The sequence below is a fragment of the Lissotriton vulgaris genome, chromosome 2_1 (genome assembly GCF_964263255.1).
Source record: "Lissotriton vulgaris chromosome 2_1, aLisVul1.2, whole genome shotgun sequence".
Classification (NCBI taxonomy): Eukaryota; Metazoa; Chordata; class Amphibia; order Caudata; family Salamandridae; genus Lissotriton; species Lissotriton vulgaris.
This window is the reverse complement of record NC_141687.1, coordinates 589,714,003-589,858,181: the sequence shown is the minus strand read 5'-3', so window position 1 is coordinate 589,858,181 and position 144,179 is coordinate 589,714,003. Positions and strand designations below refer to the sequence as shown.

The following is a 144,179-nucleotide window of genomic DNA, read 5'->3' as shown; positions in this document are numbered from 1 at the left end:
GTTGGTGAAGAAACGCTGTTTGCCTTGGTGGGTAACTCTAAGCTTCGCAGGATATAAGAGGGCATAGTCTATTTGGGCTTCCCGCAGTTTTTTTTTAACCGGAAGGAACTTGCGCCGCTCATCTTGAACCATCGGCGTGAAGTCGGGATAAATGGAGAAAGTGATGCCTTCATACCGCAGTGATTTCTGAGTCCGGGCAGCTCTGAGGGCTGTATCGCGATCGCGATAATTCAGAAGGCGAGCAATTATAGGTCTCGGTGGCAGGCCAGGCTTGGGCATAGGTGCCAGGGAGCGGTGGGCCCTCTCCACGATGAACTGGGACGAGAAAGCTTCCTCTCCAATTGAGCCCTTGAGTAATTTCTCCACATATAACTCCATCCTGCCCGTGGCAGTGGACTCTGGCACATTGGTAATGCGAATGTTATTCCGGCGGCTTTGCGCTTCCAAATCCTCGTTCTTTGCCGCTATGATGCGGAGGAGATTGTCCATTCTTGCCAGCTGCGTCGTGTGGGCCGTGGCGGCATCTGTGTTGTCGGAGATTCTCTGTTCCGCAGTTGTAAGACGCTCCTCATGGCGATCCACCTTGTGAACCAGGGCGTCCAGTCGAGCCGTGACGCCATCTACTTTCTCCACTACGGTGGCGAAGCCTTGACGCATCTCCTGTATCAGGCTGGTAAGGTCTGCAGCAGGAGCAGAAGGCGGCGTAGGCTGCGGAGGCGGAACGCTGGGTCCCGGATTCATCTGCGTCGACGTGGCGCTTTTGCGGGTGTTGTCGAAGCTCAGCTTAGGCTGGCGAGTCTCAGGTCGCCCCATGGCGGTGACCGGGGCGAGGTGAGACGTCGAAGCGGAGGGATAGCAGTGCACTGCAGGTAAGTACCAGCCAGCAGCAGGTAGGTAGGTGTCGAGCTCAGTGCTTTCCTGGGTATCGCAATGTGGCCGTGAGCAACAGCAGCGCTGCGTGGTGAACACCCGCTTAGTGGTAATGGCAGTATGTCCAGGCCTGGGCAACCAGCTGTAACGTCACACACTCGCTGCGTGGATGCCAAGCAAGGAATGGGTCAAAGGTCCAGCATTCAGGGCTGGCTGCAGAGTCAGATCCAAGGGAGTAGATTACCAGCACAGCGGCGGGGCGTCACGACTCACCGGTCGGCGCCACTCAGAATGGCGGCTGCGTTGCGCGTGTGTGGCCTCCAGCTCACCCGGCTCTCAATTGTGCACAGCGCGTCCCCAGGCGGGTGCTGCAGGTGGCGACAGCGGGGCTCTGCACATCAGGGGGCAACCCCAGCCCCCGGTCGATAGTACTGGCAGATAGCGCCGCGCAAGTCCTGGTCCGCAACGCTATGGGCGGCAGGTATGGTGGTCTCCAGGAGCTGTGTCAGCAGGCGTCACAACAGGAGCATTCTCCCCACGGAGCCAGCAAGGTGACGACTGGGGGGAGAGGGGGGGGGGAGACCCAAGGCCAGCGTCCGCCTACCTCCACAACCCCCTCCGCACTCCGTCCCAGCTAGGGTCAGGATGGCAAGGTCTCGGTGCGGCCTGGGAGCCTCGTGGCAGGCCTCGGGATCGCGTAGAGGCAGTGTCCGTGTGTCCGCCTCAAGCAGCTCCAGAGCGAGTGCCGGGCATTTCTTAGCAGCCTGTAACTCCGGCGCCAGGGCTCACAGGCACTCCAAACTTGGATCGAGTGCAGAGGGCACCCCTCCGATGCAGAATCCGGCCGTCTGGGATCGATGTGGCACCCCGTGGCGCAGGATCAAAGTAGGATCGACGACCAAGGAGCGGGAGCTGCGGATTCAGGCAGCCATTCCGCAAGCGCGCCCTCTAGCGCCCCCGGCACAGCTAGTATCTTTCAATTTCACTACCACTATCACAAAACACACACCCCAAAAAAACTTTTTTTTACAACAACCAGCTCCGCTGTAAATCAGGCAATGAAGCACACTGGACATTCGGTTCCTCCAGTGGGAACCCTATGATGAAGCATGTCACCTCTAGGGTGAGTTAGGGTTCTTTTTATAAATAAGTTATTTTTCCCACTGTGTGAGCAGCACTTTTGAGTTCCACTAACAACGTCTCATCACTTTTGGTTTGAGCCTCTTTTCTGGTAGCTTGGGGTTCTATTTCTGACCACAGCACCTACGAGTCACTCTTTTGTTGTACAAAAGTACTCACCCCAGGAAAATCGCTGGCTCTGGCATATTGGTGGTAATGCTTAGCATAAGTTGGGAATCAATGATAAGATGGATCTTACTACAAATCTTTGTATAATTATGGTAATTCTTAACTATCAAGGGCATCCATGCAAGGTAGAGCCTATCATAGTATGGCACCAGTACATTTGGGTTACATGGAAATATTAAATTAATGTTTACGTACCAAACGTGAATTTACTACAAAAGAAACAGAGGTATTTCATGACATTAATTAAGTTCTGTTCAAGGGAGTAGCCAGAAAAAGAAAATACACCACATTTCGAACCATATGCCAAATGGCATTAAGTAAATGAGCTCCCTGGTGGAATAATAACAACAATGTGGCCACTGGTGTCTTTCAGTTTTTCATTCTCAATTAAGTTCGTCATCCATCTATCCATCCATCCATCCACTTTTCCTTCCTTCACTCTATTATTTTCTTCATACTTCCATCCTTGCTTTCATACAGCTGACTTTCCTTCCCTGTATAATCCATTATTTATTCTCTCATCCATCCTTACTACTCGTTCATTCATCTCTCCATCCTCCCTTCTATCCATCCACCCTCTCAATCTATGCATCCTCTAAATCCCTCTTTCACTCTATTCACTCTTCTCTCACTCACCAATCTTTCCCCTTCTACCCTCTCTGTCAGAATTCTGCCTTTTTTGCATGGTCAAATTGCATTTCCCGCCATATAGTTTTGCTGGTGTTAGACCTCTGTGCACTTTAACCCTGCTAACCAGTTAAAGTGCATTTACTCCCCCTTTAAACATATTCAAATTGGCATACTCCTTAATTAGTCAATTTAACTTACATATAGGTCCATAGTATATGGCATCCAGGGCCTGTCAGATAAATGTCACCAGCACCTATTGTGCCATCCACCACAGTGACAGAGTAAACATGGCTTCATGCCTACCTTTGTAGTCTGACTGTAGTAGCATAAAAACTGCAATTCAACCTGTCAAAATAAACCATGTTGACAGGTCAACACCTTCTTTTTAAATGTTAATAATACACCCCAGGTAGGCCTTGCCACCCACAAGGGTAAGTGTGTGGTATATAAAAGTAGGACATGTAGGAATGTAATGTTAACATATCTTTACAGTGACTAAAACCCACAAGCTATTTTTCATTATGGCAGGCCGAGCTGTCTTATGCAGGAAACTAGATTACAGTTTAAAATCCTAATACTGTATCTCAGGAATAGGATTAGCTAGAAAAAAAAATTAAAACAATTTTTAATAGTTATTAAAAAATCCAATCCAAATGTGAAGTAGAACATTTATTAAATGTTAAGGAACATGAAGTAATAAAAAAAATTCGGTTTTTCCCGCCTAAAGTTTTTGGAGGATAAATTTGCGTTTGCTCTACAAATTCTGCCAGCCGGTTATTAGCATTTAAAGAGGTGTGAAAACTGGTCCCAGAGCAGAGAACGAAGGCCTGGGTGTGGGAAGGTGTTTTTGTTCCCTCGATAGGATGGCCAAGTGGGCCTGGGCACAGGAAGTGAATTAACTTTAAAGAGGCCTACCCTGTCACACACACATGTTAGCAGACACCTGGGCGGGGCCTTTACGGTGCCCCCCACCCACCCCGTCCCCAGGCAGGCAGGCTCCTATCACAGTGAGCCTCTTTCTCACATTACAGTGTCAAATTCTGCTGGAGTGTCAAATCCTGATTGGCAGGATTGCTGGGGTTTACATATTGCACTGGAGGCCCACTTGAAAGGAAGGGAAGGGAAACAGGTTACCAAAACAATTCTTGTGAGTCCAATGTCTGGTTACTGGAAAAACCTGTTTTTTTTTCTACCATACATCCGTGTCAGGGTTTAAGGCAGGTACAGTGACTGCCTCAATCTCAATTTTAGTGTGATATGTGGGAGGACACAAGGATTACTTAGTACACTCCCCACTCACACCCCAGGCCATCAGAGCCCAACCTTAGTGAGACCAAAGTCTTTTGCCATTTTGAAAATGCCCCAAGTGGGTAGAAATGGCCCTGGGAACTTTTATTTCATTGCTTAGGGCGTGTATGTGAGCCACTCCCACCCTCTAGCTAATTCCAGGCATAAATATGATATCTCCAGGCACTCACTTTAGAACACTCCTGAACCTGAGGACGATCAGAAGAGGATTGAAACTGCTGTCTGCAACCTGAGAAAAGCCCTGAAGGACTGGAATTGCTCTCCCTCATGTACGAAATACAAAGAAGTGTACACCAAGGGCTATGAGGCTGACCCCCTAATAAAACTAAAGGGACACAACAAGCTACAGGAGGCCCTTTCCTGCAACAACCCAGCTGACCAGTGGCAACTCGACCAGGGAAAGACCCTGTTGTTTGGTGTCTGCCTGCCACCCTGTGAGTCTCTAAGTGCTTGTGAGGTCATGGGGGTTTTAGAAGTGTACTCCTGTGGTGGATTGGGACTTAAAAGACTCAAGTCAGAAGGTAAAATCTTTGACCAGGACAAACTTGGTTGCTGTATCCGACCCAGTCGAATTGCGCCTAGGTCCTGGTCTTCCGCAACCATTGATTTTCTTTGGAACTTTGTGCTTCTTGGTAATAGTCCCACTTACACCTTTAAAAAATCATATCTCCGGTTCCCCTATTGAATTTTTGCCATTTTGGTGTCATTTTATTAACTTTTACTCTATTTTCCAAAATTCGTTTGGGATTTCTATTGTTTTGCATTTGTACTTTAGTACTGTTTTGGTACTGCATACATCCCACATTGCCCTAAGTTAAGACTGTCTGGTCAATTCCATGGCTACCTGTGTGTTGAGCTCAGGCTTATTTAGTGACTTTGAGGGTTCTTCATGACAAGGGTTGCGATTATTTCTTGAGGTGGGTAGTCACCCAACTCAAATAATAATTCAATATATTACACTCCCCATCTCTTCATACTTCTTTCCATCTATTCACCTATCTCTCCATCCATCTTGGTATCCATTCACCATTCTCTCAATAAATCCATCTATCTAGCCACCCATCTTTATCTCCATTCATTCATGCTTCTCTCCATAGATCCTTCCCTTCTTTCCCGTTATGCTCCCCTATTTAATTTGTTCCACCACTTCCCAGTGGCATCCACCCACCTGCTCAAGCAGCTTGAGTTGGAGTTCAGATGCTCTCGGATTTCTTCATAAAAATAGTAAGCAGTTGTTTAGATGAACTTGGTTTTATTTTTCAAAATGAAAAGTTTGTGTTTGATAGCAAAATGCAATGAGAAACCAATGCGTGTGGACAAGATTGTTTTTCAAAACACACATTTAAAGCAGATATTTGAGTGTCAACCCCCCGCCTGTCTGAAACTGTTAGATTGTTGTAATACGTCTGCTGTCTGAACCTAGAAGGTCTCCATACCCTGAGTGACAGCGGTACTGTATGAACCTGTACAAATATCCGATTCGTCTAGATTATTTGAGATTGAAATGACGAGTCTCACGAGCCTCATTTCCATAGAGAATCACAGTACTAGTATATGATTGAGAATCTACTTGGAAGGAAATTGATAGAAAAATTAAAGCCAACGAAATGTAGCAGTACAGATATATACTACAGGGTTGTATGACAAGACAACGCGTGGTATTACCACGCGTGCCATTACAACGCAGGAATTACAACGAAAGTCATTACAACGACTTTTGCTGGAGGGCGCTGGATAGTGGAATAGTTTAATTTTCTATTCCAACTCCAGCCCACGTTGACAGTAGGGAAGGAGTTGGATAGAAAATTAAACTATTCCCTATCCAAGAGCGCCCTCCAGCGAAAGTCGTTGTAACGACTTTCGTTGTAATTCCTGCGTTGTAATGGCAGTGTGGAGTAATCCCTGCGTTGTCATGGTTGTTCACCATACTACAGTAAACGCCGTCGCCAGCCCATGGCAAACTGTATTTTATTAACTGTCTCTATCATCTAGGGCTTTTAGACTTATCAGAGAAAACATAATTTTGCCATTTTTTCCTCAAATTTATCTTAGGATGGGCGAACTTCTAATGCTCCTGGTGAAAACACTGGAATGTATCACAAGCGCTGTAGCAGAGCTTATAGTATTTTAGTAAATGCATGTGAAAATTGAGCTTTAAAATGCACTATTTGCCCCAATGTGATCCTTACTCACTGCAAAGCAAGGCCCAGCACTGACAAATATCACCAGCTGCCACTGTTTGTCAGAAAAGTAAATAATTGTTGTATGAACTAGAGGCACAACATGGAAGACTCTAAAACTAAACTACAAAATTAAAGCACCCTTTTTGAAACACAACTTGCAGGATGGATAGTAATAGCACAAAAAATAAAAATGGGGCAGTTATGGAAATGTGTGGCAATCCCAAGAGTACTGAGTTCTGAGAACATCATTCTACAAATTAAGCAACAATGAGTTGAGTCTTGTTGCATGAGTTTCACCGTTTTAAGCCTCATACACAGATCTTCCTAACCTGCCGCTTAGCCAAACCGTTCGCATCCACAACTCTACCTCAGTACATGAACGGTTTTGTCCATCGAACTAAGGCAAACATTTCTTGTGGTGCAAGGACCAGAAGTATATTCTTTTAGAAAAGAGGTTGAGACTAGGGCTGGGCGGAACTTTCAGAGTTTCACTAAAGAGTTACAAAAAAACTCCACAAGATTCCTTGGAGTTCAGCCAACGGGTGGAAAATGCGCAGCTAGCGCTGCAATTTTGCGCTGGTAGTGCAAGCAGTGCTGAAATCTTAGCACGAATGGCACCATGAGCTGCACAAGAGCATACTGCCATTCAAGGTGATTTTGCTGCCACACGAGTGTTTAATCTACTCGACCGGCAGCCCTCTCACCTCTGGCCGTGTCCCTCCCCAAAATCGCCCCAATAATTTTTCTACCTCTCCAAACAGGTGTGTTTACCTCCGAATCACCCCTTTTGGGATGGGAGTGGCAGGTAGCCCAATAGACACCAGCTATTTTCCTTTTTGTTTAATGTACCTAGGGATGGGGACAGCTGTGCAGGCACCAGGCCATGCATGCACCTCAAAACGACCCCAAAAATCTTCTGTGCCCAGATTTGATGGGTTTAACCCCAATCTCTCCCCCGGGGGCAGAAAGCCAACTTGACACTAGTGATTTGTTTTAATGGGGTGAGGGTGGCACGTCCAGGGCTGATCCCGACCTCTAAGGGATCAACAGTGTTTCTGACTCGCCCACCTTAGAGGGAGACTGGAGGTTAACAACACAAAAAATTTGTTTTTTGAATGAATGGACTGGAGGCTGGTACCAATGAGGTGTCCCCTCACCCCATAACAGCACCAACAGAGGTTCTGTCCTCATGGGGGAGGGCTGCTGAAGGATTTACTCCCAATCTACACTGAGGAGGTCCAAAAGCCCATGCAAATCCAGGCTTTTTAACATCCCCGCCTCTAAAAAGCCAAAAGTATTTCTAACCAGGTGGGACCTAGACCATTCCCAAGCAAGCGAGAGGAACTTTGGGTTATTTTGGGTTAAGTTTTGACATGTGGGCGGGAAGAAAGGGAGTAGATCCAATTTCCTCTTACTTGACATTGCAAATGGGAGCATTATTTAAGTTCAGGGTCACCTGCCAACCAGGGAACCCTACAAGCATTGGGAATTTCTAAAATGTTGAGACCCATGTGAGTCCAGGTTGGTGTAACATGTGTGGACTCCACTTAATTTTCTTAGTGAGAAGGCTTTGCAAACCTCAAACCTATCCTCACAGAAATGTGAGGACTTATCCTCACAGAAATGTGAGGAAAAAGGACAATTTTAATCAAAGTTTGAGGTTTTCAAGACATTCTGGGTGAGAAATCAAAGTGGGATTCACACGTCATACCACCCTGGACTCCACTGGGTGTCTAGTTGGCGGGGGCGATCCGCCTGCATCCTGACCGGAATGACCCCCCGCCAATTTAGTGTGGCTGAGGGGTCCGCGGCGGACGGAAAGACCATCCGCCGCAAGGCGACCGGGCGCAAAAGAGTTTATATGGTGGCGGTGTCTATCAGACACCACCAGCCATATTACCAAGGGCATTTTCCAATGCCGTTCCGTGGCTTGCGGGGTGCACATGGGGGTTACCTATGGTACCCACCTGCATTTCAAAGGACAACATTGCAGGCACCGCGCGGTGCCTATCACGTTGTGCTTTGAAAAGCACAACATGTATTTTTGACATTGCAGCCGGCGGTGCATTCAGCACCGCCCTCCGCAATGTTAAAAATACAGGATGCGCCCACCACTGTGGCGGGCGCATCCTAATTCCCCACACGGGACCCCCACCCTTATGGCAGGCGGTCCCGTTATCCGAAAGGATGGCAGTGGTACAAAGTCCGCCCGTCATCCTAATGACCCCCTAAGTTTCCAAAGTAGTTTTAAGGCATGGGCAAAGTGGGGGCAGGGAGTGGGGGGGGTTGAAAGAGCCAGCTCTGTTCTACAGAGTCTTGCCCTCATGACCTTGAATAATTTTGTAAATAGCATTTTCCTATCATTCATTTATAATGTGTGAGAGTCTATTACAGACATTTTGCAGACAAAGTGTGTTTACGCGTCATGCGACATCCATATAAATAGTTTATTTTAGATCAATAAATGACCTCACATATGAGAAATGAAAGGGTGTGACAGATTATTTGCAGTAATATTTGTGAACTGGTGTTGTGTTACATACGGAAAACACATATCACTATCCCTGAATATTAGATGTACACTCATTTAGTATTTGACCAAAGAAGGCATGAAAGCGCTGAGATTGGATCATAAAATCAAAGCTGGTCCGAACAGTGGCCCCCAAAATAATTTTTTTCCCAGGGCCCACAAAATTCCTAGAACGTCCCTGAAAGGTTCTTTTAAAATTACACAGGCTGGTGTGCAAAATGCCAGCCAGCCATGTGTTGTTTAAACAGCCTGCAAATTGCTAAATATGGTTATAAATAAGAATCATGTATTCATTTGTAATGTGACTTTTCTGTCTTTGTTCCCTTTTATTATCAGTCATGGATCATTCATGCAGCTCTAGAAAACAATTCAAAGTTCTTTCTATTTATATTTGCTGTTCAAAGTATGCACAGACAAGTGCTGAAAATACAGCTTTGGGTGACTGCTAATTTTTATACCATCTGTGACATCAAAATAATGAGCTGACAACCCTAATCATAAGACTGGAAGTTTGTTGAGGGATCAGCACATTATTTATTTCCTCCACCCTGATCCCTGGTTACTGCCATAATAGCAATAGTTTAACACATTTGAAACCCTACGTTGCTGTCAATAACATGCTGAGTTACTTCAAGTGTCTGGGAATTCAGAGCACTCATTCCTCATTCTCGCCCTTCACTTTCACCCTCACCCAGCACTCACACTGATCACCATGTACTCACACCATTCACCCGTTCACCCTGCACTTACACTGATCACCATGCACTCACCCATTCACCCACTTACCCTCCACTCACAGTGATCACTCTGCACTAACAATGCACTTGCGCTGTTCACCCTGTACCTCAACCTGCAGTCGCATGAGCACACTACTCAACCAGCACTCGTGACACTTCACTGACCTGTCCCACTCACTGCTCAATCTGCAATCTCACTCCAATAAGCCCACCACTAACCATACATTAATTTGTCCCACTCTGCACTAACATGCGCACCCAAATTTATATGGTCACCACAGGGCCGGCTCTAGGCTCTTGGTGGCCCTGTGCAGGGAGCGTGGGTGGGGGCCCCGGAAGAGGGGGTCCGGACGGGGCAGATCTCAGGAAGGTGTTTTAATAATAATATGTCCAGAAAAGTCGTTAGATGATTGACCAGTACCTGCGGCTGCTCCTACCCTTCCGAATTCGTCTCAGAACGATACAATTTAGGAGGAGGAGGGCATTGTGACACACGACATGAGGGACTGGGCGCACAGACAGCTGCAGTGCCAGGGCCATGACAGGGGCACCGGACCCCCACAACCCCCCAGAGAAATAATCGGTGGCTCTTTGCCCGGAAACAGTAATATCGATGCCATATCGAATATGGTGTCTTACGCTTGGCGGATGGCCACGTCCGTTGCAGACACTGCATAGCCACCTCGTGAGAGTGTGAGAGAGAGAGAGAGAAAAAGAGAGATAGAGTGAGGAAATGGGAAGATGAATGTAGACGAGGAGACAACGAGGAGCTCGTAATATAGGCAAAGTTGCTAACCTAAATACAATCTGTTGCTTTTTTTGCTTTCTGAAATCTCATTCAGCAGATCTTGCAAGATTAGGCACACTGATGTCTCAGAACTTGTCCTGCAAAAACTTCAAATAATTTGGTACCAGCATATATTTTTCAGCTTTAAGAGGTCTGCACGTCATCACCATGGACGCTGTGCTTCCTTACACAAACTCAGCTTGAGAAATGCATTCAGTTATCCAAGAACAGCTATTATAATCCACTTTCTGGAGTACAGGACACACTACACTAGTAAATTGATGCTGGACTACCTTACTAGAGAAAGCACAAGACGCAACGTCCGCCATTTTACATATCCTTAGGGAAGATTTCATATTATCCCTGCATGAAATAAGGTCTGCAGTGGGTTTAGTTTCAGTTGAGAAAAAGAGGTTGTTTTAAACGAAGAAATCAAAAAAACGCGTATGTAGCTAAGGAAAGAGCTTCCAACTATAAAAATATCTGCATCAGAACTGATTGAAAGACTAAGGCAGTGCTTTCCAAACTTTTCATGTTGGTGACACACTTTGTAGACATGCATCATTTCGCGACACAGTAATTCCGTTTAACAAGCAAACTGGAGGTTAAATTAATTGCATTTTTAGACATGCATCATTTCGCGGCACAGTAATTCAGCTTTACCAGCTTAATTCAAGCAGCCTATAATATTTAGTTCAGTAGCCTCAATGCCCATAGTGATTGATAAAACATTACTTTAAAATTATAAAACACGGTATGGTAAATATTAAATAAGTTGTTTGTAACTTTGAAAAACACATTTAATAAAAATTCTTCTACAATCAAAAAGTCTCTTCGGAGTAGCTGGACTTTTGAAAAGGATAAATGTTATGTATAACTTTTGTCAACTTATACCAACTATATTTAAGTTAATGTACCTGCTGCTGAACTATGCAAGTGTACTGCCGGGATTAGGGTTGAACGTCTGCACCACTGAACTAGAAATATAACATCTTTTTTCAAAGTCTCCAAGAGACAATGTAATTATCCAGCTACAACCCAGACTTGTAAATTATAAGAAGAGCACTGCATCCGGTCCAACCTTGCAAAGTTATTTTCCTGAAACCTACGGTTTCACTGTATTATGTCTACCTAGCAATAGCTAGCACATTTATTTTCCTCAAATCTATGGTTTCACTCTTTTATATTAGTGACTGATATCATGGAGTTATTAGCCTACTAACAAGAACAACTACATATGTTTCAGCCAATGGGGTAAGGTTCTGTCACCCAGGCATCCTTCAAGCTAAGTATGCATGATGATTTGAGTTTTAATAGCAGACTAAACATTCAAGTATACCTTGGTGTGCTTGCAACAACAATAAAGTTCTGTCTCATATGCACGGAAAACAAGCATGGTAGAGTAAACTTTTTTTTTAAACTAGCTAAAATAATGTTTTTTCCAAATTAATGGCTAACATACTTTTTCTTATACTTGGCCTGTTTTCTTGCCTTCATTGTCTATCAGAAATACGTCCATTAGAAGACACCAGAACAGTAGTTATTCTGTCACTCGTTCTCGTATTAATAAATGCCAGCAGCCCATTCCTGATCTTGCAGAAATATCCTATCAATCCAGTAGGTTTCGGGGAACGGTCTTAAACCTCTGTCTGTGCCTGTAACCCACAACGGGCCCAGAACCCCTGGCTGTGCCAGTAATGGCCCACTGGAGGGCAGAAGCCAGGCACCCCCATCCCCAAACACCACAAGGCACAATGCCGATTCGGGGAACGGGCCTAGACCCCTAGCTGTGCCTGCGGCGTGACCGGACCACTGAACGGGCCCAGGGTGTGCCCGTAATGGCAAAAGCTAACACAGCTCCATCCCCCATCGTAGCAGTATATTACTCACAGCCGAGCCTGTGGGAGAACAGCAGCGCGATGCTCCTGCTTTCCACTGTCACCTTCTGCAGACACAGAAAAGCCGTTGTCCTTGCTTTTAGAGGTCATGGTCACTTGCACACAACCCCTCTTCATCCCCGAACGCAATCGCATGCTGTACTACATGATCGCCAATGCGCCATTCGCCTCATTGTCATACAAAAAAAAAATCCAGTTTGTTTTACATCAGCCTCAGACAAGGGCCTGCCAGCAGTCAGGGAATGAATTCAGGTTTCTTTCAGTTAATTTATGTTATCCAATCTTAATTCTATTGGACTCTCACCGGCGTCATTTGAAGCGTCGGACTAGTCGGACGGACTCGACGAGACAGTGCCGGAGTCTAGACTCGGACAGGTGTTCTGTCTGAATTCGATGATCGGGACGGGTGGGGCGACAGGACGAGTCAGACGTTATTGTTCTTTATGATTAATTTCTCTATCTCACACGATGAGTGATGACACGCTGCACCACCGCTCACTGACGCACTCTACTCTCTCCCAGTCCCTGGTGGCGGGAGCGTGACCTGACCACAGCACCGTGAAGCAGAGTCGTCACAGAGCGGGCGGGCGCGGCTAAGAGCTTAATAGTTGTGCGCACAGCGCATAGCGCGTGGGGGCTGTCCCAGGGCCGTCACGTCGTCGTAGGGCTAAGATTGACGGCCCTCGGAACCAAACTACTGGCTGGCTGCCTGGGCAAGAACTAAACAACAACAACGCTCTTGCTCATGCGTCGCTGCCACTGCCTGGACTCGAGGCCGCCAAATCCTGCCAGGGGGCCGCCAGTGATCCAAGTTCCACTTCTGAATCGATCCTCGTCTGCCGTCGTGGCGGCCCCTGGGGTTTGGCGGCCCTGTGCAGGTGCACAGTTTGCACATGCCTAGGGCCGGCCCTGGTCACCACATTCACCCCTGTACACAAGTATGGGCATGTCGTGCCCCATTAAGGTTTTCGTCCTAAATTACAAAAGGAGAAATCTAAATGTGTTGCAATCCAGCTTTCCAGGGGACCCTTGATAGAGACAGTTCTGCTTTTGCCCTGATGGACTGGAATAATTCCTAAACAGATACTTGCAATTACCGTTTTGTTTAATTTCTTTTTAATGTAATTGATGGAGGGAGTCTATTACTATTTGCAGAGAAATGTGTTTGTTTCATGTAACAACCATAAAAAAGTTAACAATAAAAAAGTTAGATCCAAGCGGGTCCTCATATAAGAGAAATTTGCGGATATCACAGATATAATTCACTGTAAAATTAGTGGGCTGCTGCCTTGTTACAACAGTGAAAACACATCATTATCTCTGAATATTAGATGTAAACACTTCTAGAATTGCGACTACAGTCTGCAGAATATTCAGGTTTGAGATAAACTGCTATCAAAACTCTCTTGCCTTTCAGCTCATCCTATTTATGTGAGATTGGGTTCTCAGCACTTGCGGTATTAAAGACTAAGTACCGCTCAATTCTGGATGTGGAGCACAACTTGAGGATGGAAGTAGCAAAAATCCATCTACAGATTGATCATCTCTGAAAAACAGGCACACATGTCACATTTATGTTGGTGGTGTTATTATCAATCCATGTCATATGTAAAACAAAGCATCCTAGTAAAAACAAATTGCGCACATTTTATCTTGGAAAGTGGTGTTTTGAGCTGTGTAATACACCTTTGTCATTTCACCAAACCCAATCACAAACCTGCAGTTTACTAAACACTCTTATTGTATTGAAGGTTATTTGCTGGATATGCCCGAAATGTGCGTGTGCATTCAATTCCACAAATTTCTGTCTTGTGGTGGGGGGGCCCAACATCTAAAAAAATTCATCTGGGGGGTTCAACCTACAAAAGTTTTAATACTTCTGCTCTAGGGGAACTCACAAAGTCTGGGTCCTTTAGAAACTCCGAAGTGAGAGAGAAAAGGATGCAAATTTGGCCTGAATACCTTTAGTAGAGAAAAAGATATAAACGCTTAATCGTAAAGTGCCCCAAACATCAATAAAAGGCTATGCATTGTATGGAGAAGGAAAGCCTCAGCAGCCAAGGGGTTATCAACCTTGCCTAAATTTGGGAGCCCCAACCTTACATTCTGGATTGCAGGCCTCTAGCTTACACCCTAGGGGTTCTAATCTTCCCCTCTGAACCACACAGGGTTTCGGACATAACACTTTGGAGTCCAGGATCTTTATGTGTGAAATAAAACAAAAATAAAACAATGCAGGAGCACTGCAAACTCGGGTTTAGCATTATCTTTTCTTTGTTAATGTCAAGGGAAGGCTTTGTTGGATGTCCTGAGCTGATAGGATACCCACCACACCTGTGAAAGACACTGTCAGACCGGACAGGGCCTAACAAAATCTGACTTTCAACATTTTTCAGATGGGTAAGACACTCCACAAACCCCTATGAAGATACCCCCTTGCCTAATAGAAATTTGATCCTGTGACAATCAACTTGTAAATCAATTCTCAGCAGCAGGCGCTAAACCTACCAAACTACCTTACAGGTATTCCCTGGCTGCGCCCCTCAGCCTTAAAGTTGATTTCCATGTTGTCTGTGTCGTGTGCCTGTCGCCTATGCCTGTTTCGTAGCATTTTCAGTGGGCAACTTTGCAATTATGTAATGTAAAAATGGTGTCTTGTAAAGCGCATGTATCACCCCGTCATGGGTTATCTCAGCACTGTAGACCGCTGGGGAACCCGTCCTGGCTTTCCCTGTGAGATGGTCCCTGCTGGGTATCTCCAAGGTGAAACCAGGCATTCCCGGCGTATGTGGAGGGCCATTGTGGAGATAAGGCAAGCTAATGCCCAGTGTTGCCGAGTGTGATCCCTGGTTAGAGTAGGCACCGAGGCGAGAATTATCGAGTCCGCTGACCCTGGTCCACGACCCTGCCTCGTCGGGAATTGAACCCTGGTCCCCGGCCGTCCTCTGCTTCCGGGTCTGGTCCTCTAACCAGTGAGCCACACCACTCCACTTAAGGCTATTTCGGCTATTTCGTTTACCAATATGACTCACCTGTCCAAATCAGTACTGCGAAAGGAGCCCAGAGGAGCAAATGCAGCCCCTTTACCAATCTAACAGCCCAATGTTGTTTATAGAGCGCCAAAGAATTCCCTTATTTGATAGATAAGCATGCAGGGAGATACCATGATTTGTCCATAGTCAAACAATTGTGTGGGATCATAACTAATGTATATCCCGAGGTTCCATAATTGACATTGTGTCATATCATTTAGGCGCTCGCCCTGGGCAAGCGCTGCTTGATTGTGTCGCAGGGATTCCGTGCTCATACAGAACTGTGCATGGAGGCTTGTAAACTCAGTGAGTTAGGGTGTGCCAAAACTCACCTTAGTACCCAAAATCCCCTACCAGACTAGCAATCAGTGTCTCATTGGTCATCATAAACTCCCAATGCTTAGACAAACCAGAACATGAACTTAGTACACCTCAGGTAACGTGGAACACATGAACACTCTTTTGTTATACAATCATTTCTATCCAGAAAAAGGAGTAAAAGAGGACATGTGCATATTTGAAATGTTTATTCACTAATGCATTGCTCTCAAGCGCGGTATCTTAGCTAAAACAAGCAAACATATTATAAGAAACAAAGTACTCAGCATAGTCACTAGTCCATAGAATCTGAATCCAGCAGCCTCTTTGACCCGTGATATTATCTTGGATTGCTTAAAATGTGATCAGGCCAATCACATACCATGGTTCAGGGCTGTGGAACAAAGCCTAGCAAGTGTGGAGCAGGGGAATTTATTCACTTCTCCCCAAACTATTGATTGCACGCACAAGAACTTAGTAAAAAGGGCTCTTTACGATTTGTATAGTAAAGAGAGGGAAGAGAGCGAGTCTGTAAAACCAAGTATAATTAGGTATATTTCCCTTCTGGAACCACGGGGCAGTCCGTATGATATGCACCAGGGCTATCTGCGCAAAAAGCTGGGCAAATGGAATAGGAGCCTGTTGTTTCGGTTTACGGATGGGAGTATTAAAAATGTACTATGCTTCCCGTTAGGTTTTAACAAAAATTTGGAAAACTCAAGTTGCCCTTGTACCCTAGGCGGAAAACAAAGCCTGTTACATTTTACACTCTTTTGTGATTTCTATGTAAAATACACCAAACACTACTTAACCCCGTATTTTAGAAAGAATGCTTTGATCGAATTTAATTTAGCTTTTAGAGACTTATTGATGCTAAGCTCTGACGAAGTAATTTTCAGAGTAAGTTGCTTTCTTAAAGCTGCCATTCGCTCTCGAGCTACTTTGAATATTGTCTGACCTGTTTGGCACTAATCGCTTGTACAGTTTGCACATTGCTTTTTGCACTGGTGGCTGTTCTTTTGCACATAGTATTGCTTTGTGCTGCCCATTGTTTTAATTGTTGCGCATCCCAGCCTATTTACTTCGTACATTCATTGTAAAACCATTATTTCGCCTTGATATATGTATTTTATGTAAGTTTACAGCACATGATCAACTTTGTCATTTTTTTAGTTGTCTAAGGACTGTTCGATTGTTTTATCTGATGATTGTTGCATTTACATGTACTTTTATGGATGTTTTTTATATATCCGAATAAAGATCATTTGACTTGACTTGACCAGTCCATAGAACACAAACGGTGCAAGCATAGTATTATGCTAAAATGAATAGGGTTTAACAAAACCTAATTCTCACCCTCCCTAGCTAGTATATTATATTATATCTAAGAAGGTCTCTTTTGGGTTTTAGCAGGGCGGCCCCATACCTCAAGAGCTCATGCTAACTTAACTCAAGCTAACTTAACACAGTTTTCAGGATACATATATCTATATATCACCCTCCCTTGATCCGAGCACGTATCAGATAAGATAAGATAAGATAAGATAAGATAAGATAAGAAAAGGGACTCAATTGTTGAAAGCAGAGTTCAATAAAACGTTCAGTTCGAAATAGAGTAGGTGAGGAAAAAAAATGTGTCCGCCCAAAAATCCAAAATCTCACCAGCATGACATTGTAATGTCCACTGTCAGTAAAGCCAATAGGTCTGATTAAAAAATGTCCATCATAATTCGGAAAAATGTTGCTCATACAGAACTGTGCATAGAGGCTTGGAACCTCAGTGAATTAGGGTGTGCCAAAACTCACCTTAGTACCCAAAATCCCCTACCAGACTAGCAATCAGTGTCTCATTGGTCATCATAAACTCCCAATGCTTAGACAAACCAGAACATGAACTTAGTACACCTCAGGTAATGTGGAACACATGAACACTCTTTCATTATACAATCATTTCAATCCAGAACAAGGAGTAAAAGAGGACACGTGCATATTTGAAATGTTTATTCACTAATGCAGTGCTCTCAAGCGCAGTATCTTAGCTAATACAAGCAAAGATATTATAAGAAACAAAGTAATCAGCATAGTCACTAGTCCATAGAACACAAACGGTGCAAACATAGTAATATGCTAAAATGAATAGGGTTTAACAAAACCTAATTCTCACCCTCCCTAGCTAGTATATTATATTATATCTAAGAAGGTCTCTTTTGGGTTTTAGCAGGGTGGCCGCATACCTTAAGATCCTAGTGGTAAGGGATCACATCATCAGCAACCAGCTCTCTGCATGCGAAGCACCATCAAGTGTGTTGGTATGCTCTTGTGCAAAGCAATATAAAACGCGCCTAAATCCAGAACTTGGCTGCAGCTGCATGTATGTTATGTCTAGGAACGTGCGAAGATCAGTGCTCATAACAAATACTGTGTTGAGATATCCTTGAAGGTTTCAGCACTCACTGTACAGACACAGCTCGCCAAGCAAGGCTGATATCAGTGCAACAACATATTATTCTCGTATGAATCGAAAACATTTTACTAGGCTCAAAGCTAAAGCAGTAGATATGTGCCGTGTGCAAAAGCAGCAGAAAGGTAAAATGGCGTTTAAACTCCTAAAAAGCTCATGCTAACTTAACACAATATTCAGGCTACATATATCTATATATCAATTGCCTCCCACCAATGCCTTGGCTACCAAGAAGGACTGTACATTCAGACTGGAAACAAACACTTTATTGTGGAAGTCACGGAGGCAGGAAGTCTACTGGTTGAGGTCCATGCTGTGAGCTCTTTCTGGAACGGGAGGTTCAGGCATGGTGCTGGAGGCTTATTGGCTCCTGTATGTTGTACAGTACAGCAAATGGCATCAAATAGAGTGCAGGCCCTATCTCATGCTGCATGACCAGTTCGGTTTGGTTTGGTTATTTTTTAGTGTACTTCTCAGGTTCCCTGCCTTTGCTTCTCTGTTGTCCTGGGGATGTTTCCAATTAGGAATACCCACAATATGGACACAATGGAGTGTCAGATCTCTGCACCAGGCAGTTATTAAGCTTTCCGAAGCAATACTTAGGGGCAAAATAGGACAGGCCTGGCCTACAAACGTTCACACCTTGAACAACAGAAACTATATTCCCACCTTCAACTCACCATCTGCCAAGTAGCAATGCTCAGGAATAAGTACCCACAAGGAGATGATAGACGGAGCACTGAAACTTTTCAGACACTGACCCTCAGTCACAGATCTGGGTCATATTTAGCTCATTTTGCCACCCCAATTCAGACACAGCCAGTGGTGGCTGGTGAAGTTTGAAAGTGGTGAGCCGAGCTTGGCCTTTGGGGAGTGAGACATGTGGGGGGCACGTTATTGCAGCACGGCAGTGCATTTTTGAGAGTACAATCACCATTTTCAAGAACTACAGAATAAATTTTCGTTGGCAAGAAACGATTTTTTTAAATTCCTTCAGATCCACAGTTTTCTACAGAGCCATACATTTATTATTTCAGCTAGAATGACAAAAATGTCTTTATTGGAACTTCTTCAGAAAAAACCCCTATAGGTCCTCTTTACTTAAGCTTGATTCAAGAATGTGGGGATGATATGGAATAATGCCAGCTGAAATGGGCTAGTAAATTAGATCTCCCTGGTATAGATGTCTTGTCTTCAGTTAAATGTGCTTCAGAATGCTTAATTACAGGGATGATGAAATCTCAGCATTTTATGTGTATACATAATCTCTATTATACTCCTAGAAAGGTTGTTAAGTGGAGTACCACTACTGGAACGAGCTGTAGCCGCTGCGACTGTATGCAGCTAATAATTTGCATATGTTCTTTCAATGTCCTAAACTTAGGAGTTTTTTTCAACACATTGAAAGTTTTCTTGCAGTTGTTCTTAACTGTGATATCACAGTAAACATCGACATGGTGTTACTAGGAATGGACTTTTCTATCTCTAGATCAAGATCTGTAACTTACTTTTTGTTTATTTCTATGGCAGTGGCTAGAGCTTGTATTCCAAGGGAGTGGATCAATCCAGATCCCCCTTCCTTTTTTACTTGGCGTGAAAAATTATTGTTTGTGTACAATATTGAGTCTGCTATTTATAAGCTAAAAGGCATCAAAAGAAGAATTTTGGGGGAGAAAATCTGGGCCCCAATCGCTGATTGGATTTAATTAATTTGTGGGACTTTATAAGTTTTCTTATGCTTTGTATGCATCCAAGATTAATTTTTTTTTGTTGTTTGTTTATCTGTATCGCTGTATTTCCCTGTTATAAAACAATAAAATCTTAATGAACACCCAGCTTTTTATTTCCGGGCACTTTGGTCAGTCACAAACAGGCGCTATGCAATGCAATAGGTGTTGCTTTTGGTATTGTAAATAATGATGGCTCTTAATTTTTTAAAAGGCATTGCCATTTACAATGCCAATAGTTCCAAAATTTGCAGTTGCGAGACCTATTGCATTGTAAATGCTTGTTTATGCCAGCTACGAACCTGGAGGATGTTGGTCTCTCCTGCCGCATGCAGGTGGCTAACAATGATCCGATTTACAGGCCGAGCCCTGGAATAACAGACGGAACCCGCTGCTTCCCAGCGTGAGTGCAGGCTGCCTCCGCGGCTTTGATTAGATGGATCGCTGCAGTCGCTATCACACCGAAGCGAGGCTGGAAGGACCAATCAAAGCCGTTACAAGGCTAACTTGAACGGGACCTCGTCCATTACTCAGTATGTAATTGATACTTAACTAACACGAACGCACGCTGCATTTAAACCTTTACATTGATATTCAAAGTCCTACTCGTGCTTCAGCATGAAAACGGAGTAGTCATGGAGTGCAATCCGTGCAGCTTCTTTTACAGACTTTCTCTTGGTTTGAACTAGCAGAATTAACTGCTGAACACAGTAACTTACATTTGGACCTACTGGCTCACTGAAAATGTGACTTTGTTACTTTTATCCCAACTTAAAGTATGATTACTTTGTTTCTCATATGGCTATCTAAGCACCTTGAAGCCCTTGTGTGTTGCATGGCACCGTGTGAATGCATTACTCACTCACTCATTCACTCCATCGTATCAATGAGCTCTGCAAATCTACCATCCTGCTTCTTGATATGAGCATGCTATCAATATGAGGATATTGGAATCGGCCATTCACTGTGTGCGCTTCCGTGCACTTATTTTACACCTCATTGAGCTTGAAAGTGTGAGCAAAAAACCTCCCTTTATCTTACCTATGTTTAGATAGAAAAAGTCCAAAGGATTACTGTGTTCAGCCATTTTTCACGTACCTAATCAATAACAAACACCGGAGTAAAAGGGCTTCAAACGACACCACCGACACGCATGCAGCCACACACGCACATGCAGTGTCCCAAGTCTGTGAGACACCCAAACATCGTCCATACTCTCCGGGCACACTGTGTCTTGTCACTCCAAGCCTATTGGGTATTACCATTGGCATACTATTACATGATAGGGCAGTACAACGACTGCATCAGTTTTGCATCTATGTGTTAAATCAGTACGCAGTTGCTAATTAAAACTGTGAAGTAAAACACAAAAGCACACACACTTGCTGATCTAATAATGTTCCCAGGGATAGATGGAGCTGTAAAATACAAATCACTCACTTTGTGAAACAGGGTTGGGAGTCTGCAGGGCACCATCTGGACTCTGCAAGCAGTGACGCAGCCACGAGTCCCAGACAACTGCAGTGGACACCTGCGCAACCTTCCCCCCACAACCCCGACGGGCCCAGGGGTCTGCTGCTGGCTGCCAAAAAGTCCATCACTGTGTAGTGCCGAACATGTGTGATGCACCTATAATACAGTGCAGCACCGGAAACAGAACACTCGAGTCTGTGCAGTGTGTATTCAGGAATCCAGTGGACAAACTGCACAGATTCAATTTCTACGCTTCCAGCCTGCCTGCAGCCTCTACCCCAGGGGTCTCTAACCTTTTCTGTATTGAGAGCTACTTCTGCTCAAGGAAAGTCCTGTTGAGCTACTAGCAAATGTTATCACTTTAAAGTAGTGACAACACATATTAACATTACACTAAGGCCACCCTAAGCAGAATTATTAGTGATAACCAAGCATTCCAGAAAAAGGACACCAAAAGAAATACGAGGAAAATGTTTCTCAGTATTAAATTATTCCAACAGACTAATGAAGTAACATTCAAATGGTCACATGCTGTGCAGCACAAAATACATACCCATAGCAGTAAATCCCCCCAACTCAGCTTGAATTATCATTCAGGTATCAACTTTAAATGTGTTTTAGAACTGCAATATGTTGCCTTTGTCAGCATATTTGATTTTTGAAAATACACATTTTTCTCTCAAATGCCACTTTCCATTTTGGGCAAACAAACTCAATTTTTGAAGAAGTAAAATCGGCTCTAAAAAAACAATGGTCACCATTAAAATATCAGTTTTCATTTTTAGAAACTACAGTCATTGATTATCAGCTTGTCATTTTCATAGAGTATTACCATGTAAAAATGCCTCACATGAACAGATTCTGCTTTGAATAAGAGGTATTACAAACATAGGTCATGGATGCTCACCGTAACACCAAGTATGCCTAAGTTAGACCAATAATGGCCACCATTATAAGACTGCCACCATTGTGCCATGGCAGAATGCCATAACATCCAGGATGCTGGCTGCATCCCCATGTATGTGGGGTATGTCCCCCGGGCACTGGCTACCAAGTTCCCAATGGGTTTCAAACAGTTATTTGTAGTTTTCTAAATAAGTTAAAGTACTCCACTTTTATTTTATTGAAGTTCATTGTATTGTTATGTCACAACACTGTGTTTTCTTTATCAAACGTTTGAACTGCACTACCCAGAATGCACTATTATCGGGTTACATTTATTTTTTCCAATGCATTTCAGCCATTTTGGCCTTCATCCAGGGACGATCTATGGATTTAAATTAACATGTTTCACTAAATAGGAAAGACCACTGCGTAACTATATTGTCTGAAAAGTCAAGAGGTAGGGGGTGCCCGAAAAATTAAACAGTGCAAGAGATTTATCCTTAAAGTGTTCAAAAACATAGCGGTGTGACAAATCCGGTGCGTGACCCTATTTGTGCTTGCACGATTGACGATGTGAAAATCTTAGGGCCCGTCTTTGAAAAAACAGTGGTTGAAAGACTGTGATCGTAGTGTCTGTCAAACTAGACAGATTATTACTTCCCCTGTGCTTAGTAATACGGGTATCGTGAAATATATGCTTTTATTTACATTAGTTGTTGAATTAACGGCACACCTTTACCAATTCTACGCAGACCACAGCTGTGCGTGCACTGTCATTATAGTGATAACATCCAGGATGCTCACCGTATAGCAGTCATGCCCATTATTATGTGAGGAACACTCAACCTTCTGTCAGGGGTCGCAAAAAGTAGGCCAGTCATGTTCTTAATATGTTAATGATGGCAGCTGGTATGACACAGCTTGACTGATAAATGGGCATTATAGTCAAGGATGACTGTTATTAAGCCTTTGGCACTATTATTCCGTGCACGGACACTATTGCGCCAGAGATAAAAACCCTTATGATGCGGGTCAGCATACACATTTTACAGTCATTGACACTAGGAGTAGCTTCCAGGAAACAGCACAGTTTATTAGGGAGGCATTATGTCAGACTGACACACACACATAAATAAATGTTGATGAGACTTAATTTTTCTTTCCTCTAAATCCATACCCAGCTCTCCTCCGCTCTTGGGCTGATCATGCTCCCAACTAGCACATTTTCACTCTGGCTCCTGCATTCCTATATTTTTGTGGATCAGCCCTGATTACTACTACCATTTTTATTTGATAGTGCATTGTGTTGTGCAGGGCGTATAACATGGCCAATTCCCTTGTGACTTGGATTTAGGGTGGATACAGATGGTCTTGGAGCAGACGCCATAAGCCAACACAGTTTGTGTTTAAGCATAATTGCAGACGCAGGAGCAGAGGCTGGAGTTACTGCTCTTTGAAGAGCAATGTATAAAATCAGTGGTGGCCTTCAGCATTCAAGAAAGACATCAAAGCTCTCCTGCTCAACATATTTGCGCTATATAAAACGATCAAAATAAATTAAAAGAAATAAATAAAAATTATAAGGCACTGCCATTGGTTTGGTTGGCTTTCACTCTAAGGGTTTTACGGTGAGTAGTCCTGCCTTCCTTAACCGCATCGCTGCTGCGGCGATCTTTGCGCTGTGCGGCTTTTTTTTAAAAACCACGTTACATGACGAGCTCAGCTCGTCATCAGCACACGCCACCCGTGGCTGATGATGAGCTGAGCTCGTCATCAGCATCGAAGGGGTTAATATGCTTTGACTCGCTGAGATTGTCTTGGTTTGTCTTCCCCTCAGAGCTACTTTGAGGGGGATGGCGAGCAATCAGTAGCTCCAGGGCAACTCGTTGGAGTTTCAAGGTGAGTAGTCCTGCCTTCCTTAATATGCTTTGACTCGCTGAGATTGGCTTGGTTTGTCTTCCCCTCTGAGAGCTACTTTGAGGGGGATGGCGAGCTACCAGTAGCTCCCGAACTACTCGTTGGAGACCACTGCTCTACCCCATCCCTTGCCAACTCATCACAGGGTTGGACCCACCCCCCCGTGACAAGTTGGAAATGGGTGATGTTGCCATGCTCTTCACTCCCTGATTGACGTGAAGCCCCGGCACTACAGGGCTTAAGCCTGGAGCGCCCACAGCTAGCTTTACCCCCATGCCATCAGGGTGTGGAGACTGATCCTTTTTGCTATGTGTTTGCCGAGCTCACAGGCCTCTGGTCAGTGAGCTTGTCAGCCCATCAAATAGTTTGCCCAGAGTCACTCAGCGTCAGTGACTCAGGCTGCCATTGCACATTACTTATGGCCCCAACACAGGATGTATACTATTTAGCGAGTTTAGGTGAGTACAGCCTGCATTCTTAAAAACATAAACAACAACCTCTGTTTTTATTGTAGAGATGGTGATGGGGACAAAAGTAAAGGGGGCGGAGCCCCGACACCCGGTACGAGAAACCGCCACTGGATACAGCTATATGCAAATCAGTCTTGACCCTGTGCCTCATGGAAACAGTCCAGCCCGAACTGCCAGACGATGTCTTCTCTGGACTGGAAACAAGGATTCTGGGACCAGTTTAGGTCTAATAGCCCTCATCAGACAGGCTAGCTTGAATTCGGACTGGTTTCGGGCTAACAGCCCTCATCAGACAGGCTAGCTTGAATCCAGTGGCAAAGTGAGTAAGGGACCCATGTCTGGGCATACCCTGCCAACTTAGGGCAAACAATGCAAACACAAGGAGATGATGGACGGAGCCCTGAAACTTTTCAGACACTCACCCCCAGTCAGAGATCTGGGTTGAATCCATCATCGTTCTTTAGCTCACTTCATTATCAGAGTTCAGACACAGCTGTATGCAAATCAGTCTTGACCCTGTGCCTCATGGGAACGGTCCAGCCCGTACTGCCAAGCCATGTCTTCCCTGGACTAGAAACAAGCATCTTGGGACTGGTTTCGGGCTAACAGCCCTCATCAGCCAGGCTAGCTTGAATCCAGGGGCAAAGTGAGCAAGGGACCCACATCGGGGCCTCCCCTGCCAACTTAAGGCGAACAAATTAAACACAAGGAGATGATGAACGGAGCACTGAAACTTTTCAGACACTCACCCCCAGTCACAGATCTGGTTTGAATCCATCATCATTTTTTACCTTACTTCGCCACCCCATTTCAGACACAGCTATATGCAAATCAGTCCTGACCCTGTGCCTCATGGGAACAGTCCAGCCCGAACTGCCAAGCCATGTCTTCCCTGGACTGGAAAAAAGCATCCTGGGACCGGTTTCGGTCCAACAGCCCTCATCAGCCAGGCTAGTTTGAATGCAGTGGCAAAGAAAACAAGGGACCGGTGTTCGGGCTGGACTGTTCCCACAAGGAACAGGGTCAAGTCTGATTTGCATATCGCTGGGTCCACACTGGGGTGGTGTGGTGAGAAAAAGAATGATGGATTAAACTCCGATCCTTGGGACTGGGTTGATTGTTTGCATTGTCCAGCATTCCATCCATCAATTGTTTTTTTTACATATGTCGCCCTAAATGGGAAGGGTATTGCCAGACGTGGGTCCTGTGCTCACTACACCACTGGATTCAAGCTAGCCTGGCTGATGAAGGGTGATGCCCTGGGTCCCATGTTCACTACACCACTGGATTCAAGCTAGCCTGGCTGATGTAGGTTGATGCTCTGAAACCGGTCCTAGGATACTTGTTTCTGTTCCAGAGAGGACCTGGCTTGGCAGTTCGGGCTGGACTGTTCCCACAAGGAACAGGGGCAAGACCGATTTGCATATGGCTGGGTCCAAACTTGGGTGGAGTGGTGAGCAAAAGAATGATGGATTAAACCCAGATTCTTCTGACTGGGGGTGAATGCTTGCATTGTCCGGCATTCCGTCCATCAATTGTTTCTTTCGCATATATCGCCCTAAGTGGGAAGGTTATGCCCAGACGCGGGTCCCATGCTCACTACACCAATGGATTCAAGCAAGCCTGTCCCTAGAACCAGTCCCAGGATGCTTGTTTCCATTCCAGGGAGGACCTGGCTTGGCAGTTCCGGCTGGACAGTTCCCAAAAGGAACAGGGTCAAGACTAAATTGCATATGGCTGGGTCCAAACTGGGGTGGTGTGGTGAGCAAAAGAATGATGGATTAAACCAAGATTATTGTGACTGGGGGTGAATGTTTGCATTGTCCAGCATTCCGTCCATCATTTGTTTATTTAGCCCAGGAAGAAGTAACCAGGAGCCCTTGCTAATATGATTCTTGGAATTGCAAAGCGTAGCCAGTGGTTAATTTGTAAAAAGATAAGTGCCTGGGCTCTCGTCAGGAGGCAGCCTGCACCAGCCCATTTCTCCTGTTAGCGCTGCCTAAAACAGAACAAACTACTAACCATAAAAGTGTGAAGAGGATGCGGTGTAATGGCCAGAGCTGCTGACTTCGGAGCTGGGGAACCAGGTTTTAGTCTCAGTGTCATCCTGTGATTCTGGGAAAATCACTTTATTTCAGTGTGCCTATCATAAATGAATGTGTCCTTAACTGGTGCTCATGAAATGCACCGGTGTTAACGATTGAGTGCTGGTGCTGAGCACTGGAAACCACCGGCTCAAATTTAGCACTGGTCTACATCCTTTCCACATAACTGTCTAGGTCTCTACCTCCTAGCCATAGGAACATTTGGAGTCCTGTTTTCAACATGCAAAATAAAAAGAAGAACTTGAACATTCTGAAATTTGAATGGGACTTTTTCTTGTGAACCTCTAATTGTATCACTATATGGTTTTGACTGAAGGGTCACACCTGGCAGCAGGTGCTTATCGTGAGTGCAGACGGATGTGAATTGAATTGCTTATATTCATTCTTATTGGGACACGGAGAAAGTGCAGTCATCTATGGCCCACTGCCTTGCTCTTTTGTTGTAAAAGTTCTTGGAATTTCAAAAAGCAGACCTGTTTACATCCTGTCCACATAATTGTCTAGGTCTCCACCTCCCAGCAATAGGAATGCAGGCAAAACACTTTCACTAGTGTCTGGGAAGCTATTGTCTCCTCAATCTTATGCCATGCCACAACCAGGAAATCCAAAATGGATCCCTCTGCACTTTCGTAATTAACACTGTAAATCGAACTTTAACGGTGACCATCAGAAGACATCCGCTCCTGCATTTGCAGAATCTGCTTATAAGTGCTTGCATTTATTACCCTGTCTACTCTTTCATGTTGCTAAAATCATGAGATTACTGCTCCCTATGATTGCAGCCTATATGTCTCTATATTTCCTTATATTTGGGTCCAGCCATTAATTTACACTTCCAGCCCTTGAGCTGATCATCTGTTCTCACTAAACCTCTAGTTTAACTGTAGCCTTTCAGGGGATAGACCGTTTACCTGAATCTAGTACGTACTAATACAGCACTCTCTCACATCAAATGTTGTTTCTGCAGATTTGCATCCTCAGATTGCATGCAATCCAAAAAAGCCTAGCCTTTATTCTGAAATGGACCTCAACTTGAAACTTCCAATTGTTGCCTCTCTTTGTCTTTCAAATAAACCTCTTTCTACATCACGTCCTCTCCATGCCCCATCTCTCTCAGCACCACCTAATCTAAGTCACATTTGTGTTTGCCTTCATCCCTATTATTGTATTTCTATAAATTTCCCATGTATCATTTCAACGATCACAACCTTTCCTTTAAAAGTCACACCCCAGCAACCTAACAATACTTAATCGCTGTAGGTTATCTATTAATACCACTAACCAGCTGAATTAATTGACATACTCCCATACCCCATTAAACGTCACACCTAACTTCTATTAACTTAATCTACCACATAGTAACTGGAGTAAATACATAGGATTGTTTCCTTAAGAGCACAAGACTAATCTCAATAGCCACTTAAAAGTGCTTCAAAGCATTATCAGGGGCAGCAAGCACTATATGCATGCAATTACATTACAATACAATATATAACCCTCCTGGCCCACACTAATACTAAAAACATATTATTCGCCAGTCGGGCAGTGTACTGTGGTTTATACAAGCTGCATACCAATTTCCTTATACTGCTCGCCACTCTTACACTCACATTAGACAAAACTGGTGCAGGTCATGTCCTTCACCCATTATTGTACCAGTCCATAACAATAACTCACCTATCGCTGACATGGAATAACCAAAGAGGTCTGCAACGTACCAGTGGCCAACGAAGGACTTTCATTTAGTCCACCACTGCAGGTCCCAGCAAGCTGCACAGTACGACCGCTTTTTGACACCTCACAACGACAATCAATATGGTATGATATTAATCATCCCCGCAAACCTACCCACCATCTCTCCCTCCAACCTATGCCTGGTCGGGACCATACACTTTAAACAAAATAGCTCAGAATGGACATTCCTGTGCAGTAATCAGCTAAGTGGACTATGGTCTTAAGAAGAGCCTTAAAGGGGCCTGAAGAGCAAAGCTTAGCTTACCGAAAACCATTCACTGCGCGCCTATTTTTCACATTTCTTTCACCTCTAAGCGCTGTGGTTACTCACGCGATAACTGCACCTGACGCCTTGAATGGAATGGAAACACTTCCCACAAACAAATGTACATTTAGTACAAAGACAACACCCTTCCAACCACACGCCTATGTAGGTAGGTTTGCCAGCATCCCCCAGAGGGGTAGTAAGCGCTATATAAATGTGGCAAAAGCAATATATATATGACTGGTTTTATGTGGATGTGCTTAATTTTGTGTGATATGGATACCATAACAAAAACTCACAAGCCACGCACATGCTTGTCCGGTAACTCTCTTTGTGAAGAAGCACCCGAGGCTAGCGCTCGTTTTATGCCATGCCCTAACAAGCAAGGCACGCTTTTGGGAAAATATTCTAGTTTCACTTCTTGAGCCCGGTCCCATTTGGAGACGTCACCTACTTTAAAGCGCTGTATGAGGCGCCAACAATCTAGCAGTACCAGTGGAAAGGGGTGCGGCGGAAGCGAGGTTGATAGCTGTTGTGGGAGGGGAAACATTGGAGTAAAATGGTCGCATTCAATGTTTACTGCAAAGGGGCAGGCTCAGCCCCACCTCCCTTGCTCACTGTTTCCGGATTTTAAGGTCTAAGTTTCGTTTCTCGTCATGCAGGTACCTACTGTCAGTGTCACCTTGTAAGAGGGGTGGTGTTTGGTCGCTGTGTCTCACTGCAGCGTTCGCACGGGAGGAAGCGAAGACGGTAAGGAATAAATGAAGAGAAAGGCATGGGGGGCAGAGAAGTGTGCAAGGCGAGCGAGCGCTAGAGTAAGGGGGTAAGACGGGAGAGGCTTCGTGAAGGAGCACAGGAGTAAAGTCTGAGATACTAGTGTGAAAAATTGAGGGGTCACCGGAGTCAAGTGCAAGGTGTAGTGATCCATGGCTCTAAGTGGACCAGCCACCCCTTTTTAAACGGGTCCTAGACAGCTCTTATTACACAAAAAACATTGATGGTATCTCAACAATGACTGGAAACCACAGTGGTAATTCATGTTTTTGCGGTAGCTTCCTTTTACGTTCCATGTGTTTTACGTAATTTACTTATCTAAGTGTATTACCTTGCTCGAGGACGCAGTTTTCTTTACATTTTTATGCAGATGTGTCTCACAGAGAGGCTGCAGAGAAAAAACAAGCATTTGCAATGCAATAGGTCTCGCATTTGCGAGAGTTTAAGCTACTGACATGGTAAATGACAATGCTTTTTATTTATCTGTTTTGATGATTCACACATAAATAAAAGCATTGTCATTGACAATGAAACCCACAAAAAATCTCGAACAGGAGATTCTGTATAAAAAAGGAAAAAGAAAGCAGAAAGTGATCCTTTATAAGAACAAGATAATAGTGCTTACAGACTAAATAAGACTAAATAAGACACCCAAAGTAAAAGGGCCAGTACTCATAGGAGGTTAAAAATTAAGCCAAGGCAATTGGGCATGGTCCTCGGTGTGGGAACTCTAGTCCGCATCTGTAGCACGTTCCTTCTTGCTGCTTCCTCCCGGCCTGGCCGCTTATGTCTTGTCTCCAGTTTCCTGTTTCGTTGATACTCGCCATCCGATGAATTTGTTCTCCACCTCTTCCTTTGCCACGTTCATTTCTTTCGAGTGTGCTGTTGCTCGCGCTTCTGCCCTCGCTAGGGCTAGGATGCTCTCTAGTGCTATCTGCTCTTTCAGTATTCTTGTTCGGAATTCTATGTCCCGACAGCCTGTGATGATTAGTAGTCTTATGGCCTGCTCGTTATCAAACGTATCAAATTCACAGTGAGTCACTAGTTTCCTCGTTGCAAAGTCGTCTAGTGATTCATCAGCCTGTTGGGAGGCGATCGTGAAGCTATACCTCTCAACATCGACATTCCTTTGCGGATCGAACTTATCCGTCAGGCACTTTGTTAACTTGTCATAGGTGTTAATATCTGCAGTTGGCAGTGTCACCAGCAGGTCCTCGACCTCATCGGCCACTAGATTTAGAAACAGTCCTCGTTTCTTGGCCTCTGTGACATCTGTTGCGTCAACATAATTTTCAAAATGCCTGAGCCATTTCTCCCACCTTATCCCTGTTTGCGGTTCAGATAGGCTGAATGGCAGTGGTCTTCTGTATTGCGCACTTGGTTTCCGGTCTGCCATTTGTACTCTTTCTCTCCCCTTGTTTATTTTTCTCTTTTGTCACTTTTGTCCTCTGTATTTCCTTGTTGCACTTCGTTACTTCTGTGACCTCCTTAGCCTTGTTTCCTCTTTCCTGTCTTTTCTGCCTCTGTTCTTTTACCCTTCTTTTCTTCTTCACTGGTCTTTTCTCTTTGTTATTTGTTCATATACTCTTTTGCCTTTGCCAGTGTTTTTTCGCTTTCAGGTGGTTTTTTTTTTCTTTAATATTTGTTGCTATGCTTTGCCAGTGCTTTTTTGTTTGCTTGCCGGTGCTTTCAGGTGCTTTTTATTTGATTTTGCGCTGTCCCTGGCCTTAAAATGGCCGCCGCGCTCGTTCTGTGCTCTTATTGGCTCACGTGCCTGTCTCTAATATGGCCGCCGTACTCTTGCGGTTTTTCCCGACCAATCACTGTGCAGCCAGTCTTCAAAATGGCCGCCGCGCTGACTCCTCTTTCCTATTGGCCCTAGCGCCTGGCCCCAATATGGCTGTCGATACTCTCGCGAGAGCTTGCTCTGGCTTTCAATTTTCTTCTACGTTCGCGCTCTTTTTGCTGGGCGCTTACCGGGGCAGATGCTTCTTCCTGTGCAGCGATCGGGGTGGGCTCCCACGTCGCTGCAGACACTTTTGGTGGCGCTTTGTTCTCCTTCCTGACCCCGACGCGATCCAGGGTGGGCTCCTGGTTTCGAATCACTATTTCTGCATGCCGGTCCTCGATCCTCCTTCATCGCCAGTTGTCGCGTCGGCGAGCGCAGGAAACACACAGGAGACGGTAGGGGCAGTCAGCGTCTTTCTTTATTTGCCAGTATACAGGTATCTGGTTGTCGCGCTGTGCATGAGCCACGCTCCTGGTCCCCTGACCTCTCACCCCGAGGTCCTGCGTGTTTGTGTGTCCTGACCCCCTCCCCTGACCGGATGTGGTGTCCGGTGTCCTTGTCCCCTGACCCTGAGCCCCAGGGTCCTAGTGCCATCATGTGGGCACGACACAAAGGAGGGTTAACAAGCCTATTAACAAATCAGAAACCAGCATTTACGAAGGATAATGACTCAAGCCAATGATAAATATGGGCGGAGAGTGGGCGGGGCTCCAAGTCCATACTCGAATACAGCATGCATCGCAACGCAAGCGCTGCCCAGGCTCAATCATAAAAATAAAAAGAAGACGTTTGTGTGTCACACAATGATAAATGGACTTGCCAGGTGCCAGTGTTCTCAGAGTAGATAATGCACGTACGGAAAGGCTCATTGAAAAACAATGCAAGGGAGGACCACAAACAGGGGAGCAACTTCAACAGGGTCAAAGATCCATGTGCAGGATTAAGAGAGAAAAGTACTTTTATGATTAATATCTTCTAACCAGGAGGAGGTCCGATCTAAATTGGACATGACACCAATTCTCATTAGTGTCTGTACATACTTGTTGCAACATTTAAAGGCGCTGCAATGTTCACTTTCCAATGGCAAATCAAGCCCCAGTGGGCTACAGAGTTCTACATATAGCAACAGGACATGCAACCAACACACAGGTATGTTTACAAAGGGAACACATGATATACAAATGGACAAATAAAAAAGAAACATAACATCACAGAGGGGTGAGGCTGCAGAGAGAATGTATCCAGTTTAGAATAACAGGAAGGCTGTGAAGAGGTGAATTGGGAGACCTTTCCTGGATTCCATCTCCAGAAACAAGTCTAAGATGCTAAGAGAGCTTCAGGTCATATGCCACGAAAGGCCGTTCTTCGCGAGTTTGGACTCCCAGCCTGGTCAGGCAGCATGGGTGTTTTTGTAGTTGAGCACAATCAGGCATGTTACTTTTTAGCATATTTATATAGCGCAAACGCAACCCGGAAGGTATTGGAGTGCTTTACATGAGCACCGGTTACTTACACATTCAGGCACAGGGAGATTAAGTGATGTGCCCAGAATCATAGGATGTGGACGCGACCCCGAGGTTCGAACCGTGGTTTCCAGCACCAAAGTCTGCAGTCTAGCCAATGGACCACATCCTCTCCCCTATGTTGAGTTTAGAGCCTAGGTAACCTTGTTTACGCATTAAAGATCACGCAAGAAACTGACATTGATTCTGGAATGCAGTAGGGGCTTGTGCAGTTTATAAAGTTAGGGGACGTTAAACTTCCTGTGGCTGGTGGTTAGTCTACAAACACAGTGAGCTGCTTCATCTCATTTCAATGAGGACACTCATGGATGAATAACTTGTATGAGTACACCATCGATGTGTAATGAGACAAGGAAGGGGCATGCACTGTGGAACAAAAGGTCATAGAAGGGAGGAAGAAATGTAAACCTGAACCATTGTCTCCATGCCTTTTATTACAAGGTCATGAAGGACAGTGAGGCTTACTTCAACAATCTTTACATACTGATGAAATGTAAGAAAGGAGGGACAGTGGTGTCAGTTTGCTTGATTGTGGTATGGGATGACGTAGTCAGTGTCTTTCCTGGTATTGGGGACTTCATGGTGCTCTCTCTTGTATAGGGGCGTTCACTTTACATTTTTATGGTGTGTGGAAATCCTTGGGCCTTATCATATGGGGATGATAGAGTGAGGAAGATGCACTAAACTGCTGGTAAGGGGTGTTAAGGTTCCTAGGAAGAAGAGGCTAGAAAACCTTAAAATGCTATAGGGCAGTCTGAGTGAGGCAGGCGCTGGCAATTGAGGGTGTAGGCTCTGAGAATGTTGGGCCAGACTCTGTTATGATGTGTCAAAGGGCAGGGCTCTGGCAGTAAGATGCCATGCTCTAGGTACAGTGCCTGTCCCTAGTATGGTTGAGTGAAGCCGACTCGCTCTGTATGGGGCCAGGGTGACTGGCCCTTGTACAAGGCTCCACAGTGACATTCTTTGGTTGATGGGTGCCTGTGTAGGGCAGGCTGACGTGCCGCTGTGGGGTCTTCTTGTCTCCGGTTCTAGTAGGGACTACGGGCAGTGTGCCTGGATCTGCTGAGTTTCACTCTGCCAGCTCAGTGACTGTGTGTCAGACTCTGGTTTGAGCGAGTCAGGTTGTACGTTTTTGGTACGTCAGGACCCCATAATTTGATATGAGGATGACAGGGTTCACAGCCCTGATACGATTCTTGGCCTCATACGCTGTACCTATCTACATCCCACAGGTTCGACTGTTCCTGCCCAGTTTCCCCAGGTGCTCAGCCTAGATGGAGCTGTGTCCGCTGCTTTTCTCCCAGCCTGTCACCGTACACATACCATCTGTACAACTGGAGTTTGCTTATGTCATGGCTTGCTTGATATTGTTTTGTTGCGAGTGCACTTTGTGTGTTGTGGTTCTGATGCGAGAATGTTTCCTTGCAGGGTATTTGTGCCAATTCTCGTATTGGGTTTCTGTAGTCTGTACAGTTTGCTTGCTAGCATCCTGCAAGTACGGTGCATTAAGTTTACTGGTTTATTGAGATGCTGGTTAAAGTACAGTTTTCTGTTAGGGTCACTCCTAAATGTACTGTTTTCTAGCTGGGATGTTTGTGTCACATTGAATAGCTTTATTGATACATGCATAGCTTGGCACTGATGCTGCTGTTGACTGACATCTGCTTGTTGGGTCAGGTCAGCTTGTTGGTGATTGAATAGTTTACCTGAAAGGTGTTTTCAGGGGCCTGGTTGGCGTGCCTTGTTTCTGGTGTAATTGTACGCTAGTTGCAGTTCTGGATATGATGAAATTTCCCTTCTCATTAAAGGGTAGCACCCTTATTAGGGAGCTGTGGTGGTCTTTTTTTTTTTAAAGGAATTTTCGTGTCTCTTTTCTCCCGTGCCCAGTCCTACTATTGCCCAGTAAAGTAGCAAGATGACAGAATCACTAATGCCCCTCGTAGACTCTCGTCGTTTGTAAAATGCAGTAATAACTGCTGTGCTGCGGGTTCCATACAATACAGGGTTTTGGTGCCTCTGCACCTGCTGCACCATGGGTAGCATTGCCTTTCCATTCTACATTTCTCAGTGTGCAACCAGTGTCTGGTTTGCAACTCTCTGGCAGTTTTTATCATAGTTAGGATTCTGCCGCATTTTCCACATAATCCATCCGCCAATCAGAAAAAAATAGTATGTAGCTCAAACTGCTCAAAAAGTTACTAAAAACGCAGCGAAATGTGGCGCCAAGCGCAGTTGAAGGCCCTTTACAAAGGTTGATATTTCTGTTGCTTGTTGCTATGTGTGGGTGTTAAACTGGTACTAATGAGATGCAACCTTTGCCACACAGTGTTAACAAGTGTAAACATGACAAAAAATAACTAACTCTATCAGAAAATATGACTCCTAATTTGGCCCTCCCCTGCCGCATAATTCCAGTGGCCCTGCTGTCTGGCTTTGTGTGTCTCTGTGGCACCAGTCTTCTGTACCCAACTCTTTTGGGACAACTTGTTACCACCTTGGTACGTACGTTTCTGTCTCCAGCTCTTTCCAATGCCCACCCCGTCTGCTAATATTATACTCATATTACTAGTCCCGCCTTTACCCTGCTCTCTTTAGCCTTCTCTACCCATCTCTCTGGCCGGCTTGCCCTTGTGCCCTCTGTCCTTCCGTGACCTGCTCCACGGCCATGCCAGTGGTTGGACGAATCTTCTCTGACTCACTCCTCGTCAGACCCCGTTCGCTGTTGCCGGAGTAATACCGTCTTCTCTGAGCCTCATTCGGCAGAGACTTGTGAGATGATGTGCAGACACCCAACCGGCTCCTGCCGCAAGCTAGATGAGGCGAGGCTGCTGCGGAATATTAATGCCTCCTGGCAGCAGGCGGGCACGAAGTGCTGCCGCTCTGGGTTTGGGAGCAGAGACTAAGCATGGGCGAATTTTGCGAATCTGGCGTTCGTGAATTTGCGTATTTGCGTATTTGCGAACTCGCATTCCGCAAAATCCGCAAATTCGCGAGAATTCGCAGATTTTTTTGTTTTTATAGTGTTTGCAAGGGTTTCTGCCAGTTCACGAGGATTTTGTGCCAGTTCGCGATTGCGAACTTACTTGTCGACACGCAACGGTCGCGACTATGTTGTTTTTATGTCTGGTTCATCATCACAGGTTCACAGCACCCTCTGTTTCAACACTGCCACCCTCTGTTTCACCCATGCCACCCTCTGGTACATCAATGCCACCCTCTGGTTCCTCATCATCACTGTAGATTATGGGGGGGAAAAGCAAGCACACCTGCCCTGCTTCAACTGACATGAATTAATTTGGGGTTGATTTATTAATGTGTCAGTGTTTTAAAATTCCAGTCTGGCACCTGCTTCCTTATCTGTAATTTGCTTTCTCTTGCAGTGCAATTTTTTTTTCCAGGACCTTTGTGGCCTACTTGTAGCTATTCTATGATCTGGCTGTGAGGGTCAGAGCAGGGTCATACAATTGTTGCAACTAGCAACTGAACTCTGGAGGGGCCCCAGTCAGGAAGCACTACAGGGAATGGTTACTAATTATGAATTTGAACTTTTGCATCTGCTGCTGAGTGCTTTCAGTTTAGCAAAACTCGTTTTTCTGCAGAACAGCAAATGTAATGCCCAAAACAAACTTACTTGTGAAAGTTTATTTCTAATCCAAAGTGATCCAAAGAAAGTCAAAAGGCCTCAAATCCAAAAAAGGGCAGGCAAATGTCAACCTGAGGAGTTATTCTGATAAAAATCATCATTTTCAGAAGGTCTATGCTGCTTGCTAGTGGATTTCTTGTGCAGAATTGCAAATTTTGTAATTTCGCGAGTGCAAGATTGTTGCTGCCCGCCGCACCTACATGTTCGCAATTGCGAACTTACACCGCACGCCGCAAAATTGTATCACCAAGAAAAAAAAATCCGCTGCGTGCGAATTTGCGGATTTTCGGTAAATTCGCGAGCGTTCGCGGATCGCGAATTTACCAAAAATCCACAAAATCCGCGAGCGTAACGGATTTTCCGCCCATGCTTAGCAGAGACTCTCCTTCGACACAGAGACAAAAACGTATGGGGGTAAACCCATGTAACTGCTCTCCTCGGACTTTGTTAGATCCTGTTATTAGAAAGCCACCCATCCTCTGCGCAGGCCACCCTCACCCACATGCAATTCCCCACTCCACACCCTCCATCCATAATCCCATTCACCTGCTGTACCCTTGCCCCAATAGTTACAGTCACCTAATCTAACCAACCACCCGTTTTTGTACTGCGCATCATTGTTTAGTAGCTTGGTTCACGCGCTATACATTCTTTACATGCACACCTATAAATGAGGTTCTGGTGGTTATGGTATGCCTGGGCTACAATATACTTTATTTATTTATTTATTTATTTAGAAAGTTTTATATAGCGCGAACAAGATCTTCGCAGATATCAGAGCGCTTTACATAGGTGAATAGCAGAATATACACAGATACATCTATAGTGTTAAAAGTACAGTGAAATGATATCATAAACAATCAAGTAGTCAATTTCAAAGTCATACAAAAAAGCAAAGGGTTCGAACAAGTAGTACAGATGAGCACTGAGTCTTTGAAGTTGATCCCCAGTAGTGGTTCAAGTGCATTTAGCCATGAGGATCGCTTTTACTTCTTTCTTGAAAAGAATGGTAGATGGGATGAGTCTGATTTCAGGGGGGAGTGAGTTCCAAATCCTGGGAGCCATTCCTGAGAAAGAGCGTTTGTAGGTTTTTTCTTTGCGGAATCTTTTAGGCTTTAGCAAAAGATTGTTTGTGCCTCTAGTGTTTCTGGATCCTCCAGAAATCGTCAGCTTCTGAGCGAGGTATCTAGGTGAGCTAAGGTGGACAGCCTTGTGCGTCAAACAAGCGATTTTCAGGTGTATCCTGGCTTCAAAAGGCAGCCAGTTCAGGGATTTGAAGTCAGGGGAGATGTGTGAGTGTTTTTTTGATCCAGTGATAAGTCTCGCTGCGGCGTTTAAAGAGGCTCTTATGGGTGCCGTAGTAGCTAGGGGGAGACCGCAGAGGGCGGTGCTGCCGTATTCTATTCGAGGGATGACAAGTGATTGTACCGCAGTTTGGAAATCTTTGGCTGGAAGGAAGGGTTTAAGTTTCCTAAGGGTGTTGATTTGGAAATTTGCTCCCTTAGTTGCTTTGTTGATGTGTTCCTGCATGCTGAGATTGGTGTCGAGTGTTATGCCCAAGGATTTCGCTGAGTCCACGATGGTGGGTTGAACATTGAGTGCCGTTAGGTGTTTAAGCCACATTTGTGCGGTAGTGATCTTCGCGGGAGGTGAGATCAAAAGGAACTCTGTTTTGAGGGCATTAAGTTTGAGATGATTAGCGGCCAACCAGGATTGGGTGCTACTGATCGTTGAATTCAAGAGCGTGATGTCATTGGGTGATTGAAGTTTGAGATAAAGTTGGGTGTCATCAGCATACATGTGGAAGTGTACATTGGATTCTTGTAGCAAGGTGGTGAGAGGTTCCATAACTAGGTTGAACAGAGTTGGGGATAGGGAGGATCCTTGTGGTACGCCTAGCGTTACAGGTCTTGGCGCGGACATCAAGTTGTTGCTCTTGAATTTCTGCGACCTGTTATGCAGAAAGGACGTGAACCATTTGAGCACAGTTCCAGATAGGCCCATTCTTGTGTTTAATAGGTCGAGTAAATTCTCATGTTTGACGGTGTCAAATGCGGAGGAGAGATCAAGGAGGATTAGGAGGCAGGTATCGTTATGATCTAGGATTTGGAGGGCGTCATCGATTATGTGAGTCATAGCAGTTTCAGTACTGTGATTTGCTCTGAAGCCTGATTGATGAGAGTTGAGAAGATCAAACTGAGTAATGTGCTTGGACAATTGTATTTGTACGCATTTTTCCAGCAGTTTGGCAAGAGTCGGAATGTTGGTGATGGGGCGGTAGTTGTTGAGGTCTGAGGAGTCGGCTGTAGGTTTCTTTAGCAAGGGTGTGACTTGTCCAACTTTGAGGGAGTCGGGAATGGACCCTTGTTGAAGTGAGCTGTTAATGATTTTAGTCCAGAGTGGAAGGAGCGACGGGGTAAGGACTTTGACAGCGTTAGCAGGAAGGGGGACCGTGAGGTGATTGGAAGGTTTCAGAGTGCTGAGCAGTTTGCCAATTTCTTCTTCTGTGTAGGTGACAAAGGTTGACCAGATGGCATTGTTTTTTGGTTTAGTTGGTGCTATGCAGAGGGGTTTGGGGTAGCGGCTTGCATCCATGAGTAGGTCATTCTTTATGTTGTCAGTTTTTTGGATAAAGAAAGAGGCGAAGTCTTCGCAGGAGGGAGCTTCACCCATAGTGTTGAGAGGTTGGGGGTGTTCTTTGGATTGAGTTCGGATAAGCTCAAACAGCTTTCTCGGACGATTTTTGGCTAGGTCAAGCTGACGGCTGAAGAAGACTGATTTTGAGCGTTTTATTTTCCTGAAGTAGGCATTTCTCTTTTTCTTCAGGGTTTTTAGGTTCAGTGCAGAGGGAGCTGATCTCCAGGTGCGCTCTGCCACAGAGGGCTCTTCCAGTTAACAGGACAAGCAGGACCAAGGAACAGACGCCTCTGCAGCTGAATACAGCATCTCCACCTTTAGAGCTTGACTGTCCCGGTTCGCCTTGCACATTGTTTCATGTCACCCTAATTAACCAATCGGCAGGGGTTTGCTGTTATTGATTACTACGTTCCCACGTCGCTGGATGAAACCCTCTCATAGCTAGTAGCGTCAGCAAAAATATTTTGCTGGCAACCACTTCAAGTGCACTCAATGGACTGCTCCGCTTTCAGTGGGTATCTCGGTGAACCTTAGGGTCACTTAAACCATACGACTCGAACATTACAGCCCTAAGAGACACTCACACAAGACGGAATCTCACTCAGGGCACACATACATTCAAACATTTTAGAAAAGGAAAGCGGGAAATAAAAAAAAATGGAACGCACACAGACAACGGGAGGAAGGAGAACCATGACAACGGGAGGAAGGAGAACAGGGACAACAGGAGGGGGGGTGGTAACAAAGTAAAGCACAACACGGAACACGCGCAGACAATGAGAGGGGGGCAGGAGGAAGGCGAACACAAACAACACTGAAACTAACTAGGAGGAAAGTGAAAGCACGTCATGCGCGTGTTGTGCTCAAACGCCGCGAGCAGTACACTTGCACATCGCCTGTCCGGGCAAGTGCACATCTCCTGTCCCCCTTCAGAAGCAAAACCGACAACAATAGTGAAAAGAAGTGGGAACCACAGCAAAGGTAAGGGAATGGCTTTATTAACATCCAGCCACAGCAACTCCTCGGCGGGAACATTCAGTGTAGAATGCTAGGGCAGGGAGGAGAAGACCCAACAAATAGATCTCGCCAAGGCGAGAAACGCTTGTGCTGCGTCGCTAGGCGAGACCTAAAAAGACGTGAAGCGGAGAAAAAATAGTGATTGCCACACTCTGAAGACACAATCCCTTCCTCAGACCTCAGTAATGGTTAATTCACATTTTCAGAGGTGAAATGTTTTGAATTCTAATTTTTTCAACAACACCATTGTTACTCATATATCAAATGTAAACAACAAGCATTGGCCAAAACAATGGTTCAAGCTTGTTCTATGTGCATATCTGTAGTTGTGTGATGTCTTGGCTACAATAACTCTCACAGAGGGGAACTCCAGTGCTAGTCAGATGTCATGATGTTAGAAGTCCAGAATGTTAGTTTACATGTTCTAAGCCATGCCTTATTTTTAATTGCATAGGCCATGTTTCTTGTAAATGATTCATAGTTGTGGCCAAATAATCACTTCTCTTTTAGAGACCTCCTACTTAAAGCCCCAGAGTGATCACTTTGTTCGCGAGGGAGGTAGCACAGGAGCAAATGTCAGATCGACTTGATCACAGGTGAGGGAGCACAGGTGTGTGTCAGCAGTGGCAGGCCGTTACCTTCAACAATGGAGGGATGGGGGGTCAACAGATACAGTGGGAGAGGACATAGAGATCATTTGAAAAAAGTAATTACCCGCATTTTGCTCCACATTTTCTTCTTTTTTCAGGAGTCAGCTCGAAGGCACCTCATGGAGCCTCAGGCAACCCCCTTTTGCGAATCCTGACGGTGCTCTCTTGCTGGCTGCAGATGAGCAGCATGAGAGCAGTGACAGGATTGGCTGGAGCGGACTGTCTCGACGCTCCACAGGCAGAGGAAGCCTGTGCCTGCTCTCCACCCAGCTGTCTGACACAGCTATGGGGAGAGGTTTACACTGCGTAAATCAGACTGTCCGTGGCAAGATGGCCGACCAAAGTGACTTGCTCAGTGGAGACTGGTGGAGTGATCTCCACTCCCCATCTGCCAGGCAGCAGCAGCAGCCTCGTCCCTAAATACTGCTTGGGCTAAGGGCATTGAAAAATGAAACATTAACTCATTTTATTACCGTTTTATTTTTCATTTTTGCTGCACTGGCATTAGTGGGGGTGGGGTTGACACTCTTCTGCCCTAATGGGGGGGCTGCCACTGAGTGTCAAATGCCAGTGTTCGCATGTGAGGGAGCATTGGAGCGATGATCAGGGTGGAGTGATCATTGGGTGATGGAGCACAGGAGTGAGTGTCTGATAGGAATCGTCACTTGGCGGGACCACTGGAGTGAGTGCCATATACTAGTGTCCACAAGTAAGGCAGTACATGGTCAGATAAGAGTAATCACGGTTGAAGGAGCACAGAAGTGACTGAAGGTGATGGAGTGTCCACATGTTCAAGAGTGAAGTGTCCAGCATTACTGGATGCTTGCGAGAAAGGACTGCACAACACAAGTGATGCAGAAAAGAGCTCAGAGTGTCAAGTAGGAGTGCATACTTACCGGCTCAACTGACGTAGGCATTGGGCTACTGTTTTTGATGCAAAACTCCAACCCATTAACTTGGGTAGCTTTGACATCACTCTTCTACGTTCGGGAAGGTAAGCGTTCTTGCCTCAGCAGGATGAGATTTAACAACAACCGTCTGAAAGCTGTGAAGTGACTTTAAATTTGTGCTTTGCAGGACCTAATAGGGTTGCTAACTGACTGAACTGCTATGTTTTTTAATGAAGATATTGAAGCTAAGGCTGGCCACTGCAAACAAAAGTATCTCATTTAGTTTTTAGATGGGCTCCCATGAGGTCATCCCGGTCTGAAGGCACACTATAATTTCCTGTGCTCTTGGTTCTCTTGTGTATTTGCCTATGATATCAACAGGCCTAAAGACATGTGTTAGACCTGTCAGCCTTTGGGTGGTCATCCCTCAGACATTTTGCCTTACTTCTCGATTATGCTTTGTTGGCCTTAGGACTCTGAACAAGTGCTTGTACGCTCTCTTTTAACCATGGTGATATTGGCTCACTTCCAACTGACTCATTTAATTTACTTGAAAGTCCCTAGTAAAGTGGTAGTACCTGTACCCAGGTCAGGTAAATTAATTGCTATTAGTGGGCCAGCATCACTGATTGTGCCACTGAATTAAAGAGCCCTTTTAAAACCTGACTCGGGCCTGCTTTTGCAGCATGTGTGTGAAGTTTGAAACTGCAATTTTAACCTGTCAAAATAAACCTTCTGCCAGGCCTAAACCTCCCTTTTTAGTACATATTAAGTCACCCCTAGGTTAGGCCCTGGTCAGGGCCATAGGGCAGGATGCAGTTTATTTAAAAAGATGGATATGTACTTTACGATTTACATGTTCTGGTGCTTAAAAACTCCTAAATTTGTTTCTCACTACTGTGAGGCCTACTTCTCCCATAGAATAATACTGGTTTACCTTATTACATTTAATATGTGGTAACTTTAATTCAGGAGAAAGTAAGTCTCGGTTCAGTTCATAATCTTTATTCGATTTTAGAAATAAAATCTTAAAAGACATATCAGTTGAAAGGAGCAAAAATTGACATAGACATACTCACACACACTTTAAAACCCCTGAGAAAACATACAAGAAAAAAGCAAACAGTAGGTGAGTTTAAAACTGTAGGTCCAGTAAAGCAAATCTGACTTTAGTAAAATGCATTGGTTTGAAAATTGGTCACAGAAACTTATGTCATAGGTTATTATGTTTTGGACAAATCATAATGACATGTAATGTATCATTGACCAAAAAGCTAAGTCAAGTTTGGTCTCTAAAGCATTGTAATTTTAAACCCTCTTTAATGGTAAATTTGGTTTTATGTCACAATTCCGAAAATGGCACTTTTCGGAAGTTGGCATTTTCTTGTCCTTACCATTTTGTTTAGGTGTAGCTGGCAGCTGGCCTTTGTGTATTTTTCCCAGACAGTGAGAACAAGGGGGAATAAGTATTGGCAGAATGGGCCATCTTTGATTTGATAGAGGGGAGGACCTACCTAACACACTTACACATCACAAAGACTCTGCCTCAGCACACCCACAACGTGTTTGACAATATACTTTAAAGCCACCAGACAAACTGGGGCATGCTGGGAAGAAATTCCAAACAACCTTGAGGGTGGAAACCTCTAGAATGTTCTCCTACTTCAAAGCAGGCACTACATATAAATATTGGACCGTCAGACCCAACTCTTCAGTACACTCCAGGACTTGTGGATGCTACAGAAGAAGGACACCCTGGTACTTGAGGCCTGCCCTGCTTGCTGAGAAGAAAGACTGGACCTGCACCCTTCCCATGCTGACGTGACTCCTAGGGTCGGCTGACTGACCTCCTGTTCTGAGCTACAGTGACATAACAAGCTTCAGAGGCCTTCCTGCAACTGCCCAGCTGACCTGCAACTGTTGATTGTGGCCTCTATTGAGGTGAGTTCTTGAGCCCTAGAGGAGGCCCGTAGGACTGGGACCCTTGAAGTGGCATCCTGGGCTCCTCCTTCAAAAAAGGGCAATATCCTGAAGTTACGGTCTCTTCTGGACCGCGACTGAGCCCTGAACACGCCAAGATCTTGCCACCAGCACTCACCGCCAATACGCCATCAATTGAACCAGACTTTTTGCCCCAAAGTGTTAGCCAGCAACACAAGATCTGCACTTTATGCTACAGCATCGAGAACCCGAAGTGACTCCCACATGAATCTCCAGAAACTACTGTCAATGACAAAATCTCAATGCTACAGCAATGAACATCTTCGACGCCCGTTCTGCTACTCGTGCTACTGTGATTAGCATTCGCTACATTCTTCCTGCTCATCACGGCCTCCTCCACCGCGAACTGAACACTTTACGATAAACTTTCTAAAATAACGTTTTTAGCAAGACTTACCTGGTCCTTGTATCCAGCCCACACTCCATCGCAGTTGGCCTGAACTGGTGACTTTCACCCAGCTTCACACAACCAGATAACTGCGAGGGCATTTTGTGCTTTTAGGTGCTATACCTACCTTTAAATATTTATAATTGCATATCTCTAGTCCTACTGGTTTGAGTTTTCTAAATTGGAGTAGGATTTTTCTTGTGTTGTGTTTTAACTTAATTACTGTTTGAAGTGCTGCATAAATACTTTACACATTGCTTCTAAGTTAAGCCTGACTGCTTTAGTGCCAAACTACCAGACGGTTGAGCACAGGTTAATTTAGGGTATGCTTGTGTTTCACCCTGACCTGAATTGTGACTTCATGCTTTAGTAGGCTTTCACCTCTCCCCACCATCCAGTAACCAAGTTTCCTACAAATTGTAATATGGTTTCCATCGATTTTATCATTATGCCAATAAATGCTTATGAAACCTGAAAAATGCAACAACTTTTTGATCACAGATTGTTGGCCAGTATGCTGCTTAGCATGGGTCTAGGCCAGAGATTTGAAGCACTACCTAAAGTCTCTCTGCCACACCACCAGCTGAATTATATATTAGCCTTAGTGCCTCTCTGCATGTGGCAGATTTACGAGAATTATAGTATTTTACTTAAGCAAAAAAATCGTGGGCACCAAAAGATGAGATTTTCCAACAGTTATGCTGTTACGTTCTCTTTCCATAGCCGCTGCGCTCGTAGAGTTTTTTTTATTGAAAATACATTCGTACCAAGAGATGATTGTTTAAATGAGTGTGTGTTGTAATGTTATTACATACTTTTCATGGAATGTCATTTCCCCGGGTATTCCATTTGTTTCATGTTCTATTCACATTGTGTTTGTGCCTGCTGACTGGCAAAGGGGGCACCACATTTTTGAGCCCTGGCCTTGAAGAATAAAGGCCTTCATTTAATGCTTTGGTGTACAACCTCATCACATTATTTTGGCGATGATTTGCCAGTTGTGCAGGTGTCGTTGGGACTCTCAATAAGCGTAGATGCTGTCAACCCACGTTTCAAGTAAGGAATAAGGCTCGTGTTCAGGGAGTGTTTCTGGATTAATATGTGCCGACCACTACAGTGTTGCAGTTTTGTCTTATTCGTATGGTATTGAGACTGAGTTTGGGGCAGAGTCACAGCGGTGGCATTTCGATTTAAGGGTCGCCTACAGTTTATAGATTTATAGATCGATTATACTTGTCTAAATGTTGCTTAATTTCTTCATATACAGTGCCTACATGGGCCAGATTGGCCGCAGTTACTTTTTCGCATTTGCAATGATCTTTTGCAACACGCGTACTTTGGCCTTCAATTTGAAGGACCTACGAAGCGTGGCAGATGTGTCTTTGGTCATGTTCCACTTGCTTGGTAGTTGGACATTGTTTTAGGTAATTGCTATGATTTATATCACCACTTTTATATGCCACGTCCTTTTTTTAATCATCATCTTTAGTTTTCTTATGGATGCCATGTGTGTCTCTAACAATGAGAGGTTATGTTAATGTTACTCACATATGTAGTAGCTTGCGGCTCCACGCTTCCATTCTGTTTGGCATCCTCTTCATAAATCTTTCTTTGTATCCTTGTACATTTTCCAGTCATCATTTTGTCCACGGTATAGAAGGCAGCACATCGGTATGTTCACCGGTTGTGGTTTCAGGGTTTCATATTTATGGATTATCCAATATATTTGTTGAATTGTTCTTGTATGGTTGTTGTATGGTTTTGCAGACTTTAAAAAGTCCTGCGGACGAAACATGTGTTGGCTGCTTTTATGGTGAAAATGTCATTGCCATCCACAGAAGTTCATAGCAAATAAACAGAAGAATCTGACTTACCTGTCACTCATTCCTTTGACTTATCAAAGAATTCATGGAAACGACAGTAAAGTGTTTTCCCCTTGATAGAGCACGCAGGTCACCCGGCTATAAATTTACCATACTCACCTGGGCCCATAATCAATAACGCATTTTCCTAGTCAGGTAACCCATGCGCTGACTACCAGATAATTCATTCTACTAGATCCTATACCATTGACTTTCCAATCCTTGTCACTAGTACCTATAACTAATTGGATCAGGGAGTTAGCATAAAAGACAGTTCAATAAATAAATAACATTTGCACTCATATAATAACCACAGACTCGGGAAGTTTTAAACTCTTTATCTAAATTTCATCAAAGGTCATGATCCACAGATTGAAAGCAATAAGACTATCAATAATCAAAATCAGAAATAGTGTATAACTATGCAAAAGATATATTATGCCAATCATTTAGCAAAAGAATAACGGGAAAGTAAGAACAAGAAACAAGCTATTTAATTAAACAGACTTCGCACAATTTACTAAGGGTCGGAAAAAAGAAGGAACATACTAAATAACACAGTTTACGCAATTATCAAAAGGTGGGTAAAGAGAGGGAAAATAAGGTATAACGACTAAACCAGATTCACCATATAACTAAAGGGAAGGTAAAAATGGAACACACTATTAGATCAAATAACCAAGTTTGATTACTTTAATGGGAGGGTGAAGAAAAAGGAAACCTCTATGTAATTCATGAATAATGTTTAGCATTCAACTACAAGGAGAAAAAGGAACATATGCAATTAAACTTTAGCAAATTAGGGAGGGTAAAGAAAAGGACGCAAATTATACTGACAATTACCCACACAGATTTATATTTACCTAGAATGGTGTGAAGACCAACCCTGGCCACAGGTCAGTTGAAAGGACAGAAGAACCCCTTAGGTTACACTGCCAGTAGGCCAGCAGGTGCAGATCAGAATCAGGACAAGAAAAACCCAGATTTGGATCAGGACCGGACCACCAAAGGTTAAGACCAGCACCCGCAGTTCAGTTGCAACGCCTGCGCTACTCTCTCTCTGCAGCTAACAGTCGGAACCCTGATTGGGTCATCAAATTCACCGACAAAGTGCTTTGCCAGCACCTCAGCTTCCCAGAACCCCGATTGAGTCAGCGAATCTTCTGACAAAGTGCTTCGCAGCCCTCTGCTCTTAGTCACCTATTGAGTGCGTTGGGTCAGTGACAGGTCAGCTATTCGGACAAGTCGGACAAATTAACAGCTAAGCCTACTCTAGTTATACCATTTTCCAGGGCAGTGTACCACCCCCCAATGTTGCAAGTGTAAGGATCCCCAATTTCGATTGGACAGAAAAAGAGGACAGGTCATCACACCACCTAAATTCTGTTACTTCAGTGTTGAATATTAATTTTTCAATCCCGCCCCATCAATTTTACTTTCACATGACATATTCCTCCCACCTAACAATGGTTGTTCTATTGACAAATACATTGTATACAGTATAGTCTTCTTCTAGCAGGGTCAGAAGATTTCAATGATAGCAAGTTCAGTTCCTGGCCAGGCTGGGTCATGCGCAGAAGGACTTTCAAAATGTAGTAATAGCACCTCCCAGGCCCAAAGATTACGATACATAAAAAGTGGAAGAGAAACCATTTTAGAACACAGAATAAATGAATACACTGTATACCATGCTTTTCTACTCTATACCCATACTTTATAATAAACTATAGCATTAGGATTAGGCAGAACGAACAGCTTAGCAAAAGCAGCAGTGCAAGCTTCTCGCATGTGAGAACACAGAGCAGCCGTATTAGCACTAGGGCGCAGATGCAACAGATTCCCTCAAAAATAAACTACGTCATGTCCCGTGGGTATGACAGACGCATGCGCAATAGAAACATTTGCGTAGCAGCAGCCATATTAGATGCAAGCGTATTACAGTTAGTAAAACACATAAGCAAGCTTCACTCGGACACCCAATGTCGATGTAAAAGGTGCAAAATTAGTAAAACAAACATGTTGGTTACATAATTAGCGTTATCCGAGGTTCATGAATACGAGCAAGTCGCTTCTTGTGCGATTCCTTGCTCCATCACCTTCACACTGGTGACTTTGTTTTGGATTCATTTCTGTGTGTATGGGAAGGATTAAGTAAAATTGTGAAGTTTTAGGACTTTCCATCATCCATCTGTGAGGATAGGATAGATAGGCAAAAGTAGTTTATACATGAGACTTCCTTTTAGAGTGGCATTGTGGACCCTTGGTCAGACTTTCCTCCTATTGATTCTTATCCAGCCTGTTCTGGCCCCACACATTATTGTTTCTTCTTTTCTACCCATTACTTACACTTTGTCCTCTATTGAACCTTGCTTATCACACTGAAGAGTGAGTGAAAATAGGGTGACACACTGCATTCAATCAATTTGATACTCAATGAGGATCAGTAATCTGTAGCCAACTTTCAAGGGCATTTATTACAAATTTGTAATCCAAATCAAATAGATCACACTTGAGACTATGCTATAAAAGTAAAACACTGCAACAGGGAGACCAAGTCTCCTAAAGAAATTTAGACAAACTATTATTGAATTAAGGGCTATGCAAGCTAACAGCATCCGGGATCTGATGTTATGAAAACCATCTTAAATCCTTTTTTCTGTAAATTTTCATATTTAAATAGCACAAACTCGACCCGAAGGTATTGAAGCACTTTACATGAGCACGAGTTACACTACACAATGACACATTCTTTTTTTATTTTTGGTGTTTTTTTCTTAGGCACGGGGAGATTACAGTATTTACCCAGAATCACAGTATGTGGACGCACTCCCGAGGCTCGAACCTTGATTTCCAGCACCAAAGTCGGCAGCTCTAGCCATCAGACCACATCCTTTCCCCTACATTAGAGGTCTAACTATCCCAAGCTCATTTCAAAGCGAAAGAACAGTTTGGTTAGTTCAGGGAGTTCTCAAAATCAAAGAGTTCCATATTGGAAATTAAGGCAAAGCACAGCAGCTATAGAAAACAAGCACTGGCGTTGCCATTAGGTCTCGCAGTAGGAAAGTTGGAGCTATTGGTTTTGTAAATGACAAAGCCCTTTATGTTTTTAAAATGAAAACAAAAATAAAAGGCATTGCTATTTGCAATTGTAATAGCTCCAACTTTCCTACTGCAAGACCTATTGGCAACGCCAGTGCTTGTTTATGATCTTTGTATTCAAGCAATATGATTGACCCTGTCAGCCCGGAGGTGACAGTCTTCAACATAAATATATCGCTGGCATCTGCCAAAAGTCACTTCACTTAAATTCCTAATGTTCATCCCAACATTTAAAGAGAAAAGCCGTACCTCGAGTGGAATAAAGGCGCTGGCTGTATTTCGAGAGTATGAAAAGGCTTTCTGTATGTTAAACAGTCTTGTGGACATCTGGTATGATTGGTTTTAATCTGCTGACTAAAAAGTCAGGATTAAATTTTGCTTTACACCGCTTTGTACAGCAGTCAGTAAAGTGACAGAGCTGTCCTGAAACAATGACTTGACTTATTGCACCCAATATGGCATGCGGAAGCCCCGCCCCTTTTTCAGCACCACTTCTCCCCAAAGACAATGCAGCATCTGGTGGGCTTTGGCTGTATCCAAGATATTTCCCGTCAGCAATTTCACTCGGCCGACCGCCTTGGCGCTACCCTGGTGCTCCTGTTTGAGACAGGGTGTGCCAACCCCGGCAGCGAGAGGTCAAGGGGCCAAAGTGATTAATTTTTATGCGCCTGTTCCCTGTGTTTCTGCTCAGTCACGACTCCTCGCAGCTGAGTTAAAATGGCCTACGTGGCCGAACAGAGGGGCACACAAATGTTCTCCTAGGTTGAGACAGAATACTTCTGTCACTGGTCAATGCGAGAGGCACTTGGAGATTTGTGGCCTGTTGACTTTCAATCAAAGTGACAAATGAATTTAACATCACTTAAGGGTATGGAAGAGAGAAAGACAGTTTGGCAGCAGGGGCCCTGTCCCAAAACAACCCGCAGATGTTACTGCTGTGAATGGGCTGTATTAACTGGTGCAAAAGTCAAGTCAAGTCAAGTCAGAGAATTTATATAGCGCAGTACATACCCAGAGGGTCTCAAGGCGCTTGGGGAAGGGTGGGGGATTATTTGTCGAAAATCCAAGTTTTAAGCTGTTTTCTGAAGGATAGGTGGTTTTGAGTGAGGCGGAGGTGAATGGGAAGGGAGTTCCATGTTTTAGCTGCTAGGTAGGAGAAGGATCTTCCCCCCATGGTGGATTTGTTGATGCGAGGAATATCAGCGAGGGCTTGGTTGGAAGAACGGAACTGGCGGGATGGGGAGTAGAAGGATAGACGCGTGTTGAGGCATTCTGGTCCAAGTTCGTAAAGTGCTTTGTGTGCGTGGGTGAGGAGGCGGAACGTTATCCTCTTGTTGATAGGGAGCCAGTGGAGGTCTTTTAGGTGACCGGAAATGTGGTCTTTACGCGGTATGTCTAGTATGAGTCTGGCTGATGCGTTTTGGATGCGTTGGAGTTTTTTCTGAAGTTTCGCGGTGGTACCGGCGTATAGGGTGTTTCCGTAGTCCAGGATGACGCCCAGGTTCCGTGCGTGGTCAGTTGGGATGGGTGCTTTTCCTAGGGCAGCTGGCCACCAAGAGTCGTCCCAGGCGGAGGGAGAATTACCTAAGATGAGGACTTCTGTTTTGTCTGAGTTCAGTTTGAGACGGCTGAGCTTCATCCATTCGGCTACTTTTTTCATTCCTTTATGTAGGTTGGTTTTGGCGGTGTTTGGGTCTTTGGTGAGGGAGAGGATTAGTTGAGTGTCATCAGCGTAGGAGATGATGTTGAGGTTGTGTTGGCGTGCGATGGCCGCGAGGGGGATCATGTATACGTTGAAGAGGGTGGGGCTGAGTGAAGATCCTTGTGGTACGCCACAGATGACTTCGGTGGCCTCTGACTTGAACGGTGGGAGGCGGACTCTCTGGGTTCTTCCGGCAAGGAATGAGGTGATCCAATCCAGTGCTTTTCCTTGGATTCCGATGTTGTTGAGGCGTTGTAGAAGGGTGCTGTGGCAGACTGTGTCGAAGGCTGCGGAGAGGTCAAGGAGGATGAGGGCGACTGTGTCTCCATTGTCCAGTAGTGTTCGAATGTCGTCTGTTGCTGCGATGAGGGCGGTTTCAGTGCTGTGTTTGGTTCGGAAGCCGGACTGTGAAGAGTCGAGGGAGTTGTTTTTTTTGAGGAAGGCGGAGAGCTGGTTGTTGACAGCTTTCTCGATGACTTTGGCCGGGAATGGTAGGAGCGAAATGGGGCGGTAGTTTTTGAGTTCGGTGGGATCAGCTGTGGGTTTTTTCAGAAGGGCGCTGAGTTCGGCGTGTTTCCAGCTTTCCGGGAAGGTGGCGGATTTGAGGGAGCAGTTGATGACGTCTCGGAGATAGGGTGCTATGATGGAGTCTGCTTTGTTGAAGATGTGGTGAGGACATGGGTCTCTGGGGGATCCTGAGTGGATGGAGTTCATCAGGCGAATGGTTTCCTCGGTGGAGATTGGGTTCCAGTCAGTAAGGATGTTCAGGGGGGTTGAGGGTACGGCAGAGGGTTGGGTGGGTTGGTCTCCGGGTTGGTTGTCGAAGCTGTTGTGGATGTCTGCGATTTTGTCGTGGAAGAACGAAGCTAGGGAGTCGCAGAGGGTTTGAGAGGGAGTGATGTTGTTGGAGTTGGCAGTGGGGTTGGTAAATTCTTTGACTATGTTGAATAGTTCCTTGCTGTTGTGAGCGTTGTTGTCTAGTCGGTCTTTGAATGCGGCTTTCTTGGCAGTCCGGATCAGTTGGTGGTGTATGCGGGTGGCGTTTTTGAAGGCGTTCCTGGTGCTGGTGTTTGGGTCTTTTTTCCAGGCTTTCTCAAGGGAGCGGCAGAGTTTCTTGGATTTCTTAAGATCATCGTTGAACCAGGGGACGTTTTTGCTGCCTAGTTTAATTTGACGTTTTTTCAAAGGTGCTAGGGTGTCGGTGCTGTTGGTTAGCCATTGAGTGAGTTTAATGGCTGCTTGGTTGGCGTTCGATGAGAGGGCAGGGGGGTTTTGAAGAAGTGCTGAGGAGATCTGGTTGATGGTGATTTTGTTCCAGTTTCTTCGCAGAGAAGGTTGAGGATGACTATGGGTTGTGGTCTTTTTGTAGACAAAGTGGACGCAGCTGTGGTCTGTCCAATGGAGAACTGAAGTGTGACTGAAGGAGATGTGTTTGCTAGAGGTGAAGATAGGGTCGAGTGTGTGTCCTGCGTTGTGGGTGGGGGTGTTTACAAGTTGTTTGAGTCCCAGGTTGGCGAGATTGTCCAGAAGGGTGATGGAGTTGTTGTCGTTGTTCTTTTCTAGATGGAAATTGAGGTCTCCCAGTAGAATGTAGTCCTCGGAGGGGAGGGCGTGAGGGGTGATGAAGTCAGTGATGTCTTCACTGAATTGTGTGCGGGTCCTGGTGGCCTGTATAGGAGGGTGCCTCTGAGTGTGGTCTTGGGGTCGGTGTGGATCTGGAAGTGAAGGTGGTCGGCACTAGCGAGGTTGTCGTCTGAGCTGGTTGAGACACGGATGGTGTTCTTATGGACGATGGCGATGCCTCCCCCTTTTTGGATTGTGCGGTCTTTTCGGATTATCTTGTAGCCGTCCGGGATGGCTATGGTGATGTCCGGAGCTGAGGAGGCGTTCATCCAGGTTTCTGTCAGGAAGGCGACGTCTGGAGAGATGGTGTCTAGTAGATTCCAAAGGTCGATGGCGTGTCTGTGGACCGAACAGGTGTTGAGCAGGAAGCATTTTAGGTGGTTGGTGTCGGATCTCTGTTTGGTGGTAGTGGGTGTGGCGTGGGCCTTGGTGCTGTCATACTTGCAAGAGTTGCATGCGAAGGGTCCATGGGTGTGTCCAGGTGCGGCTCGGGCGCAGGTGGGGAGTCGCCCGGGGTTTAGTGCTGGGAGGGTGGTGGAGTCGTAAGTAATGCGGGAGGGGTGGGTGGGGCGAGGAACAGGGGATCTGGCGCTGGGCGCGGTATTGGCGCGGACGGGCGTAGACGGGCTTACCTTTGGCGCACCTTCGGCGCGGCCGCAGCGCGTGGACGCTGCGCGTTGGGACATCTGCCTTAAATGGATAGTGGTGGGGGCGGAGCATGGGAGGGTCAGCTGGGAGGCGGGATCCAGGTGGAGGGAGGGTCTAGGAGCACACACAAAATGGTAGCAACAACAACAATAAATGCAGTGATGCCGTGCGAGGTTGGGGCCCAAACCTGATTAAAATGGAGCGCTATGGGGATGAATGTAGGCAGTGGTGGCAGGAAGCGCTGTGTAGCAGAGAAGGCGCTACAATTAGGAATGCACCGAGCGGCAGTGAAATTGTTAGGGGAGATGCCCAGCAGTACCAGGTAGTTATGAACAGCAGAAAGTACCCAAAAGAATGTGCCATTTCCTTGAGGTTTTAAATGGGAGTCATTCTGGTAGTGCTCAGTGGGGTTTGTAATGTTATCTCATTGAGTACTTCTCTCTGACCTAGGTTCAGTGAAGCTTGTGTGAGAGAGCATTACAATACAATCTTTGCTCTGCTCACTACGTTATTTGCCCACTGAATGTTTTATTTTCTTTTTTTGTAAGGTATGTAACATTTCGTGGTTATGATCCGTGTTGCAGAAGTGGCATGGAGTTAAGGGTAGAAGGATTGTTCTGAGTACAGTCTTCGGTGTCAAGATGAGCTTAGATGTCTTGTAATAAGAAATAATCAGCACAGCACATTGTAATTCTATAAATGACACAGTTGTAGTAAGGCCTAAAAGCAAGCATTGTTAATTTTTTTTCTGTTAATTTATTGTTTCTACATTTCTTATCCGTCAATCTAAAAAAGTTGTTATAAGAAGAAAACCCTGGGATCAGTTTTATTTTCTGATTTGGAGTGCATGAATGCCTATGTTGACTTGTGGATGTACACCCAAAGTAGAAACAACCGAGTCAGTTAGAAATATCAACAAACCTACAGTGAAGGAACAGATCACTAGAACAGGAAACTGAAAGTACGGCCGGCCTGCAGCCGGCCATGATTCAATTAGGGGAGGAGAAGCCGCAGAGCGCACTCTGGGCGAAGCCCTCTGATGTGCTGTGCGGCCGTGAATGCTCTCAGGTTGAAAAGGAGGAGAAGCTGAGCAGTGCGTTTGAAAACCCTGGGATCAGTTTTATTTTCTGATTTGGAGTGCATGAATGCCTATGTTGACTTGTGGATGTACACCCAAAGTAGAAACAACCGAGTCAGTTAGAAATATCAACAAACCTACAGTGAAGGAACAGATCACTAGAACAGGAAACTGAAAGTACGGCCGGCCTGCGGCCGGTCATGATTCAATTAGGGGAGGAGTAGCCGCAGAGCGCACGCTGGGCGAAGCCCTTTGATGTGCTGTACGGCCGTGAATGCGCGTGCTTGTTTCGTCACGTGATTCACGTGAACTTAAACAAAACCGCACGAACGAAACCCTTGGTTTCACGAGTGTTTTGAGGACATGAATTCTCGCTACGCTCAATGCGCTTGCGAGCCTTGATAGGTCGCAAGACCTAAAAAACGAGCCTTAGAATCTCAGAAGTTCAGTCCGGAGTCTTTAGAGGGGGTCGGAAATAAGCATCAGTCAAGCTACACTTATGGCAAAGTTCAAAGGGTTCATTGAGGTCTAAACCTCTCAAATTCCAGGCAGTGGGCAATCGTGTAATGCTCTGCAAATGGATTAAAGGGAGTTCTGCATAGTGCTGCAGAAGGGGCTCAGCAAAGAAGTCCGCAAGAGTTCCGAGAAGAGATTCTGCAGTAATTCTGAAGGGGTCTCAAGGCAAATCCGAAGTCTGCCAAGGATACCTGTGAGTTATAATGCACAAGTCCAGAAGAGACACCCCTTTAGTTGCAACATTGCATAAATGGTCCATTGTCCATTCGTTTTTCACGTTGCGGGCTGCAACATTTTCAAGTTGCATCACACAATACCTGTTTGGGATCAGTTGTCCAATCATTGACATTTCAGTTCTCGTGTAACTTCAGTCAAGGTCTACTTCTGAGGCCATCTATCTATTTCTAATACAAGAAATGTATCTATTTTAAACTAGCAATGCATGAGAATACCTACAAGAAAGGTTGTGTGAGCAGAAACAGTGGACAATGATTTTATGAAAAGCAGCATGGTGAAATGCAGGTCTAAAGAGTAATTGTCAATTTAAGTATAAAATGAAGAGTGCACATTTAATATGCGTGTCTGCAACGTACACAAACTAATATAATTTCTCTCGTACTTTTAGTTCATATTGCAATAGCATAAAATAAAATGATCACATTTCTTAACAGTTAATATGACTAAGAAATACATTGAAAGTATCTGCATGTAACAAAAATGCATACAATGCATAATAATTTTCGTTTCCATCACAATCCTATTGTACTCATGTGAGAATGGTTAAGAGAAAATAATAAGGGCCCTGAAGGTTACACAGACAATATAGCACACGTTTAGAAATCATGGCCCATGTGTCAGTAATAAAGCACCTTAACGTGAAGAAATTATTTATTTCATTATACCAAATGATTATTTCTAAATAATCCATATCAAATGCATGTCTGTTCATTGAGGATGGTTCCTAAATTAAACATCAGAATCATTTATTTAGTAGAAGCATTCTGTAATAGTGTTGTCAGCATAAATTATTGTGTCACATAAGACTTTTTTTTGCAAGGTGCACGTTCTTTTCGAGTGTCGGATATCATTCTCGTTGTAGCGCTGTGTAAAGAGTGGGAAGTTTTGCGCTGCACCAATTCCATCACCTAGCACCTGGAGATTGCCGGTCTCTAGCTGCAAGCTGGCAAGCCCTCAATAATTATTCTAAAATGCTTCGAATAAAATGTTTGGCTTGGAACGTTGCTGGCTTGAATAGTAAAAGGAAAAGACGTTTAGTCCGGGAAGAAATAGCTCTGTATAAGCCCAATTTGGTTTTCCTGTCTGAGACACATGTTGCCTATGCTGATGGGGCTTGAGGTGATAATTTGTTCGAAATTCAATGCATCTATAAGGGGGGTTGCTATTTTAAAAGATAAACGGGTTAAGCTAGAAGTTGGGAAGAGTGTTTGTGATAAAAAAGGGAGGTGGGCTATCGCTCAATTAATGGTGGAAAAAATTAAATATGTTTTTTGTATAGTTTATGGGTCAAATTTTGATGATGCTTACATTTTTGACCAGTTGAATATGGAATTATTGCAGTGGGCAGGCGAATTAATCATCATGGGTGATTTTAACTGCATAATGGACTACAAGATTGATACTACAAGGGGCAATGTAAATTATAGAATGCGGAAAACACGAGCTGCTATTCTTGAAATAGGGCGCATTCATAACATCAAAGATGTCTGGCGAACTGCCTTCCCTACTACACCTGGGTTTACATATTACTCTGCCTCTCACAAGCTCTGCTCACGCATCGATATGGTCTGGACATCAGATAGAGTAATGAGAAATAGCACCATCGAACTTTGCCCCAGAATTAATTCCGATCATAACCCTATTTTATTTACTTTTGATACCGAAAAGAGCTATATAACACCCCGAACATTTTCATTTCCCAGGCACTTATTCACCAATATCTTATTTATTTCACAACTCAAGCTACATATTGCAGACTCTATCAAGATTAATCTTAACTCCACGACATGTTTAATGGTATGGGACTCTTGTAAGGCGAGTATTCGGGGCTTTACCCAGCAATTTTTATTTCATCAAAACTCCGAGCGGTTTAAAAAGGACAGAGCGTTGGTTAATGATATACTTTCTACTGAACTGTTACTAGCAGAGGCTCTTCGTCGACAAACCACGAATATAACAGAATTGGAACTACAATTAGGACAACTGAAATCTGCCCTAAAAACCATCTTCTGGGATGCAAGTAGCATTAAACTACACAAATTTCAAGTGACACAGTATGAGAGCGGCGATAAAGTCGGAAAGTTATTAGCCTATAAAATAGCTGATGAACGAGCTAATACTCTGATCAAGAATTTAAAGGGCCCTAATAATAATATAATTGATCAACCCAATCAAATTCCAGAACATTTCGCTGCATTCTATAAAAAACTATACACTCCAGAAAAACAACCGACAGAGGTGGATATTCAGAAATATTTGGACGATTTTCAGGAGAAACCTGACTCCCTTGAGTTGGAACAACTATCTAATCCTATTAGCCCATGTGAAATAAGAAAGGCCATCTCTTCCTTACCAGCTGGAAAGGCATGCGGAGAAGATACGATCCCACTAGAAATCTATAAGGGGTGTGTCGAGGAACTTATACCTCTTCTCTCCCAAGTTATTAATTATATTGGGGAAAACAAGGTAGCCCTGATCAATGCGGTTCGTACCGCCCCATCTCGCTAATTAACGCGGATGCTAAAATATTTGCTAAAGTGTTAGCCACTCGATTAGCCCCGATAATACCGAAAATAGTAAGCCCAAATCAACATGGGTTTGTAATTGGTAGGGATACCACCGCACATATCAATCTGGCTGTCACAGCCTTTGATATTGCTGAAAAGGAATCCACCCCACTCGGTATGATTATGCTCGACGCAGAAAAGGCTTTTGACCGAGTGGGGTGGGATTACCTGTGGCTAGTTATGACTGGTCTTGGTTTTGGGGGCACATTTCTGAACTGGATACAGTCATTGTATGATAATCCCATGGCTAGGATCAGCTATGCTGGTCTATTATCAGCTTCGCTTACTATTGCTCGGGGAACCCGCCAGGGATGCCCCCTATCACCTCTCTTATTTGCCTTATCAATAGAACCATTTCTTTACGCTTTACGAATACAACCACTTATTATCCCTTTTAAGTTCTGTCCTCACTTATTGAATCTTACAGCTTACGCTGACGACGACGCCATATATTCAACGGATATCGGTGAGGCGATGCAGGGCATCATACTAGAAGCCAATAGATTTGGGGACGTCTCTGGCTATAAATTAAATCTAAACAAAACCCAAATAATTTCTAATTACAAACCAGAAGGACTAACTATTGGACTGTGTTCGGCAGCTACTTACTTAGGGGTTAAACTATCTGCAAATATCAAGGATCTAATTAAACTAAATTACGATGACCTAGTTAAAAATACTATAATTTTGCTAAAAAAATGGCATAAACTTTCTTTAAATATCATTGGCAGAATCAACTTGATTCGTATGATAATTCTACCTAAATTTCTGTACTTTTTTCGTTCTATTCCCTTGGCATTATGCAATTCCTTTTTTAAAAAATTAGACGGGGTATTCAGTAGTTTCATTTGGGGATATCGCAAAGCACGCAGATTGATGACACTATTAAAAGGCGCTATCGATATGGGAGGGTTGAACTTCCCGGACTTTAAGTTGTACTTCTGGGCAGCATTCTTTGGACGCTTACGATACTTAATTAACTCTGAAGGTACAGAAAAGCAACCTTATTTCCTTACATTTATGTTTAATCTAAATGCAAAAATGTTCTTATGGAGAATTAATGACCCCAACTATTACAAAAGAGTTCGTTTTAAGATAGCGAGGGATCTAGTTAAAATTTGGCGTAATATCCAGGCCTTCTGTAACGTGAATTTTTTCCATCCTAATTTGATTTTGTGGGGAAACCCCGGCTTACCGGGAATATTTAACGATGGATTAACTAACATATGGGGAACACATGGAATAAAAAAGTTAGGGGATTTGTACGGAGCACAAGGGCTCCTAAGTTTTGAAACACTTAAAATACTATATAATATCCCTGACTCTACGAAGTTCAAGTACCTGCAGCTATTTGACTTTTTTTCTCGAAAAATGAAACTAAAGAATATTTCCGATTCAAGCATATGGGATAATTTCTATTCACAGGAAACTAAATCATTAATTAGTAGTTGTTATAAATCTCTCAACACTTATAGAAACATAGACTGCAATATAATATCAGAGAAGTGGAGCAGGATGTTAGGGACCAATATTACTCCGGCTGTAATAAGCTCATCTCTACGTAATATCAATAATTTGGTCTCATCGTCAAGTTTAAAATTGCTGCAATTCAAAATAACCTGTATGCTTTACCACACCCCAGAAAGAATAACCAAATGGGCCTCGAATAGCATATATAGTGAACGAACTAAGTGCCCCAAATGTGCGTTGGTTGCAGCAGATTTGGTGCACATATTTTACACCTGCCCTAAACTTTTGGACATCTTTTCAGACTATAATAACACTGAAATTAGGGAATATACCCCCCTTAAATTCTGCGCTAGTTATGTTAGACACTAATGGTAGGAATATCCAACACAAATCCTTATTTACTATTATGGTAACTTGTGCTTGACTTATAATTGCTCGCGCTTGGATCTCCCCTAAACCCACACATATAACGGAATGGTGGTCTCTCCTTAATGAAATTCATAGTATGGAATTAGCGCTGGCCAGGCTTAGGGGTACTAAATCTCTAGCTAAATTCAATAAGATCTGGAGGTCTCTCATATTTTAGTTTAAAAAAAAATCATGTTTAATTTAGATCATTACTGTCTTCTGTTTTATATGTGTCAAGATACATGTATATATTTTGTTTGGATTTAACAAGATATTTGTCAAATGATCTAATGCCAACCTAACGTTAACCTTGTAGACGTCTAGATTATTTCTTTTAATTTGACTCATTTTTGTATACTGTTGATTCTTGTGTTGCTAATAAAAAAAAAATAATAATAAAAAAAAATAATCCATATCAAATGCATGTCTGTTCATTGAGGATGGTTCCTAAATTAAACATCAGAATCATTTCTTTAGTAGAAGCATTCTGTAATAGTGTTGTCAGCATAACTTATTGTGTCACATAAGACTTTTGTGCAAGGTGCACGTTCTTTTCGAGTGTCGGATATCATTCTCGTTGTAGCGCTGTGTAAAGAGTGGGAAGTTTTGCGCTGCACCAATTCCATCACCTAGCACCTGGAGATTGCCGGTCTCTAGCTGCAAGCTGGCAAGCCCTCAATAATTAGGTCTTTACTATTGAAGTGTTTTTTATTTAACATGGTCCTTTCTTCTCATTTCTAAGCTGCAGTAGGTGGAAGGAGGGATAATTCAATTCGTTGAAGCCCACGTCGGTGTGAATGTGTAAGCAATCTAAAGCCCAAGATTGTTTAAACACTCAAAACACACAATCAAAATGAGGTTCAAGATTCCCATCCTACTGGAACTGTGCTTCCTGATGCCAAAAAATCTGTCCCAATACAAAGATTCAGTGCCCATTTAGCAGTGCCAACAAGTGTTCAGCATTCAGTGAATTGGGTGTGTTGGAAACAGTTCAAAGGGAGATCATCTTTAACTGCTTTTCAAAACTCATGTGCAAACAGGAGGCCTGGAAGAACCAGAAAGGCTATGGGAGATGATAAGTGACCTGGATATCCATAAGGGTCTACTGTCCATAATGCAAGGGCTACACAGCCAGAATTACGCCCAGGTTATTCTGGACACTGAGGGAACATTGTCACAGAAGATATTGATTGTAAAAGGGTTGTGTCTTGGCCCCGTTGCTTTACTCCTTATTTATAGGAGATTTACCAGCCTTTCTGAGAACGGTGCAGGGTGCCACCCCAAAAATAGATGGGAAACATATTGCATGCTTACTCTATGGGGACGACTTGGTGACTATGGACTAAACAGAGATAGGTCTGCAAGGAAAGCTCAAAGTGTTTGGTGAATACTGTATTTGTAAGAAGTTTACAGTAAACTTGGTAAAAAACTAACATTCAGAGTTTTAGCACAAAGAGGAAGATTTTCAGCTGGCTTCTAAGCTCCATAAAACTGGAGGTAGTTAAGGAGTACAAATACCTACGAATCTGGTTTGAGAAATCTATTAAGTGGAGAAAACACCTGGATGCATTGAGAATTCGGGCCCTCTCCTTGGTTAGTTGCCTGAAAAAATGTAATAACACCTATGGAGAAATGACGAATAGACCAGGTCTGAAAGCTTACATGGCTATGGTACCTCCTCAGTTGTTATATGGTGCTGAATTGCTATTTTTAAGTGGTAAGAGTAAGGTGGATGCTGAAGAAGGGAAAATGCATAAAAAAATAGTTGACCGCACCCATGATCCAGGCAATAAGATCAGAAACCGCAATGGTATCATGGGAGAAAATGACAAGTATGGCACTAATAAGATACTGGCAACGTCTGGGCTGTGAAGAAGATCAAAAAGTATCTTATTGGTATACATTTGAAATCCTTCAGGGTGAAAGGAAGTCGGCAAAGGGAGTCAGAGAAAGGGTTGCTATGGCATGTAGGAAATTGAAGGTTGACGTGTGCCAGCAGAATTTTCATCCTACCATAAACAAGAAGGAACTTAGGATATTAGGGAAAGAAATATCATGGGACCAGGATAGACAATACTTGGAAAGGAAAAGATCTGTATGCTTTATGATTAAGTCATGGCAAAACGGTCAACATTTCCTATATATGGATATACTTCCCAATCGGTTTAGGAAAGAACTGTTAAAGATAAGGATTGGAATCAATCCATGTTACGTGAATGATACGATTAAAAGGGCCATGACAGACCACAAAGGGAAATTTACCTGTAACCTAGCCACAAAATGCAATATTTTGCACATTTTACTAGATTGTCTAAAAGTTCCTGATGCATGAATACTGTGTCTACGGCCAATCTTCCTAAAATATGAGGTTAGGAATCATGTGCAGGTACCAGACTTGATAACTGAAATGCACTCACTAGATGTAGCTTGTCAAATAGGGAAGTTTATGCTTGAGGTTAAAACCGTTTTTAAAAATGAGTAGAGCTGATGTTTTATCACTGGTATTGATTTGAATAAATGTACATCAGTTTTTATAAATGGTACTTGGAATTTAAATCATTGCTATATAGATTATATTCTTAGAAGATCTTTTAATGGAATCTGAGTTTTTAACGGTTGTTATATAGTTTACTGCTTGAGATGGTTTTTAAATGGAAGATTGTTATGTTTGTATATGTTTAAGGACCTAAGGTCTAAATAAACAATCTTTTTGACTGACTTACTGACTGACTGACTGAGGAAGGCCAGCATTACTGGTGTTGGACATATCATAATGGGGTGGACTCCTGCAGCATCTTACTTTAGGGCACAATATCTTGTGAAGTGATGGTTGCAGTCAAACCTTTTAGGTAGTAGGCACATTCAGGACCTGTCATACTGACTTCAGTCACCGTAACCCTACGTTGTAGAACTAAGGTTATAACTGTTCAGAATTCAAGGTGACCATCCTTGGCTAATCGGTTCACCATCTTCAGAAGATCAGCGCTCTGCTGCCTTTTGCTTGGGTTCCTGCTATGAAAATACCACATGCCTACCTTGAAGCAGAGGACAAAAAGTAAGAAACAAAAAATTAAAGAAGAAACATGTTCCCAGGGGCAATATATGCTCCTGGATTAGTAGTGAGTTATACAGGCAGGGTCAAGACAATCTTTAGTCATGACACTTGGGAAGGACCTTTTGCCACCTGAATAGCAGATGTCTTTCAATTGATTGGTTCTGGATAGCGTATTGCAAGACCCTTATGGTTTTTGAATGACTCACTGCCACCCTGTTATGTTATGTTAAGTAATTTATAAAGCAGCAGGTTAGTTCAAACTGAAGTGTCCTCATGCTAAGAATTCATTCTCAGGTTTGCAGACATCCAAGACACCTAGCCATTACGACTGTCTGAATAACCAAGTTCTGCATTTCTTACAGAAATACAGTTCAGACTTTTCCTGTCTAAGTGCCAGAGGCAGGATGTTCCACATTTTGTAGATTAACAGGCTAAAATAGCAGCCTCCCATGGGTGCTTTATTTACAGTAGGGATTGCGGCTAAAGAAGTTCCTGCAGACCTAAGACTTTTGCCGGGTACGTACAGTTTGACAAGAGGGTGCAGATAACCATATCCTTTTCCATTCATAATGCAGTGCAGAAGCACATAGCTTTAAAAGACACTCTCTTACCCACAGGCAGCCATTGCGGTATGAGAAGAGCTCGAGCCGAAGCTGAGCACCTAAGGAGGATAAGGATCAGCCAAGCTGCCGCATTCTGTACTTTCTGTAGTCTCACCAGTCTAGATTGTGTGACTCCCAGGTATAGCACATTGCAGTTATTCAGCCTGGACATTACCAATACCTGGACTGCAGACGTTCTTGCGGCCTCTGGAAGGAGTCCCAGGATCTTTTTCAGGGTCTTCCGAATTCCAAAACATTTCCCTGTTAGCTTAGTAATCTGACTGTCAAATAGGAGTCCAGCATCAAACAAGATGCTGAGGTTGTTAACTTACAGCTTAGGGTCAGTTAGTGGCCCTAGTGAATCCAGCCACAAAGAATGGGGCCAGATAGATGGCTGCTTCCCCAAGCTTGAGACACACACGCAGCCAGTTTAGACAGACTGATGTCATCTAGGGAGCTCAAGTAAAGATTGAACAAGGTAGGGCTTGAGCCCTGCGGCACCACCTGCTGCAGTGTATAAGTAAAGTCATTCATAAGTGCACCTTAGTCTTTGTTGTCTACATTGTAGGTGAGACCTGCCAGCTATACCAATTGGGGTTTTTCCCGTTTCCAGAGAGAGTTCCGCGCAGAACAAAAGGTGGAAGTCCTGGATGATCCTAGTGAAAAGGAGAGGGATAGGTCTAACACTTCAGACAAGGATAGTTTATCTTCAAGCAGAACTATCACACCAGCAAACACCTTATTGCCATCTGTTCTTTGTTCCCAAGCAGAGCTCGGTTTAACAGGACATAAATGTGTATTCTCTGAATTTACCTTAAGGGTTACAGCGCTGCGGAATGGGATCTACCGGAAGGATGTCATGTCTGCAAGTATGAGTTAAAAGTTTAATGGGTCTCCATTTCATGCAGCAGTCAACAAGTCCTTAGGAAAGAACACTATTCACACCCCACTGTTTAATGTGAGAAGATACATGCAACACAGAAGTACATATAAGTAAAGAACACAGTTATAGAGAACTGCCGTGATTTTACCTGAGGGGACTGGAAGGCTCCTCTCCCAGGGGTTAGTCACAAGCACTGGCAAAGTCACTAGGTCTCTTCTTTGGGACCTATTGACTTTGCATATAGTTTTGCCATGCTGCACAGCATCTGTAATACACAGGGGAAAAAAAGGATACGCTGCTGGCTGCATCATTTTGTAGGCACGATCACCAAGCATGCATGTGTCTACAAAATTACAGAACCTTTTTTTTTTCTTTTTGTTTACTGATCCGAGTTAGGGAAAGACAATCCAGATTGTGCAGCAACCCGGAGAACGGAATTACGAAGGTGGGGAAGCAGCAGGAGCAGTGGTGGATGGTTTTTGAAGATGGTGGGGGGGCAGGACGCAGGGGTAAATACACACTTGCCTGCCCACCGCTGCCGCCTCCTCTCGGTCCTCTTCCCCGCTTCCAGGGCAGGTAGCAGGATGCACACGGCTCCAAGCCTCCCAATAGTCAATCAAAATGTTAACCAACAACTTTCTATCTTTATTGAGGTTAAGGAGCTTCTCCTCAGAACACAATCGAGCTTCCACCCCCTCCATAGCATAGAGTCTGTATTATTGCTTGCCTATGAGTCCATCCGCCAAATTCTTGGCAGTGATGACATTGACATTACAGCGCTGCTGTTGCTGGACCTCAGCGCGGCATTCAACACCGTATCACATGGCCTTTTACTTAAATGACTGTGGAGCTGCGGTGTCAGTCAAAATGCCTTGCAGTTGTTTCCTTCTTTTCAGCAGATCCGCAACTTTCAGGTGTCACAAAAACCTTTTCACTCTCAGGTTTTTCTGATACATCAGGGGGTGCCTTATGGCTGTTCTCTGATCCCTACTTTATTTATCTGTTTATGTATCCCATGGCAGATATCATCAAGAATTACGGTTTTAACATAATATCGTACGCAGATGATACTCAGCTGATCATCACCCTCTCACAGAATGTAGTCAACATAGCTGCTTCACTGAGAGTGGTTAGTGGGTCACCCCCCACACCGCACGACTCCCCTGAGTGCCCGAGTGCTGCCGAGGTTCGCCGCTGGTGTGCCCCTGGCACTGCCTACCTTTTCTTTTGCTGTGCTTTTGTCCCTGTAGCTTCTTATTGTTTTTTTATATTTATTAGGCGCTCCTTTTGCGCCCCTGCCCTCTGTGCCCCCCGCTCCAGGCCGCTGCTCCCCCACGGCCCCACCCCCTTTTTTCCTTTCTGTATCCCCTGCCCTCACCCATTGGCCGCCCTGCTCCCGCCTCCAAGCTGCCCCTCCCTCCGACTTGGCCTCTTATGGAGGCAGCACGGTGAAGGTGAGTGTGACCTGACCCCAGGTCACGCCACACGACTCCCCTGAGTGCCCGAGTGCTGCCGAGGTTCGCCGCTGGTGTGCCCCTGGCACTGCCTACCTTTTTCTTTTGCTGTGCTTTTGTCCCTGTAGCTTGTTATTGTTTACTGTATTTTTTAGGCGCTCCTTTTGCGCCCCTGCCCTCTGTGGCCCCCCCACTCCCCGCTTCCTGCCGCTGCTCCCCCGCGGCCCGCCCCCTTTTTTCCGTTCTGTATCCCCTGCCCTCGCCCATTGGCTGCCCCGCTCCTGCCTCCCAGCTGGCCCTCCCTCCCACTTGCCTTTTATGGAGGCCGCGCGGCGAAGGTGAGTGTGACCTGACCCCAGGTCACCCCACACACCGCATGACTCCCCTGAGTGCCCGAGTGCTGCCGAGGTTCGCAGCTGGTGTGCCCCTGGCACTGCCTACCTTTTCTTTTGCTGTGCTTTTATCCCGGTTGCTTGTTATTGTTTACTGTATTTTTTAGGTGCTCCTTTTGCGCCCCTGCCCTCTGTGCCCCCCCGCTCCCCACGTCCCCGCCCCCCTTTTTTCCTTTCTGTATCCCCTGCCCTCGCCCATTGGCCGCCCCGCTCCCGCCTCCCAGCTGCCCTTCCCTCCCACTTCGCCTCTTATGGAGACTGCGCAGCAGCAGCGCACCAAAGGCAAGCCCGTCTGCGCCCGTCCGCGCCTGGACCGCACCCAGCACCAGAACCCCTGGACCCCGCGCCCCCCGCAATGCCGGGCTGCACTACGACTCCAGCACTCTCCATGCACTCAACACCGAACGAGACCACCCCTGCTACCAGGCCACCCCGAAGTGTACCCAAGGGCCCTTCCCCTGCCGGAACTGCAGATTCACCAGCATCCAGCCCACCAAACCACCAACCAGAGAACGCAACCACCTCCGCTGCATCCTCCTCAACACTCGCTCCGCTCGCAAACATGCCATTGAACTCTGGGACCTCCTAGACTCTACTGCCCCCGACGTCGCCTTCCTGACGGAGACCTGGCTGAACGCCGCCTCAGCACCAGAGATCGCCATAGCCATCCCACAGGGCTACAAGATCTCCCGCAGAGACCGCACCAACGGAGTGGGAGGGGGAATCGCCATCATCCACAAAGACACCATCAGAATTTCGACCAACACCGACGACACCCTCACCTCCGCCGAGCACATGCACCAGATCCAAACCGACCCCAACACCACCCTCAGATGAACACTCATCTACAGACCTCCCGGACCACGACCACAGTTCAGCGACACCTTAGCCGACCTCATCAGCACCCACGCCCTCGCCTCCACGACTACATCCTCCTCGGGGACCTGAACTTCCACCTCGAGAACAACAATGATGCCAACTCCACCGCCCTGATCGCCAACCTCGGACTCCAACAGCTCGTGACGACACCCACCCATGCCGCTGGACACACGCTGGACCCCATCTTCTCCACCAGCCCCATGTCTCCTTCAACCACACCACCAAACCCCACTGGACCGACCACAGATGCGTCCACTTCACCTTCAGGAAACCCGCCACACACCACCGCATCCAACAGTTGCCACGCCGGTGCTGGGGCAAGGTCACCAAGGACCAACTGACTTCCACCCTCGCCCTGAGACCACCCGCCGACCCCACGGACCCAGAAACCGTCACGACCAACCTCAAACAGTGGATCAACAACTGCGCCGACACCCTCGCCCCTCTCAAGACCTCCACAACCAACCACACCAACAAGAAAGCCGCCTGGTTCACCGAAGACCTCCGGATCTCCAAGCAAACCTGTCGGAAGCTGGAGAAGAAATAGCTCCACAACCAAATACCTGACAGCCACACAGCCCACAAGAGCGCCACCCGCAGACACCACCAACTCATTAGGGCCGCCAAGAGGACCGCCTTCAAGGACCGCTTAGACAACAACGCACACAACACCAAAGAGCTCTTCAGGCTCGTGAAAGAACTCTCCAACCCCAGCTCCAAAACCAACGACATACCACCATCACAAGACCTGTGCGACTCCCTGGCCACCTTCTTTCACCGAAAGATCACCGACATCCACGACAGCTTCAACTCTGACACCCCCGCACCCACCACTGAGTCCACCACCCCTGCGACCACCACCCGCACCAGCCGCCTGACCACCAGGTCAAACGTCAGCGATGAAGACACCATCAAAACCATGAACTCCATCCACTCCGGATCCCCATCTGACCCCTGCACTCACCACGTCTTCAACAAAGCCAGCACAACCATCCGGGTTTCGCAGCAACCACAGCACCAAGACCGCCCTCATCGCCGCCACCCACGACATCAGGATCCTGATGGACAAAGGAGAAACAGCCGCCCTCATCCTCCTGGACCTATCAGCAGCCTTTGACACAGTCTGCCACTGCACCCTATCAGCACGCCTCCATGATGCCGGAATTCAAGAGAAGGCACTGGCCTGGACCACATCCTTCCTCTCCGGCAGAACCCAGATCGTCCGCCTCCCACCCTTCCGCTCGAAATCCACTGAGATCATCTGCAGCGTCCCACAAGGATCCTCCCTCAGCCTGACGCTGTTCAATATCTACATGGCACCGCTCGCCCACGTCGCACGACAACATAACCTCAACATCATCTCCTACGCTGACGACACCCAGCTGATCATATCCCTCACCGAAGACTCCCACATCGCCAAAACCAACCTCCACAGAGGAATAAAGACCGTAGCCAACTGGATGAAGGACAGCAGACTGAAGCTGAACTCGGACAAGACGGAGGTCCTCATTCTTGGACCCACCCCATCAGCCTGGGACGACTCTTGGTGGCCCACATCACTAGGCACAGCCACAGACCACGCACGCAACCTGGGGGTCATCCTCGACTCAACCCTCTCCATGACCAGGCAAGTCAACGCCGTCTCCGCATCCTGCTTCAACACCCTACGCATGCTCCGCAGGATCTTTAAATGGATCCCTCCCGACACGAGAAAAACCCCCACCCAGGCCCTCATCACCAGCAGACTAGACTACGGGAACGCCCTCTACTCGGGAACAACAACCAAGCTCCTGAGATGACTACAAAGAATCCAGAACACCTCGGCACGACTGATCCTCAACGTCCCCCGACGCAGCCACATCACACCCCACCTGAGAGGCCTGCACTGGCTCCCCGTCAACAAGAGGATCACCTTCAAACTCCTCATCCACGCACACAAAGCCCTACACAACACCGGACCTACATATCTCAACAACCGACTCAGCTTCCACACCCCCACCCAAAACCTCCGCTCAGCCAACCTTGCTCTCGCCACAGTTTCTCGTATCCGGAAAACCACTGACGGCGGCAGATCCTTCTCCTACGTCGCCGCCAAGACCTGGAACGCTCTCCCCACCAGCCTATGACAGACTCGGGACCTGCTGGCCTTCAGAAAACTCCTCAAGACCTGGCTCTTCGTTCAGTAGCAGCCCCCCTCCCCCAGCGCCTTGAGACCCTCACGGGTATGTAGCGCACTTTATAAATGCAGTGATTGATTGATTGATTGATTGGGTGGATTACAGTTGTCTCAAACTAAATGCTGGGAAAACAGAGGTACTTATCCTAGGCAAGCAGCCTTAGATTTGGTCCTCTGCCTGATATATTTGCTCGGACCTTTGCCTGCCCCAAAGCCTATGGTTAAGCACTTGGGCATATGGTTCGATGCAAAGCTTACCTTTGATAGCCATATAACGGCTTTGGCGGCAAGTGCTTTGAGATTTTAAAAACTGTTTAAAAAATCCTCATCCTTCTTCCCGGATATGCCAGGAAAACAGTGGTATAGGCCCTGGTCACCTACTGGCTGGACTACTGCAATGCTTTGTACTTGGGAGTCTCACAATCTCAGCTGATGAGACTTCAGCATCTGCAGAATGTGGCAGCCCATCTGCTCCTGAACCTTCATAGAGGGGCTTCCATGGGATCTGCGCTCTCAAAAATATATTGGCTACTCCTGAAGAAGAGACTATTTTTTAAAGCCCTGTGCGATTGCTACAGGATCTTTATGAACAAGGGTCCTTGCTACTTGCGCCTTTCATTAAGCTTTACTCTCCTACAAGGAATCATAGATTTGCTGGGGCCTTGAGGGCTTGCATCCCCACTGTAAAGTGAGCTTGTTTGTGTCAAATAAGACTGGCAAAAACTGAATCCTTGTTCTACAAAAACTTAAAAACTTGGCTGTTCAGGTCGACCTGTTTGTCTTGTTCATTAGCTGCTGTATCTTTCGCTCTCTGGGAGCTAGCCCTCAATGCTGGGGCACTTTAGTAGAAGTAACTTTGCGCTTTACAAATGTATTTATTATATTATTAAGATCATCCACAATGCAAAAAAAGTTGCAAAAGGAACAGAGATGCACTATTTGAAATGGTTACAAAATCTCTCAATGAGTGAATGATTTGCGTAGCCACCCATCCTCCCAAGTAGAATGATATGAAAACGATGATAAATAAAAAATGTCAGATACTGAACATCGAGAATCCTAATTTGGAAAAACCACAATTTGCCTTTACTTGTTCCAGCAATCGCCGAGACGTATTGATCCATACAGGACCAAAAATGAAATGCTAAACAGCAACAGTCAACACCCTGTGGGGTCTTCCAAAAATGTAAGTACATTACCTGTGTGGTGATTGCAACATCTGTCACCTGACTGACCCTACTAAAGGTCTTGGTCTATCCCACAAGTGGCCTCGACGGAGCCACAAGCAACTGTGAACACCTAAGACAATATCTGTGCAAGTTGAAATATATAGGCATGACCACGAGACAAATCAAAATTAGGATAAATGAACATCGAATCATCGAATCATGATTAGATGCCAAAGAACAGCTACAAAACGAACTAATCATTACATAGAGAAAAGGCATACCCACAACAACATGACATCCTGGAGAAAATACATATTGACCAAACTTATAAGTAAGATGATTGAAAAAGGAACAACACTGGGACTTCAAATTGCACACGGATGTGGATGGATTAAGTGATTAAATACCTTGGGACATACTGTCTTCAGAATATCCTTCTGTTTTTGGACCTAACAAATTACCACCTTTTGAAGTAATGTATATGATCACAATGAGCTACAAAAATGTAACACAAAAATATATTTATACAACACATAGGACTTTTAATCTTACAGACATGGGGTACAAAACACAGTAGAAAAACTTTCAACTGAAACATTTGTACTGGTTCTGGTTACATTATGTCTTACTACCACCAGAGTAGACAGGACCCACTTTAAAATTAGGTTTCTGAGTTTTTTTTCTCCAATAAAATGTTCTACCCCTTTTTTTTGTTTGTACCCATATTTTCAGTCCAACCTGTTAGCTTGGTAGCGACACTGTCTAGAATACAGATCCACAAGGATGAATATTATGCATTTTAAGATGACACTAAAGAAAGATAACTTGCAGTATTAACTTAGACATGATCTTCTATCTGTTGCTTATGATTGCACAAATGACTTTTTTTCCTACTAACCTGTCCGCCTCCTAACTTCAATATATTCTGGAAACACTGAAGGCATATTTACAAGCCCCTATCACCACTTGTCGTGTCTTAACACTGCCTTGTAAATAAGGCACCCTTTCACGCTATGCTTAGTGTGAAAGGAGTGGGCAGTGAGTATTGCGGTGGGCATTCCAGGGAATTAAGTTGGCGAAACGAGGAGAAATACTCTATTTCTCCTTGTTTTTGCTTTTTCCACAAGGAAGCAACAAGCCTAGGATTGTTAATGTACAGGAAGTCCCCTTTCCTGCACATAAATAATCTTTTAAAAAAATTACGTTTTGTGCCTGTGATGTGTTCTGCATTAAGCAGCACACATAGAAGTGACAAAATGGCATTGAAAGATTGTTTATGTACAGGACGGGTAACATGCAGACACCCTTGCACTATGGTGCAAGGTTGCCTGTATTGGCGATACACTGGCGATACACTGCTCGTGAATATGGTGCAGCCTTGCATTTCGGAAATGGCACAGTGAGGCGTTAAGCCATGATGGCTAACGCCTCTCTCCGCCACTTCAGTTGTAATTATCCCCCAAAGTTCCATGCCATATGACATCAGCATGTCATTCGGCTGACTCTTGACACCAAACTGGATACCGTTTCGATAGAAATGGGGCTGATCAGGGCGGACCTCTCAAAGGCGAACGGCAAAGTTGAAACGCTGGAAGTGAAAACGACAAGCCTTATTGACAATGTGAAACAGTTGCAGCAGGAGGTGCGTGATCTTAAGGCCTCGAGGGAGTCCACGGATCGTCGGCTCGATGAGTATGAAGGGAGGGCCCGACGCAACAATGTTTGCATCCTGGGAGTCCCGGAGAAGGCTGAGGGGCAGGCCACAGATCTATTAATCTAGAACCTTATCCTTAATCATCTCAAACCCAAGGGCCTCAGTAAGCTTTTCACTGTGGAGCGCGCTCACATGGAGCCGGGTGGCAGACCCCGGGTTGGGGCAAATCCTAGACAGATTATTGCACGTGTCCTCAACTTCCGAGACTGGGACGCCATCCTGCAAGTGGCCCGTGCGGCGGACCCTTTGGAGTTTGAGAATGCTACGCTCCTGTTCTCTTCCGGACTTCACTCAGGCGGTCCAGAAGCAAAGGCAGTGGTTCCTGTCGATCGAGAAGAAGCTGAGGAACAGGGGCATGAGGTATGTAATGATGTTTCCTGCCCGCCTGCGCGTGGAACTGGATGAGAAGACCTGGTTTTTCGATAATCCTGAAGTTGCGGCGGACTGGCTGGATACCATTAACGGTCGGACTCTGAGTCCCTCGATCAGGGGGAAGCAGAAGAACAATGACTTGGTGCAGCGTGAGGCCAACAGGGGATTATTGAATAATGTTTTTTGGGAATGTTCCAGTGGGGGCTAATGCTTGTATTGCCAGCAGATTTGTGTTCATATGTCATTGTGTTATTCTATGATGCGGGTATATCCACAAAGAGTTGGGGGGGAGCAAGTCCGTAGGCCCTCCTCTATTTTCTACTTTTAGATTTTTGTGGTGTAGTTGGGGAGACAGGCACACTGCTAGTTGGGATGAGCGAAAGCTGTAGGCAGGGGTGCAGGGAGGGTAGATGGTGGGGGCGTTTTTGGTATGTTGGGTTTTTATTGTCTGTCTTTTTATTTCACACTGGGTATCGACAGTCGATCTTGTAACTTCTTGGTGTAATGATGTCCTCCAATAAAAGGGTGATTGGGATCTCCGTACTGAGTTGGAATGTGAATGGACTTGGGGACAAGATCAAGAGAGGTATGGTTAGCCAGCTGATCCTTAGACACTCCCCGGATGTGGTGTTGTTACAGGAGACTCAGCTCAAGGGAAAGCGATGCAAGGCACTCCAAAGAGGGGGTTATAAAATGGTGGTACATTCTGGTTTTACATCTGGGTCTAGAGGAGTAGGGATCTTGCTTAAGAACTCCTTCCCGCTAGCCATCCAGGCCACATGGACCGATAATAGGGGTAGATATGCTGGGATCTCGGGTTTGTGGGAGGGGCGGACGTTTACCCTTTTATCTGTATATGTTCCACCGGCCCTTCAGACTGATACTTTTCACGACCTATGCAAGATTTTTCTGATGTTGCCTGCTGGCGTGCTGATCGTTGGGGGGGATTTTAATGCATTCATGTGTGGGGAGGCCGATAGATGCCCGTCACGGGCGCTGATGCTGTCCCGGAGATGGTTGGCTGATTTTGTGGAGACAACTAGTCTGATTGATGGATGGAGACTTAAACATCCCAGTGAATCTCAATACACTCACGCTTCGGCTGCACATAAGTCCCTGTCCAGGATAGACATGTATTGATACCGGCGGCACAGGCGGCTTGGGTCAGGAAGGTGAGGCACTTGGCGAGGTGCTCTCGGATCACTCGCCGGTCTGGATTGGTTTATACCTCGGAGGGCATAACGTGGCTAACATTGCACCTATTAGCGCCTGGCGGTTCCAAGACCCAGCTGCAAAAAAGGAGATTGTGCATGTTGCGGACTGTTATTTTCAGGAAAATGTCGGAACGGTGCACTCTAAATGCTCCCTGTGGGAAGCCTACAAAACAGTTCTTAGAGGGGAATTGCTGTCGTTTATCTCTGGGGTGCAAAGGAAGGGGCGTGCGGTAATAGACAGAGTGGAATCCGATCTGCAGGCGTTAGAACGGGAGATGTCACTTGACTCCACTCCGGAGGGAATGCACCGCCTGAGCCTCCTTGGGGATGAGTATAAGAGCTTGGCGCGTGACGGGCGAGAGCGCAGCTGGCAGATACCCAGAGCAGGGTGTACGAGCATGGGGACAAGGCTGGGAAGTTGATCGCCTGGTTGGAAAAGGGGGAGTGGGCGTCGCAGTTAGTACCGGTGCTACATCCCGACAGCTCGGATAAAATAACAGATCCGCAGGAGATTGCGGACACGTTCGCTGGTTACTACTCGGCGGTGTATACTGCTGAGTGTAATTAAACGGAGTCCAAAAACGCGGACATGATCCGGGATATTCCGATGCCCACCCTCTCGGAGGATGACAGGGATTACCTGGACTCGCCATTTACGAAACAACGAAGTTGCCCAGGCCATTAGGGGGGTTCACTCTGGAAAGGCCTCTGGCCCCAACGGGCTCCCCATTGAGCTTTTTAAAGTAAACGCTAATAAGTTGGCTCCCTTTGTCAAGGATATGTTTAGTGAAAGTAGGGAGCGGGGCCAGCTCCCTTATGACCAGCGTGTCGCGAATATCGTACTTATATACAAGGAGGGTAGGCCGAAAACGGCCTGCTCTTCGTACCCGCCGATCTCCTTGTTGAACGCTGAGCCGAAGGTCTTGACGAAGCTGCTTGCGACCCGTCTGGTCAAGGTCATCACGACACTGATTCACCCGGATCAGTCCGGCTTTATGCCCCGTCGTAACACTGCCCTTAATTTACGCAGATTGCATGGGGTTCTTGAAGGGTCTTCTCTGAATGCTACCATGGCATTTGATAGAGTGAAGTGGCCTTATCTCTTTGCTGTTTTGAATAAGCTAGGTTGTGGTCCAGAGTTCGCTGCCTGGGTCCGTCTCTTGTACTCCTGCCCTCTGGCCCACGTAGTTGTAAATAATCATAGGTCAGCTGATTTTGCCCTAGGGAGGGGCACCCGGCAGGGTTGTCCCCTCTCCCCATTGTTATTTGCTTTGGCGCTGAAGCCCCTGGAGGCGTGGGTTCGTTGGGACAGATCGATCAGGGGTCTCCGGTGGACGTCCGAGTGGGAGGATAAGATATCACTTTATGCTGATGATATATTATTGTATTTGACCTCCCCCCGGGCTTCACTCTCGGCGTTCCTGGATGTACTAGCGGTGTTCGGTAGATATTCCGGATTTGCCATTAATTGGGCGAACTCGGTCCTCTTTGTCTTAAGTGGTGATCCTCCGGCTATTCCTGCGGGCTGCCCGGTTAGGCTGGAGGTGGTGGGGTTCAAGTACCTCGGTATCTACGTGTCCCTGGATCCGCAGTGGAGATATACCAATAATTTGCTACCGCCTCTGGCCCGGCTTCGGAGGGATGTCGTGCGGTGGAAGGCTCTTCCACTCTCTTTGCTGGGGCGTTCGGTTCTGTTTAAGATGATGGCACTTCCCCGCTTCCTATATGTGCTCCAGAACTCCCTGGACCCGGTTCCCCTGTACTTCAAGGAGATCGAGTCTCTCCAGAGACAACTCCTTTGGGAGGGGAGGCCCCGAATTGTGTTTGCCAAGTTGACGTTGCCCTGGTATGACGGGGGGATCGGCTTACCGAATATCCGGAAGTATTACTGGGCGTCTCAGCTGGCGGCAATTAACCATGCCACTTATGGCTCGCCGCACGACCCTGGATGCGCCATGGACCGTGGCCAGATACCGGGTAGTGAGTTCTCTAGAGCACTGTATGCCAGACGGGGGCGTTTTCCCTTGGTGGGGCCTACGGCGGTGGCTGTCCAGGTGTGGCATGATGCTACTTGCTCCCTTAATTGGGAAGGGAAGATAACTATGACTACGCCACTATGGAATGCCGAATGCTTGGGTAGCCTATGGAAGACCAAGGGCTTTGATAAGTGGGACCTTATTGGGATCTCCCGAGTAGGTGATATGGGGTAAAGATGGTATCCTCACATTTGAGACTCTGCAGGAACGGTATCAATTGCAGGGGAGTGAGCGGTTTCAATACTTACAGATTAAACACGTGTTGCTAGCCAGTATTCCCCGGGAGGTGACCCCCCCCGGAGGCCTCCCCGCTGGAGGATCGGGTGTTGGATGGTCATTTTCCGACGAAAGCGATCTCCCTGGTTTATAGGAAACTTGTTACCCACATGGGGGACCCTCTAACGGCTCTCAGAGATCAATGGGCTGCTGATGGGCCGATCCTTGATGATGAGGATTGGAGGGAGGCAGTGGCTTCACCCAGAGTCATTGCTGTCCAGATGAGACTCAGGTTGGTGCAATTGAAGATCCTTCACCGATGCTATGTCACTGGCCCACGATTAGTGCGCATGGGTTTGGCTGCTAGTGGTGAGTGCAGAAGGGGCTGCGGTGAGGCTGGGACGTTCCTACATGTGCTGTGGGACTGTACCCTTATCCGGGAGTATTGGTACGCAGTTCATGGTAAAATACGCGAGGTGTGGGGAGTGGTCTTTGAGTTGGAGGCACTGCATTGTCTCTTGAATGTCTGGAAACCAACAGACCTTACGTCTCATGGAAAGGTGTGGGCCACGCTTGCGTGTGCGATTGCTAAGCGTAACATTGCCCAAATGTGGGTGGCGGCTCAACCACCTACTATTGGGAAATGGATGAAGGACCTGGACTGGTGTATGTTTCGAGAGCGTGCTGTGTATGTGGCCAGGGGGAGACCCAGGAAGTGGGGGGAAATTTGGGGGGCTTGAAATGTTTATAGAGAGGATATTTGTGCTCCCCCCACTGTGTCAGACGACTCACCTCTGTCGGAAGATCCCTGAACCCATTGGTCATTATATGTATTGTATTTTTTGTGACTAGGAGGATGTGACACCATTTATTATCCCGCTTTATCGTAACCCAGTGTATTTTATGGTTTGTATTTATGATTTATTTGTGTGTGTTTTAATAAAAAGATTTTAAAAAACAAAAAACCTATGCCCGAGGGACCAATAAAAGGGATAAAAACTCAAAATAATGTTATAAAAAACTATTATTTACCAGGCCTGTGTAAGAGTGTAAAAACACACCCATATAGACTGATCATTATGATTTCTGTTTGTTTTATTCATGCCAATCGGGGACATAGTTAAAGCCCTCCTTCTAATGGCCCAAAGCTGGCCCAACAATTTAGCAGTTGCACAAGCATAGAGTGGTCTCGTATCTGACTTTAAAATACGTAGGGCATCTTTGTGGCTGTGTCCCAAGTTGTCTACATACCAGAGCTAGCCAATTCTTTCTAGGTCTGGCATAGGCAGCACAAGCAAAAAAGAAGCGGCCTATTGTTTCGTAAGGGCATGAACAGAAGGGACAGCCCTTAGGCTGTGATTTATTTGTCAGCCAGGAATTAGTGAAGGCATTAACGGGTAGACTGCCATGTCTGAACTGAGTGTACAATTTCCTGTCTGCAGTCGCCTTAATAAAATCAAGATAGCATTCTAGCTGGCTGATGAATTTCAAATCAGTAAAAACATCAGTTAAACAGCCATGACAGATTTTCAGGAAATTCTTCTGTTCTACCCATGCCCAATACTGAGATGTGAATTGGTTCCTAGAGTATGTGGGCGAGAGGCCATCAAGCTCCTTAGGCACGCCTATGCCTGCCCGGATGGTGTCTATATGTGTAATCCACCCAATTTTATGGTTTTTTTCCAGAGCAGAAACTTCAGAAAAAGCAGCGGCAAAGAGGGCTAGGTCTGGGGTAGTGACCAATCTGTGCCAAAAGAGCAGTGGGCGTAGACTCGCCTGGTCATTAATAGACTTGACACCCAGGTCAAGTCTCAAGGGGAGAAGAGGAGGGCTTTGGGGGAGTGATACCAAGCTCCTAAGGAACTTTTTTTCCACTATTGAAAGAGTGTTTACATTTATAGAACCCCACAGTTCTGCCCCATATATCACACTACTCACTACCTTGCAACTGTACAGTTTCAGGGCAGGGGCTACAGGCTTCATATAAGAAAGGCAGTGCTACCACCCCAGAGCCTCAGTTAACTGGAAAGTTTCAGGGACGCCTCTCTAAGTGGTTCTTCCAAGCCATTACCTCGGACAACTTGATTCCCAAGTACTCAAAAGAACCAACCCTCTCAAGCAGAACATTGTCTAAGACCAAGTTACCTTTAAAGGATTAATGGGGATTTAGCATGATCCACTTAGTTTTAGTAGTATTGATGACAAGACCCCTCAAATCACAAAAGGCCTTAAAATGATTTAGAAGTTTTTGTAGGCCCATTGGTGTTTTGGACACCAAAATGGTATCGTTTGCAAACAATAATGTGGCTATTTCATGATTTGCCAGGGAGGGGGGATGTCGGCCGGAATGGAACACAAGAGGTAGGCCACCTGATTTACATATAGGGAGAAAAGGGTGGGGGCCAAGACACACCCTTGGCATACCCCCGCCGGATCTTAAATGGCTCGATGGTTTGACCCTGATTTCCCCATCTCACACAGGCAAAATTGTCCTAATGTAGCCTGATCAGTGGTTCTAGAATTTCAAGTTCAAGTTCAAGTTTGGCATTTATATAGCGCAGTACTCACCCGTAGGGTCTCAAGGCGCTTGAGGGAGGAGGGGAGTTATTGATCAAAGATCCAGGTTTTGAGCAGTTTCCTGAAGGAAAGGTGGTTTTGCGTAAGGCGAAGGTGGGTGGGGAGTTCGTTCCAGGTTTTGGCCGCAAGGTAGGAGAAGGATCCCCCCCCCATGGTGGACCTGTGGATGCGTGGTATTGTGGCGAGGGCTTGGCTGGATGATCGGAGTTTGCGGGTGGGGGTGTAAAAGGAAAGGCGTGAGTTGAGGCATTCGGGTCCTAGATCGTATAGTGCTTTGTGTGCGTGGGTGAGGAGACGAAACGTTATTCTTTTGTTGACGGGGAGCCAATGGAGGTCTTTCAGGTGATTGGAGATGTGAGCTCTGCAGGGGACGTCTAGGATGAGTCTGGCTGAGGCATTTTGGATACGATGGAGCTTTTTCTGTAATTTGGTTGTGGTTCCGGCGTAAAGGGTGTTTCCGTAGTCCAGTCTGCTAGTGACCAGTGCGTGGGTGACTGTCTTTCTAGTATTGGTGGGGATCCATCGGAAGATTTTTCTGAGCATACGTAGAATGTTGAAGCAAGAGGAAGAGACGGCATTGACCTGTCTGGTCATCGATAGGGAGGAGTCCAGGATGAAGCCCAGATTACGGGCGTGGTCTGTAATTTTGGGGGAGCTTCCTAGAGCCGGTGGCCACCAAGAGTCATCCCAAGCGGAGGGGGATGATCCTAATATGAGGACTTCCGTTTTGTCCGAGTTCAGTTTAAGGCGACTGTTCTTCATCCATTCGGCCACTTCTTTCATCCCTGAGTGTAGGTTGGTTTTGGCGGTGTTTGAGTCTTTGGTGAGGGAGAGGATTAGCTGGGTGTCGTCTGCGTAGGAGATGATGTTGAGGTTGTGTTTGCGAACGATGGAAGCAAGGGGGCTCATATATATGTTGAAGAGTGTGGGACTGAGTGATGATCCTTGTGGTACGCCGCAGATGACTTCGGTGGCCTCAGATCTGAAAGGGGGGAGGCGGACTCTTTGAGTTCTTCCGGCGAGGAATGAGATGATCCAACCCAGTGCTTTTCCTTGGATTCCGATGCTGCTGAGGCCGTGTAAAAGGGTGCTATGACAGACTGTGTCGAAAGCTGCTGAGAGGTCAAGTAGGATGAGGGCAACTGTTTCTCCATTGTCCAAAAGTTTTTGGATGTTGTCTGTTGCTGCGATAAGGGCGGTCTCGGTGCTGTGTTCGGATTGTGAAGTGTCAAGGCATTTGTTGGATTCGAGGAAGGCAGCGAGTTGAATGTTGACAGCTTTCTCGATGACTTTGGCAGGGAATGGGAGGAGTGAGATAGGTCGGTAATTCTTAAGTTCAGTGGGGTCTGCTGTGGGTTTCTTCAATAGGGCGTTGAGTTTGGCGTGTTTCCAGCTTTCCGGGAAGGTAGCGGAGTTGAAGGAACTATTGATGATGTCGCGAATGTGGGGAGCGATGATGGAGTCTACTTTGTTGAAGATGTGGTGGGGACATGGGTCTGTTGGCGATCCTGAGTGGATGGAGTTCATCAGGCGGATGGTGTCTTCAGTGGTGACTGGTTTCCAGGTGCAGAGGTTGTTAGGAGGGGGATTAGGATCGGGGGGGGGGTGGGGTAGGCTGGTCACCCGACTGGTTAATGAAGCTGTTGTGTATGTCGGTGATTTTGTTGTGGAAGAATGAGGAAAGGGAGTCGCAGAGGTACTGGGAGGGAGTGATGTCATTGGTGCCGGCTGAGGGGTTGGTGAATTCTTTTATTATGTTGAATAGTTCCTTACTGCTGTGGGCGTTGTTGTCGAGTCGATCTTTGAATGCTGTTTTCTTAGTGGAACGTATTAGTTGATGGTGTTTACGGGTGGCGTTCTTGAAGGTGGCTAGGTTTTCGGTGGATGGGTTTCTTTTCCAGGTTTTCTCGAGGGTGTGGCATGTTTTCTTGGACTTTTTAAGTTCATCGTTGAACCAGGGGGCTTTCTTGAGGTTTAACTTGGTAGGGTTGTTTTTTAGTGGTGCTAGTTCGTCAGCGCTGCGGGTGATCCATTGTGCAAGGTTGGAGGCTGCTTGGTTAGGGTCTGATGAATAGGCAGGAGGGTCTTGGTGGAGTGATGTGAGAAGCTGATCGGTGGTGATTTTTTTCCAGTTTCTGCGGGGAATTTGTTGTGGGTGGTTGTGGGACGTAGTCTTTTTGTAGGTGAAGTGCACGCAGCTGTGGTCTGTCCAATGGATACCTGTGGTGTGGTGGAAGGAGATGTATTTGTTGGATGTAAAGATTGGGTCAAGCGTGTGTCCGGCACAGTGGGAGGGGGTGTTCACAAGTTGTTTGAGTCCAAGATTTGTGAGGTTGTCTAAAAGGGTGGTACTGTTATTGTTGTTGTTCTTTTCCAGGTGGAAGTTGAGGTCGCCTAGTAGTATGCAGTCCTCGGAGGGGAGGGCGTGTGGACTGATGAAGTCAGTGATGTCTTTGCTGAATTGTGTGCGGGGTCCAGGTGGTCTGTAGATGAGGGTTCCTCTGAGTGTGGTCTTGGGGTCGATGTGGATCTTGAAGTGGAGGTGTTCGGCGGTTGCGAGGTTGTCATCGGAACTGGTCGAGATGCGGATGGTGTTCTTATGAACAATGGCAATGCCTCCTCCTATTTGGTTGGTGCGGTCCTTACGGATAATCTTGTAGTCGTCTGGGATGGCTATGGCGATGTCGGGTGTTGAAGAGGCGTTCATCCAGGTTTCTGTGAGGAAGGGGACGTCCGGTAATGTAGTGTCTAGTAGATCCCTAAGTTGAATGGCGTGACTGTGGACTGAGCGGGTGTTGAGAAGGATACATTTCAGATGGTTGGTGTCGGGATTCTGTTTGATGTTGGTGGATTTGGTGAGGGTCCTAATGCAGGTAAACTTGCAGGAATTGCAGGTGAAAGGTCCATGGGTGAGTCCAGGTGCGGCTTGGTAGCAGTTTTGTGGTCGGCCGGGGTTAAGGGATAATAGGGTAGCTGCGTCATATGTAGAGCGGGAGGGGTCGGTGGGACGGGGGGCCAGGGGGTTTGGCGCTGGGCGCGGTCCAGGCGCGGACGGGCATAGACGGGCTTACCTTTGGCGCACCTTCGGCGCGGCCGCTGCGCGTAGGTCCATTTGTCTTATATGGAGATTGGAGGGGGGCGGAGCATGGGAGGGGCAGCTGGGAGGCGGTAGCGGGGAGGGGAGGCGGGCCCGGGGAGAGCACAACAACAAAATGGTGGGCGGAATGTAAAGCGAAACAGGGTCATAGCCAACAAGTACAATCAAGCACAAAGTATGCAAATTGAACCAACAGAGTCTGAGAACTGACGCGCAGCTCGGCAGAGCAGTAAGTGCGACTCTACAATGCTATGCCCAATATCCGTGTGGAAGCGCTATTAAATGCAAATAGGCTAAGATATCATGCACGTTATTAAATTAAAATTGGGCTACGATACCACACACAGCAGCGTGACTAGCAATGCGCTTCAGCTGTGGGAGCTGCAGAGAGGAGCACGATCAGGGGTCTCAAGTCGGGGAGCGTGGGGAGTGACCGCTTTGGCACAGGTCCAGACGGTCCAAAGGCATTCCCATGTCCTGAAGGACTTGTCAAAGTAGATACCTGGGAACTAGGTCGAAAGCTGTTTTAAGATCTATAAAGGCAAGATATAAGCTGCCTTTACCAAGCACAACTACCTTCTAATATGGCAAAACAAGGCGAAAACACTGATCAATGGTGCTGGTCTTTTGCCGAAAGCCCGCCTGTAGAGGAGAGAGAATGTTGTTCTCAACCATCCAGGTCTGGATTTTAGCTAGGAGAGCGCTGCAGAAGACCTTCTGGACACAATCTATCAGGCTAATTGGATGACAATTGACGGGCTTCAACCTCTCCCCTTTCTTAAAAATGGATACTACTACGGCCCCTTCCATGTTTCCGGGATACTCCCCCCCGCCAGTAATATCATTGGCCAGTTTCATGAAATAGGTTGCCCAGTTGTCCCTATCAACACGAAAAAGGTCGCCAGGGATGCCATCGAGTCCGGGGGCTTTTGCAGGGATAATAGCATCTAAGGAGCTCATTATCTCTTACCTAGTAAATGTAAGGGTACATGTTGGACCACCTATATCATGGAGCATCTGGGAACTGTCAATAGTGTTACTACTGGAGTATAACTCACTAAAATTTTTATGCCATTCTATGGCCGGGATGTTATTTGCAAAGGGAGGTGTACGTTCTGTGGTGGTGAGCCTCAGCAAGGCCTACCAGTGCTAGGGGTTCTCCCTTCTCTGCACAGAGTCCTCAGACCATTGAATAAAAGTTGGCACAGAAACTGGAATAGAAAATATAAGATTTATTAAACCTCATGAGGTGGAAAGACTAAAGAGTTGAAAACAAAGGTTATGTTGGCTCAGGCACATACCACCACTAGGACGTATTTAAGATTATAGCAGCGTTCAAGTTGGATGTACTCCATCTGCAAAACTTCAAAAGTTGCGGTTGGTGTAGCAAACCCTCCTGTAGGGGTCTGTGTCCCTTTACCAGGATTATATTGCCAACAGATCAAACAGGACTGTACTACTCTTTTATCTGTGCTGGCAATTTCAGGATGCTCCCAAACTTGCGTAAGCAATTTAGTTATTGCTAGAGCTCCAACATGTGCCAGCCCATGTGCCATTTGAACCATAGGTTGTAAATAGGCTGCAGGCAATTTCCATTTATCCATGTCTTTGTTGCGCCAACAACCCTCATCGTCCAATATTCCTTCTTTAGCCCATTGCTCAAGTACTGCTACAGAAGCAGATCTCTGTACATCTAACACTTCCTGTCTAGCATCATACCATCGTTCAGCTTGAGACTTCACTACATACATAGAAGTAGTGCTTTGTTGCATTGCAGTCTCACGAGCTACGCGATCTGCAAAGGCATTACCTTGTCCTATCTTATCAGTCACTTTCTTGTGTGCACTACACTTCACAATTGATATCTTCTTCGGACATTTCAGTGCAGTCAAAAGGTTATGTACTAATTCTCCATGATTATCTGCATCTCGTGGGATGTAAGAAAGCCTCTTTCCTTCCAAAGCAGGCCAAAATCATGGGTCACTCCAAAAGCATAGCGGCTATCTGTATAGATGTTCACACACAAGTCAGTGCTAAGCTCACACGCTTGTGTCAAAGCTATTAGCTCAGCTGCTTGAGCCGACTTCTGAGGTATGCGAGCTGTTTCCACTACTGTCTGAAGTGTTGTAATTGCATATGCAGCTGAGGTCGTGCCATCAGGTAACTTCAAACAGGACCCATCAACCCACAGTTCCCCATCTAAATCTGGAAGGGGCGTATCTTGCAAATCGATGCAACCCTTTGTCTGTTCCTCGGTAAGGAATATACAATCGCGAGGCTCCTTTAATTGAGACTGAGCCGCAGGATATGGCAACAAAGTGGCTGGGTTCAGTGTCACGCATCTCTTCAAGGTAATATTAGGTGCTAACAAGGTAATATGAGGTGCCAACAGTGTCAATTCATATCCTGTCAGGCGAGCACTAGTTAAGTGTTGTGTCTTAGTCTGATTCAAAAGGGCATCTACTGCATGGGGTACTAGCCCCAACAGTTTGTGTAACAAAACTATCCCTTCACTCTGACGTATGGACACAGCTGTTGATGCAACTGAACAAAAACACCCAGGCAATGCACGAGCAACAGGATCAAGGACGGCTGAAAAATATGCACAGGGACGCTGCTTGTCACTGTGTGTTTGTACTAGAACTGACAATGCACATCAATATTTTTGGTCTACATAGAGTGTAAAAGGCTTCGTGTAATCTGGAGTGCCTAACACTGGTGCAGAACAAAGAGCTTGACGTAACTGTCGAAAAGCATTCTCACATTCATCTGTCCATGGAAGGGGCATTGGAGTATCTTTCGTCAAAAGTGCTAGCAAGGGTTTGACAATGTGAGAAAACCCTAATATCCATTGCCTACAAAACTAGGTCAGACCAATGAATGCACGGACATCTTTCTGAGTGGAAGGTACTGGTGTGTCTAAAATTGCTTGAATGCGATCTGATGTAAGTGCACGGCCCTCCTTAGACAGAAGGTGACCTAAGTAGGTTACCTTCGGTCTACAATATTGCAATTTCTTTCGTGACTCTTAAAGATGGTTTGTAGAAAGAAAAGAAAGCAAAGACAAAGTACACTCTTCACATAGTTCAGGCATATCGGCTGCCAACAAGATGTCATCGACATATTGAATGAGAGCCACCCCTTTAAATAAGACGAAAGAATCAAGTTGTCTTTTCAGTGCTTGGCTATAGATACTAGGACTCTCAGTGTACCCTTTAGGAATTTTACAAAATCTGTATGATCGATTATTTAAAGCGAAACCAAACCAATATCTGCTATCAGGATGAATAGGGATCGAGAAGAAAGCATTCTTCAAATCAGTCATGCTAAATGTAGTAGCTGTAGGGGGAACCAAAGTAGGTAGTGTCGTTATATCAGAAACCACTGGGTATTGTGGTACTACAATCTTATTAACTTCTCACAAGTCAATAATGAATCTGTAAATCCTAGTATCAGTATCCTTTTTCAAAATGGGCAGAATAGGACATTGTAAGGGACTTCCTCCACAACCCCCACTTTAATCAAATCATGGACAATGCGAATGAGTGCTTCTTCACCTTCCTGAGAAGTTTTATATTGAGGCAAGCGCAGCAATGAAGCGCCCTCCTTAACACTAATATGCACTGGTGGAATAACCATTTGTCCTACATCAGTGTCTGAAGTAGCCCACAAAGCACTAGGGAGTGATGCTAATGCAGTATCTTCTTTAACCAAACAAGATCTCTCAGTCATGGGGTAGTTGTCATTCAAAATAACACGCACTCCTTCAGGAGAACATCGTATCGTAGCCCTGAAATACTTGAGCATATCAAGACCCACAATATTGTCTAGTGTGTTCGGAGAGAGCAAAAATGGACATGAAGCAGTAAACTTATCAACATGGAATGCGAGTGGTTGTGACACTGGGCTAAGGGAAGGCGTTCTATCGAACCCTATCAATGTAATGATTGAGCCAGAGAGGGCAGCCCTTGGAACCAATTGTTTAGATAAGCGCTACGAGTAGCTCCTGTATCAACCAGAAACTGATCAGTAGAACCCAAAACATCTGCTGTAACATAGGGACCCCTCTGATCTACTGGAAAATCAACTGATTCCTTACCCCATCCTAGGTAATCCTATGCATAAGCAGAATCTTGAAAATCAGACGGCACATACTCAGACATTTGATATTGGTTTCTTCTATCAAAAGTGTTAAACCCATCCTGCCCATGTGTATTAGCATCAAACCTACCGCGATCATTCGTGCTTCCTCTAGGCCCTGAATATCCTGAACGACTTCTCATTTGTCCCCGACCACGTGAACACTGCTGAGCACGCAGCACTGGCTAATCAGAAATCCAATGTCCAAATTTCTTGCAGTACGCACACTGGTCAACAGACCAAGTCGAACAAGTATAGGAAGGAAAGGACAAACCATAAGATCCACGTCCACCTCTATCATTACCTCTAGAAGGCGAACCATAAGCCTGAGCCAACATAACCTTTGTTTTTAACTCTTTAGTCTTTTTATCCTCATTACCCTTCGCGTCTAATTCCTGGCATTCATAATAGTGAGCCATAGTCAAAAGACAAACCGGAGAAGAGGTAGTCCATGAACTCTCACTGGCCTTTAGGCGACTAGCTATTACTGGCAAAAGGTTTGCGACATATTTATCAACAAACAGATGCCTACCCGTGTCATCTGTCAATGACTGGCCACTAAAATCGTGGAATGCCTCCTCAAGCGTGTAAAAAAAAATCTGAAACCGATTCATCTGCCTTTTGCTTACATGACGCTAATAATGTCCAATCTATCTTTTTAGGGGGAATAATCGTCTTTAACTTAACTAATATCGCTGTAGGGATTTACACGGTTTCTGTGTAGGCTCCCACTCTACATCCATTTGTTCTAACTCTTTCCATAATGCCCCAAAAGTTGCACGATCATCAACTTTACGCACAGTTCTCCACTTGTCAGGCGGCAATATCAATCCGAAAAACAAATCAATATCAGTCAAAGTCATGGTACATGAGCTAATAGCACCCTCATCTTCCTCATAAAAAGCTGCTGGATTTTTGTGCGGATCAGGCAATGCATTTTTAAGGGCCATAACATGCGCTCTATTCCAAGTAGTATAGACCCAATTATAAATAAAGTAACCCTTCGAATCAGCAGAACTTTTATCATCATCTGTTCCCTCGCCTCTAGGAGGAACATACAAAGGCGCGACTTCCCGCATAGGTTTTGCATGAACTATCATAGTCTTATCTATTCCGAAGATAGAAGCTTGTGCCACGCCGGTCTGAGATGTTTGTGCAGCTGTGTCTGCTGCCTTTTTCTCCTCTTGCAAATGGACTGCCTCAACACGTAATTTAAGAGTCAGCCACCTGAGAAAAGAGAAAAAGACCATCACGCATTTCCTTACAATCATTTGCTATATCAACAGGCTCCAATTCCTCAGAATGTTTCCTAAACCGTTCAACTACTTCTGCGGCAAACACCTCTGTAAAATATAGTTGCTCCCTTTCCTGCCAATTCTTCATGTCATCTAAAAGTTCAGAGACAGAAGCAGTATTACCGGCGGCTTTGCGAGCTGCAGATCTAAGCTCAGCAGAATGCGCAGTGGGCAACATAGAACGAATTTCTCGCACTTTATCCCGATCTGTAGAACATTCCTCATCGGACTTATGAGGAGGGGATGGGGAAAATATACGGAGGTGGAGAACGATCTAATAACAAGAAATCATCTTGCGGTTTATCAAGGATAGGATAAAGGGGTTGCCTAATAGCGTATTGGCCAGTTACCTGTAAATAGCGCTCCCTATTCTCTCTCTCTTTTAGTTTTTTCGTTTCCTTGTTTTTTATCTCTAATGCTTTTGCATAAATGTTCTTTCGCTGTTCTTTTTCAATCAAGGCTTGCTCACACTTCATTCGTTCACGTACTTCTTTCTACCACATTCGCACACAGTCAAGCATATCTTGCCTATTCTTTCGCTTAAACATACATTGTTCCACATACTGAATCTTTCGCAAATCAAATGACCCATGCGTAGGCCAACTCAGCTCAGGATCTTTATGAGTGTATTTATTCCATAACGTGCTGTACATTATAGAAGAAATACCATACTTAATATACATGTCCCTATTAGGCATGCCCTCCGGAGGGGGCAGTTGTGCTTCCTCGAGCCTCAAACTGGTACCTCTACAAAAGCAACACATCCTACGAAGTGTGCTAGAAACAGGCCTGCCAAAAATAGTGCAAAATATGCAGTATTATAATCAAAGTATCGCTCAAGGTACTCTTCGTACGTTGCGCCATTCAAACAAATTCAAATAGAGAAAAATCTCCTCATTACCTGCCTATATAAATTGCAATTTATATATACCTTACAAACAAATACTAATATTGGCCAATCCTTCAAATCAAAAGCCACAGTAAGTGTTGCTAAACTACCTTACCAATCCAAGGCATCAAAAACCAACAGCAAGTGCCGCAGAACGACTCTTACCAATCAAATGTTGTCCAGGTTCCAACTGCCAAGTTCTCCAATTGACCAAATGGTCACTGCAAGGCGAATCAACAGAAGAGATCTCAGTCGAGGACTGGCACCACCTGGATGGTCAGATCAGAAAGAAAGGAAAAACGCCGTGGTTGCCAAGACTCTGGTCTCCACAGGCAGTGATCGCGTCCAAAGCGAGATTCCAATCCTTCATTTCGACCAGTCCTTCGGGCATCTGAGTCGCCGATGAGCCCCGCGTTGGAGGGCCAATTTGTGGTGGTGAGCCTCAGCAAGGCCTACCAGAGCAAGGGGTTCTCCCTTCTCTGCACAGAGTCCTCAGACCTGAGAATAGAAGTTGGCACAGAAACTGGAATAGAAAATACAAGATTTATTAGACCTCATGAGGTGGAACTACATTCACACAACACCCTTCGGTAATGTATGAAGTAGCACACTGAATGGGAGGAGCTTGGTCCTTTTATACGCACACAGGGGCTCAAAAGAATGTGGTACAAGTACAAGAAGAAGGTTTTAGGTACATATAAGGTCATACAGAAAATGCACAGTCAACAAGTAGGAGGAGCTAACAGTGGCTGTTTTTGGTAAACACATCCTGACAGTTACATTCTAGTACTTACAAAAAATAAAAGAGGGAGAGAGAGTCTGTCGAGAGGATTTGTACCCCCTTGGTAAGCTTGCGTAAACAAAAAGGAATCCACCTATTGTGTTAGAAAGTGTTCCATACAATGGTGGGGAGCACTATGCGTTTTAAAATACCCCTCACACACCAAAAGGACCATTGGTGTCATACTTCATCATTGGGGTCTTCGCACCACTCTACGGAATGCAGCGTGCTGCGACCTACGACTATGCGGGAGCACGTTATTCAAAGACTATGCGTGGTGCGTGTGAGGGTTTTTTGATAATTAGTGAGTGAGTGGTGGGGTGAGTGAAAAAGTAAAAAGTGCCTGGCTCGTGGGGTAGGACTAAAAATATTTAATTAGGCCCCCGAGCTGGTACTATTAAAATGTGAAAGTGCGAGGTGTTTATGTAGTAATTAGGTACATCACCTCATGTGTGCGTCGACATGTTTCGGAGATCAACTCCTTCTGCAGGACGGGGTGCACAAATTCCCCACCTTACTCACGTATCGCTATGTAGAATATGTGATTTACTATTTACAAAAAAGTGAAAACTATATTTAAACAATAGGCTAATATGTACCTACAGCGGTAAATCCAGAGTATTTAGCTATTTGCATTACCTAAGGAGAAAGGAAAAATTGGAAGAACATCAATAAAACCTTTGCGACATCTTAGCAGGCGAAATCACCTAGAAAAAAACATCATGCGGGTTGTGCTCACTAAGTAGTTGTGATCACACTACAGGTGGAGATTTAACCCTGTAAAAAAATGACGTAGCCAAGACAAACACACATGTAACAGAAAACACACGCTCTATTGTTGTGGTGATAAAACCTGGTATGGAGTAAAGGCATTTGAAGGCATACTTGTCTTAGTAGATTTGTGAACTTCATTAGCCTTCTGAACGTCTGCGATTATCTTGCCAATCTGCAACCTATAAGTAACAACTGTAGTGAGCATGGTTGGTTACTTACTTAGCGTATTCTGGTCACACTACACTGTATACCATACTCATGGACTCAATGGGAGTCGATATCGATGTGTTCCCACACGCGGCTAGGCTGGGAATGGTGGTCGAGTGCTGGCGTGTGTTATTTATACCACTCGGGCGGTGTTTAATTGCTGCTAATTGCTCGTTAAAGGTCCCGGAGCCTGAAGTAAAGTTATGCCCCGATATGGATACTCCTGTGGTGTAAGGCGGTGGCATGGCGTACTCGCGTGTGTTTTCACCGCTGTCGGTGGTGCTGACTCTTAGTGCATGCGCCCTGGGCGATACTGGAGCTACGCACGCATGGGAAAGAGCCTCTTTCCATGCACATGCGCTAAAGCCGGAGAGCGGCTGTTGGGTTGTAACTCACGCCGATGTTGGCGAAATGGCTCTCACATACAGGGGCTCACTGTATTACAATATTGTGATTTAGCATTATATTTGCCCGTCACAATCTTAGGAGTGCTACATTGCACTGCTAACTTTATATACGCAAGAAATGCGGGGTTGACGCAAAAAATATATTTGCCTAATGGAGCCCTCACTGATTACCTATACATGGAAGGTTGGCATTGCCTTGACGTGGATAATGGAAGTGTAGGGCAAATGGTCATGAAACAGGGTATGTTCAACCCGACTATGAGGTCAGTTGTTTTGAGGTCATTTTTTCAAGGGCAAGGTCTAGACAGATTCAAAATCGGTGATCTGATTGTTATAGTGTCAAGTTAGTTGGCTAGTTGGCCCCATGGTATGTCGTCATTGAGGCCTTTAACATGGGTCCCTAGACGAAACACCCAGCGCTGTTCTTTTTGGTAGAGTCCTTGTTCTGACTGTAATTGCTCAATCACTGTCCATTGGATAATCAAGATAAGAGTATACAGGGTCAGTGATGCTCATAGGACCTATATTAATATTACTCCAAGAAACCTTGGTGGGGACTGGGATTAGTCAGTCATTCTGCGATAGGGATGAGACGGGAAAATCCCCAGGAATCTGGTGCATATTTTCAGCTTGGTCTGAGGGGATGCTTAATCTTGGCCGAATTTTCGTTGATGGAATTGGGAAAGATCTAGCCTCTAGGGCAATTAGATCATGCACCAGGTGCTCAGAAGCTAAGGATAGCTCTATTGCATCAACTGTACTGTGATTTGAGACATACCTTTTGGCAGATACAATGTCATCTCTAATTACTGATCTGCACCCCCTTATATGCTTCAACCAATGGATGGCTTTGTTTTTTAAAGCTTCAACATTCTTGTACTTAATACAATTTAGGTCTACTTTAGGAACATTGGTCATGGAAATTGATAGAGATAACTGATTGTTTTGCTTGCAATGAGATAATAGAGAAGGCTGGCGAGGTAGGGACACCCTATTGCAATTTGTGGCCATGCTCAGCAAGGCTGGCCTTATCATTAGCCCATGCCCAGCTTGGTCCTGTCGCATGCCCATACTTTTCCTTCCATGATCAACATTTGACCTACGTTGCTCTAGAAATGTACTGTTGGTTTCTCTGGTGCTGTGAGTTGGTTGGTAGTCAGAATGCAAAGACAAAACATTACAATCAGGTTGCTTCCCAGGGGGCATTGGAAGCTCTGTTTGTAAGACAACATGATTGGGTAATGCAGATAATTGTAGTGATGGCGGCAGTAAGTGTAGTCTATTGCTTCCGTCTATTTGCTGATAGAGTTTGGATACCAAGGAGATTAATGCCTCAACTCTACTTCTTAGGGCTATAATCTCTCTCTGAAGAGCAAGGTTCGAGGGTATGGAGCCGTTACCAGCTTCCCTTGCTCCCTGTTATAAGTTTGCACTCAAGTCATTATTAATTGAGTGGGTGTAGTCCGTGTCTGTATGCACATTAATACATCCTTACCATTCTATAATTCTACAGCACAAGATGGAGTTCTATAATTAACTCTATACTTACCAAAGAGGTGCTCTAGGAAGTAATGCACAATTTTACACTGGCACCTATTATCTTCCAAATAAAGTACTGCTACCCTCCAGTTGCAGACATATTAGCAATACATTTCCACTGTCTGGAAAACAGCTTCACCTCCATCCTATGTAGAAGGCCAGGTGACCGGAATCCAGATTCAATCCCACAGACCTACTCCAATCCACAGGCTCGCTCCCGTGCTTAATGCATATACCATCCAGGATACATACACAAATCCATACAACATACACTTTGGATGTTTGTGCTAGGATTTGGGTGAGGGCATGGAGTCAGAACATGTCTGGGTGAGTAGGTCTCCACTCTAGTAACATAGATGAAAACGTCCAGTGGAAAATATGTATAAATAAAACAGTGTATAGTGCGACCAGCTCTCTATGTGCTAAGCCCATGACCGGAAAAAGCCCACTGTCAGTAAATGAGGGCAATCTTGGTGCACCCCTGTAGGACAAGACTAGGACCTTACCCAGAGGCAGGCCTAGACCGCAACACAAATGCTAGATTAGCATGATGCCAGGGCCAGATTTTTTTTTTAAAGGTTACCAGACACTGCCCTTGGGGCAGATGAAGATGTATATACACCATGCAGGGGAACTTCAACCTTTGTTATTTAGAAACATTTACAAGTGGTGCAAAAATAAATTTGACTTTGGGACTGAAAAATGGCACATCTATTGGCCCCATGGAAATGTCTGACAGTGGCATGAATTTGATACTTTATTTCAATTTTTAGTTTGGAGAGATTCCATATTTTGGTGTTCTATAGTTCTTACTGATGGACTTTATGTGCAGGAAGTATACCATTGGCAAACAATGAAAATGTCACATGTGGGTTGCAGTGTACATTTACGCCACCCAACATGAATGACTGTAAATGGGTGGCTTAAAAAGCTAGCCAGACTACCTACAGCCAAAAAGCACTGCAGCAGCACGTCAAAAGAATTCATTTGACATTCAGAAAAACATACCTATAAATATTAGCTAGTCCTACTTCCCAAATTAATAATCCACAATTTCACAATAAGGTTTTTCTATTTCATCTGTGCAGGATTTCACATTTTAGTGGTTAATAGTTTGGGCAGACAGCAAGTGGCACTTTTTACTCCAGCGTATATTGCTTGAGGGTCGGTCAGTGGTATCCCCAGTTATGAGCTGTACTATGCAGTGGTGCAGCTACAGTGTTCTTTTTCAATCAAGGCTTGCTCACACTTCATTCGTTCACGTACTTCTTTCTCCCACATTCGCACACAGTCAAGCATATCTTGCCTATTCTTTCGCTTAAACATACATTGTTCCACATACTGAATCTTTCGCAAATCAAATGACCCATGCGTAGGCCAACTCAGCTCAGGATCTTTATGAGTGTATTTATTCCATAACGTGCTGTACATTATAGAAGAAATACCATACTTAATATACATGTCCCTATTAGGCATGCCCTCCGGAGGGGGCAGTTGTGCTTCCTCGAGCCTCAAACTGGTACCTCTACAAAAGCAACACATCCTACGAAGTGTGCTAGAAACAGGCATGCCAAAAATAGTGCAAAATATGCAGTAATATAATCAAAGTATCGCTCAAGGTACTCTTCGTACGTTGCGCCATTCAAACAAATTCAATTAGAGAAAAATCTCCTCATTACCTGCCTATATAAATTGCAATTTATATATACCTTACACACAAATACTAATATTGGCCAATCCTTCAAATCAAAAGCCACAGTAAGTGTTGCTAAACTACCTTACCAATCCAAGGCATCAGAAATCAACAGCAAGTGCCGCAGAACGACTCTTACCAATCAAATGGTGTCCAGGTTCCAACTGCCAAGTTCTCCAATTGACCAAATGGTCACTGCAAGGCGAATCAACAGAAGAGATCTCAGTCGAGGACGGGCACCACCTGGATGGTCAGATCAGAAAGAAAGGAAAAACGCAGTGGTTGCCAAGACTCTGGTCTCCACAGGCAGTGATCGCGTCCAAAGCGAGATTCCAATCCTTAATTTCGACCAGTCCTTCGGGCATCTGAGTCGCCGATGAGCCCCGCGTTGGAGGGCCAATTTGTGGTGGTGAGCCTCAGCAAGGCCTACCAGAGCAAGGGGTTCTCCCTTCTCTGCACAGAGTCCTCAGACCTGAGAATAGAAGTTGGCACAGAAACTGGAATAGAAAATACAAGATTTATTAGACCTCATGAGGTGGAACTACATTCACACAACACCCTTCGGTAATGTATGAAGTAGCACACTGAATGGGAGGAGCTTGGTCCTTTTATACGCACACAGGGGCTCAAAAGAAGGCGGTATAAGTACAAGAAGAAGGTTTTAGGTGCATATAAGGTCATACAGAAAATGCACAGTCAACAAGTAGGAGGAGCTAACAGTGGCTGTTTTTGGTAAACACATCCTGACAATTACATTCTAGTACTTACAAAAAATAAAAGAGGGAGAGAGAGTCTGTCGAGAGGATTTGTACCCCCTTGGTAAGCTTGCGTAAACAAAAAGGAATCCACCTATTGTGTTAGAAAGTGTTCCATACAATGGTGGGGAGCACTATGCGTTTTTAAAATACCCCTCACACACCAAAAGGACCATTGGTGTCATACTTCATCATTGGGGTCTTCGCACCACTCTACGGAATGCAGCGTGCTGCGACCTACGACTATGTGGGAGCACTTTATTCAAAGACTATGCGTGGTGCGTGTGAGGGTTTTTTGATAATTAGTGAGTGAGTGGTGGGGTGAGTGAAAAAGTAAAAAGTGCCGGGCTCGTGGGGTAGGACTAAAAATATTTAATTAGGCCCCCGAGCTGGTACTATTAAAATGTGAAAGTGCGAGGTGTTTATGTAGTAATTAGGTACATCACCTCATGTGTGCGTCGACATGTTTCGGAGATCAACTCCTTCTTCAGGACGGGGTGCACAAATTCCCCACCTTACTCACGTATCGCTATCTAGAATATGTGATTTACTATTTACAAAAAAGTGAAAACTATATTTAAACAATAGGCTAATATGTACCTACAGCGGTAAATCCAGAGTAATTAGCTATTTGCATTACCTAAGGAGAAAGGAAAAATTGGAAGAACATCAATAAAACCTTTGCGACAACTTAGCAGGCGAAATCACCTAGAAAAAAACATCATGCGGGTTGTGCTCACTAAGTAGTTGTGATCACACTACAGGTGGAGATTTAACCCTGTAAAAAAATGACGTAGCCAAGACAAACACACATGTAACAGAAAACACACGCTCTATTGTTGTGGTGATAAAACCTGGTATGGAGTAAAGGCATTTGAAGGCATACTTGTCTTAGTAGATTTGTGAACTTCATTAGCCTTCTGAACGTCTGCGATTATCTTGCCAATCTGCAACCTATAAGTAACAACTGTAGTGAGCATGGTTGGTTACTTACTTAGCGTATTCTGGTCACACTACACTGTATACCATACTCATGGACTCAATGGGAGTCGATATCGATGTGTTCCCACACGCGGCTAGGCTGGGAATGGTGGTCGAGTGCTGGCGTGTGTTATTTATACCACTCGGGCGGTGTTTAATTGCTGCTAATTGCTCGTTAAAGGTCCCGGAGCCTGAAGTAAAGTTATGCCCCGATATGGATACTCCTGTGGTGTAAGGCGGTGGCATGGCGTACTCGCGTGTGTTTTCACCGCTGTCGGTGGTGCTGACTCTTAGCGCATGCGCCCTGGGCGATACTGGAGCTACGCACGCATGGGAAAGAGCCTCTTTCCATGCGCATGCGCTATAGCCGGAGAGCGGCTGTTGGGTTGTGACTCACGCCGATGTTGGCGAAATGGCTCTCACATACAGGGGCTCACTGTATTACAATATTGTGATTTAGCATTATATTTGCCCGTCACAATCTTAGGAGTGCTACATTGCACTGCTAACTTTATATACGCAAGAAATGCGGGGTTGACGCAAAAAATATATTTGCCTAATGGAGCCCTCACTGATTACCTATACATGGAAGGTTGGCATTGCCTTGACGTGGATAATGGAAGTGTAGGGCAAATGGTCATGAAACAGGGTATGTTCAACCCGACTATGAGGTCAGTTGTTTTGAGGTCATTTTTTCAAGGGCAAGGTCTAGACAGATTCAAAATCGGTGATCTGATTGTTATAGTGTCAAGTTAGTTGGCTAGTTGGCCCCATGGTATGTCGTCATTGAGGCCTTTAACATGGGTCCCTAGACGAAACACCCAGCGCTGTTCTTTTTGGTAGAGTCCTTGTTCTGACTGTAATTGCTCAATCACTGTCCATTGGAGGTCATTGACGCAATGTTGTGCATTCAGGTAGTGAGTTGCCATCTTGGTTGTGCTCTTTTTGCACCTCACATTGCTCTTATGTTCATTCATGCGGGTTTTTACCGCCCTTGTAGTCCTTCCCACGTATTCCAAACCACACGGGCAGGTGATCATATAGACCACATTCTTGCTGTTGCAGTTGGTCATTCTCCTTTGTTCCCAACTGGTACCGTTACTGAACGTACGTTTCTTACTCTTTTTTGTGAGGTGGCAACTGCTACAATTCCCACATGGGAAGTGACCTTGTATCCCATGCTGGGACGTTGTGGATTGCTGGACGTGTTGGGGGCGTGTGGACGAGTATTTATTTATTTAGTGTATCTTGTATAGCGCACGGCTACCCCAACGGGGTGTCCCGGCGCTCGTTTGTATGAGAGTATAATGGTTTACTGGCTCTTAATGGAGTTTAACAGAATAAAAATGCTTTTACGGCTTTTCGAAATGGTAGTTCTTCTTGGATAAGTCGAATGGATTGAGGGAGATTGTTCCAGAGAGTGGTGGCACCTACTTGAAACGTTCTTCCACCTGAACGTACTTTTTTGAATTTAGGGATGACGAGAATTTTTTTAGAACTGGAACGGAGAAGTCTGGTGTTGCTTTAGGGGCGGAGGGAGGAGAAGAAATATGCAGAACCCTTGCCCCTTACAGCTCGATGGGTCAAATTCAAGGCCTTGAATTCTGCTCTTTGTTTGATCGGAAGCCAGTGAAGGCATCGTCTATGAGGGGAGATGTGATCACGCAAAGAGATGCCACAGACCAAACGGACTGCGGCATTTTTAACCATCTGAAGACGATGGCAAAGGCCTTAAGTGAGTCCGATATAGAGGCCGTTGGCATAATCCAAGTGGGACGTAATCAGTGCCTGAATGATTGTTCTTCTGGTGTTGTTAGGTAAAAAATTAATACATTTTTTGATAAATTTATGAGTATGTCCTTCAGGTTCCTGCCTCGTCTATGAGCGAACTTGGGTTTCTCAAAGTTTAGATTGCCACACGTCAGTATTCTCCAATGTTTATTGATTATTTCAGAGACCTCGTTAGAATGTGTGTTATATGTTGTAACACATATTGTTCATCTTTAATCACTGTTTTTTTTTACCTTGTCTTCCAAAAGGGCGTCCCTGTTGTTTCTAGCCCTTTTCATGGCCGAGTTTATTATTTGGTCTGGGTATTGCCTTAATTGGAGTTTTGCTTTAAGGTCGTTGGCCTGTGTTTTGTACTGTTCCATGTCTGTGCAGTTGCGCCGTGGGCGTAGAAATTGGCCGAATGGAAGATTCTCTCTTAGATGTCGGGGATGAAAACTGTCAACCTGAGTAAACAATTCCTGGCAGTCGGCTTAAAATGAGTGGTTGTTTTTAACATACCTCCTTCTGGGTAAATGTTCAAATCCAGAAACACTAGTGATTCATTCAACACTGAACTGGTGAATTTAAAAAAAATTTCTGGTTGTTTAACCAACTCATAAAGTTATTCACATATTGTAGGTCCCCTTGCCAGACGACAAAAATGTTGTCTATGTATCCCTTCCAGATACAGATATTTCGTCTGAAGGGGGTTTCAATGTTCAGGATTTTGGTAACCTCCAGGTGGTGCACATATAGACCAGCTAGACTTGGGGCGAAAGTACTGCCCATGCTGGTCCCATGGCTCTGTAGATAGATCGTTGACTCAATTATATTTTTTGCGCCCACCCCGCATTTCTTGCGTATACAAAGTTAGCCATGCAATGTAGCACTCCTAAGATTGTGACGGGCAAATATAATGCTAAATCACAATATTGTAATACAGTGAGCCCCTGTATGTGAGAGCCATATCGCCAACATCGGCGTGAGTTACAACCCAACAGCCGCTCTCCGGCTATAGCGCATGTGCGTCGAAAGAGGCTCTTTCCCGCGCATGCGTAGCTCCAGTATCGCCCAGGGCGCATGCGCTAAGAGTCAGCACCACCGACAGCGGTGAAAACACACGCGAGTACGCCATGCGTATGATCACAACTACTTAGTGAACACAACCCGCATGACGTTTTTTTCTGTGTGATTTCGCCTGCTAAGATGTCGCAAAGGGCATTATTGATGTTCTTCCACTTTTCCCTTTCTCCTCAGGTAATGCAAATAGCAATTACTCTGGATTTACCGCTGTAGGTACATATTAGCCTATTATTTAGATATAGTTTTCACTTTTTTGTAAATAGTAAATCACATATTCTACATAGAGATATGTGAGTAATGTGGGGAATTTGTGCACCCCGTCCTGAAGGAGTTGATCTCCGAAACATGTCGACGCACACATGAGGTGATGTACCTAATTACTACATAAACACCTCGCACTTTCACATTTTAATAGTACCAGCTTGGGGACCTAATGAAAAAATTTTTGTCCTACCCCACAAGCCAGGCACTTTTTACTTTTTCACTCACCCCACCACTCACTCACTAATTATCAAAAAACCCTCACACGCACCACGCATAGTCTTTGAATAAAGTGCTCCCATGTAGTCGTAGGTCGCAGCACGCTGCATCCCGTAGAGGGGTGCGAAGACCCCAATGATGAAGCATGATGCCAAGGGTCCTTTTGGTGTGTATGGGGTATTTTAAAAACACATAGTGCTCCCCACCATTGTACAGTTACATTCTAGTGGCAGCTGCAAAGACAGCTGCATGATCAACTGAGCATGTGCGAAGGTGGAAGATGCTAAATATATCTCGTCTCTAGGCAGATTTCAAGAGCAGTTAACAGAAAGGTAGGACAGAGCACATGGTGAACACGAGGTAGCACATGGCATACAAAATGGCTGACAAATACAAAATGGATTCCAAAAAACGGGCAAGATAGCCTCTAAATACAGAATGGCTTCTGCTAACCCGATCGCTGCCAATTTACAACAGTTCGAAGTTGCTTTTAGACACAAGGGACCAAAACATCCAACTATCTGGGTGCCCAATGGCCTCTCCTAGGTCTTCTCTTCTCCTTTCATTCCATTCTTTTTTGGCTTTGCGCTGCACCTGTTTATATTCCTTCCTGGCTTTACAAATACTAGGTGGATCTCTATTTTTAATAGCAACAGCCAGTCTCCCTCTCAGGTCCCTACACTCATTATTAAACCATGAGTGTTTTCCCAGAAGCCTTCCCTGTGATATCCTGGTCTTGTTAATAGGGGCATGAAAAAAACAGGCCAGGCGATCGAAGAATTCCCTATGGAGGATACTACAACTGATCTGTATAGGCGAATCCGTTGTCACTGAAATGAGAGTCGCTAAATGCTCAATTAAGGCATCCTTAATTGATTGGGTCATATATTCCGCTGCCAAAACCACAGGCCACTTGAGTCGGCGCTTATCATTTGTGGGGATTAGAGCCTTTGTACTTATTGGTATTGGGGGCTCACTCCCGATGTCTCCCCAGAGGTTATCGATAGACAAAATAATGGGGTTGTGATCACTATCACAGGACTGGACTATAACCATGTCCTGTACCAAGGGCCAACGTGTCAAATCCAGTAAGTAGTCAATCCTACTTGACCCATTTGGTCCAGTGAAGATCATTCCTCCTCCTTTCTCTGAGATGGTTCTACCCTTAGTGGCCCTTAACGTATATTCTAGAGATATCGCTTTCAACTGGAGAGCAGCTTGCGACCATTTTTTAATCGGAGTAAGCTCCAGAGGAGGTTCCCTCCAGACTTTTTCCTCCTTGTTCACATCATTGGCCTCAGCCGAGGTGAGTGTCTCAAATGTTATATTGAAGTCACCAGCAACTATTAGTGGATGACTTTCGTGCCTGGCTTCCAATAAATTATCCAGGACCTGGAGTGTTGGAGAACTACCACCTCTAGTGCTCCTAGCATATACGTTATTTATATCAGCCATCTTACCCTTGCCATTGGTTAACCTAATCCCAAGAATATCCATGCTATTGGTAACCAACACTTTTGCTTCACAATTTAGTGTAAGGTTTACAAGTGTAAGCAGCCCTCTTGAAGACCGGCCATGTTTGGATGGTATTGCTGGTCTATGAAAAGACTTAAACCCTGGAATGAACGTAGGGGTCAAACTCCAGGTTTCTTGGAGAGTGCATATCTCAGTTTGAGAGATAAACTCCAGCCAATGCGGGCAATCAAGCTTCCCCCTTATACCCGCCACATACCATGACATAATTCTCAGCGTTTGCCCATTACCTTTAGGAATGGGAGACTGAAAAGGAATTGGGACTTTCGATTTAGGCGATGCGTGGCAATCAACAATTGTATCCGGGCCACTGGCCCGGGTACAATCACTCAACACTAATAGTGGGTCGGAGTCTTGGGCCATCTGTGAGAAAGGTAACGTACTCTCTGGCTCGCTGGGAAATTAATCAAGATAAGAGTATACAGGGTCAGTGATGCTCATAGGACCTATATTAATATTACTCCAAGAAACCTTGGTGGGGACCGGGATTAGTCAGTCATTCTGCGATAGGGATGAGACGGGAAAATCCCCAGGAATCTGGTGCATATTTTCAGCTTGGTCTGAGGGGATGCTTAATCTTGGCCTAATTTTCGTTGATGGAATTGGGAAAGATCTAGCCTCTAGGGCAATTAGATCATGCACCAGGTGCTCAGAAGCTAAGGATAGCTCTATTGCATCAACTGTACTGTGATTTGAGACATACCTTTTGGCAGATACAATGTCATCTCTAATTACTGATCTGCACCCCCTTATATGCTTCAACCAATGGATGGCTTTGTTTTTTAAAGCTTCAACATTCTTGTACTTAATACAATTTAGGTCTACTTTAGGAACATTGGTCATGGAAATTGATAGAGATAACTGATTGTTTTGCTTGCAATGAGATAATAGAGAAGGCTGGCGAGGTAGGGACACCCTATTGCAATTTGTGGCCATGCTCAGCAAGGCTGGCCTTATCATTAGCCCATGCCCAGCTTGGTCCTGTCGCATGCCCATACTTCTCCTTCCATGATCAACATTTGACCTACGTTGCTCTAGAAATGTACTGTTGGTTTCTCTGGTGCTATGAGTTGGTTGGTAGTCAGAATGCAAAGACAAAACATTACAATCAGGTTGCTTCCCAGGGGGCATTGGAACCTCTGTTTGTAAGACAACATGATTGGGTAATGCAGATAATGGTAGTGAGGGCGGCAGTAAGTGTAGTCTATTGCTTCCGTCTATTTGCTGATAGAGTTTGGATACCAAGGAGATGAATGCCTCAACTCTACTTCTTAGGGCTATAATCTCTCTCTGAAGAGCAAGGTTCGAGGGTATGGAGCCGTTACCAGCTTCCCTTGCTCCCTGTTATAAGTTTGCACTCAAGTCATTATTAATTGAGTGGGTGTAGTCCTTGTCTGTATGCACATTAATACATCCTTACCATTCTATAATTCTACAGCACAAGATGGAGTTCTATAATTAACTCTATACTTACCAAAGAGGTGCTCTAGGAAGTAATGCACAATTTTACACTGGCACCTATTATCTTCCAAATAAAGTACTGCTACCCTCCAGTTGCAGACATATTAGCAATACATTTCCACTGTCTGGAAAACAGCTTCACCTCCATCCTATGTAGAAGGCCAGGTGACCGGAATCCAGATTCAATCCCACAGACCTACTCCAATCCACAGGCTCGCTCCCGTGCTTAATGCATATACCATCCAGGATACATACACAAATCCATACAACATACACTTTGGATGTTTGTGCTAGGATTTGGGTGAGGGCATGGAGTCAGAACATGTCTGGGTGAGTAGGTCTCCACTCTAGTAACATAGATGAAAACGTCCAGTGGAAAATATGTATAAACAAAACAGTGTACAGTGCGACCAGCTCTCTATGTGCTAAGCCCATGACCGGAAAAAGCCCACTGTCAGTAAATGAGGGCAATCTTGGTGCACCCCTGTAGGACAAGACTAGGACCTTACCCAGAGGCAGGCCTAGACCGCAACACAAATGCTAGATTAGCATGATGCCAGGGCCAGATTTTTTTTTAAAGGTTACCAGACACTGCCCTTGGGGCAGATGAAGATGTATATACACCATGCAGGGGAACTTCAACCTTTGTTATTTAGAAACATTTACAAGTGGTGCAAAAATAAATTTGACTTTGGGACTGAAAAATGGCACATCTATTGGCCCCATGGAAATGTCTGACAGTGGCATGAATTTGATACTTTATTTCAATTTTTAGTTTGGAGAGATTCCATATTTTGATGTTCTATAGTTCTTACTGATGGACTTTATGTGCAGGAAGTATACCATTGGCAAACAATGAAAATGTCACATGTGGGTTGCAGTGTACATTTACGCCACCCAACATGAATGACTGTAAATGGGTGGCTTAAAAAGCTAGCCAGACTACCTACAGCCAAAAAGCACTGCAGCAGCACGTCAAAAGAATTCATTTGACATTCAGAAAAACATACCTATAAATATTAGCTAGTCCCACTTCCCAAATTAATAATCCACAATTTCACAATAAGGTTTTTCTATTTCATCTGTGCAGGATTTCACATTTTAGTGGTTAATAGTTTGGGCAGACAGCAAGTGGCACTTTTTACTCCAGCGTATATTGCTTGAGGGTCGGTCAGTGGTATCCCCAGTTATGAGCTGTACTATGCAGTGGTGCAGCTACAGTGGCCAATGCGATGGACAGGTATGGCCACTGGCTGTAAGAGGGTGACATCCGCAGTATATTTAAGGGAACGAGCATATATACACGTGGCTCTCGGACTCCAGAGCTTGCCCGCAACATGGGAGACATCATATTAAGGTAGCACGTCATTGCTGGCATAGATAATGTATGGTAAGGGCCCCATCTTCCATACTCCCCGCAGATCCCCATGTGGCAGTTGCCGGTACTGCAGGAGGAGACCCAAAGTTATGACTAGACACCTTAAATAGTGCCGGAGATTGACCAACTGGGGAACCTTTTCCTAGAAGATGTACACATGTCCTTACAGGAAATTGTGGACACTTATGGCATTGAACCGGGCCTTTTTTGTCGTATCATGCTGTAAAGCAAGCAATCAATACAACATGGGGTCTAGGAAGAGGTGAGCCTACCCAGGCACTGGCACTGCATGCCATGGTGTCACATGGAAGCCCACAGAAAATCATTATGGCCCTCTACATTGCACTGAGCTCGTCCTACTGTGGGCCAGATGGATGACGGGCCTTCCAATGCCACTCACAGTCTATGGTCCTGGGCGCACTAGCATGTCAAGGAGGTTTCACATAATCCACGCTTCCGATACACACAATTTAATTATTTGCATCAGGCATACCTAACACTGCAGTGCATCAAAGGCATGTTTCCCAAGACACCCCATGAATGTCCCAGATGCAGAACAGTTGGGGTGGGTTTCTACCATATGTTCTGGGTGTGCCCGGTGGTGCAGTGGGCCTGGGGGAGGTTACAGTAATCACTGCCCGGTCTGGTGGCTCAGTGTACTAATGCGTCCACTGCAGGAGCCTGTGTTCGACCTCATGGTCACAGGTTCAAATCCCAGCGGAGAGGCACATACTGCTCTGGTGTTTTGTGCATCCTGGAAGTATATTTTCACAGGTATTTTTTTCCCTTTTTTGTTGCCAGAGCAGTATGTGCCTCACAGCAAGAAGTAGATGGATTCATCGTGAAAAGTAAATGAGATAGAAGACACAAAGCATATGCCCTACAGAGGTCCTTTCAGAATCCATCTATGCAGTTAAACAAACAAATATATATCGAGATGTGCCCCTATGATAAGTCAAAAGCAAAAATAACAGTTGATGGACAGAATGCAGAACAATGTCATACATTCACCCCAGTACAGAGATCTGGGCCTAAATCCATCGTTTTTTTGCACTGCACACCACCCCAGTTCAGACATGGCCATATGCAAATCAGCATTGACCCTGTGCCTCATGGGAACAGTCCAGCTCGAACTGCCAAGCCATGCCTTTCCTGGACCGGAATCAAGCATCCTAGGACCGGTTTCTGGCTATCAGCCGTCTTCAGCCAGGATAGCTTGACTCCAGTGGTGTGGAGAGCATGGGACTCACGTCTGAGCATACCCATCCCACTCGGGGTGACAAATGCAAAAATAACAGTTGATGGACAGAATGCAGAACAATGTCATACATTCACCCCAGTACAGAGATCTTGCCCTAAATCCATCATTTTTCTGCACTCCACACCACCCCAGTTCAGACATGGCCATATGCAAATCAGCCTTGACCCTGTGCCTCATGGGAACAGTCCAGCCCGAACTGCCAAGCCATGTCTTTCCTGGACCGGAATCAAGCATCTTAGGACCGGTTTCTGGCTATCAGCCGTCTTCAGCCAGGATAGCTTGACTCCAGTGGTGTGGAGAGCATGGGACTCACGTCTGAGCATACCCATCCCACTCGGGGTGACCAATGCAAAAATAACAGTTGATGGACAGAATGCAGAACAATGTAAATGTAAATATAAATTGATACTTGTATAGCGCACTACTCACCCGCAAGGGTCTCAAGGCGCTTGTACGAATACCGCTGTGGAACCATCCTGGCTTTCCCTGTGAGGCGTCCACTCCTGGGCACCCCCAAGGTGGAGTCCAGGCATCCTTAGCGTTGTGGGGCCATTGTGGAGATTAGGCAAGCTATTGTCCAGAGTTGCAGAGTGGGACTCCTTGATTGGAATAGGCACCGAGGCAGGAATTATCAGGTCTGTGGAATTTTTAGCCCAAGACCCGCCGAGGCGGGGAATTGAACCCTGGTCCCAGGCTAGACCTCTGCATCAGGGTCTGCCGTTATAACCCTTGAGCCACAATTCTCCACAATGTCATACATTCACCCCAGTACAGAGATCTGGGCCTAAATCCATCGTTTTTCTGCACTTCTTACCACCCCAGTTCAGACATGGCCATATGCAAATCAGTCTTGACCCTGTGCCTATGATAAGTCAAGGCTCCAAGCATATGGAGTCAGTGGCCTGACAGAAGATACAGAATATTTGAATGCCCCGCTTTTGCTCGCACAAACACGATTGGAGCAGTCGCTAAGTTCTTTAGCAAATCCCCCATTCTTTTCACCCGTTACAAAAATATTATATGCAAACTTAAATGTCCTGATGAAGATGGCGACCAATGATATTTTCCATTGAAACGTACGTCGGCCAGAGAGCGTGACACCCCAGACTTCAGCACAGCAGTCGAGAGTGGATGCTGCCACCCCGTTTTCTAACCATCTGTGCATGCAGTGTTGGTCTGGAGCATAGTATGGTAGTGTGAGTATGCTAGTGATATGGTTGTGGGTCATTTGAATGAGGTATGAGTGCAGGGGATTGTTGTTTTTCTTTTTTCTATTTAAACTGTGTAGCAACAGCTTTTTTATATTCTCAATACAGATGTAAAATTGAATTGTGGTTGTTGCAAGAATGAAATGTTGCTAATGTCAGTTTTCAAATGTTGATAAAAATGTTCCTAAAAAAAGAAAAATGTAATAAAATATGAAATAACTGTAATCAAAGTTGGTGGTTGGAGAGTAATATTCTAGAATGCCCCATTTTTGAGCTTGAGACAGCCACCATCAAAGAAATAGAGGTCGTGTGGAGATTGCTTTTGCAATTCTAATTCTTTGACGCTTTCCTCCTCCTCCCAAACCTAGTTAGTAGGGGCTTGCCTTTTTCATATTCCAATCTTGTTTCACCTTTGTGTAAAAAAATACACAGTTTCCTAAATATAGAAATAGTACACTGTCTCACTTCTAAGGAGGGATGCAATGAATTCCTCTCCCAAGGGACCGAAACTGATCTGTTGCTCACACTGATGATTATTCTATGCAAGCCCTCATAGCACGATAGTAAATTCTGATTCAGAGTCAGCATTCTGGCTCAACCATCTCTGTACATCCAGTCCAGAATAGAAAAACCTCTTATGATGACTGTGACTGGATTTTCTGTTGTCTAGACTAGAGTGTAAATATCAATCATGAACCCTGATACTGTTTTTATATGATTTTGTATACAACATCACACGTTTGAGCACTGCAGCAGTCTTTACTATATCACTTATTGTACTACTCCTTTTGTTGATCTAATGAACAAAAATTAATATATATATATGTGTATGTGTGTGTGTGTGTGTGTGTGTGTGTGGATAAGCAGAGGCTAAACATATTTAGTGCATATTAATTCATGAAAGTAAGAAACATGAATGTTACAATCGAATATCAAATCAACGAAAGAGTACTAATAATAATTATAATACAAAAACATTTTTGAGTACAAAAAAGAGGCAATGAGGAGTAAATAACTACCACCATCCAGTGGGGGAAATATTACACCCAGACAAATAAGGTGAAAACGACTACACCTTAGTCGAAAAAAAGAGAACCCTCAGGCACCAACTACATGTATTGGTTGCCATTGTCTTCATTGGGTCCTTGTAAAGAAAACGTGAAAAACTACGTAGTCAGAAAGACGGAAGTGCTCAATTAAAAAGAGTAAGGACCACTCCCCAGACCAGAATTTTAATACAGGGGTGGCTCTGACTTAATTAAAAACAATCGTGCAAAGTCGGACATATATAGGTTGAGCTAATTAGAACCCAATGTCCTATGAGGTCGACATGTTTCTTGCTTTGAGCTTAACCTCAGCTCAGCATTCATCAGGACCAAGTGAACCCTGGCCCATATGTTACGTGCTCACTACGGCAACATAATCATATAAGGCGGGGTGTCAAACTTAATTGTAAAAACAATTTGATTTAAAAATGCAACACTTATCTGTTAGTGTCCACACACCGACTTTGGTGCAGAATCCATGTCCTAATGGAGGGATGAACAATCTGAAATAATAAAACAAATTTAGTATTGTTTTGATTGTCTCCTTAGTTTACTCCTCAACAGTTATTTCCAAAGAGGTCCATTTCATATAAACCCCAGAATATCCATGTGTTAATTAGCTAGTGTAATTGTTAAATAAAATTGCAACATCGTAATTGGCGGCAAAATCAAAGTTTTTTAAGAATGACATTAATTCCACTTCGATAAACTACTACGCCGTTTATTAAACTATGTATCATAACACAATGGATTATAATACCTAGTTGCAATAGGGAGGCTTTAGACTAATTGTCAAAAACGTTCTCTCGAGCCCGACATCAATTCTGATGCAAACAGGCCCTTGAATCTTTTCTCCAAAAGAAAGAGGATGCGCACATTTAAAAACATCTCTAACATGGGACACTCGAAATGTCAATTAGAACCCACTTACTTAATGTTGATAAGGAAATTACCCCTTAGGTCCGTGGCGGGGGAAACCTTCACGTTTAGATAATCTGCGGGCACAATAGGAAATAGTCATTTAGTAAAAATTCAGAACACCGCCGTTCTTATTCTGTACGCGGGTTCGCGCAATGCCATTACACTACCACACTATTGTCTTGCAGGTTTTACTCACTTGCATCCAAACGACTCCCCGCGTAAACACCTATTCGCTCACACCCACGGCCTGTAAACAACGGGCCCGTGGACCGGGGTCGATGATATAGACGTCACCCGAACGTGCCATACGTGAATAACACGTGACTACTAAACTGGAGGCGTCTATTTCTTAAAGGGACCATTGGTTTGTATTTCTAAGCGTCTTTCATTAGCAGGATTCAAAACGCATTGCTTTATTATACGCTCTCACTTACAAACATTCCACGGTTGTGACAAAGAAATTCGTAGTCACCGCCGTGGTTGAGGAGTAGGTATTTAGTATACCGTGATGCTAATCATTGGTGACGTTGCAAAAAATGAAACTTCCAAGTATGTTGGAATGACCATCTCTAAAAAATATATATTCATTCCTTTAAGTCTGTTGATAAATAAAGGTAACCATGTATGGGGAAAATTTGTACCACATCTTCGTCATAGATGATTTAGTTGTAAGTAGCAAAAACGTACTCATGAATGATAAAGTTTTTATCTTGACTATATACACGAGCAATAAAGGAAGCAGTTATCGTTGTTACTCACAGATCTTAGACACTGAGGATGCATCTGTATTATCTCTTTGTAGATGGATTTAGTCATAAACATCATATTAAAGAGAGTGCAGGCTAACGTCTCATAACAGAACCCCACGGAATATCGTCATTCAACCCATGGGAATGCGTGGATAGGCGATAGATCCATCTCTGTTCCTTCTCAAAGATGGTACTTTCCCGTCCTTGTTGCATTTGTTCTATAATCGTCCATTTAATATCGTTAGGACAGTGTCCATGGTCAAGGAAATGAGTAGTAAGCTTTGTCGTTCCTTTCCGGCATCGTACGTTACTGCGATGCTCGCAGATGCGTAATTTGATTTTACGTGTGGTCATTCCCACGTAATTAAGGTTACAGGGACAAGTAATTAAATAAATCACATTCTCAGAATTGCAATTTGTATGATCCCTCAAATGCCAAAGTTTTCCTGTTTCAAGGTTCAGTGTTTTACTAGCAGTCGTCAGGTGGCACACACTGCAACTGCCACAAGGATAATGCCCAACTACTGGGGGCAAACCCCAGGCGTTGAGAACACTATTATCATGAACTGGATTTGTATTCTTTGGGCGTGTGTGTACCAGTGCGTCTTGCAAACTTCTCTCTCTTTTATAGGAAAACAAGGGTTTCTGCCATTCACGTCCCTTGCTGTTCAAAATTTGCCAATGTCTACCAATGCAACGACTTACAGCATTTGAAATATTGCTGTAAGTGGTCACACAGGTCAGTGGGGTTTCAATTGCAGAATCCTTGACATGGTTTTCCAAAAGGGCCTCCCGATTTTGATTACGGGCTCTCTTGTAGCTTTGTTTCAAAATTTTTGAAGGATAACCTCTATTACTCAGCTTCTGTGTAAGCTCTTCAGCTTGTTTTTTAAAAACTTTAACATCACTGCAATTTCTACGAATCCGTAGGTACTGACCAAACGGCAAATTTGTCCGTAAAGGACGGGGATGAAAACTCGAAAAGTGTAACAAGTTATTTTTGCTCGTTGGTTTGTAGTAGGTTTTAGAGGTCAAATGATCCCCTACTTTAGTAATGGTTACATCTAAGAACACAATAGACTCTGGATGATACTGATAGGTAAACTATAGGTGAGGGTCACATGTATTCACCCAGTCAAAGAAGGCCAAGAGACTTTCCTCTGATCCACGCCAAATTAAAAGCACATCATCAATGTACCTCTGCCACAGGAAAACATTGAGTGTGTAAGGATTCGTTGCTGACAGTATGTGAGTTTTTTCAAAATTAAATACATACAACCCAGCAATACTCGGGGCAAAAGTACTGCCCATGGATGTCCCTGTCTTTTGAAGATAAATTGTATCTTGGTATTGGAAAAAATTCCGTTTGAGGGCTAATGTAGCACAGTCGATGACAAAACTACGGGAGGTTTTATAATCCCACTGTTCCTGTTCTAGAACATCAGCCAGTACCTTCAGAGTGGCGTCCTGTGGTATACAAGTATACAAACTCTCTATATCTAGAGAGACAAGGAAACAGGGTTCATCGGGCATTTGGATATTCAAAAGCATTGATAGTAAACTTTTGGTATCTTTAATGTAGGTACTAGTAGCCTGAATTAATGGTTTAAAAAAGAAGTCACAGTACTTAGAAAGTGGCTCCAATACGGAACCGATTCCTGAAACGATTGGTCTTCCCGGTGGGGGTGACCTGTTCTTATGTGTCTTCGGCAAACAATAAAAGTACGGTATCTTTCCTTCAGAGGTAGTCAAAAAGTCTGCTTCCTGCTTACTGATGTAACCATCTCTTTCAGCTGTCATTACAAGTTCGAGTATTTCATCTTTCAAAAAAGAGGAGGGATCATGTTCCAAGATCAGATAGTTGTTAGTATCATCAAGAAGACGTCTGCATTCTAAATCGTATGCAGAGGAGTCTTGGATTACAATGCCACCGCCCTTGTCAGCGCTTTTAATCACTATCTTCGGATTCTTAGCAAGGGAATCAATGGCTTTGTACTGATTAGCCGTGAGGTTTTTATACGGTCTAGGTTCATCCATGTTTTCTACTTCATGGAACACCGCCTGCTCGAATGCTATTAATTCTGCTGGCATCTGGTGTGTAAGGGGTGTGAAAGTAGATTTTTTTCTAAAAGTAGTGTCATTTGTTGTTGTTTCACCTGCATCTTGGTTGCGATGTTCAAAGAAAACTTTCAGTCTCAATTTTCTAAAAAAGTCGTTAAGCTCGCAGAGCAATTTGAAACGATCTAAACGGGGTGTGGGGATGAAACTCAAACCCTTTTCCAAAACTGCTATTTCGTCGGTGGATAAAGTGACTGATGAGAAATTAGTGATCAGACTCTCGAATTGCTCGGACCTGCCCTCTGCTCTTGGGTCTTGCTCCGTGTGTTGTCGCCCACAGACTCTGGTACTTGCCAGTGGACCTGGTTCATACCTCTCCTCTTGCCCCGTCCTCTCCGTCCAAACCCTAAAAAATGTTGTGGGTACATATTGGGTTGAAAAGGTGTTGGAGGAGGGGCAAAACGTGGGTTCCAACCCATTTGTGGCGGAAAGAAAGGTTGGTTATACGGATTTGGGGGAAAGCCACCACCTCCTTGTTGTTGATAGGGTAACCAATGGGGGGTGTTTCGATTCTTCCCTCCCCGTCCTCTCCCTCGTTTATTTCCCATACTGCTAGTGCTTGAACCGCTAGAGTTTGAATCATCCGAAGTATCGGAATTATAGTTTGTGCGGTTAGGTGGTGCATACTCAGCAGTCGCATAGGGATATGTTTTATCATACGACCATTTTTTCAAGTCTTTCTGAAACTTGAGAACCTTAGATTGGGCCAAGTTGTCTTTATAATCATTGAGCTCTTTATTGAACTCCTCGAGTTTCTTTTTAAAGCCTGTTATGGTAGTTTTTATATGGGTCTCAGTTACCTGTATTTCCACTAATAAGGCCTCCGACAGGCGTAATGCCGTTTTTATGATCAGGAGGGCCCAATCGTGTGTACAATGCCAGGCAATCTGAGCCCATTCTTTTCGGAAGACACTGTCTTCTAAAAAGATACGGGGGGCGTTAGTCACAAGGAGACCCTTAGGGGCAATTTTGTTTGTCAAGTACTCCTTCATCATTGTGCCATGTAAGATGGCTCTAATCCGACTGCGTTTTTGTTCTCCTAACTTGTCCCAATCGGAAGTTTGCGATATGGCTTGAGCCACTAAGGGATCAGCAAAAAGTGACGGGTCATTAAGTAAGGCATCGGCCTCTTCCCGAGAGAAAGAGAGCCCCGAGTCCTCCATGCTGAGTATATGTTCTGTGCACGTCTCAATTGGAGAAAAAGATTCTAACTAAAATTATTATACTCTCACAGCTGCACGCTGTAAAGCATGAACCACAACAACAAGAGAGAAAGGGTCATTAAGTTACTCTTGTACCCCTTAGTTGTTACAATCGAATACCAGAGATTATTCTAATGATGCTGAAGTGAGTCCTATATCTCCGTTTTTCTGATGTTATGAGTAGCCTGGTCCTATTGGGTTAAACGATTGTCCTTCTTCAAATATTCTTCTTGAAATGGGTAGTTGCTGAAAGCCTGGCTAGCCAAAGAATGCATTAATTATTCTGTACCCAGTAACATTTTAACATGCAGTATTTCATTGTGATTCAGTGTGAGCGATCTGACTCAACCTATCTCTGTTGTACTTCCAGACCAGATCCCAGTGGCCATGGCCCAGAAAACCACCCAACTCTCAGAAGTCCTTCGAGAGGATTACCTCAGCTGCAAAATTTGCTATGAGCTTTACCGGACCCCCAAGCTCCTGCCATGCCTACACACTTACTGTGAACAATGCCTAGAGCAGTTGGTCATAGAAGAATCCCTGAATTGCCCCGAATGCAGGATCAAGGTGCCAGTTAAAGATGGGGTGAAGAACCTGAAGAGCAACTTTTTTATGAATAGCCTCTTGGAGCTCTTGCAGCCCAAGCAAACTAAGGACTTGGTTTGCAGTGTGTGCGCCACTGCCGAGAAGCACCATACAGCCGTTTCCCGCTGCCTGGACTGCCATGACTTCTTGTGCCAGTCATGTTCCCTCGGCCATGGCTGCACCCGTGCCACAGTTAGCCACAGGGTGGTGGACCTGGAAGAGTTCTTGAATGGGCAGCATGACTCAGAAGTCCGATCCCGTCAGGAGATGTTCTGCTTGGACCACTCACAAGAGCCTTTGCGTTTTTTCTGTGACACCTGCAATGCACCCATTTGCAGAGACTGCCGCCTGCTGGGCCACTTCCAGCATCATGTGATATCCATGGCAGATGCCAGTAAAAAGAAAAAACCCGAGGTGAACCAACTAATTGAGGGATTAGGGAGCAACATCAGCAAGATTATCCATTGGAAAGAGGAGGTAACTGAATCACTAGGAATCCTTTCAAGAACAACAGAGACCATCAAGGCGAGCATAATCAGCTACATAGATGAGGCCACTTCCCTGCTACAAAGCCAAAAAGAGGCAGCTTTCAAGGAGCTGGATAACATAATTGACCAGGAAACGGCTTCATTCCTTGGAGTGAAAGGTGAGCTCGATAACCAGTTGGACAGGGCTGTCAGCAGCCTGGAGTTTTCCCAGAAGATGATGGATTTTGGAAATGACTCCGAAATCATGTCCCTTGAGAAAGTGATGCGGGAGAGGATTCAAGAGCTTCAGTCCTTTACTCCACAAAAGCAAAAACTCAGAATCCCAGATTTGGTCCTAAATGGGAAGGAAATCCTTCCCCAAATTAAATTCTTCAAATTAGAAATATCCACGAATGACTCTGAAACCCAACCAAATTCCATAGCTCTTACTTCAACGGGCTCCCTTCCAGTAGGAAAGGCTTCCACTGCCCCAACTTTTCAGACATATCAGGCCTCAGGAACCGAGCATAAAAAGCCTCCACCTGAAGACAACGTGATCCTACTGCTACTCTGCTCCTTTGACATGCAGCAGGATGATGATCAGTATATGTCAAAGATCACAGGCATTGCTGCCTTCCCCGGGGCTGGGGGCATCTTGCTGGCAGATCAAAGTAATGATGACATTAAACGTTTTTCTATGAATGGTGACCTCCGCCGAACCATCACACTAAATGACAGTGGTCTGTCACCTTGTAGCATCGCTGTATGTGGAAACACACTGGCTTGCTCGGCCAATAATTACCTTTTTTTCATGACATTAGGTGGGAGATTCCTTCACAAATTAAAGTTACGGAGCAACCAAGATGACCCCCAATATGCAATAGCCTCATACAGTTCACAGTACATAGCAGTCAGCGAGGGAACCCTTTGCTCTGTCTCCCTTTATAACACAAAGGGTGAGTGCCTCGAGCGAATCAAGCCTCGTGGATACCAGGGCGTAAGGTTCCTTTTCATTGCTATCAACCAAAATGAAGAGTTTATTGTCTGTGATGTGGCTAAACAGGAGATTGTGATCTTTAATCGGTGTGGTGACATCATTCACATTATGAACTCATCTAATTCCCCTTTCACTCGGCCTTTCAGCCTCTGCCTGAACAGTAGCAATGATATTTTTGTGGTAGATGAGGGTAGAGTGATCCAATTTTCAGAAAATGGAAAGGATGGTAAGGTGGTGCTGAGCACAGAACCAGGAGAAAGCAGACCTCAAATGATTGTTATAGACAGTGGTGGGTGCCTTGTCTTGGTTGACAAGGACAATAATGTCAGGTATTATTGTTGGTTTATTTAGAAGTGTGTGGTGACACAGTTCTTTGGCCCACCAGAAAACATAACCTTATCTGTCACAAGAACAACTTTTGTCATTATCCATATTTTCTCCCCTCCCCCAAAATATTAAACTTTCTCCTTCCAAGGAAATGTTTCAAAACAGGGCAATGCTGAAAGAAAGTAGAATTTAGCTCCAATTATGAAAGAGCTATTCTCTTATCCATTGACTTATGGAGATATCCTACTTTACTTGAGAGCCTCGGTCATTTGTGGATCCTGGATTCAGCAGCTTAAAAGGCCAATGGTACCCATTTTCTTCTTTTTTAATGGATGATGAAAAATACTGAGGGTCCAGTCATTTACTGTTAGGCTTGTAGGACTTGGCTTGACTTTCCTCTCCCCTGCCCTTTTACTGCAGCACAGAGGTTGATGAATTGTTTTGAGCTTTATTTGTGGTAGTGGAGTAAATCGACAGCAAGAGCTCTGTTGCCTTCCCTGGTGCTTGCTGAATATGAGGTATAGACAATGTTCCTGCAGATAATGTGTTCTCCTGCCCCAGACACAAGAGTGGTGGACAGTAGTGAGGACAGAGGCTAAATAATATTGAGTTACAAAAATGTTGAGTTACAAAAACAGAATGTATTTGATTGAAATAGTCTATAGGAGAACAGTAATGGCAAGTTTCCTTAATGAAGCCATGTTAACAAAGAGAATATTATTTCTACAAAGGTAAAAATAAAATATGGTACGTGTCCCTAATAAACCTGTAGGCCCCGGGCAGTTATACATTGAATAACCCAATCAGTTCTATATTGAGTGCTTACCATACGTAAGTGCCTGCAATCGCCTTGCATGTTTTTTAATTTCAGGCACCTTTTATCTTCTTTGGAGCACAACAGAAATGCCTATGTACTAAAATGCCCTTCAGTGTGAGTCTGGACTCAGTGGAATGTTCTTTTTATGACCGCTTTTACCTAGGTGTGCGCACCAGGAATTGGTTCTCTGTGCCATTGCACCTGTAAGTCTATAGTGTAAAGAGGTTATGTTGGCTGCGGGCTCTGGGTTCTAGGACCTTGATCCCATTCTCTGTAAACGAGCATTTCAGTATACATGGGGTGCAGGACGGGTCCAGGCTACTCCAGTGTGTATGTAAGTGCATGTTTTAAGAATAGGAGAGGATTTATTTGTATGAAACTATGTAATCCCCCGAGTACTGAAGTAGAGGCCTGGGGTTGTTCTCTGTATTCAGTGCATATGGTATGTCTTAGTTTTGCATATGGCAGAGAGATCTTTCAGGGATAGTTCGGTAAACAAAATGGCTAGTATGGAATGGGTCTCGTTGGTTGTTCCTTTGCCTGAGTTTTATAACGAATTAGTTTATGTTACTGGAGCTGTACTGTTTGGAAGCCAAGAGTCAGTATCTAAGACAACTGTCTAGATATCAGAGTTTTATGCACAAATAAGATGTGGAAACACACTTAAAAAAAATCAATATTCAGCTAGGCTTAACCCCAGAAACAGAATTTCTTATAGTGACACACTAGACAAGTAGAAACAAGCACACAGAAACTCAAGAAGGACCAAGTGTAGCAAAGTTGCCACCTCATTCCTTTCGCCACCACTGTATAAACCGTTTGAATTATAAATCCCTCCTCTTACTACAGTGGTGATATGGGAATATAATAGCCTTTATTTCTCCGTGGATTTAGTCCATCTCATACTTGATTAAGGCTTACTATAACCCATAATGGTCTTAGCTTTAGATTTTCCTGGTGTATTTTTAAGAATTGTCGATATTACTATGAGCTTTTTCTTTAGAATCAGTAATAATCATCACAAGTAGTAATCACATGGTGTGTTCGACTCAATGTCTGGTCCAATTTTAGAATGTTTGCTTTTCAAATTCGGTGCAATTTTATATCTTAATTCAAATATAATATTTTTATATATTAACATTTTTTGTCATCAGTCATAACATATTCAGTGTATAATTTTTATAAATGAAGTCTTAATAAATTTTAAATATACAAGTAGACTTTTATATAATTACATTCATTGCACATCTTAGACATGTATCAGCATAGATCATTGTACTAGAATGATGCTGTTACTATCCAGTTTGTAACAGTTCTATGCCCGTATTGTCTTTATCTTGAAAAAATGTTCCTTTTCCCACCTAGCCTTTGTTGTGGTACATTCTTATGACAGTCATCTTGATATAAAGGTGTTAGGAACCACAATTAGTTTCAGTGAAGGGATCGTGGACCACATTTGAGAGTTTTTGAGGTGAAGGTAATTTTCGAACCGCTAGAGGTTTGAACAAAGAGAAGGAATCAATATATGTGGAAAGTATCACAGAATAAAAGGGATGTCAGTAGGGACTGGCCCTAGAATGGGGAAAGGTACCATGTTGACTTTTAAAGATTCTGATGACAAAGACAGTGCACAAACTAGAATTATTGAATTTGAAAGGAAATATGTTCTATGAGGGTAGCAAGATAAGGGAAACATCCTTTACAATGCAACTTTTACCACGCAGTGCTATTACAACACAGGTTTTACAACGAAAACCATTACAGCGCATTGCGCTGGGGGGCGCTCTAGGATAGGGAATAGATTTAATTTACTATCTAACACCTTCCCTAGTGTCCACGGGGACTGGAGTTGGAATAGTAAATTAAACTATTCACTATCCAGCACCCCAAAGCGCTATGCGTTGTAATGGTATGCGTAGTAAAACCTGCGTTGTAACAGCATGCGTGGTAAAAGCATGCGCTGTAACGTCATACATCCACAAGATAAATGTGTTTTTGATTGTGCTACAGAGACCGAGATAGTTTCAATACCATCAAAAGTACTCCATTCAAAAGGTGTCCAGGCAGGCCTTCTCAAACCATCAAGCTTTCCAGTTACATCTTGCTATGACAATGGGGTATTGGGGTGTATGGGAGGCTAAGATGAGGAAGCCCAATGCTAATCCTAAGGGGGAAGAGTGCTAAGGAGGAGAGAAAACTACTGGAGGTTTGTCTCCCGAAGTTCAGGATTTCAGGAATGCACTTGTCTCTCTCTTTCCCCCCCCCCTCTCTCTTCCACCCCTCCTCTCTCTCTCTCTCTCTCTCTCTCTCTCTCTCTCTCTCTCTCTCTCTCTCTCTCTCTCTCTCTCATATTAGAGCAGTGGTGGTAAGACACACACAAGAGCACAGCAATTGTGGATATACCAATAAGCACACAGAGTTTTTGTGTGAAAATAAGCTTGCATGTCTAACAATACTGGGCAAGCCCAATCCCCATGTTTCACCGAATGCTCTTAATGGTAGGTCTGGTAATGACCCCAGAAAGTACCCAGAGATCTTCCCCGGGCCTGGGAGTACCAGAACATGCTGTTGGTAAGAGCAACGTCTGATGAGGTTCAAGTGTAGGAGGCACAAAGTTGTTAAAGGAGCTTTTATCATAGGCAATTCCAGTAAGATGAAAGGAACACAAGGGGAAGGCAAGGAAATAGAAATAAAGGTGAAGGGAATGCAGATATGGTGAGGGAACCGAGTGCATGGAAACCAATCAGTTGCAAGGCAATTTATCCCTGTTGTACTGTTGCTAAAATTGTCCTGGTTGCAATCTGATTGGTCTTTCTTCTCTGACTGACCTGGATAACCCAGCCTCTCTATTGCAGCCCCAGCCGCCAGTGTCCGGTGTTCTACAGTCACCAGATCTCTGATCTTAGTCTTTTCTTGGGTATCCCCGTTATTATTGTTTCTTGTCTTGCCCCACCTCCTGACCCTTGTCGAGTATTCCCCATTCATTCCTATGGGCCTGGAGGCTCATAGGAATGAATGGGAATTACCGAATCGGTAAATACTGATTCGGTAAAAGGGGGAAAACATTGAAGGGTGGCAGGGTGTCACTTTGATACCCTGTTGCACCCCTCAATTGTGTATGGGTGGGCATGTATGTGTGCCACATGGCACTGAAATAATTTGCATGAAATTGCTTTTTTGGGGGTTTTCGTTATTTACCACCAACTTGTAGTTGGTGGTAAATAACGAATCTTAACATGTGAAAAGCACTCATTTAAGTGCTCCCTACATTAGAAATTCGGTAATTTACCGAATCAGTATTTAAGAATTCGGTGATTTACCGATTCCTTAAATTACCAATTCGGTAAATTACCGAATCCTTAGTGTGGTATTCCATTACCTTATGTCATCTGGAACCTTCCCATGTCACTCAGTGGAGTGTTAGGATCTTAGAATGTTTTCTCTTGAATGCTCACTGTTACTGCTGGATTGATGAGGAAGACATCCTTTTCCTCCTGTGGTTGTTAAGCTGTTCTTCCCATGAATAAACCCACTTGAACCTACTTATTGTGTAGTGTCCCTTACTACACAATTATTGGCGACTTTGGGAGCAGTGGAGTTTGGAAGACAGCGTTCACTTGTTTATCAGCGTTCCTGTTTTATGCAAAATTGGATTTTGCCTACTGGAAAGAACTATCTATCTACTTATGTACTGAGGGAATGGACTTTTGGTGCAGTTCATCTTAATCGTGAGTCACCTTATTGGTTTTTATATCTGCTTTGCGCGTTCGTATGTTTTTTCTACCGATTTTGCACCTTTCGACCGCATTCATCGAGCGGTTTCCCTGTCTCGACCGCATTCATCGAGCGGTTTCCCTGTCTCGACCGCATTCATCGAGCGGTTTTCAACGAGCGTGTTTTGTACACTTTTCTGTGCTCGTAACATTGATGTGCTGTCCTCGTTTATTTTTAAAGTAACAAATACTTTGAAAAAATACATTTCCAGAACTCACCTCGAGATCCACTCTCGAGCTTCAACGAGTCCGTTTCAAGTCCCGCACTGCATTCTGGGATAGCAACGTCGCGCACGTCATCGCGCACCAATTCACGCTCAATGCGGCCATCTTAATGCAGTATGAAGCATTTTCTTTGTGTTGTTAGTAACCTTTACAATCAAACATCGGTTTGAAGCAATTAAACATCGGTTTGAAGCAAATTAATTCTATTTTTAACATTTCTGGATACCAAACGCTCTGCTGCAATTTTACTTTATGTACATTTCTTGAGATATATTTGCAAATTTACCACGGTGATTTGCACACCTTTTTCAAAGGAAAAACTTAATATAGAGTTATTTACTTACTTATTTACATTGTACTATTACTTACCTATTTACACTGTACTATTTTGTGTGTTAATATTAAGCTTTATTTACAGGATGTCAAACATTGCAGCACCACCCCACTTTCTTCAAGTTGCTGGCGATCCTCCAATAGAATGGGATCTTTGGTTTCCCATGTTTATAGCATACGTGGATGTCTTAGAAAAAGAGGATTGTTCAGCAAAAAGAAAGCTTTCTCTTCTAAGACATTGTCTTGGTGGTGCAGGAATAAAATAATTCGATAATCTACCACCTTTGGAAGATGCAGGTGATATGGATGTGTTCAACAAAGCTTCTAAGCAAATGAAAATTCGTTTTGGTAGAAGGATAAATACTGTTATGGAAAGGTTCAAGTTCTACTCTCGCGAACAGAAACAGGATGAAACAATTGAGGATTACGTTGCAGCACTACGTTCTCTTGCTTGTACTTGTTCCTTTGAAACTATTTCAACAAAAGGGGGTTGCTGCACTGTTCCTAAACGGAGGGGAAGGTTAGGTAAAGCTGACGTGACCGAAGGTGTGGGTATTACACCTTTGGGCATCCATTTTGTTGGATGTATTTGCCTCACACACCCAAAGGGGTGTCATGCTTCATCATTGGCGGTTGCTCCTCGTCGGGGGGGGGGCGGTGCAATCCCCGACGGGCTCACCTCAAAGAGGGGCTCTTTAGCGGAGATCTTTTGTATCCAACTGCCCTGTGGTGAAGTGCGGGTGTGTGGGCAGGATAGCAGGTAAGCCTAGTGTAGTGATTAAAATGCAGCAGGGGGTGCCGGAAACAACTTTATTCTGGAGGTCCCCCTACTACAATTAAAAACCGTGAAAAATGGCTCGCTAGGTGTCACCACGTTAGGTAGAGTGACCCTAGAAAAGCCTTGAAGAACAATTGGTCAACATGTTTCTCGCAATTAGGTTAATCACCTGCGATTCATCAGGACCTTATAGGAGTGAAAAAATAATAATAAAAGAACTCAACAACATGCCAGTGTCATGTATGTGGTGTAGGTATATTTTACCTTAGTGGAAAGTCCTATGCCTAGACAATGAGAAAAAAAAGGGAGATAAACATTAATAGTATATTTCTCATCAATAGCAAGGAGGGTCCACACCAGAGTATGAACATAGTGTGGCATGCTCGGGGTGGTGTTGGGGGCTAAACACAACCTGTACATGCCGAGTGATTTCAGCGTGCAGTGTAAAACACACACACTCACACTATGTTTGTGATAGTAATACACAGTGGTATAAAAACAGTGATTAAAAGCAGCAGACATATCAATAACACCATTTATGATACAAAGTGGCAGGTAGAACCATGATTATTTAAGTGACACCATCTACTTAACTATGTGGTTTGTTAAACAAGGTGTGGAAATAGACAAGCTCCTGGCTCACCTAATGGTCAGGGTCTAAGAGCCACATGAGTGGTCGGCGGGTCAGTTCATCGGGGTTAAGCCTTCAGATGTAGCTGCAAGGCGAACAGAATAGTAAACCCCGAGATAGCTCCATGAGCAAAAAGTATAGGAATTGGCACCGATGACTAGGAAAATCCGAGTCTTATTAGGATATCCCATCTTACCTTAATCAGCCCGTGACCACGTGGACACTCCTACCCATCTCCGCCGAGCTCGGATAGATGGGTAGGTCTGGCGGTGTTTGTTATTTATTGAACCGGCAGCGTGAAATCCTAGCCGTTTCCGCCCTTCCGTGTGGGTCACGTGACGCGGGTAGTTACTATAGCGGCCATGATGTAATGGTCAAAAGTATAGGGGGGAGGCTGACTGTAGCCGTCGTGGCTTAAAGACTGGGTTTACTAAAGTAGAGTGGGAAGACAACTTGTACAAGACATGTTAAATGATATGTTAACCCGTTTGGTGTGCCCGGTCGAACGCTATATTTGCAATTTAATTTAGGGACCGTGAGGGTCACGTGATGTATTGTGTGAACGAGTCGGCCATGATGGAAGGGGTAGTAGGTATTATGAACCTGGAATGTATCACAACAACTGAAGGTCTAATCGTATAGACACGGCATGGCTTCCCATACGATTTTGAACTTAGACCCGTGCTGGTCATGAGTTGTGTTAATCAACAGTGTCGGCCAAGGTGTGGGGGGCCGAGGGTCTAGTGAAGGGACCTGGATAGCGGTCAGATAGCATGAGAGTGTAGTCATAGTATATAATCCATGCCCAATTAGACTCAAGGGAGCCATAACCAATATCGAGTAGTTGCTAGTGATTGGCTTACAGCGAGTGCCAAGGGATATCTTCATTCAATCCACGGCTATCAGAGGATAGGCGATGGACCCATCTTTGCTCCTTTCTGAAGAGTGCATTTTTTGGGCAGTTAGGGCTAGATTCCAAAATGACCCATTTCAAGGAATCTTCATTATGGTTTGATTCCACATAGTGTTTACACATTTTTGTATGGGTTTTCTTACAGCGAAAATTGCTGCGGTGTTCAATGATACGGTGAACCCGTATCATTGAACACCGAAAATTGCTGCGGTGTTCAATGATACGGTGAACCCGTATCATTGAATCCCGCAGCAATTTTCGCTGTAAGAAAACCCATACAAAAATGTGTAAACACTATGTGGAATCAAACCATAATGAAGATTCCTTGAAATGGGTCATTTTGGAATCTAGCCCTAACTGCCCAAAAAATGCACTCTTCAGGAAGGAGCAGAGATGGGTCCATCGCCTATCCTCTGATAGCCGTGGATTGAATGAAGATATCCCTTGGCACTCGCTGTAAGCCAATCACTAGCAACTACTCGATATTGGTTATGGCTCCCTTGAGTCTAATTGGGCATGGATTATATACTATGACTACACTCTCATGCTATCTGACCGCTATCCAGGTCCCTTCACTAGACCCTCGGCCCCCCACACCTTGGCCGACACTGTTGATTAACACAACACATGACCAGCACGGGTCTAAGTTCAAAATCGTATGGGAAGCCATGCCGTGTCTATACGATTAGACCTTCAGTTGTTGTGATACATTCCAGGTTCATAATACCTACTGCCCCTTCCATCATGGCCGACTCGTTCACGCAATACATCACGTGACCCTCACGGTCCCTAAATTAAATTGCAAATATAGCGTTCGACCGGGCACACCAAACGGGTTAACATATAATTTAACATGTCTTGTACAAGTTGTCTTCCCACTCTACTTTAGTAAACCCAGTCTTTAAGCCACGACGGCTACAGTCAGCCTCCCCCCTATACTTTTGACCATTACATCATGGCCGCTATAGTAACTACCCGCGTCACGTGACCCACACGGAAGGGCGGAAACGGCTAGGATTTCACGCTGCCGGTTCAATAAATAACAAACAAATACCCACACCTTCGGTCTCCGCCAGACCTACCCATCTATCCGAGCTCGCCGGAGATGGGTAGGTGTGTCCACGCGGTCACGGGCTGATTAAGGTAAGATGGGATATCCTAATAAGACTCGGATTTTCCTAGTCATCGGTGCCAATTCCTATACTTTTTGCTCATGGAGCTATCTCGGGGTTTACTATTCTGTTCGCCTTGCAGCTACATCTGAAGGCTTAACGCCGATGAACTGACCCGCCGACCACTCATGTGGCTCTTAGACCCTGACCATTAGGTGAGCCAGGAGCTTGTCTATTTCCACACCTTGTTTAACAAACCACATAGTTAAGTAGATGGTGTCACTTAAATAATCATGGTTCTACCTGCCACTTTGTATCATAAATGGTGTTATTGATATGTCTGCTGCTTTTAATCACTGTTTTTATACCACTGTGTATTACTATCACAAACATAGTGTGAGTGTGTGTGTTTTACACTGCACGCTGAAATCACTCGGCATGTACAGGTTGTGTTTAGCCCCCAACACCACCCGAGCATGCCACACTATGTTCATACTCTGGCGTTGACCCTCCTTGCTATTGATGAGAAATATACTATTAATGTTTATCTCCCTTTTTTTTCTCATTGTCTAGGCATAGGACTTTCCACTAAGGTAAAATATACCTACACCACATACATGACACTGGCATGTTGTTGAGTTCTTTTATTATTATTTTTTCACTCCTATAAGGTCCTGATGAATTGCAGGTGATTAACCTAATTGCGAGAAACATGTTGACCAATTGTTCTTCAAGGCTTTTCTAGGGTCACTCTACCTAACGTGGTGACACCTAGCGAGCCATTTTTCACAGTTTTTAATTGTAGTAGGGGGACCTCCAGAATAAAGTTGTTTCCGGCACCCCCTGCTGCATTTTAATCACTACACTAGGCTTACCTGCTATCCTGCCCACATACCCGCACTTCACCACAGGGCAGTTGGATACAAAAGATCTCCGCTAAAGAGCCCCTCTTCGAGGTGAGCCCGTCGGGGATTGCACCGCCCCCCCCGACGAGGAGCAACCGCCAATGATGAAGCATGACACCCTTTTGGGTGTGTGAGGCAAATACATCCAACAAAATGGATGCCCAAAGGTGTAATACCCACACCTTCGGTCACGTCAGCTTTACCTAACCTTCCCCTCCTTTTAGGAACAGTGCAGCAACCCCCTTTTGTTGAATTACTTGTACTAGATACGGGCACAAGCTGTGACTGGACCTTCCACCTTCTTAAGTGGTAATTAGTGTCCGTTGATCCATTGATCACTCTCCCCCTTTTTGATAAATTCCTTTGAAACTATATCATACGAACAAGTCCTCAGGGATCAAATCATGATGAAAACAAAAAGCAAAAAGATTCAAGAAAGGCTTTGGTTGGGTACGGAGACTACTCTTGCTGCAGTAGTGAACATAGCTAAGGGCATTGAACACTCTTGAATATTTGTATCCGAAATTAGAGGTAAAAACCTGAAAACAAATGTCCCTGAGGTTGAAGTAGCTATTGTTAAAACCCATACCGGTCATCCTACTTCAAACACTCTCAATACTAAATCTACCTTTAGGAAAGAATATGTAAGGAATCCTAACGATAATAAGAGCTTTACTAAGAAAAGTACAATATTTTGTTACATGTGTAGTAGTGCCAACCATGTCGGCAACTACAAAGGTTGTCCTGCCTTGGATAAGATTTGTATCAAATGTAAAAGGAAAGGACATTTTGGCAATGTGTGCAGATCTGGTCAGAGAATTAATTATATCTCTCCAGAGGAAGAAGAAGTTCTTAATAGTTTAAATTGCATACTTTCTGTTGATGAATGTATTCAAAATAATTTTCCTTCTTGTACAGTTTTTATGGACGACAAACCTATTGAAATTTTTGTTGATTCCTGTGCATGGTACACTATTATTGGTAAAAATATCTTCGAACAATTATGGCATAAAAGGGAACTCTTAAGTCCAGACATATATCCTGGTGGGTACACGGGACGAAAGATTGCATTAGAGGGTTTCTTTTGGGCTAAGTTATCTTTTAAAAACTGGGTTTGAGGACTGGGATATCAGAGCAAAGGTTTATGTTGCTACCAAGGGTGTTTCTATCCTTTGTTGGCCTCATCAACGTGCCTTAGGGATCAAATTGGATCCAAATTCTGTTCCACCAGTTTATGTTGATGAACCCCGGCTTGAAAAGCACATTACTGACTCGTTAGTTAATTTAACATTGAACACTTCTAGCAATATTGATTTCACTAAGAGAGTACTCATGAATTTTCCTGAAATTTTTAATGACAAACTGGGAAAATATATTGGTTTCAAGCACAAAATTGTCTTAAATGATAATGCTGTTCCTGTCAGGCATAGGGTAAGAAATGTCCCTTTAGCCTATAGACCCAAATTAAAAGAAATCCTAGATGACTTGGTAAAATGGAATATAATAGAACCAATTGAATCTTCCCCTTGGGTTTCGCCTTTTGTGATTTCACTTAAGAGTTCAGGCGAACTTCGCCTATGTGCGGATTTGCGCAGCCTTAATAATGAAATATGGATTGATAAACATCCCTTGCCAAATATCCACGAGTTAATTTCCGCATTATCAGGCGCTACTGTTTTTTCCTCGATTGACTTGGCTAGTGCCTACCACCAAGTAGAATTAGATGAAGACTCAAGGAAATTGACTGCTTTTGTCACCCCAGAAGGCATGTTTCAGTACTTACGCATGCCTTTCAGGTTGGCAAGCGCAGCCTCTGTTTTTCAGCGCCTTATGAAAGAATTATTAACAGACTGCAAGGGGGCCATAGCTTTCCAGGACGATATTTTGATTTTTGGGAAAGACCATACTGAACATGATGAGAATTTATCTTGTGTTTTGGAGAAAGTTCGTTCCAAGGGTCTTACTCTGAAATATAACAAATGCAAATTCAGACAAGACAAGGTTGAGTACCTTGGACATGAAATATCAAGTTATGGAATCAAACCCAAAGTTAATCATGTGAAAAATATTGTCAATGCACCCTCTCCCAATTCAAAGGAACAGTTACTTTCTTTCTTAGGATTGCCTGAATTCGATTGCAAATTTGTTAAAAATTATTCTGATATTGTGCATCCCTTGAGGATTCTTTTAAAAAAAAATGCAAAATTTGTCTGGGGCAAAGAACAAGAAAATTCCTTTGAAATTTTGAAACGCAAGATTGGTGAGGCCCCATTTTTGAAACCTTACTCAGTGGGTAAAGAATGTATCGTTTATGTTGATGCAAGCAATGTAGGTCTAGGGGCTGTGCTAATGCAAAAGGATAAATCTGGCAAATTTGTTGTCTCCTATGCTTCTCGAGCCCTACGTGATGCCGAGAAGAATTACTCAACTATTGAGAGCGAATTACTTGCTTGTACTTGGGCCTCTCAGCATTTCAGACAATTTTTGTGGGGGACAAAATTCTCTTTGAGAACTGATTATAAGCCTCTGATCACCATGTTAGCTGCTGGTGGTGGAAGAGTTCTTACTGCTCGTTTAGCGAGGTTAGCAGCCAAATTACAGGAATACCGTTGTGAGGTCGTATATGTTCCTGGTCGTTTAAATGTTCACGCGGACTGTATGTCACATTTTCCTGCCAGTGTAGAAGTAGGTGACAGCATAGATTGTGATGTTGCGTACTCGTTTGCAGATGTCAATATAATTTCAGATCAAGAAAGTCCTGTGATTCTTTCTGAAAAGGATTGGTCAGAAGCTATGGAGAATGACGTTGTCTTGAACCAAGTTAAGCAGTTTTTGATTAGAGGTTGGCCTGAAGAAAGGAAGCTTTCTGGTGAGTTGGGATCATTTTATAAAGTTAAGGATGATTTAATGTTATGTCAAGACATCATTCTCAGATCAGATAAAATCATACCCCCCACAAGTTTGAGAGAAAGAATTTGCAAATTGGCACATGAAGGGCACATGGGGATGTCCACCACCAAAAGAAGGACCAGGGAACACTACTGGTGGCCTGGTATTGATGCCATGGTAGATAGTTGGGTCAGGAATTGTTCTCCTTGCTCGTTGAGTGATAAATCTGTGAAGAGCTTGTCTGTTGACACTACTCCCATTGAGTACGCCAATGGTCCTTGGCGAAGGTTAGCAATTGATATTATTGGACCTTTCAGCTATCAGTCCGGTAGAGAAATGTTCGCATTAGTCTTAATTGACTACTTCTCTAAGTGGCCTGAATTAAAAATTGTTGAGAAAATCTCCTCAGAGCATGTAATCGATTTTCTTGATGAGATATTTGCTAGAGAAGGTTTGCCTGAGGAACTTATTTCAGACAATGGCCCACAGTTCATTAGCAACGAGTTTGAGTGTTTTCTCAGAAATTGTGGCATGATTCACAAAAGGACCTCCAATTATTTTCCGCAGGCCAACGGCCAAGTTCAGAGGTTCAACAGGGTCATCAAAGAATCTTGCCAATTGGCCATTAAAAGTGGTTTGAAGTGGAAGAAAGCGCTTCAAGCAACTTTATTAACTTATCGGTTGTCTCCCAATTCAGTCACTGGCCTATCTCCTTTTGAGTTGTTGCAAGGGAGGAAACCAGGTTCTCGGCTTTTACCCTGGTGGTTAAAAAGTGATACTCCCTACGAGGTAGACTTTAAGGTATTGAGGAATAAAATTGGGAAATACCAGGATAGTATGGCCCAACATTCTGCCAAAAAGAAGTATAATACTTGCAGTGTAAAGGTTGGTGATCGAGTTCGTGTAAAAATGGGTGGTTTGTTTCACAAGAATGTCTCTAGATGGTCTGATCCTGTCAAAGTAATTGAAATTTTCAGCAAAGCTGTTAGAGTCGAAGGGGGGAAAATATGGAATTTGAGAAGGGTTTCCTTATGCAAACCCTTTGCTACTCCTTCTCAAAAAACTATTCTTCCAAAAAAACTTGTCTCAAACCATATTTCAGACGGTTTCTCTGGTATGCATGAGGTTTACGACAATTTAGAAAAGGTTATTGCAAATAATCCTGATGTTGTGATCAATTCTGATGTTCGACCTGTTCCATGTGTTGCTATAGACAACCAATCTAATGTACAGTGTGAAGATATTTCATTAAGATGTAGTGAGCACGTGAAGTGTGCTCCTTCAAAGTTTAAAGATTATATTAGAACTTGAATTTGTTTTGCATTACCTTGTTTCTGTTTAGGTTTTATTTTTTTTATTTATTTATTTTTTTTGTTGTTTTTTTTTTTTTTTCAAAAGGGGGGAGGTGTGTGGTATTCCATTACCTTATGTCATCTGGAACCTTCCCATGTCACTCAGTAGAGTGTTAGGATCTTAGAATGTTTTCTCTTGAATGCTCACTGTTACTGCTGGATTGATGAGGAAGACATCCTTTTCCTCCTGTGGTTGTTAAGCTGTTCTTCCCATGAATAAACCCACTTGAACCTACTTATTGTGTAGTGTCCCTTACTACACTTAGATTCGGCCCCTACCTCAGAAAAGCCTAATACCGGTCGGTAACGGACGAAATTTGGTAATTTCGGCCATACCGACCGGTATTAGGCTTCCTACATCTGGCCCATAGTCTTTTTAATTCTAAAGTAATTGTTGTCCGTGTCTAATTTACATTTGGGGTACCGCTTTGAAGAGTGTATGGTTTTCCATATGCATAAGAAAGTATATTTTAAAAGTCTTTCAAGTTCTCCCATGAAATCTTTACCAAAAAACCCAGGCATGAAATGTATCACTAATGTACCAGTTGTACACATTTCTTGCTCCATCCGCAGTGGTTGGGCTTATATTACAATGAAATGTGTTGCACTCAACCCTTATGGGTAGGCAATTGGTTATATCATGGCTGCCTTACTACTCCTTGGAGGCATATCCTTCTACATCAGCAAGAGGAGGCTTAGCAAATCAACTTTGCTGAAATGGAGGCCATCAAGAACTGTAAGATATCTCCACAAACCGAGGGCATCCTATCCATGTGGGAGGATGGAGAGGGAACTATTAGGAACAGGTCAGCCCCACTCAAGAATAGCTGTGCTTGGGCTAGTTCAGTTTATAGTTTCTCTACCTGTATGATAATAGTTGAGTAAGCCACAACAAGGTGTTGAATACAAAATTCAAGAAGACTTTAATATGTGAATCATTTATGTGCAAATATGCTGTATTTCTAATTCAGGAATGGTTTCTGTAAAATTCTAATTTGTACTGGGGGTGTCTCCAAAATCATATGGTTTTCCACAGATCATGAAAAATTAATAAAGTTATGTTAAAAAACAGTATTTCATGCTCTCTGACGAAGTCTTTCACATGCCCCACACCTGAAATGTGTCTTTGTCTTCACAGTACCACAGAATAAACCACAATCCTAATATATGTAACAAAGCTCATAATATCTTTAGTTAGCGTAAGCTTTCCTGAATTAAAGGGCTACTAATGTAAATTTCTTGCAATACATTCCAAAGTATAAATGACACCAGTGTGTGTGTGTGTGTGTGTGTGTGTGTGTGTATATGTATATATGTATATATATATGTATATATATATATATATATATATATATATATATATATATATATATATATATATATATATATATATATATATATATATATATATATATATATATATATATATATATTCACTGAAAACAACATAGGTTTCAGGCCCTATATAGTTAGGAATAAGCATTTAAAAAACCTTTAAAATTCACTCAAAAAACTATAAGTTTTAGGGGTGTTATAGTTAGCTGGACATTTCACTCATACGAAACCATTGAAATTGCTCCAATATAGTTAGTTGTACTAACTATATTTCGCGCACCCGCAATCCACTGCTGATGATGTCACATATTACATCATTCATGACATGGTCAGTAACATCACTGATGACATCTCAAATGACATCACTGATGACATCATCCAGTGTATGTGGTTTGCTTCGTTATTTAGATATGAATTATATACATAGCAATTTGCATTGAAGAATGAGTGGATATATAAAAATAAATATTTGGATGGAGGATTTAGTAGCAGTGTAATTGACTGGTTACTTGACCAATTTATAGTGTCTCGCTAAATATAGTGGATAGTGACTAAACTGTTTGAATATCTGTATCACTTTGTCAGTTGTTGTGTAAACTGGTTCTCCAGTTGGTTACTAGCTATGTGAAAGTCTATATTAGTTGTTGATTAGTTAACTGAGTATTTGTATGGGATAGTGAATGTGTGTGTGGTTTGGTGTGTGGTGTGTGACTGCCCAAAGATGTGTGAATAGTTGATTCACTAGATATATGAAGTTAAAACTACATGTTCTAACACTTGTTTGGGTGAGTGAATATCTTTATGGGTGTGGTGATGAGAAAATATATTTCTCAATGGTACATGTCCAACAAACTAGAAAAATAAAAGGCAGTGTATGTGTCAGTTGTTGTATATAAATAAGTATACATAAGACTCAATGATTGTCTGAGTGACTGTATGGATAACTTTATACTTGCAATAAGGATTTTATCATTCACTAAGTATGACTTACTATCTAAATGAATAGAGGAAGTTGTGTTTTTATAAGTGTGTAGCTAAGTAAATATGTAAGTATGATCCATTGTTTGCATAAGTGAGTAGGATGACTTCATATGTGAATAGGATGTGTGCTGGTGTGTAATGTCGATTTAGGTGTATAAGTATTTTTGATAGTGTTTTATTGTTCATTGACAACATGTATGAGTGAATCTACAGGTAAGTGATTAGATGTGTGTATACATCTATGAATCACTGAGTGGGTTTTTAGATACTTGTATTGCTGTAACAATGGATTCAAATATGATACTCTGTATTTTACAAAGAGTGATGAAAGATTTTACTAGTGTATGAAAAGGTGTATGTGATTGTCACGTGAATGATGTCATCAGTGATGTCATTTGAGATGTCATCAGTGATGTCACTGACCATGTCATGAATGATGTAATATGTGACATCATTAGCAGTGGATTGCGGGTGCGCGAAATATAGTTAGTACAACTAACTATATAGGAGCAATTTCAATGGTTTTGTATGAGTGAAATGTCCAGCTAACAATAAACACCCTTAAAACTTATAGTTTTGTGAGTGAATTTTAGAGGTTTTTTTAAATGCTAATTCCGAACTATATAGGGCCGGAAACCTATGGTTTTTTCTGTGAATTTCAAAGGATTTTTAAATGCTAATTCCTAACTATATAAGGCCTGAAACCTATGTTCTTTTCAGTGAATTTCAAAGGTTTTTTTAATGCTAATCCTAACTATATGAGACCTAAAGCCCACCAGGAATCTCCAGTATGCGCCAGGGGACTGCATTGCAGAGAGGTGTAATGAAGCCACCCTTTATTTACACCTCTCTGCAACGCAGCCCCCGTGCATGTTTGAAGAGGGGGAACTAATTCCCCTTGCATACTGGGGGCCCCTGGGGGGACAACTAGCCCACCTGGAACCTCCAGTATGCACCAGGGGGCTGCATTACAGAGGTGTAATGAGGCTATGCCCCTTGTTACACCTCTATGCAACGCAGGCCGCTGGCGCGTTTGCAGAGGGGGGACTAATTCCCCTTGCATACTGGGGGTCCCTGGGTCATATCTGCCCAAACGCCGATATTCCGAACAATTGAAAATTACTTTTCTTGAGAAACATTTGGATTTGGATTATCATGTCCTATACTTTGGAATTTTTGAAAGACTGACTTTGAGGATGCTATAAATTACTCAAGTCTGCCCGAATTGTGTGGGTAAAATTGATACCTAGTCGCTTTGAATAAGAATGTACTTACGTCTTGTCTAACATTTGGAAGAAATATCTAGTTATATGACAACAGGATACCAACATAACTTGAAGGAAATAAGAACGGCCTGAAGAAGTTCTGTTGTACAGAACGAAACGCATTGGCTGGCTGTGGTACATAAACTTAAGGAAAATAAAAGCATTTGAATATACACCAAGATTCAGCGCTTCAATAAGGACTCTAAGTGATATGATTTGATTGGACTTATTGTGCAAGTGGTGCTGTGCCAAACTTTGGAATATTCTCCACTACTCTCTACTACTTACTCTCTACTACTCCACTACTCTCTAATACTCACACTCTACTACTCATTCTCTACTACTCTATACTACTCTCTCTCTACTACTCACTCCCTACTACTCACTATCTACTACTTTCTACTACTCACTCTCTACTACTCTCTACTGTCTACTACTCACTCTCTACTACTCTCTCTACTACTCACTCTCTACTTCTCTCTCTCTACTACTCTCTCTCTACTACTCTCTCTCTACTACTCTCTACTACTCACTCTCTACTACTCACTCTCTACTACTCTCTACTACTCACTCTCTACTACTCTCTACTACTTACTCTTTACTACTTTCTACTACTCATTCTCTACTGCTCTCTACTACTCTCTACTACTCACTCTACTATTCACTCTACTACTCACTCTCTGCTACTCTCTTTACTGCTCTCTACTACTCACTCTCTACTCTCTATTACTCACTCTGTACTCTCTACCTCTCTCTACTTCTCTCTACTAGTCTCTACCTCTCTACCTCTACCTCTCTACCGCGACACCTCTACCTCTCTACCTCTCTACACTCACACATATACACATATATATGTATATGCATTTATATATATGTATGTGTATATATATACATACATATATAAACATTTATAATGTGCATATCTATATAAATACAAATATAAATGCATGCATACATATACATATATGCATACATATGCATGTTATTTACATGAAAGTTTTAAAAACACTAATACAGGCAAAGTTAAAAAGCCACCTCATTACAAACAGAATGGCTTTAACTTAAACGAGGGCGAGATCTATTGCATTTTTAATGCTTGTTTACTTTGGTTCCATCAAGAAGGCATCAGATGTGTCACACACACATAAATTCTGAATGTTAGCACTCTAGTTGCTCATTAGATCACTGTAGTAAAGCTACTGCTCACCAGGGAAGTCTGCTGCTGGTGTTCAAAGTGCATGTTTCAGTCTGCATGTCAGAAATTTTTAATGAAATAGAAGAGGATTTGAGAAGTCACTCAAAATGTGCCCTCGTTTTTCTTTCTGCAGCACTAATCATACTTTCTATGGCAAAATGAACCCCCTCATTTTGTTCCTTTTTAAATTAAATGTTTTCAGACTTCCCACTTCATTCCAATCAAGATGGCTTCTGGTGTGCCATACTTTTGTCATAAGTAAGACTGTTAGCGCTCTAGTTGTTCTTTAGAACACTCTGGGACATTCTGTCATTGGGCTATACTTTGGTCTACATCTGGGTGATATTAGGGCTACATTTGGGTTCTTTTGTCTCTGGTGGCCATCTTGGGAGACTGCATGTCAGAATTTTTTTAATGAAATAGAAGAGGATTTGAGAACACTCTGGGACATTCTGTCATTGGTCTATACTTGGGCTACATCTGGGTGATATTTGGGCTACATTTGGGCTCTTTTGTCTCTGGTGGCCATTTAATTAAATAGAAGAGGATTTGAGAAGTCACTCAAAATGTGCCCACATTTTTTTTTTCTGCAGCACTAATCATACTTTCTATGGCAAAATATACCTCCTCATTTTGTTCCTTTTTAAATTAAATGTTTTAAGAGTTACCACTTTATTCTAATCAAGATGGCTTCAGGTGTGCCATACCTTTGTAATAAGTAGGACTGTTAGTGCTCTAATTGTTCTTTAGAACACTCTAGGAGGCTGCAGTAGAACACAAAGGAATCAACTGACAGTCTCTGTCCTTGTTGTATGTACATGTTTTACTAAGAATGTCAGACTTCATTCTCACATGACTGAGAAAGATAATGTGAATTTACAGAAAATATGCTTTCAGTTTAGCTTATAGATCCCCTTCCGAACCACTGTGGGAAAAGCATGAGATAATTGTTTTCTTTCAAACGTGATTCATGATATCCCAGCAGAAGGCTTTTTCACAAGGTAAAATCACCTTAGAACACACCACAATTCCTAAAATGAGTACGGTATCATCAACAAATGATTTATAATGTAACTATAAACTACAATGCTTTTTAATGAGGTGCTATCATGTATATTGGTCTCAAGATGGCTGCCAACACTTCTTGGATGAAGTGCTGACAGCATATCAGATCTCACGATGAGATGTGTGGTTAGGCTCCGCCCAGATATATATGTGTTTTTGAAGTTAATTTTCATAAAAACCACTGGAGCAATTTTCACCAAATATAGAAAAGGCACTTCTGCGTACCAGTCCCTACAATTTTGCAAAGTTTGGTGTAATTCCATTCAGCGGTTCGGGCTGTAGCCTTGTCTATTCGTCCAATGGAAATTAACATGGGGAAAACACGTTTTTGGACCCCCTTTTTTTCACGGCCCCCGCATGACGAATCCCCCCGAAACTTCCAGGGAAGAATTGGAGCGGAGCTGGCCTAAATTTTGGAAAATTACACACAAATTCCTCAACCGGCGCCAAAGTTATTCCCAATACAACGTTGCAGATTTCCTATAGTAGCTAGGTCCTAACTATATATACCTACTGGCTATCGCCAGTAAGTAATATCTTTATATATATAGTTAAGAAAATGATTAATTGTTAAATTTTAAGACTATTTTGTACATTGAACACTTAACAAGAAATCCTAGGTGAAGTGGTACTCAAGGTTAGATAAGGTAAATTGTGGGAGGACATTGCTGCATGGAATGTTTCTCATGTTAGGAGATCGAGTTCCAGTAATTCCACACAGGCATTAGGAGTCATATTCTGGGAAGCGCACCAGGAATGCAACAGACATGTGTGCCCGATTTGTGCACCTCCAGGGCACTTGGCTACTACAGAAAAGGCCGCAGATGCTTGTGCGGCCATTTCTGTAACACAGATAGTGCTGGCTGACAGATTGTGCCAGCGCTATCACAAACTGTTTTCCCTGATTTTTGTGGTATTGTGGCCCTTTGCAAATGAGGGAATCCCTTTGCCTCTGTGCCCGCGCCGTAATATAGACTCTGGCGCAGAGGCAAAGAAGCTGCCAGGTGGCAGACTGACAATGCACCACCTAAAAGGTGACACAGTGTGTGCCCCCTAATGTCAGTCCTCTGGAGAGGGGAACCCCCAGACATCCCCTTACAGGCAGGTGCAGTCACTCACTACACCTGCCTGCAAGGGGATCTCTCACAATGAAACACCGAATTGCTGCTTCACTTGAATGCGTTGCTCCACAGGAAAGCTCAACTTCGCTGCTGCCCTGGGGGCATCACATTCAATGTAACAGGGTGCACTTTCTCTGTTTGGTCCAGGACGTGGCGTAAACAGGGAAAGTGCGCCCTATGTGTAATAGGGCCGCAGGTGAGTTGAAAAAACAGGAGCAGGTCATATGAAAATGACTAATTTATAGCATGCTTTGATTTGTGTTTATTGTAGAGGTAGTGTTTCTTTTGTTAAAAAAGACTATGCATTGCCCATTTGTTTTCGAAAAAGTCTATTCCTTTGAAATAATAGTTGGAATCAATAAATGGAAATTATAGTTTTTTAAACAATTTTTTACTTACTGTCACTTAATCATGTCCTTTTTCAGAGCATTTCAGAATCCAAGAAAATTGCGGTTTTGTTTTTTTAATTTTTTTGGGGGGATGGAAAGCACGCATGACTTTTCTCGCGCCTCGCTCTATGTATTTGGTATACTTGCTCCTGCTTTAAAGTCTTTTCTAAAGATAGTAACCGAAGAGGTGTGAAAGTCCCTTATAACAGTCTAAGTGGCGAAAAGTAAAGATCTCGCAGTGGCACAGATTTTTTTCTTTCTTGGTTACTAAAATTTTGAATGAATTGCCTTGAGCATCACACAGTATTCTGGACCTTATCTTCTTTGAAAAGCCATTAAAAACGCTTCTGTTTTCCTAATCCCTTTTGCTTATCCTACTCTTTTGCATCAGTCTCTGCAGTAGGAGGCATTCAGGTGCACATCTGTGCGCTTTATCAATAACCTAATTAATCAGGTTACAACAGACAGTTTTCCCACGGCTACTTTCCCTTTTAATCTATAAAGGACTTATTCTTTACAAAGGTAATTGATGTTTTATGTTTATGTGCTGCAGTCCTGCTCTGCCTAACCTTGTTCATGTTTGTAGTTTCTTTGAGATCACACCTAGATCTGTAAATCTGTCAGAAACTTCAGACAGATCATCCAGGTGTACAATGTAGAGGTGGTCTAGATTTCACAAAGCCAAAATATTTTTAAAAACCACAAGCCTCTCAATCCTCTCACACAGTTGCGGCTGCCACAACGCCACAATAAAGGGGTGGAGAGGGCACACGGTAGCATGGTGGGGCGAGCACGCGGGGGATTATAACAAAAAGTTAATAAAAAAAAAAAGACATACCTGTGGCTGCCTTCCACGTCACACTCGCCATTGTCCTTCCCGGTCCCAGCAAGCACTGGGGCAACATCACGGATTCCCTGCAAGCACATATGTTCACTTAAGGAGTGCACATAGCACTCCTCCTCCCCATGCCCTGTCCCTACCTTCGCAAGTTGGCTCAGAGCCAGAAAATGAAGAAAAAAAACAATGAGATTGTTTTATTTTTCATTTACTGGCTCTGAGCCTGGTAATGGGGCACCAGTACTCTGCCATTTTGGATGAGCCACCTCTGCTCCCACAAAGCTTTACCTTTTTTGTTTACTTCTGCTATCTACAACTCTTTTTCCGGCGCCATTTCCAAAACACTCTTCCAGTCTTTTTCCAGGGATAATCTCTTCTCCCCAGATACACTGCTATATTATGTATACCATTCCAGACCTTCCCAAATACTCATTCTTCTCCAGTTCTTCCCAGCACCTCGAAGAACACTTCATACTCCGTTAATCTGAGACTACGTCGCTTCCTACAAGACTCTCCTAGACACGGGCCGCTGCTGACACGGGGGTCATTTAAAACTAACTCTACCTGCATTGGCATAGCAGCAGGGCTGCTGCTCTTCATTCTGTCTCCCTCCTGCCGCCGCTGCAGAGTCCAACACAGCCGCCGAGCGGAGGGAGACTCCATATCCCAGCTGCCCCAGGACCGGAGGGGCCTGTGGAGCGCCAGGAGGCGTACATAAAATCACAGTCGGCCCCGGTGAAGCGGGGGCCGCTGCTGACACGAGGGTCATTTAAAACTAACTCTACCTGCATTGGCATAGCAGCAGGGCTGCTGCTCTTCATTCTGTCTCCCTCCTGCCGCCGCTGCAGAGTCCAACACGGCCGCCGAGCGGAGGGAGACTCCATATCCCAGCTGCCCCAGGACCGGAAGGGACGGAGGAGTGCCAGGAGGCGTACATAAAATCACAGTCGGCCCCAGCGTCGCGGAAGCGCCCGGAGCAAAGGACGGGCCCTCTGTGGCCCTCAGAGGCCAGAGGAGACCGGACCGGGCCAGTCCCCTTGGTTTTGTCTGTAAGGTAAAAGGCGATACCAACATTATACCTATTTTCACTTGCTCATTCTAAAGCCCTTGCTATTGATTCCATTTCGAGACTGTACTGTTGATCTACTACCTTCATGTCACGTAAGGTGGCTTCTAAGAGCTGTGGTACACAGAGGAGCGAGGTCACTGGGCCCAAGGATAGCTATCTAGAAAAGGTTACCTCATCTATCACTCATGAACTAGATAGATTAGAGCAACGTTTGCCCAGAGATAACGTGCTTTGCAATCTCCCTGCCACACAGACGGCCGATGTAGTATATGGATCTGCCTTGCTTGACGAACTGAATGCCCTTTGTAAGACCCAGTATGTCGCTGTAGACTATGTAACCGAGACACTCCATGCCCTGGTTAGTCCCCTAGCAACCCCAAATGCCCAGTCCACTACGCCATTATTGATAGACTGTAACACACCAGATGCTCTCTCCCCGTCTTCGTCTGTAAAAGTTAACAGTAATCATGCAGGGCCCCCTCTTATCCCACCCGCCAAAAGGAAGCGACACGGGACTACACGCTTGGGTGGTGAAGCCAAACAACGAAAATTGTGTCTAAGTTCCCTAGCAACGACTACACCTACCCCGTCAGCGGCTAAGAGACATAAAAGTTTAGATTTTCCTGCTCCTACTTCCCAGGCAATTTTATTGGACCTTATAGAACGGCTTGTTACTTCTATTATATCCCCACTGATAGCAAGAATAAATAGTCTGGGAGAAAAGCTCAGTGAAATTGAGACGACAATTAGCGCCAGTACGTCACTAATAAAGAACATGGCAGAACCCAGCCAGGAACCCGTTCTGCCTACCACTGTGGCGCACGAATCAGCTACTCAAAGCAATAGCAGTGAGAATAAAACAATGGTTGAACATAGGGCAACTCGGAAAAATCCAAACGCAGGTAGCCGATGCACTACAACCCAGAGGCCTAGCCTCAAAGTAAGGTCGGCATTAGGCCCAATCCCTCACACTGTGATAGCCGATAACAAAGGTATCATCTCCGGCAGAAGTGACCATATAAATTTACTCCCAATAGCCGCCCCTTTTGTATGTGTTCTCTCGGGTGTCCCAGCACTTAAGAAAGGAATACCTGAAAGACAGTACGACTTAAGAAACAAAGTCATCTTTTGGCTAACGAAAAATAGACCCTTGCCACCTAACATTGACGGCTCGATAGTAAGCGTCAGAAGGGTGGGTTGGCTGGGACCGCTCCCTAAGGACATTAAAGGGGACCTTGTCCTGGTAAGATTTAGAAATGAAAGTGTCGTCCGCTATCTACAATCCTGGCAGCCCCAACTTGGAGATGGCCCTATATCTACATGGCAATTACATGACTTTTATCCTAGGGCGTTTTATCTCACCCCCTCAAGACCAATAGTAGAGAGTAACCATCAGATGGCTAGAAACGTATATGTACAACATGGTTATAAAATGGCGACTACAAATCATTTTTTGCCCCGAATACATTAATTTAGACAGGGGAAGCCCCTAACTGATTTGATGTTAAACTTTGTAAAAAATTGTTTCTTTTTAACCGTGTAAATAACTATTTTTAGCGAGATGTAATTATTGTGACTGTTTTTTAATAATCTGTATGCTTTTATGATTTATATTTTTTAAATCGAATAAAGCTTAATTGAATTGAATTGAAAGACTCTCCTAGACACTTTACCTCTACAAATTCCTCAAAGGGGAACACCACCACTGTCCTCCTCCAAAGACTTGGCCCTAATTCATTCACGCAGACAACTCTGCCCTCCACACTACATAACCTTAGTTTACCCCTTGTTTTGGAGACACCTTCTTCAATTCAAAGAAGAGATCGCTTCCCACATCTGAATCTGTTGATGCACTACTGCCACCAAGATAGGTGAACACCATGTAAAAAAATAACTTGATTGTCCAACAACTATATATGCTTAGTGCTTGCACTTTATTGAAAAAGTGGGACCATGCAAGACAATTCAGAGTAGTTCATTGTACAGCCTACAGTCAAACAGCATATTCTGCAGTCTCCATACTGTGCCTCACTCTTGCCTCAAAGTGATAACTGTTTTCCCATCCAGGGGCTTTGCCATGCATTTTAAAGCAATGTCCAGTGCTTCCAGTTACCCTTTTTAAGGCTTGCCTGCTGTGCGCATGCGCATAGCTGGCGAAGCTCTATAAGGGCTTAAACAGCGTTTACCCAAGCACGATTCCACTGGCAATTCCACGCAGTGCATGTGCTTTTTAGGTCATTGCGCAAGCGCAAGCCCTAAAAAGCGCGTGCACAATGCCACCAGCCGCCTGCCTGCCTGCCTCGCATTACCACATCAAAGGCAGCCCAGCCTCCCTCCCACAGCTTCTCTAATTATTCACAGCCGGCCGGTCGGCCGGCCATACTTTCATACTTTCAGTTTCACCTCCCCCATGGCCATGTTTCCTTAGCGTTTCACACGATTTGGGTTTTACAATATAAGCTGCTTTTCACTTGTCCTGTTCCTGTAAGTGCATGTCATTGTTACATTTAGTAGTGTATATAATTAATGGGATATGCACATTTTCTTGCCCTTTTTTGAAGTCCTTTAAATGTAATTACACTAAAGTGCCATACTGATGGTGAACCTCAAAAGCTAGTCATCTAACCTAGTTGAAAATAGGACTGTTTTGAAGAACTAACGCTTTGTGACCACACGGGAATACATCTGCTTAGCTGAAGTCAAAGTGAAAGCTAGAATCCAGGCATATAAATCATGGAATCTGTGGCAAAAAAACATTCACGCTGCGAAAATGTCTTAGATTTTGACAGAAAGGTAACGTGACCGAGAACACAGACATAAAATGATTTTGTAATGTGCGCGAATGTTCCCTTTTTTGCAGGCGAATATATTGGCGCCGAGCTCCGAGAATAGCCGTCAGCTGGCATTGGGGAGTCGTCTCTAATAAGCTTGCCTAGTTTCCGCCCCCCAGACAGACCAGAGCTGTCCATTGTAGACACACATTCACGCCATGGCGAATAAAGGGCACAATGGCAGTTGGCAGAGTGTGTCCGGCTGCCCGGGATTAGGTACAGGGACCCCTCCTCAAGGCTCTCCGTGCTAGTTTGAAGTGGTTTTGTATTACAAAAAAGACCTGTATCTTTGTAATAAATCACTGACCTGGAAAATGTAATTGAGCGTTCGAATCGGAGACTTTTTGAATCCGTGTAAAATGTGCACAGCTTCCCGCTTGATTGATTTAAAGTGATAATGTAGCAGTGGTTCATTTGTTGGCGCAGATATCTATCACTCACTCTGCGTGTGTGTTTTATTGCTTTTTCATTTAAACACTGAAGATTCTCTGCAAAAAAATGTCTCTGGGGGAATTCTAATCGCAGAAATACCGTGTCACTGTAGGAACCAATGTATTGAAGTGTTTACCAGCCCGAGAGAGAGTTTCCATGGATACATACAGCATTAAGGATCCACGATCAGTCGGCGTTGCATCTTTGTGGAGCCTAACTTTGCTCCACTGCCCATGAGTGACAACAACATTGGATATGGACTTGCAGTATCACAACATACAAGGCTTGCCTAGTGTCACGCTCACTGGCTGTTGCCTTTTTGCAATTCCGTCAGTTTCCCCATGTTTGCTACTCATTTCTGATTGACAGTGCCTTGTAGTTTTCAAGGCTTCACTTAATTGTGATTTGCTCCCTTCACTTTCCAGCTGTTAGAATAGACCTATTGTGTACAGGCTGCACTCTCTAACTGGACTCAGTCTCTAGATTGCTGTAGTTAGCATACCTAGTTAAGCTTCAGCGTGACTTGCGTCTTTTCTGCTCTACAACTTCCCTAAGGAGGGGTTCATCTACCACAAGCATAGCACCCAAACATCATAGTATTCGTGAGGTAGAGGCACATTGAAACCTGCAGTTGAAAACTAGCACATAGTGGAAGTGAAGCGTTTTACTAGGCACCGCTGAAATGCTTCCAGCGTCATTTATTTTCCTCAGGAAAACATCGAATCTTGCGGCAGTTAGGTAGTGTGCACCTAGCACTGAGAAATGCAAGCAGGTGGAAGCAATGTAACTTTACTCCCTTCATAGAACACTGTTTAGAGACTGCCTCCTCTGCAAATAATGTCTTACAGTATATGTGCAGGACTCCCCTCCATCACCCTTTGACTACCACTATTCTCACTCCATTTGAATTCCCACGCTGTGGCCATCTACCGCCCACCAGGAAGATTATTGATAAAGCAAGCAGTGGTCCCTAGAGGGGGAAAGTGTGAACCTCTACTTCCTTGGAGAGAATAATTTTAACCATCAAGAGATTGGTTCCATTTTTCAGTTGGACAGTTTTATTTTAATTGTATAACCAATAGAAACAAGCATTTGCAATGCAATAGGTCTCACATTTACGTACGTTTGAGCTATTGGCATTGTAAATGACAATGCCTTTTATTATGATTTGGTTTTTAAAACATAAATAAAAGGCATTGCCATTTACAATTCCAATAGCTTGCACTTGTTGTTGCTTCTGTTTGGATTTATGAATCCTCATTGTTGATGACCTGAAAACAAGTTTGTAATATTTGAAACTTTTGTGTGGAACATTAAATTGCAGTAAGCGGCATGGGCAAACTTCTTTGCAAAGAGAAGTTAAAAGTACAGAATATTCATCTTGAAGTGTCTCCGTTCTGATGACCACCTCATTGTTTCTGATTTGCAAAACTGTTCAGTTTCTCTACTCATCAGAGTTAGTCCTTTCTGAAAATCTGTAAGATAGCAGTGTTAAGCATGGAATAACAAACTGGGCATTTATATTTACTGCCGATTACTGCCATCCCTATTTTAATAAGACATTTTCCTTTCCCAAGAACGCATTCTTTTTACGGCTCAGTATAATTAATAAAAAATAAACCCTTCAAGGACTATGAAGTTGGCTTTGCCCTACACAATGTCAGACCACCCATGCAGGAGTGTGCAGACAGATGTAAGCAACACTCTGGAACTCCATAGCAGCCTCACTCTGGAACTCCACAGCAGCCTCACTCTGGAACTCCACAGCAGCCTCATTCTGGAACTCCACAGCAGCCTCACTCTGGAACTCCACAGCAGCCTCACTCGCGGCCTCCACAGCAGCCTCACTCACGGCCTCCACAGCAGCCTCACTCGCAGCCTCCACAGCAACCTCACTCGCGGCCTCCACAGCAGCCTCACTCGCGGCCGCCACAGCAATACTCAGCAGCACCACAGCAACACTCAGCAGCACCACAGCAACACTCAGCAGCACCACAGCAACACTCAGCAGCACCACAGCAACACTCAGCACCACCACAGCAACACTCAGCACCACCACAGCAACACACACCACCACCACAGCAACACTCAGCACCACCACAGCATCACTGAACGCCACAGCATCACTCATCGCCACCACTACATCACTCCGTGCCTTCACAGCATCAATCTGTGCAACCATTCAACAACAACTGGTTCAAATATGTTCTCTCAATGTTTCAAGCTTTATTACAAATGTCACAAAAAGATGGTAATATTTCACTACTGTTCTTGGATTTTCGTTACAATAAAATACTCTGAACATAATGTCCCGTCGCCTCTGCTATGAAATCCCACCATGATGCATACCATCTTTGCGTTATCGCTGATAATAAGACAAAATATGAAGAAAAAAAAAATTTGGTGACCATGTACAGCCATGTCACTAGGCCACAACGCAAATGACAAAGCCATTAATTTAGCTATTTTACAAAATAACGCATAAATAAAAAAAATCATTTATAATACCAATAGCTCAAACTTTCCTAATGCGAGCTCTATTGCATTTCCAATGCTTGTTTTACACAGTGCACATAAAGCTTATGAACCCCTAGAACAGAACGCTTAAAAGCTAGTGCTCATCCTGAGTCTACAGCCACAGACACACAGAATAACTAAGAGGCTGGCTGTAGGATACCAAGAATGCCCCCGCTAGAGTGATGGACTGTGGGCTGCTTTCAATACTGCATAAGCATAGGTTGAAGAAACCTCTCATAAGCACATACATCATTTATTGCCACTGAGAAATATTGCTCCTAGATCCTTAAGTATCGGAATAATTCATACATTTCTCTTCAGACCTGCCTGTACAATCTGTGGCTGTTATATATTTTTAAAATTGCACTACAACATAAATCATTTAGGTAAATATTTTCAAGTAGACATTTTTGTGTTTTCAGTAACCTAGAGAGGTTTGAGGCTACTTGCTAGAGTCGCTCATGTTGAAAATGTGGGTCTGAGATTAATACAGTTTACAAAACTGCTGTTATTTGCATAAATGAGGTGTCAAAATCAATAGATGTGCGGAAACAATTGATAGAATAGGTTCCCCAAACAGAAGAGATGAGCTTCAACAAGTGATCGACCTGCACGGACTGGCTAACAACTTGAATATTTTTTACCATTGTTGAGTGTGGGGAGGGACTATGACTCATGAGATGCAAAGAATCAAATGGGCCACAATACAAATCGCTCCATCTGCAATGGCATGCACTCTGCAATGTATATATATATGGTTGATGCTTTGGTCATTTTACATGTGCTTTTGTATAAAACACTACATTTTATTGAGAGGCGGAATGCAAGGGGCTTAATTTTGTGTGGTAGGAAAATTGCATTGATAAATCCTATTGGCCTTTGGCAGAGTTATTTCTAAGTATGGGCGAATTTTGTGAATTCGCGGTACGCGAATTCGCACTCGCGGTCCGAAAAATACACAAACTTTCGTGAGATTGCGGATTTTTGTATTTTTGCGAGTTTGCAGGATTTTTTTTCACCGCAGCTACCGCGAAGTAACCCATGCGGTCGTATATGGGCGCGGCCATCTTGATTTCACTGTTCGTGTTGCGTATTTCCGTTTCCGGTTGCTAGTTGCATGCTCGCGTTGTGCATTTCCTGTTCCGGGGCACAATTGCGTGTTTGCGTCTGTTTTTGCGTGCTCGTGAGGAAAATATTGCGCGAACTTACCCATGTGGTTGCAATGGGCACGTCCATCTTGATTTTCATTCATTGCTATGGTTCTGGGCATGCCTTTTCTATCCTGCTTCAATCTTTGTAATCCTTTGTTTGTTTGAACTTTTTTAAAATCTTTTTTACTCATTATCTAGCTCTCCATTTTTGTACATCTATATTTTGTGTTTTTTCTACCTTTTTGTTACTTTAATAACTACTTTTTTTTTAGCTCTCTCTTTTCTTTTATTTACTTTTCTTTCCTATTTTTCCTTTCTTTAACCCAGGACCATGGCAAAGGGAGCCGGCAAGGGGAAGAGTTCCGCACCCCGCAGCCGGCTCCCTTGCGGGCGTTTAAGGGGGGAGTTTGTAAGTCCCAGGGATATCTTCAGCGTGGTGGAGGTGGCCGCACTGGTGTGCAGCGCTACCTCCCCAAGACCATCGCAGCAGGCGGCAGGTCCAGTACCGGGTACGGCCTCCGGGAGCGTCTCCAGCTATGGGGTAAGGTGTTCCGGGCCATGAATCCGGAGTCAGGGGTCCGGCACACCTACAACCATGTGACGCACCGGTGGTCCGACATACTGGACCGGGAACAAGACCTGCTCGACCTGCTTGGCATCAAGATCCCTGGGCTTGGTGAGTACTAGTAGCTATTTAATAACTACTTTGTTTTCTTCTGCTCTGTGTTATATTGCAAATATATGGTTTTTCCGAAGAGCAAGAATGCTGCCGATTTACATTGCAGGTAAATTATGTTTCAATAGCTTCTGTGATTGCAGGTGCTCGCCTGCTCAGTGGCTGTGCTACTAGTATGCTTACTTGTTTTCAATTTTGTGCTCTTTTGGGCTGAGTGATTATGTATGAGTGTACTTTACAGAACTGCGTACTGCTAGAGAGACTAGAGACTCAAGTCCAGTCTTTCCTTTGCACTCCTGCCACTAAGAAGAGATAGTGGTGGTGGATTGATAAGTTGAGTATATTATGACTTGTTATTTAGTAGGACATGTTTTTAGTGGTCTGCAATCATGATGAACTGTGTCTGTCACTTCGCGTGCTGCTGAGTGCTGCCATTCCTAGTAGAACCTTTTTATAGTTGGTGTAGTGAGTTACATAACTTTCCAAGTAGACGGTCCGCGAATCCAGAAATACTAATATCCTAGTAGACCACATCAGATAAGT

The 144,179-nt window shown here is 44.2% G+C and overlaps 1 protein-coding gene across 2 annotated transcripts; it reads left to right on the top strand.

Moving 5' to 3' along the window:
* The first annotated feature begins 29,273 nt into the window (after positions 1 to 29,273).
* On the top strand, positions 29,274 to 115,541 carry LOC147730801 (E3 ubiquitin-protein ligase TRIM56-like). Of its 2 annotated transcripts, none has more exons than XM_086955622.1 (2): positions 29,274 to 29,388; positions 111,038 to 115,541. In XM_086955622.1, the coding sequence occupies exon 2, from the start codon at positions 111,055 to 111,057 to the stop codon at positions 113,065 to 113,067; it is 2,013 nt and encodes a 670-aa protein (XP_086811748.1). In that variant the 5' UTR covers positions 29,274 to 29,388; positions 111,038 to 111,054; the 3' UTR covers positions 113,068 to 115,541. The 2 variants fall into 2 exon arrangements, with proteins under 2 accessions (XP_086811748.1, XP_086811749.1); XM_086955623.1 differs by lacking the exon at positions 29,274 to 29,388 and adding an exon at positions 69,751 to 69,787.
* Positions 115,542 to 144,179: the final 28,638 nt, after the last annotated feature.

What these genes read in the sequence shown, in the direction of transcription:
- LOC147730801 (XM_086955622.1), top strand. Translation starts at nt 111,055, where the DNA reads ATGGCCCAGAAAACCACCCAACTCTCAGAAGTCCTTCGAGAGGATTAC.